The sequence below is a fragment of the Vidua macroura genome, chromosome 3, assembly GCF_024509145.1.
Source record: "Vidua macroura isolate BioBank_ID:100142 chromosome 3, ASM2450914v1, whole genome shotgun sequence".
In the NCBI taxonomy this organism is placed as follows: domain Eukaryota; kingdom Metazoa; phylum Chordata; class Aves; order Passeriformes; family Viduidae; genus Vidua; species Vidua macroura.
In genome coordinates, this window is record NC_071573.1 from 3,833,541 (window position 1) to 3,936,365 (window position 102,825).

The 102,825-nt window shown below is 43.0% G+C and overlaps 3 protein-coding genes across 9 annotated transcripts; 1 reads left to right on the forward strand and 2 right to left on the reverse strand.

Moving 5' to 3' along the window:
• Positions 1-18,269: 18,269 nt before the first annotated feature.
• MRPS5 (mitochondrial ribosomal protein S5) lies at positions 18,270-45,569 on the forward strand. Its single transcript, XM_053974305.1, has 11 exons — positions 18,270-18,353; positions 19,920-20,057; positions 30,210-30,335; positions 30,632-30,865; positions 33,270-33,304; positions 39,929-40,019; positions 40,731-40,777; positions 41,438-41,495; positions 42,301-42,363; positions 43,489-43,625; positions 45,015-45,569. Exons 1-11 carry the CDS (start codon positions 18,287-18,289, stop codon positions 45,237-45,239), a joined length of 1,221 nt encoding a protein of 406 aa, XP_053830280.1. The 5' UTR covers positions 18,270-18,286; the 3' UTR covers positions 45,240-45,569.
• Positions 45,570-48,277: 2,708 nt separating this feature from the next.
• Positions 48,278-54,235, reverse strand: MAL (mal, T cell differentiation protein). The gene is made up of 4 exons (XM_053974641.1): positions 54,033-54,235; positions 50,034-50,204; positions 49,768-49,893; positions 48,278-49,576 (listed from the first exon to the last, which is right to left on the reverse strand). Exons 1-4 carry the CDS (start codon positions 54,117-54,119, stop codon positions 49,502-49,504), a joined length of 459 nt encoding a protein of 152 aa, XP_053830616.1. The 5' UTR covers positions 54,120-54,235; the 3' UTR covers positions 48,278-49,501.
• A 4,385-nt stretch (positions 54,236-58,620) lies between these two features.
• Positions 58,621-101,822, reverse strand: GPCPD1 (glycerophosphocholine phosphodiesterase 1). 7 transcript variants are annotated; one of them, XM_053972436.1, is made up of 22 exons: positions 99,733-99,855; positions 93,332-93,417; positions 89,261-89,345; positions 88,225-88,318; positions 87,562-87,624; positions 81,820-81,895; positions 79,961-80,002; positions 78,606-78,729; positions 75,904-76,147; positions 74,723-74,885; positions 74,499-74,631; positions 74,228-74,282; positions 72,603-72,695; positions 71,467-71,544; positions 70,593-70,632; positions 69,782-69,843; positions 68,835-68,900; positions 67,897-68,033; positions 67,000-67,135; positions 66,518-66,678; positions 63,692-63,793; positions 60,164-60,239 (listed from the first exon to the last, which is right to left on the reverse strand). In XM_053972436.1, exons 1-21 carry the CDS (start codon positions 99,738-99,740, stop codon positions 63,739-63,741), a joined length of 2,001 nt encoding a protein of 666 aa, XP_053828411.1. In that variant the 5' UTR covers positions 99,741-99,855; the 3' UTR covers positions 60,164-60,239; positions 63,692-63,738. The 7 variants fall into 7 exon arrangements, with proteins under 7 accessions (XP_053828407.1, XP_053828408.1, XP_053828406.1 ...); XM_053972432.1 differs by lacking the exons at positions 63,692-63,793; positions 99,733-99,855 and adding an exon at positions 101,745-101,822 and having other exon boundaries at positions 58,621-60,239; XM_053972433.1 differs by lacking the exons at positions 63,692-63,793; positions 99,733-99,855 and adding an exon at positions 101,580-101,705 and having other exon boundaries at positions 58,621-60,239.
• Between the last annotated feature and the right edge of the window lie 1,003 nt (positions 101,823-102,825).

Consider the following 102,825-nt stretch of genomic DNA (forward strand, 5'->3'; position numbering starts at 1 on the left):
ACTGTCACTAGCCAGCTCCTCTCCTTGTCTGTTGCACACCTGGAGGAAAATTTCCATGAGTCATAGGCAGAGCAAAGAAGTTGTTCCTACGTGGAGCTGATGTGCTCTTTGTCACTTCAGGAGTGCCATGGAAATCCAGGCCCTGGGCTTGTACAGGTTGGTGGCTCAGGGGACAATCCAGGCTTCTCTTGGTTTTTCTCTGTTTTGTCACCTACTGCAGGAGAATGCAGAAGATGAAGAACTCCCAGATGAGACACGGAATTCCCAGCATCACTTCCAAGGTGTCTGTTGTGAACTTTGGAGCCTCTGCCTCTCCTTGGCTCTTCTTCTCTCCATAGGACTGATTAGAGACACATTCTCATTCTTAATCTCCTTTCAGGTCACAACATTAGATCTGACTTGACAACGATTTGGCTGGCCTCAGTTTTTTGCTGGTTTGTTTTTTTTTTTCTCCAATCTATCTCTCCTTTTTCAAAAAAAGACAAGCAAAATCAGGTTATTATGAAGGAAAACCATGCCCAGAAGGCAAAATGCTTCAATAAGAGAAAAAAGGGAGAAAAAAAATACTGTTCTCTTTAGCCTGGCAGAAGCCAGGAAGAGCTGCAAGTCTCCTGGGAGGTCTTGTTACTGAAGATCAAAGAGGCTCAGAGAAGAATTGCCTGGTTTGGGAAAAAATCTTCAGAAACCTCTTAGCTCCATCCACAAGCCACTTCCCATCCAGCAACTCAGTCAGTTAAATATCTTGTGAGCCTCCTTCAAAGCAGTGATCTAAACACTGCAGAGTGCAAAGTGGGATTTGATGACCCCATGTATATTCACAAATACATTTATGCCCAGAGTAGGTTGTAATTCCGAGGCAGGGACAGAGGCATCCAGGGAAAAAACAGAGTGGGCTGAGAGCATCCACAGCACTTCCTCACAACCAAAGCAAAAAGTCATCGAGCAGAATGACCCCATAGCAAGAATGTTCATCAAGAGAAGGAGCAAATAGACCTGGCCACTATTGCTGAGCAAGTTAAGGTGAGGTTTCCCCAGCACACAGGTGCTTATTTCTTTTTCAGCATAATTCTGCAATAAAAAGCTCTCTTTCCCCTAGGCATTAGTGGCAGATGACAAGCCATAAGCATAATTGCACAGCTAAGATATTGCTCTTGCTGCAGGTAATGGTTTCTTTCCTCAATAAATGATACAGGCAAGAATGTTTGCACTTGGTCCTTCAAGTACTCTGAGAATCGGAAAAGACTGAAGCGTTTCCTCAGCTCAAAATAGAGTCATGTATTCACAAATTATATTCAGAACATTGGTACTTTATTCTGAATGAGGCAACAAATAGAGGGCAGACCAAGCACCCACCAGCCTGATCAAGTGCTCAGCAGAAAGTGCTTCTGACTGTATTTCTAATGCATGGCAGTCACTGCATCGCCACAGTCAAAATATTTGACTTTGTTTATAGATGTCAGAAACATCGCTGAAATTTATCTTTCCCAAGTGACTGTGCTTCTTCCAAGCAAAGGCAAACAAATTCTTCTCACAGTGTTCTCAGATCTCTAAGTGCTTCAGGTTGTCTCAACTCATCACGATACCCAAAGTCACTTAGAGGCAGGAGAAGAGTCCCACGGCGAGTCCTCGGAAGAAAACTGTCAGCATGCTGCCCTTCCCCAGCTGACAGCCAGAGCCATACACGAGATGCAGCTCCCTGCAGGTTGTACCTGGGGAGGAGCTGCAGCTCTTGGCTTGGACAGCCCTTGAAGTGACCCAGGGCACAGACAGGGGACAGCTGTGCTGTCCCAGGGAAGGCGTGCCACAGGCTGCTGTCTTCCCTTGCACCTGAGTAATCAATCAACTGGCTCTTTGCTAATTGTAGCAGGTCAGCTGTGGGCTGGGGAGCTGTGTCCATTCCTCATGGAGGGGATGTAGGCCTGCTGGAGAGAGTCCCAGGGAAAGCGTGAGGTGGTTCCAGGTCTGAGACCTGGGAAGGGTGAGCTGTGGCAGGAAGTGAAAAGGAGGGGTTTTGGCTCTATTTAACCTGTCCTGGTTTATTTAACCTAACCTTGCCTTCTGTGTCACCAGGGGAGATGGGCTTGCAGCCTGCCCAGGTGGCTGCACACTGGTGATAAGCATAAATATTTAACATTTCACATTAATGAAACAGACTCCCGTGTGCCCTAAAGATAATAGCTGGCGAGCTGTCACTCGGAACATTTGAGGTGCAAACAGCTGCATTTTCCCCTGCAGCAATTTTCCTCAGTGAGAATACTGATATTATTAAAGTTTGCCCAGAAAGCCTTTCAGCAGCTCATTAAACACAGCTGTGTATTCTGTGTAGCATTAAAGCAATTCTCTTAGTAATTAACTAAATGTATGAGAAGACATTTTAACTAATACTGCTTTCCTCGTGAGAGTGGTTTTCATTCATCTCAATCCAGTGCCCTCCCAGCTGATAGCATGGCAGGAGGGGAACGACTTCCAGACAGGATGGGGGCATGCTGCCTGTGAAGCCACTGCATGGCCCTGGCAGATTTTTTCCATCTGAGCATCTCAGGTCTATTGTAAATGAGGTGAACCCAGTGGGAAGAAATGCTGGTGTCTGACTCCTGTTCAGAAGGCTGAATGATTTCTTTATTATAACTATGTTATAATACATTAATATATTATTTAAAGGAGATACTAAAACTACAAACCTACTTTTCAAACTACTATATCTAACCAACTTACAATTTGTGACCCTCTCGCAAGAGTTTAGACACAGGTGGATTGGATTGGCCACAGGCTCAAACAATCCTCACCAGAATCCAACCAAGCAATCACCCCAGGTAAACAATTCTCCAAGCACATTCCACATGAGAAAATCAAGGAGCAGAAACAGAAATTGTTTTCTCTTTCTTCTCTCTGTGCTCCTCTCTGAAAAAATCCTGAGAGAAGAATGTGCCTGCCACACAGGTCCTCCTGCAAATCAAGCATCTGCTCTGGACTTGCCACCCTTCCCTTTCCTGTCTCCACCCTACTCCTCCCAAACAGCAATCTTGGGATTTCTCCACGTTTTGCTCTCCCCTTTTGGACTTCTGTGTTTCTCCTCCTGTGTCCATAGGTACCAAGTAGCTCCTCCCTTTGTGCTGCTGCTGCTTCTTCTCTCTGTCAAGGGCCATGTGCAGCCCTGTGGGTTGATCCTTGTCCCACAGTGGCTCGATCCTTGTCCCACAGTGGCTCTTCCTTATCTGCAAAGCATCAAAGCCATAATTTCACTTCTGTTGCTCATAAATGGTGGTATGATTTTGCTTTTCCTAACAATTAATACAACATATGGCGTCCACTGAAAAAATTAAGTACTTTATTATACCGTAATGTCCAACGTTCCTTAAGATATTTGGGACACTCCCTAGATTTAAAAAGGACACACACCCCAACCTCAAGACAGAACTGAGTATAATAATATGAATATTGTTTTTAGCAGCTTTCCTGTATGTTGCTTGTAACCAAAGAATGGAAGTTAATTGGCATAAATCTTATTTGGAAAGATTTGGCTTTGTCCTAGACTCGTTCAAAAAGTTTTGTTTTGTTCACTTCCACCAGTGCATGATGTTTGTAAGGGAGATGGAAAACTCTTGAATCAATCCACTTTTCCTAACAAACAGTTTGCCATAGACTGGAATCTTTTGCCTTGTTGGTACAATGCAGCCTGCAAAGCTCAGTGTCAGGCAGAAAACAGAGCAGGACGAGAAACTTGCCTCATCCTCTGATCATTTACTGTAAATTTGCTGCCATGCTTCCCTCCCTGGGTTGGGGAACGGTGTTTTGCGTGTTGGTGATGAGCTGTGATGGGATCCCACAAGAGGTCCCCATTGTCACTACTTAAGGTGCTGCTGAGCAGCAATGTGGGAGAACGCTGGCCATTATCTGTTCAGGCACTTGCAGCGCCAGGCTGGCAGAGAAGTACCAGAGACATCACGCTCTGAGTCAAACTCTGACACCCACAAATGAGCGGGGCATTCACAGGATTTTCACCAGCAGCCTTCTTCTGCTACACAGCTAATTTAATTGGGATGTAGTCAACAGGGAGCAGTTAAAGTGGATGGATTAATAAACATATTTTTTCTTTTTCTTGTTCGGTCCCCAAGGTAGTATTTTTCCCTCCTGCTTAGTGGTGCTGTGTAACTATGGAAACCTCCAAACTCTCTTCACTCAAGTTTGCAGGGGGCAGGGGGAAGCAGGGGAAGAGAAAATGGAGATGTTATTTCTTTGGCAGATTTCTTACAGCTCCTATATCCCACAAAAACAAGACACTCATTCTCTTAGGGGAAGGTATTTCTCCTGTTCTGTGAAATCTAATGCTAATTTGAACACAGACAAATTTTCCAGCTTGGTATTTATGTCCTGGATTTTTCCACTCATCTGGCTGAGCTCGGGGCTCAATTGCCTGGATGCTGCCCAACTCATCATCCACGCAGGGAGGAAACAGGGGGAAGAGAATCAGGAAAGCCATGGAGAGTTCTAGAGGCTCCTCCAGCCTTCCTGGTGGACTCAAAGCAGAGAAGCAGGAATCAGTTTTCTGCTCATCCTCTCAGCCAACACATCCCTTTGTGCATTCTCGTTTTCATGGAGCTTTTGGTCTTGCCCTGCCCTGGGAGAGTGGCAGTAGTGGGGACTGTGCAGTCCCTGCCTGCTCCCGGGTCAAAGCGGGTGCTGGGAGAACGTGAGGGCACTGCCAGGATGAGCAGAACTTCTGTCCCATGGCAGGGGGAATCTGCCCCTGGAGGACTCCCCAGCAGTGTGATTTATTAAAGAAATATGGATATTGATCTAGCACCGATATCCAGCTATGCCGGACAAAAACTCTCTAACAGTTTGAAGTTAGAAAGTGTATGTTCATTGCGGCGCCGGGCAGCGTGCGGGATAGCTCCCAAATACACACTGCACCTTTCCAATGATTACAGAGTCCTTTTATCCACACCAGAATTGAAAACCCAAAATACAAATACATATTCATCATTTAGGACATCCCATTCCTCGCTCCGTATGCTAATCATTCCAAAAGCTCTTAAGCATGCGTAGTTTGTTCCTTGAAATGGGTTGGTGGTCCCTTTAATGGGGAGGGGTCTCAAAATGAGGAAGTAAATGAAGTCTTCCTCATTCTGACCTTTCTACCTTTTCAATGCAAATATGACAAATGAACCTTGGTAGAACTCCCATTCCTTGTCTTCAATTGGTTTCAGAACAGAGGAGGCCCACAATTGTCTTATGTTCCTAAAAGCTATTTGTCAGTTTCTGTATTCCTCATTATAAACCCAGCTAACTAAACATTGTGTTGACAAGCAATCAATTATTAGTTAACTACTAACTCTTAACTTCATCAAGGCCTACTTACAGAATCCCTTTATTTTAATTAACTCCAGTAAGGCTTATCTCTAACTAAAATCTTAGCTCCTCTAAAATCTCTAAATCTCTTGAAGTTTATGTTTCAAGTGCATGGAGAAAAGGCTCCCTTGGTTCAGGAGAAAATACTGCAGGTGTTGGCGAGACCAGAAGTAAAACACCCTGAGAGTACCCCAGGGCCCGGGACGTGTCAACACTTTGCACCCTGGTGAGTGCCATCAGATGCAGCAAAACCCACGGGGACACAAAGAGGAGATGGGGGAACAAAGATGAGAGTAATAACTGAGGTTTTCTTTTCCTGAGGGCTGCGAGGTTTGCATGGCAGGTGCCGCTCTCTGGGAGCACAGGGAAGGCCTGTGCAGCTCTTGTGCCAGACGTGAGTCAGCTCGGCTGCACACCCTGAGTGGGCGAAGTGACACCAAAAATCCCCAAGGCAGGCTCAGGGAGGTGTCACTTCCTGCTCACCCTGGAGCATTTACATCACTCAGCAGCTGATCCAAGCCAGTCCCATTTAGCTGCTGAGACATCCACAGCTTAAAAAAAAAAAACCAAAAAAAACCCTGAAGCAAAATGGGGAACCTCTGGGGGCTGGCAGGGATCTTACACTGAGTATTTGCTGGTTTGGGGCAGGAAGCTGTTCCCCTTTGATAAAGGCAGGGATCACTCCAAGAGCTTCCCAAGCTACATGAGGACAGGTCTAGGCAGAGGTATGCCCCATCTCTGCCTTGGAGATCCTCTAGGAAGGAGTGCTCAAACTCAAGCAAATTGATGTTACAATTGAACCTGTTGGTTTCAATACATGATAATGAGATGCAATATCTGAAATCTTCACAAAGCCACAGACATGTCCTTACCTTTTGCTGGCTTTTGGCTGCAGTGGCAATAGTCTCCATTTCTTCCTGTGGCAATAGTTTCATCAGCTAGTTCACAGGATTTTAGGAGTGGAACAGGATGGTCTGTTTTCCTTACAATGCTTGCACTGCCCATCCCTTTCCTCATGTTGTTCTGGGCTTTCATCAGCTTTACAAATGCTCTGCAGTTCTGCAGGACAGCCCTTCAGTTCAGGAGCTTCTTGTGAACCTGCCATGGGTCAACAAGTGCCTTTCTCACCCTGCCTGGAGCAGGTTTTTGCTAGCAGCTTGGATAACTCACTTTTCTACTCCTCATTGTTCTGGCTGGTCTGATGACTAAACCAGTCTTTAAAATGCATTATTTTCAGGATTTAAACACAGCAATGGTTTGCCTTCTCACCACTGTTATTTTTTACATTTTTATTATTATTATTTCACTTTGATGATACAGCAGAAGGTGCACTGGTTTGAAGCCAGCAATAAATGTAAGCAATCTTGGAGTCTTTAAGGTTTTAAGTCTCCAGCATTAACATATTTTTGTGTGTTATTTTCTGTGGGTGGAGCAATGGATGCCTATGACTGCCTCATTCAGAGGAATAAAAAGAAGATTCTTGAAACAATTTTCAAGATACATTTTTTTATTGATGGCCAGTAGGGTTGGGACACTTGGTTCCTTCAAAAACCTTTGAAACCTCCATAATCAATCCTGACCTTCACCTCCTGGTAATATTTGCCAGGGGAAAAAGGCCTAAGGGTTTATCCTCTCCCATCCTGAGAGGGAACAGCTGTTTCTCCATGTGCCTTTCATTTCCATGCTGAAGAGAACATGAAGAAAAGGAGAAAAGAGGAGAAAAGAGGAGGGGAGGGGAGGGGAGAGGAGGAGAGGAGAGGAGAGGAGAGGAGAGGAGAGGAGAGGAGAGGAGAGGAGAGGAGAGGAGAGGAGAGGAGAGGAGAGGAGAGGAGAGGAGAGGAGAGGAGAGGAGAGGAGAGGAGAGGAGAGGAGAGGAGAGGAGAGGAGAGGAGAGGAGAGGAGAGGAGAGGAGAGGAGAGGGCATTGCTCTTAGTTTCCCAAAAGCAAAAGACCCTCAGTTTGTTTGTTTCCCTTGACAGAGAATTTCTATTTTCTGAAGTCAGGTGTTGAGCTTCACACTCTTGCAAGGATATATCTAAAAACAGTATTTTCTCAATGGCCATCCAAAAAGAGAGAATAAAGCTCCCAGTTTGCTTCTGTGGTGTGACCATGCAATGACAAGAGCCTTTTATCCATGGTGGTGGTTTCTTCTGGGGATCTTTAAAGATGGCCTGAAGGTACAGATTTCTCTGCATGGATTTCCTATTGCTTGGAAAAAGGATCTTTGGGGACACAGTGTGCCTCCACCAAGGAAGACCTCTGTTCTTTGCTAAATGACTTTGTCCCACCATGGGTCATCTGGCCTAAAGACCAAATTTTCTTACCAGAGTTCATTCTGCACTTCAGGCCCTGAAGGTCCCAAAAATTTAGCTTCAGTCCATGGTGTTGAACTACTCCATGGCACTTATGGGATTCTTTCCTTGTAAAATGGAGGGGTTTGCACACCCTGAGTGGTTTCAAAGGCCTGCACAGACTGCAGACCATGGGCTGGATATATTGCCCTTGATTCAGTTATTAGTAACTGAGTTCTCCTCTCTGAGGCTGAAGTATCCTTTGTTGGCAAACCAGACAGGTTTTTCCCAAGGCAGGAGGAGGAAGGGGAAGCAGTGAGGTCAGTGTAACCTGTGGAATTAATGGGGAATTAATGCCACTTCCCACCAGTGAAAGCTTTGGCCCACTGTGCTAATAGCATTCCATAGGGTGTGTTCTGGAGCAGAGCACCCCAAACACATGGCTAAAAATAATCAAAAATAATCCCTTTCAGTTGCTTACAAGTGCTCAAGCAACTTTCTATTTTAAAAAATTATTCACTGCACGTAATTTAAATTTCATTGCTTTACTTGGGGGGGCAGGGAGAAGCTACTCTAAGTAGTTATTTAATTTCTGGCTATAAACACTGGCAAAACCCAGTAAGTGAAGTTGGAGCTCCAGTGATATTTCTCAGCATGGAAATTAAACCTCTTTCTTAGGAGACCATTCTTCTTTGAGCTTCCAAACATCCTTGCTTTAATTTTTTCCCCAAAACCCAGCACAAATAAAAGGTTTCTGCCTCGTTCTTTGCCTCTTTTATGGGCAAGAGAACACTGGCCTCAGCAGTGATGTGCTCCTGTGGGCATCCTTCAGGTGTGCCCTTGGGATTTGCTACTGTTGTTTGTGCAGCTGCTTGGACATCATTGTCCACTACAGGGCCAGACATCAGCCTGACCTTTGGGCTCTCACCAGTGGGTTGGACTGTTCACAAGTCAGGATCTGCCACAGGAATGCTGAGGAGCAGGACAGGACTTGACTTCAGGAAAATCTAGTGTCTCACATTGCTTTGGTTTCCTCTCCTTCAGCATGTTATCTCAGGCTTCTGCTGAGATCTTCATTTGTTGATGAAATATTTCAGCAGCTTCTTTAGAAGGATGCCAAGCAAGCAGAAAATCAAAGCATGCATTATGCATGTGAAGATACTAGTTCTCAATTTTTGTACAATTGCTTAGATCAAATCTTGACAGGATGTGGCTGTGAAGTTGTTCCACTGATTTCCAGTCAGTCTGTAATTGCCTGGAGATCTCAGCCTGTGAAAACACATCACAGCATCAGCCAGGGCCCCTCCAGGGGTACCCTCGTGCTGTGGGTAAACCAGTACTGGAGAGGAAAAGTGGGAAACACAGATAAGTAGGGAGCAATAAAAAGAAGGAGGAACATCTCAATTAAATGTGCTAGAAATGATGCAGCTGTCTGTCCCTGCTGTGAATCTTCCCCAGCTTGTTTCAGGTGCCTCATGGAAGCTTGTTCTCACCAGCCTCCCCTCCCAGAGCCACCTGCCAGGCTTTTTGACAGCCCTCATAGAATCACTTGAGTTGATAAGCACTTTAAAGGTCATCTAGTCCAATCCCCCTGCAATTAGCAGGGACATCTTCAACTAGACCAGTTTGCTGAGAGCCCCATCCAACCTGACCTGGAATGTTCCCAGGGATGGGGCACCTCCCTGGGCAACCTGGTCCAGCATTTTATCATTCTCATTATAAAAAACTATATCTTATACCTGGCCTAAACCTACCTTCTTTTTGTTTTAAACCATTATCCCCCATTCTATTGCAATTTTTTTTTTAATTGCTCTACTAAAAAGTTTGCCCCTGTCTTTCTTCTAAGGCTCCTTCAGGTATTGAAAGGCCACTCAAAAAATTCTCCCTGGGGCCCCTTCCCTGCTCCAGGCTGAACAGCCCCAGCTCTCTCAGCCTTTCTTCATGGGCAGAGTAGCTTTTCACATCCTCTTTGGCAGTGTGCTCATGCTTACCTGCCACACCCAGAGAGAAGGGGCTGAGATGCCCCCTCAGTATGCTGGGATGTCTGAGGCAGAGAGTTCAGACCTGTCTGACAGCTATTCTGCCTTTGTTTGCTCTGCATTTCAGACCCTGACACAAACCAGCTCAGCTGCCCTGGCCCAAGTCACCTCCACCAGCTCACAGGATTGGCAGACAGGGAGTTTCTTTTTTTTTTTTTTTTTTTTTTTTTGAGTGTTGCATTAATTTTAAATTTCTTTAATCTCTGACTTGTCAGGGAAGCAAAAAAGAAAATCTCATTATCTCTTTTCTAGAGATGTAGTTTAAAGAGGAGATGACAGTATGCTTTAATTTTTTTAAAGTCCTCTCAAGCAAAATGAACATTCATTTTGTGCCTGAAAGCATCTAATTTCTGAGCCATAACTTCTCATCTCTGTTATTCACAATGTACCCTTTGGCTTCTTGACATTCTCTAGAGATGTCCCAGTCCCTGGCAACATGTCACTCTTATTAGGACTGATTTCTACGGACCTTGAGTGACTTCTGGGAAAACACTGGGTTCCTCCTCAGGAAGACAAGGCAGGCTGGTTCTCATTGTTGCTGGGAGAGAAGGAGTCCCCCAGTACCAACTCTGAGCACTCCAGCCCCTTAATTTTGTGCTACTACTGCAGGCAAGCAGCATGAGATTTGACTTTTTGCTTGGTGCTTCACTTTATTTGCTGTCACATGAATAAGCCTTTGATCCATAAATTGAGCTGGGTGTTGCTCAGACAAGTCATGCAGATGGGAAACAAGTGAATGTGAGGTGTTGGGCTGCCAGGGAGCAGCAGGACAGCCCAGGAGTGCAGTCCAAAAGATGGTGAACTTTGTGGCAGGATCAGCATTGCCACCAGCACAGCAAAGAGGCAAACCCAAGTAAGTGCAGCTATCTTTCAGCTATCTTTTCCTGCCAGCTCTGAGTCACCTGAGTTCCCAGCACTGACTGCTAGAGCTTATTTAACAACCCAAGAATAGGCAAGAGAATGTTGTCCTGAGGGTCCTGTAGTCATTGGAAAAATTGAGATACTGCAGGTCAATAAATTACCTCTTATCCTGGCAGATAGCACACAGGTAAAAGTTCCTCATGGAGTGACTCCATGACAAACACTGCTCTTACTTCTCTCAGTACAACGTTTTTAGAGAAGGAAAACAAAGACCCCACATAGTCAAAGGAGAATTTCCAACCTAGAGGTCTAGAGGTTCCAGCTTAGAGGTTCCAACTCGTAGGTTTAGTGCTGGTAGTGAATGCCTTGGTCCTGTACAGAGTTTCTGCCTTCCTTGGTGGTAACTGGTATCTCTCAGGGTGACCAGTACCAAAGTTTCCTCTTCTGTTTTTTGTTGTCTACACTCATGCTTCAGCCAGAGGCAGGGACCTGAGCCTGCCAGCAACAGCTTGCAGCTGTATTTCCTGCTGCCACGTGACAGTGGCCCTGGCAAGGAGCCTTTGGAAGAGGAGGTTGGCAGACACGAGTGTCCAGCTTAACTGCAGCAGCTGCTCCTGTAGGATTCCTCAGTGCACCCTCTATTTCACACCAGGTCCTGGGGAAGTCAAGGGTAGAACACCTGAAGCCTGGTGTGACAGACCCCCTCTGATTTCCTGTCCTTGGGATCTGCTCGTGCCAGCACAATGGTGACAAGAGGGCTTGTGCTGAGACCCTGGCTTGGTCAGGTGTGCTGTCACTGCCACAGCAAGTGCCTGTGTGTCCCAGCTCTGCTGCCAGTGCAGAGCTCAGACAGAGCATTTGGATGTGCCCACTGTACACCCGTGTGCCAGCAGCTGCTTTTTGGGGGCAGCAGCCTTCTGCTTAGCAAATAATGTGTGTGAGACAGGTGGAGTATGGATTGTTCCTGCCAGCAATGGGATGGAGAACACACAAACGATGTGAAGAGCAGATCAGCTGCTTTTTTTACTACTCCTGTGTGTGTGGCTGCTGCCATGCAGACTCCAACTACGATGCATCCAGGTAACAATCATATTCAGATCTCAGAGGAAATGTGTGGCCAAGCAGGGGCGAGATGAACGTTATCCTGGATGGGAGGTATCTTTGAGCAGCCTCTGGGCCTGCCAGATCCTGCTTTGTTTATTGGTCTGTATAACTGATTGGCTATTTTTCTGACTGCACAGCCTTCCAAACAGGTTAAGTGTTACGAGTGACTGATTTTGCTGTGTGACTCCCAGCACAAGCAGCAGTCGCAGGGCCCAAGCTGACCAGCTGTGCATCAAAAGTGAAGGAGTAGCCAGGCAGAGCAACCAGCAAGTGCTTTAGATATGAATGTTGGTATAGTTTTTGGTATCATTTTTTATTGGGAAGAGGCAGCAAGGGTTTCACCTGATGCCACACAGTGATTTTGGGTGCAGCATTGCTACAGCTGCTGCGACTCTGTCGTGGATATCCCTGATAATGAAAGCACCTGGGATTCACATGTCACCACCACCTCCATAAAACTGATGCTTATGCCCAAATAATAAGAAAAGTCAAGTACCTGGAACTCCTGAAGAAAACAAGTGATCAGACAAATGTGAGACAAATGGACTGAAAAAAGAGAGGGAGAGACAGAGAGGAGGAGAAAGCATAGTGACCAGGGCAGGAATGTTTCTTACCCCAAATCAATGAGCAGGTGTATTATCAAATACCCACTGAAGATTCCAAATTACTGAAAGCTGCCTGCTTTCAGCAGTTGTACAGCACCTCTAGATTAGCAGAGATTTATAGATTTATATTGGCTTTGCCACTCTCCTTGGCATCTGATCTCTGGTCCCAGAGGTACACTCTTGTAGCAACTCTTGCTGGCTGGGGTTAAACCATGGCACAGACAGGCAGGAACTGTAGGGGTAGCATTTGCAAAGGGAATTTTGATTCTGCTGCCACAAAACTAAGGAATGACCACCTACGAGATGGTGTGCCAGTCACTGCTGCCTGGCTGAGGAGAAACAGGTTTTTGGCAAAAACCCTAAAACCACTTTGGTACCAAAGGCATCTGCACTCTGGCAAGGTACACCCTCATGGCCTTATGGATGCTGCTGATGGCCTTGGACTGGCATCTTTCATGACACCTCGTTGAAACAGGATTCAGTCATCAGCCCCCAAGATGTACAAAAAGCAAACTCCAGGTTTCCATGGAGAATCTATTCTGCTTCCTCCCTGCAGATCTGAAGTTCCTACCAAGGAGGAGCCAAAGCAGTGTGATGCATTTGTTTGATATTGCTTTTACAACGGGAAAATGTGCACTGGGGAGTGACTTTGAAGCATTAGAGACTTACAAGCAATGACCCAGGCAAAAAACCCCCAGGGTTTTATGTTATCAGTTGTTTAAAATTATCAGTCTTGCAGATACAAATTAACTAGATTGAGACTTGGCTTTTATTCAGAGACAGGGAAACCCCTAATCAAAATCACATCTCCTCTGGAATTTTTGTCTGCTGGCATTAGAGTGCACAATTCCTCCCTTATTGGAGCAGGAAGCCTGTCCTTCTATGGTTCATTATCAGCCTGCACTGTGCCCCTCCCAGTGGCAGCAGCACTGTTCACAAATCGATGACTAATCCTGATCCAAATCAGTTATCAGATATGATGGAATTGTTCTCTGTGCCCTGAGACAGCAAACAAATAGCTGTTAACATCACTTTGCTGAAAGTATTCCAGGGCAGGACAGACCTGATGTGTGTCTCACAGGAGCACAGTGTGACACTAAACACAGCTTTTGCTCCAAGACAGTTTAGACCCTTTTAGAAATTCTTTCCTTAAAATGTAGCTCCATTTTTTAGAGGGGGTGGGAAGGAAATAAGTGCAGTAACTCTCAAGAAGGAGGAAATTCGTCCTCTTTGAGTTTAATCTTCAAGCTGAACTTCAGGAACTGGCTCTCAGGACTGTATATTATTTTTCTCCATCTTTTTTATTCTGTGCAGCATTCTGAAAGGCTGGTCAGTGCATAAAGCAATTCCCACTGGCACAAGACAAGAAAACCCAGCCCTGCTCACACTGTTGGCACTGAGCAGCTGTCCCAGTGTAACAAGGTACAGTCATTTCACTGCCTGGGTAACAAATTTGTACAAGGCAAATTCCTTCTCTTTGGTAAATGATGTGCAGAAAGTGGCATTTCCATTACATCACCCAGTGCATAAATATAAAAGAGGGTTTAATTCTCTACATGACACAATTACTTCCAAAAGGAAGAACTGGAAAGAAAGACCTCAGTGAACATATCTGCAGGGATTTATGAGGGACTAATTGGTTTTATCCAGGGTGACACTGCAGGGTCACGTCCTGGCACATGTGATATCTTTAACACTGTGAGAATGGGCATATTTAAAGTGCCAGAAGGTGAGATAAAAATCCTGTTTAAAAGATTATGTCTTGCATCAATTTTCTGCCAGCAGCTAATCTGCCAGAGCACTACAGGAAATTCTTCTTTACAGCTTCTGGGTGTATTTTTGTCCCATAAGGTACAAAGCAATCATTGTGTTGCATGTTGAACGTATGACAAATACTGAAGGCACTGTAAGCCGTGTGCTTCTGCTCACTGATGCCAATGAAGCAATTTGTTATTACTGTAGTCTTTAATTCTGAAACCAGTGCATCAGGAAGGAGATTGGTAATGCAGTATACAAACATGTCTGTATTGTAGAAGATGCTGTTTAGACCAACAACTCCACTGCCTTTGCTGTGGAGAAAGGCAGTGAGAAAGCAGAGAAAGACAGAAAGGAGAAAATAAGAAGGAAAAAAAAAAAAAACCTGCTGTGAAGCCTCTCCAGAAAAAAATTCCCTTCAGAAAAATGTTTCTTTTCCCTTCAGAAAAATGTTATGAAAGAGCAAGAAATCATTCTGCCTTCTCATCCTTGGCAGGGCAATGGCCCACAGCCACAGTGGCAGGCACTGTGCAGAGACAGATCCCACCCCAAGGGCACTGCACCCAAGGGGACAAGGTGTGTGCAGCTGAACTGCCAGGCCACCTTCTTACCCTTGCTGTGAGGGACTTTAGGGTCCTGAGCAGCTCCTAAAGCACGTTTTGGACTCTCACAAGTCTATGGGATTTGATGAGATCCATCCCAGGGCAATGAGGGAGCTGCTGGGAGGGCTCCCCAACGCACTGCCCATCATTCACCATCAGCCCTGGCTGACCCAGAGGTCCCAGGGGACTGGACGTTGGTCAGTGTGACACCCACCCACAGGAAGGGTTGGAAGGAGGAGCTGGGGAACTCCAGGCCTGTCAGCCTGACCTCAGTGCCTGGGAAGGTTTTGGAGCAGATCTTGAGTGTGAGCACAGGGCACACACAGGACAGCCAGGAGATCAAGGACAGCCAGGATGGGATTAGGAAAGGCAAGTCCTGCCTGACCAGCCTGATCTCCTTTTATGACCAAACTAGTGGGTAGGGAAAAGGGAAAAGCTGTGGATGTGTCCACCTGGACTTCAGCAAAGCCTTTGACACCATCTCCCAGAGCATTGTCTGGGAAAAGCTGGCAGCCCACAGCTTGGGCAGGGGCTCTCTTTGCTGGGGTAAGGACTGCCTGGATGGCTGGGTGTGGTGGGGAATGGGGAATTCTGCACCCAGAACGTGTCTGGTCACCAGCGGTGTCCCGGGGCTCCGTGCTGAGCCCAGTCCTGTTTAATATCTTTTATCAATGCTATGGATGAGGGGATTGAGAGCAGCCTCAGTACTGTGTGGAGGACACCCACTTTGGTGGCAGTGCTGATTTGCTGCAGGGCAGGAAGGCTCTGCAGAGGGACCTGGGCAGGCTGGATCCATGGGCTGAGGCCAACTGTGTGAGGTTCAACATCATTTTCAATCTCATCTAGAAAATAATACAAATATTATCATTCACACCATTACAATCAAAAACCAAGTATTTCTTAATTACAATACATTATAAACATTCCTTAGCTTATCAACATTTACTGCACTATACTATAAATACTTTATAGCTAATCATCTAAAATTATTCTTCACAAAATTACTCATCTTATTTATAAAACCATGCTTCAAAATTTATTTCTCATTCTAGTTCTCTCTCAACAACATCTATCCTATTCCATAACATTTCCAAATCAGTATTTCTTCTCTCAAGATTTACATAAAACAAATACTACATAAACCTCCTGTCAGACTTTAACAATTCTCTACAAATTCATTTCCCAAATTCATTTCCCAGCAGGAGCAGGGCAGGGATTGTCCCCTGTGCTGGGCACTGCTGGGGGTCACAGCTCGAGTGCTGTGTCCAGTTCTGGGCCCTCAATTCGGGAAGGACATGGAGGGGCTGGAAAGACTCCAGAGAAGGACAATGGAGCTGGGGAAGGGGCTGGAGCACAATTCCTGTGAGGAGCAGCTGAGGGAGCTGGGAGGGTTTAACCTGGAGAAAAGGAGGCTCAGAGGTGACCTCAGCAGTCTTCACAGCTTGTTATAGATATATATATTGCAATATTGGCTTTTTGCAAAAACAAAAGTGGATTTTGTATGTGCGGTGTTGAAGTAACTTTGTTATAAAGGTACAGCTTTTATTTCTGCTGTAAATTGAGCTCAGTGCACTAGCTGGTATCAGTGTGCTCGTGTTAAAATGCCTGCTGGGCTGGGATAACACCCCATGGACACAGGATGAGGACACAGATCTGCCAACCACCTGCACTCACCGTCTGAAGGCAGCGTGGGCCAGGGCCCAAAACTGGAGGTGATGATAAAAAAAGGACTAAAAACCACAGCCAAGAGATCTGCATGCTCTGAAAAGGCAGATGCAAGGAGGAGCCAGGCCAAACAATTCTTAGAACATGCAAACTAGTTTGGGGAAAAGCCTACTGTGCATGAGGGTCTGTGAATATGCAAAGGGCTGATGTAATTAAAAGGTATTTAAGGGGTGTCCCCGAAGGTAACAGGGTGCTCTTGGCTGAGTAACATCTTTTGCTCTCTGCTCCTTGCCTCCTCTTGCCCTTTATTAAACTTTCCACGTTTCCACAGGCGAGTGAAGGTGTTTTTCACACAGCTCCCTGGCAGGAGGGGGAGCCCAGGCGGGGTCGGGCTCCTGAGTTACTAAAATATGAATATCGATCAAATATCAATATCCAGCTGAGACAGACAAAAACTCTCTGACAGGTTAAAGTTAGAAAGTGTCTGTTTATTGCACAATGGCCGGGCAGCACGTGGGATGACTCCCTAACGTGCACTGCAAAGATCCCAGCTCTTACAAAGCCCTTTTATTTACAGAAGTCTTGAACACACAAAAGAGGAATGCATATTCATATCCCCGTCACTTCCTCGGCTCCCTTCGTGTGCTAATTGGCAAGAAGGCTATTGAGCATGTCCCTGAAATGACTCGGGGTCCATTTTGGGGAGGGGTCTCCAAAATGAGGAAGTAAAATAAGTCTTCCTCGTCCTGACCCTTCTGCCTTTGCCGTGCATGCGTGACAAATGAACCCTTGTGGCTTGCCTGTGTTCAGTGGATTCCTCAGGCATGGGAAGTCTGCAGCTGTTCTCGTGTCCCTGAAATCTTGTTTATCACATTCTGTGTCTCATGATAAGCACAGCTACCCAAACATGAATTGGCAAGCAATGAGTTACTAAATCCTGGATCTCTTACCTAAGATCTACTGTTACCTATGAACAAAGCCTCTCTATCTACTTCTGCTAACTCAGCAGCATCTAATTTAAATATCACCTGAACTTTCCTAAAATTCTTAATTGTTCAGAATGAATGTCTGACTCTCACCCAGGGCTGAATTGCCTCGTTCAGGTTTGGGGCTGGACTTGCTTCAGCGATCTCAGACCAGGCTTGGGGAGAAGGATGTACCACTGAGAGTGGACACAAAGAATGCAGAATTTATGGGCCCCAAGGACACTTAGCAGAGCTCCCAAGATAAGGAAGAAACCAATAAAGACAGCTCAGCGACTGTGCTGAATCAGCTGTGCCTGGGTAGGAGGTAATTCCAGCAGGGGCAGATCACAGCCACCAGCTGAGAGCCCACCTCAGAGCAGGAGAAAGCCTGAGCATGCGGACTAGTCAGCATGAGGAGAGAGTCATTACACAGTAGAGTCATTAAACAACAGAGAATACTGATTAACACGGGAACCACGAAACTTGTAGCCAGTGAGCATTCGTTCCTCGGTTTTTGCACTATCATCGAGCACCCAGGTTTGTACAACTCTGAAAGAAGTAATGGATGTCTCTCTCGAGTGGGCTCGCCCAGAGCAAAACCTGAGCACCTCCCTAATGCCACTATTTATTCCAAGCGTCGGGAGATGAAGCACTAACAACTTCAAAGGTGTAGTCCCAACTATGAGGCGCCGGTGGAGCGGGAACAGAAGCACCTGAAAAGAATCTCTTCCAGCAGAGAGACTCCGCAGAACGCGGGCCCGGTGTGGGCGGAGGCCGCGCCATGGCGGGCGCTGGGGACCTGCCAGGGGCCTTCCCTTCGCGGCTGTGCACCGCTTGCCTGCCGGTGGGATTGTTCACGGGGCACGGGGACAGGGTCAGCAGAGGCTTCGCTACCGCGGCAGCAAAGGCTTCAGCCGGGTGGCCGCCGCCGCCCTCCGCCTCTCCGCCGCGGTGTGACCCGAGCCGTTCCCTCGCTCGCTGCGCCTTCTCGTCAGGCAGCGCGCGGGGCACCTCGCTACGGTGGCCGGGACGGGGCGCGGGCCCGTCATGGCGGCGGCGGTGGTGGCGGCCGGGCGGGCCTGTGCCCGCGGCGCGCTCCGAGCGGCCTGGCGAGGTGAAGGGGCAGCGCGGGGAGCCGGGGCAGCCTCCGCGGGGAGGGCAGCGGCCACCGGCCCGGGCAGGCCGCGGGAGGCGGGGGGGTTCCCCGCAGGGCGAGGGGAGCGCGCTCAGGGCGCGCACCCGGACATCCATGGGCACCCCCAGACATCCATGGGCACCCCCAGACATCCATGGGCACATCCATGGGCACCCTCAGACATCCATGGGCACCCCCAGACATCCATGGGCACATCCATGGGCACCCTCAGACATCCATGGGCACCCCCAGACATCCATGGGCACATCTACACATCCATGGGCACATCCACACATCCATGGGCACATCCATGGGCACCCCCAGACATCCATGGGCACATCCACACATCCATGGGCACCCCCAGACATCCATGGGCACATCCAGGAATCCACGGGCACATCCATGGGCACATCCACACATCCATGGGCACCCCCAGACATCCATGGGCACATCCATGGGCACACTCAGACATCCATGGGCACATCCACACATCCATGGGCACATCCATGGGCACACTCAGAAATCCATGGGCACATCCACACATCCATGGGCACATCCATGGGCACACTCAGACATCCATGGGCACATCCAGGAATCCACGGGCACATCCATGGGCACATCCACACATCCATGGGCACCCCCAGACATCCATGGGCACATCCATGGGCACACTCAGACATCCATGGGCATATCCATGGGCACATCCACACATCCATGGGCACATCCACACATCCATGGGCACATCCAGGAATCCATGGGCACATCCATGGGCACCCCCAGACATCCATGGGGACATCCAGACATCCATGGGCACATCCAGGAATCCATGGGCACATCCATGGGCACCCTCAGACATCCATGGGCACATCCAGGAATCCATGGGCACATCCATGGGCACCCTCAGACATCCATGGGCACATCCAGGAATCCATGGGCACCTGGATCCTCTTCTGTCGCTTTTCAAAACTCAAATGTATTTTTTAGAGTATACTTAGGAGGAAGGGAAAACATCTCTGTCTTCTACAGTCCTCTAAAAACCTTCTTGCCTTTCTTTTCTTCAGCAAAAAATCTAAGCAGTTGGTGAATTTCAGGTCTCTTTTCATCCTCAGGGGCAGTCTCTAATGAAGTGGTGCCAAACTGTGGTTAGAGCCTGAACATTAAGCAGGGCTTGAAAACAGGCTGGTGGGTTTTCCTTAGAGGAGGAAAGCATTTCCACAGTCTAGTCTCAAGAATATCCTTAAAAAAACCCAACCATTTCTTGCAGGTAAACCAGGAAAAAAAAAAAAATAAAAGGCTGCAACTGCTTCTTAATAATTCATTAAAATGACTCTATCAGCAAGATGGAGTGCCTTCTTCTCTTTGTGACATTTTCTGTTGCAGTGTTTTCCCTCACACGTTCTGCTTTGCACTTCAAGACAAAAGTTTCAAGTCTGTTTCCCTTTGAAAATCACTGGCTTCTCTCCCCATGCCTGTATTTGCAGAAGATACAGTCTTTAAAGGAAGGAGGTGTGCTGTCTCTAAACACCTGTCTGTCTTTGTTCCCAGGGTTTGCTGCTGTGCCAGTGAAAGGGAGTTGCAGTTCCTACTCCAGCCTGGCATGGGCTTTCCAGACACGGTGCTCCCTCTCTGCCCCCTGGACTGGGACAGTGGAGCAGTGCAGGAAAAGCAGCTTCTTCAATACCTGTAAGTCCTGAGCTGGATAAAAATCATTAACTGTAGCAAACAGGAGAGGGAAAGAAAACACTGCTCTGGAGAGACACAGTCATGAAAATCTGTGTGTACTGACTTTTTTTGTGTCTCCTGACACAGCTGCTGCAGGTGTTGACAGAAGTGCTTGCACAAAACCAATTTATCATCTTTTAACAGCAAACAAGGGTTTGCTTTGTGTCACAGTGAATCCCTCTAATGTATGTCATTGGATGGGAGGAGGAAGCAGCTTCCCCTCTGTTTCCTAGGCCTTTATTGAGAGCATAAATTGTGTGTTTATCTCCTGAATTATTTTTGAGCCACGGGCAGGCTGTGCTGTTCAAGCTGTGCTGCCTCAAAAGTGGAATTGCTGCAATGGTAGAACGAGTGGCACTAAAACTGTTGGTAACCCCCCTGCAGATTGTCTGCTCTGGTGCAGTGTTTTCCTCCAGCCCTGAAAGGAATTTCACCTGTGCTTAGCATAGCAGAGGAATGGTGGCTGTTTAAATTCACACTCAGCACTGTGAACTGAGAGAGCTGGGGGGCTTTTTCACCTGCTTTGTGCTTCCTTATCCTGTCCCAGAGGAGAAGAGAAGAGATGGTAAGGACACAATCTCTGGCAGAGATAACTGCAGCAATTAGAGAGTCAAAATTTGATTGTGTCTAATCCATAGAATTTAAGAGCTCTGCAGAATCAGGCTCTCAGAGCTGGTGGTCTCTTCCTATTCTCAATATCTGAGTGACAAAATACTGCATTTGTTTTCTTTACATCTGCTCAAGAAAAGGGGTTAAACAGTCAGGCTGGGCTTGCTGCTGATTTTATCCAGCAGATTTTGACCATTGACTGATTCCAAGTAATTGAGGGTGGGGAGGTGTCCAAAGGCTTGGGAAGGGCTGCAGTGTGAACTGCAGGCTGTGCATGGAAAAGGCTTTCTAAGGATGCCACCTGCAGGGAGAACTCGTTTAGACAAGCAGCAGCAAGATGAGAATGTTGTTATTTTGTTTATCTTAAATTAAACCACAAGTGATTGCAGTGTGATTAGGATTTGTAGGTTAGATTATTTCCTTAATTAGCCTTGTATTCATACTCACAAGCTCTGGATGAGCTCTGTTTTACCAGCAGCTTTTCCAGATGTCTAGTTAAATGACTGGATTAGAAATATTTGCTAAAACAAAACGTCCATGTTGTTTAGTAAAATTTTATTTATTTAGGCAAACTACCTGAGACTATTGGCTTCTTTAATAAGATGTAACAACCTGGAAAAATGAAAGTGTACCTCCTTTATGTATTAAGCAGAGGCAGTAGCCATGAGATTCAGAAGACTCAGGGTTTTGTATTTCAAAGTACAATTATTCTAAGAACACTTTCTCTTACAGAAGTAAAAAGCAAAACCCTCACAATTCAAATGAAGTGCATACAAACAGTATAAATCACTCCATTCCTTAGCAGTGCAGTTGCTTCAGGAGTGGCAACATTTAAAAAGCAGATATGACCATTTAATGTGAACATTTAAAATGCAGATATGACCATTTTATGTGAAGTAGCTGTCAAGTGAAGTGTCAGCCAAATGACAGAGCTTTGTGCCTGAGAAGGCAGACTGGATTTTTCTCTCTCCTTAGTGAATGCTTAATGATTTTCCATCATTCCTTGGGTAATATTACTGTGCTCTTGTTAGTAGGGTCATCTATACCTTCAACAGAACTATTATTTTTAATAGTTTGGCTGGTTTAAGTAGAAGGAATTCATTTAAAGAGGAAGAATTGCAATTATCCTAGGCATTTGTCTCTGATCCTTACCCAGGTACTTCTTTCCTGCAACTCTGACACAAAAACAGACACAGGGGTTTATTCCTGTCCTGTGACATATTCCAGTGAGTTTTTAGTGAAATTATGTAAAATTCTCTTCTTATTGCAGGCTTATTCTTTGCCCTTTCCACCTTCCTGACCATGGGAAGCAGTTCAGTTTTTATTTACTGCTTTGGCTGTCTCCCAGCCTTAGGAATTATCTTTGACCCCAGGCATCCAAACCAGCATGATTTTCTCATCATCATGTTATGTATCCAAGTGCATGTGAGATATGTTTTATTTGATGCTGGGGCTATATAAAAATTATACTGTCCTGCTCACAGGTAATTCCATTAGCTACCCTTGGGAGCCAGCCATGGGATCATAGAATGGTTTGGGTAGGAAGGACCTTAAAGAGCATCTTGTTCCAAAGCCACTTCTGTGGCTGGGGACACCTTCCACTGCTCCTTGAGGCTGCTCCTTAATTACATTTTGTACCATGTTTCTGTAGTCAAATGTGAGTTTTCTTTGGGCTAAATTGTTCATTTTGATAGCCATGTCTAACTCCATGATCAGAATTTAAAAATGCTTACTTTTTCAATTTACAAAGAATTTTTCTTTAAGTATGAGGATTCCAGATAAATAATTACAGACCTGCTTCTTGTCATTATCAGTGGTACCATAAGAAGAGTTTTGATGTTTCAGCATTAAGGATGTAAAGAGTTACATCTGTACAACTGCTTTTAATTTTTTTTTCCTTTTACAAGAGAGTTGTCTGTATGTTGATAAATAGTTGGTTAATTGCTTTTAATCAAAAGAAAGGGGACTGAATGCCTTATAGTTAATTGTACCTGGAGAGGTATTCTGTTGGATTTTGATTTGATTGGGTTTTTTTACAGTATTTATTTTGATAGTTTTATGATATTACTTTTCAAAGGCATTTAGCCTCTGATTTTCATTTTGTTTTGAGGAACTGAACCAAGCCAAAAGTGTTTAGTTTGCAGAAACCTCACTGAAATTTCTTTTCTCCATATCCATCTGGTGACACTGAGGCATGATAGTTAATAAAAATAAAAAATGAAAGCTTTACTAATCAAAGCAACCTTCAAAATACAGTAGTATTTACAACAACATATACTAGCTACATTTAAGGTTCTTGGTTTTTCATAAAATGTTATAAAGAGAAAAAGTACAATTTCTCAGATGCTGGAAATTGTAGCTGGATTTATTCAGGGTTTGAATTGAGACTGACAATCAACCTGACAATCCCATGTCTACAACTTGTGCTGGCATTGTGACAAATTGCCAGTTTTAGAAAATGTGAAATTCTAATCTGGGTGCACTGTGGAAGGGTGCTCAAGGTTTGCAGTTCAGTGGAGTTATTCCCTGTGTCAGTGTAGCAGTGTGAATGCATCTTTTGGAATATTTTCCAGGTTTTGTTGTACTATCAGGATGCAAGTTTTGTTTCTGGATTTTGAGGAAAATGCCCAAAACTTTCCCATTCTATCTTGGGGGAGAAAATAATTAGACTACAGATGTATTTTTCTGCCAACAAATTTGCAGACCCACCTAAACAAAATTTTTATGCAACCCACATAATTGGAGCTTTTGCATTTCTTAACAATGCTATTAAATTAAATTAATTAAATTAAATCTTGGGTAGCCCCAAGAGCTTCAGACTTGTATTAAAAGAATCAAACAAAGAAAGTTTGGTAGTAGATGAGTTGTTTCACTCTTGTGGAAATCCATCTAGCAGTGGGAAGTAGAACTGAGCTTAAGTTTTCAGTGGAAACATAGCAGGTATGTGCAGTTGTTATTTTTAACTTTTTTTTTTTTCTGTGAACTTTTATCTAAACCCACTTTTCTCTCTGTCCCATGGTGGTGGTCTCTTGCATGGCCTCATGCTGGTTTTTGTGGTGAGACATTTCCAGTGCCCAGATTCTGGCAGTTGTGCAGTTGGATGCCCCCAGAAAATGCTGTGTGCCTCAGTAGTGGCTGTCCAGGCTGAACACTTCACAGTCTTCAGGGCTTCCCAGGTTTGTGCAAAGGCCCCTGGAGGGCTCACAGATAACACCCTCAGAAGATGACATCTGCAGAGGGTGAGGCAGAATTGCAAAGAGGAGCATGTATTTTGCTTAAGCAGCCCTGGTTTTTAATGGCCTCACCTGGGAGAGGGAGATTTTTGTCTTCTCATTACCTTCAGTATCAGATATGCATCATATGCTGCCATTTTTAAAGGCTGAGAGGTCTCTTTTGAAAAAGGGTCTCTTTCTTTGAAGAAAACAATGTTTTGAGTGTTGTGACTTAGTGTACTTGAGAATAATCTGGCACTATATCTCATTTTTTATAGAATTTATAGATCCATGCTTTTCTGCTCATGGGCCAGGGTTAGACAGGAAATCAAGGAACTGATGTCATATGGAGGCAAGACAGTTGGATTTCAGAGGTCAAGTGGCAAGAGCAGTTCTCATTTGGGATGGACACACTGATATTGATGAGTCTGTGTAGAATCTTGCATGTTAAAAGTAATCTCTCTGGTATTAGTATGCCATTGTTCCATTTTTCTCTCATTAATAAATCTCTTTGTATTATCATCTGCAGAATATTCCCTTTTGAATCATGGAGGGGAGGATTCAACCTAGAGGAGTTAAATATTTTCCATAAGTAACTTTACAAAGCCTGAGTAGGTCTTGGAATGAAAGACTTCCACGTTGAAAGCTAAGAGGAAAATACATTAGAAACATAACTTCTCAGGGATCACAGATGGTATGAACTGAGTTGACAGGTTTTGAACAGTGTATGAGTTCAGCTGAAGATGATTAAGGTGTAAGAATCCAAACTCCCATCTTTGTTTTGGATGGCTCACTGCTGTTGTTTTGGAAGTAGCTTTTAATGTTATTGTGAGAATGACTCCAGCCACTCATAAGAATTGAGCTTGACGTTGAACGTTAATACGTGCAATTGGAAATGACATCTGAATTATTTGAGTCATGTTCAGCCACTGCAGTGAGGCAGTAGGTTTTGCTCTTAAGACAGCTGCTCTGGGTATGTTTTTTCCTAGCACCTTTACCCTAAATGCTTTGTAGTTAAGGATTGTGTTGTCAGGCACACTTTGTAAGATGGTGGAGAGAGAATATGACATCATAAGCTTAGATTTTTGGAGCACTCCTTTTTCCTAACCTAAGCTACTTAAATTGCAGTTCTTTGCCAAATCCTGGTTAGAGTGGTTGATGTAGCCAGCCTCTGTCCTAGGAACCTTTGAAGTACACGTGGAAAGGGAGCTGGAAGCAGAAAGTTATTTTTTGGAATGGTGTTTGTGAAACAACAGAGAGATGTATATTCCTGCAGAAAATGGGAGGCCAAGGTTGAAGTCCTTTAGATCAGGAAGAGTGTGGGTCTCCAGGTTCCAGATAAATGTGTTAAACTTCTGGATTAAGTAAAAGGGGTAAGTTAATGAAGTTAAAGGCCTGCTTCCAAGAAGAAATGTCTCACTGTGGTCATTAAGCAGCTGGGTATAGGCTGTAATTTATCATTAAATTTGTAGTAGAATATGTAGCAGCACATTCTGTCCTGGTTCATATTTCATATGCACAAACAGTTTTTTCTAAATCCTGGGGTTTTTTTGGAGATGGTGGCATTGATGTCTGGAGAAGGAAGGGGGTTGAAATATCATACTTTGTAAGATTCCATCTCTTAATAAAAGTGTGTATTCCAGGCTGAGACTTGGAAGAGAATGTAAGTGATTGAAAAGACCTTACTGAGTTCCTTAGGTAATACAGCTGCACAAATGTAATGCTGTTAGTGGACAACAGTGCACTGAGGCACTGTTTATTATAAGTAGAAGTATGATTATTATAACAAGTTCTTTAGTCTTTTTATTATGTCAATATTAATGTCTTTGTATCTCTGCTGCTGTGCTGCCACAGGCTATTTGTCACCAAAATCCTTAGGGAAAAATTACTTGTATTGGAAAGAAGTGAACCTACTTAGCTGTTCTACAAAATTGATTCTTTCTTCTCCTTTTACTCCCTTCAGTTTTCCAGCTTACTGCTCTTTGTCTTTCTTTGTATGCTCAGCAAGCTGTGAACTCATCTTGCAGGAGACAATTCTGATTTTAATCTCAGTTAATGAGTATCTAGGATACTGGTTTCTGGTGGGGCTTACAGCAAGTCTTTTAATGCTTTTGGTTTACTGAGGTGTGGCCAGATATTAATCTGATAATTACCTGTCTCATTCCTGATATTCAGGGATAATATAAAAAGACACAAACCCAAATCCTTTCCAGAATATTACAAATACCTTTTGTGTAGATTAAGCTAAATGGAGTGATGTCACACAGACTTACTCTTGTTAGTGATCAGCTTGCATAAAGCATGCTTTCAGCTCAGTTCAGTAGTGGATCTTTTTCTAGTCTATAAAATCAAATCTTATAGATGACACTTTTTCCCCCCACTCAGTAGCTCTGTGCTTTTGGGTAACTGACTAAAAATGTGTAGTGGCTTTTATGACTGACTCTATTTTAGCTCTTGAGGAATGCATGCAGCGCCCTATTTTACAGAGGCAAAATAAAATAAGCCCATCAATCTCAAAGACACTGCATCTCTGCTGTAGTGTCTTCATTCCTGAACATCTCCACAAGTGTGAAAGCAGTACAGAGAGTCCTTTCTGTCTGGAGTTACTTCCTCCAAATCAAGACATTCCTCCTGCCTCTGTGTGTGCTTGCTAATCACCTTGGTGCTTTGCTGCCAAGTCAGATTGACCTTTCTTACACACAGATTTTTATTTTCTCCAGTGGTGTGTTGGCTGTCTGTCATAAGCAATGTCCCCACCATTGTAATCTTCCTGATGACAGCCTATCCCTTTCACATCCCATTCTTGTCACTTTGTCTTAAAATCAGCGTGATACCTCCATCCTATAAAGAACTCAGCTCTGCAGCCTGCAGGCTTCTGATGTGTTCCATTAAATGCAGCTGCTTTCCAAACACATGATGGTATTATTGCAGACTGATGAGATGAACTGCACTTTGGGACCAAAAGTGATGTTTTCATCTGGTTCTAATTTTGTCAGAATTTGTGCAGTGCTTGAGGCCAAAGCTTGACTTGGCCTGACCTGTTCTTGATGGATATGTTGGCATTGAATGTTCTCCTCTGGTGCAAGACAATGTCCTTACTCTGTGACCTTTGCTACTTTCCTCTATTGGAATTAAAGTGATCTGATTGTATGTATATTTGAAGTGCAGGGGTTTTTTTGGCATTTATTACCAGCTCCAGAGCTGCTCTTTTCTCTTAACTGCTTGTTGCTGCCCCTCTGCAGCTTCCTTTGTAGCTGTTTGACCCTTTGTGGGGTCACCCAAACTGCAGATTGAGGGACTGTTCCAGCTTAAAAATAGCCTTGCAAAGAAAAATATAAGTACCTTTATTGTGATTCCATGTTTCCAGGCTAGCAGGATTATCATTTTTAAAAAAGAATTGCTAGTTACACAGTGTTTTCTGAATCAGCTAAGAAGCTTAACAGGATTGATGACCAGCCTTCCACCTAATGGAACAGCCTCATAGATCACTTAGCATGAATTTACTGAAAAACACATTACCTACTTACTTTGTATTTTTCCCTCCCTAAAAAAATTGCAGCAAGGAGGTAATGCGTTTTTATATAAGTTTTTGTTGGTTTTGGTGGGTTTTTTTGTTGATTTTTTTCCCCCACACTTTTAGGTCAGCTACATGCATTGGTGTGTTGTAATCAGCTGGAAGGTTTTCAGTGGCTGACAGTTCAGACACTGGTTTTAAGGCATTTGATACAGGTGCTGTTTGTGGGATTTTTTTTTTTTTTTAACTTCCAAACCTCTGAACATTGGGGTTCACTTGAATGTCCAGAAAAGAGCATGTAATTTCAGACAAAAACTTCTCTTTTGCAGGGACTAAAGCCTACCCTGGAGCAAATTCAGTTCTTGCCTCAGAGCATGTAAGAAGTGGGATAAACTTTGCTGTTATCCACGGGCATTTGTGCTGGTCTGTAATACACAGATTTCCACTTGTCTGCAGTAGAGCCAAAATCCCTGTTACATGTTTTGCCTTGTTGAGCTGTTCATACACAGTGGTTTTTTGGGTTTGTAGTGACTTTGGAGCCACTCTGCTCTTGGTTGATTTGAGGTAATATTATTTTGTAGCTCCCTGGACTTGCAGAGTTCTGTGTCCTCCCTTGTGTACTTGCTTTCCATTGTACTGAGCTTTGATTGCTGGATTCAGGATTCTCAAAAAGGAATCAGTTATGCTTCCTACTTGGAAAAAGCTATTTGAGTGAATAGGTGTGTGTCAAATTCTTGGAAGAACCACCTTGACACCTTAAACAAACTTAGTACAAAAATAAACCTGGGCACTTAGTGGCACCTCTGGGCATCCTGGATTGTTTCTGTTCCTCACTGTGTTGTCAGCATGGCAGAGCTTGCCCAGCCCCAAAGCATTTTCCAGTCTGTGGGGCAGGATCTCTCAGGCACATTATTCTGAAAAGAATGAATTGCTGGTGGAAAGTGGCAGTGCTTTTGTGGTTATTTTATTTCCCCTGGTTAAAAGTTTTTACTGACTTTTTTTTGTCTACTTTAAATAAACAAAATCAGTTTGTAATCAGAGAAGACAAGATTTACACTGCCATAGTAATGCTGGCCCTGGGTCAAGCACATAATAGCATTGATCTGCAAACAGGACCTTGGTGATGCTTCTGCATTCTGGCTGGAGAGATGGGCAGGGAAGAACCTCTGGAACTCAGCAAGGGCAAGTGCAGGGTCCTGCACGTGGGCAGGAACAGCCCCAGGCAGCAGCACAGGCTGGGGTGACCTGCTGGGCAGCAGCTCTGCACAGAAGGACCTGGGGGTGCTGCTGGACAACGAGCTGTCCATGGGCCAGCCCTGCCCTGGGGACAAGAAGGCCAAGGGCATCCTGGGCTGCCTTAGGAGCTGCACTGCCAGCAGGTCAGGGAGGTGATCCTGCCCCTCTGCTCAGCCCTGCTGAGGCCAGGCTGGAGTGCTGTGTCCAGTGCTGGGAGCCTCAGGACAAGAGAGACCTGGAGCTCCTGGAGAGGGTCCAGCAGAGGGGGACAAAGATGATGAAGGGACTGGAGCACCTCAGTTGTGAGGAGAGGCTGGGGGAGCTGGGCCTGTTCAGCCTGGAGAAGAGACACTGAGAGGAACCTCATCAGTGTCTGTCAGGGTCTGCAGGGAGGGGCCAGAGCATGGCCCAGGCTCTGCTCGGGGCGCCGGGCAATGGGACAAGAGGCAAGGGGCAGGAGCTGAGGCTCAGGAAGCTCCAGCTGGACATGAGGAAGAACTTCCCTGTGCAGGGCCCCAGCACTGGGACAGATTGCCCAGAGAGGCTGTGGAGTCTCCCCTGCTGGGGACAGTCAAGAACCATCTGGACACCATCCTGTGCCATGTGCTCTGGGGTGGCCCTGCTTGAGCAGGGAGGTTGGAGCAGATGACCCACGGTGGTCCCTTCCAGCCTGACCCATTCTCTGTGATTCTGTGAAATATTATCTATGGTATCTTTTCACATAATCACTTTCTATTTGGTATAATTTTTTCTTTTGTTGTGTTTTTTGTGTGCGTGGGTTTTTGGTTTGTTTTTTTTTTTTGTCTAAGCTGCTGTGGTGTCCTGTATTGCCATCAGCTGGATGAGTAGGAGTTTGCAGTTAACTCTTTAATATGATTCCTGAGTCTTGCTCTCCTGTGCTGGGTGAAGCACCAAGGCAGTGCATGGTCCTGGCCACAGCCACTGCCTGAGGAGGGCTGACAGAGCCAGAGCTCTGTGATGATGCTCTTAAAGTGTTTTGCATTCCTTCCTCCTTACATTCCTTTCCACTTATATGGGCAATAAGGAGGACATTGCATTTTCAGAACTTGAGAATGGCAACAGGTTTATGTTTTGCTTAACTTTTTGTGTTTTGTGGCTTTTAAAGCAGGCTAACCCTTGGATATTTTTAGGGGTGATTTGAGTTGACTGTCAGTGATTGATGTCCTAGGATATGTACTGCAAGGTATTGCTGCTCTGACTTACTAATGAATTATTTTCTTCTCATGATCTGGAACCATACTGGTTAGTTGTTAGGAATATTTGTCTTTAAATCAGTTTTGGAAAACCTTGTAGAAAACATGCCCTTGGCTGTTTGCCTCTCTCAGTGCAGTAATCAGGAGTAGAGGCTCATCTTTGTACCAAATACATATGCACAGAGTAGGAAATTACTTTCTTGGCAAGGCAGTAATGCTACAGTTTAAATTCCAGCAAAGCAAAGATCAAGCATATTTCAGCTTCAGTTTCCAGAGTAAGCTGTACTTGAATGTAACTTAAGGAAGTTTTTTTTTTTTTTTATTTCAGTGACAGCTGATCAGCTATGGAAAGGAGCTTTGGCAGAGACTGGCGTGGGAGTAAAGAAAGGAAGAGGAAAGAAAAAGAAGAGGAAGCTAAGGAAGAATCTCAATAGAGGCCAGGAGATTGGTGAAGGTAGATTCACAAATACAAAGCTGAAGACATCTTGATGTTTTTGTGTACAATATTTCTTGATTTCATAAGTGGACAAATTTGTATTCCTTTCTGTGATGCCAGAGCTGCTTTGTCTTTAAACAAAAAAATCTTTATATGATTATTTAATGTTGGTGTTGCTTTTCCAGTTATAAATTCTGCATCATAGAATGCATTTGAAATATGTGAGAATTTTCCATTTCATTGCATTTTTCCTGAGTCCAGAGTTGCAATTCTAATTTGGAGCAAAGGATAATTTTTTCTCTGTTATTTCTAAGGACGTTCTGGTTTCCTCTGGCCTGGTCTTAATGCTCCTGTGTTGCAAACTGGGAAAGTGCAGGAAGTTGCCCAACGAAAAAAAGAAGAGCGAGAGAGAATTCAGTCTGAAATCATTCAGCAGAGAGATACATTTGAGAAGAAAAAGAAAATAAAAATCAAGAGAGAGGGAGGATGGAGTGGGAAGTGTTGGGGAGGTGTCATTCTGGATCCTCCTGACCCTGGTCCTAATGGAGGTAAGAAAACCAATTATCTTCTTCCTTTCTGAGGGGGGACTTGGAGAAAGTGAGATCCAGACTTTTTCTGTGATTGAAAATTGGTTTTGTACTTTGTTCCAGGCCCACACACAAGCAAGCTAAATCAAAGAGCAGGTACTGCTCACACCAGTGAAATCTGTTAAAACACTGCTTTATTTCCTGCAGCTGTTAGACTGTTCTGTCACATTACAGACTGAATGATTTTATGTGGTTTTACAGAGTACTGTGCCATGTCACAGACTGCTACAGGAGTCTTGAAGGATGGAAATGTTCTTCTGTGTCCAGAATCAATTGTCTTGAGTATGAAGTATAGTCATGGTTTTTTTAATAGTTTCTGAAAGGATCCTGTGGGATAAATCAGTCTTTCTGAAATTCCACTTCAAATAATGAAATAGGGTTAAAGATTATGTAGTTTGAATGTAGCTTTTAGAAGAAGCTGCAATAAATAACTATCATAATAACTATAGAAGTTATTTTTTTCATTCCCTAAGCAATTCAATATAGTGAAGCTGGAGCTTTTACTTGTACAGCAGAGAGGTGACTTTTTTACAGTGCTGTTATTCAGACTACTAGCTCTAACATTTAGAAGCCTAATCTTTTTCAACTAATTAAACATGAAAAAATCTTGTCAACTCCTGTTGGGCTGAGTTTTTATTGTGAAACTCTGCTTATTGACATCTTTCTGTACACTTTCATAGTAAGAGGAGCTAAGAAAGACAGGTGGAATTTTCTAGCACTGTTTGCATTTAATTTTGTTACCCTAAGAGCAAATACTCTGTGGAAGGCAGTGATGGGACAATGGACTTGGCCAACTGTCACTGAATCTGTGTAAAAATAGGAGATCTGAGAGATTAATTGCTCCAAATTCCCCATAAGTCAGTGATGGAACATGGAGCAAGTCAAGGAAGTGCCATGGTTCTAGTTCCATACCCTGAACACAAGACTGTGTTGAGTTTATCCCACTAAAAGAAGTGACAGCTGTTGTATACAGTGTTTATGCATTTGTGAACTTTACCTTCTGGTGCTTTCCTTGATTTTGCTTTTGGCTGGTACTGCTGATGTGGATTACTTGCATTAAAGTGTGGAGCCTGTTCTAGTCACATCAAGTTCTGCCAAAAAGAGGAAAGGGCACTGCAATCAAAACAGGAGAATGAAGCTGTCAGCCTGTATTACAAATGTGTTTGAGAAAAAGCAGTTTCTGATCAGCATGCACTGATTTCCTTTTAATCTGCTAAAAATGTCAGGGATCTTCAGGCCCCCACAGTTCTTTCAGTTCCTTTCTTTTTATTCAGAGGATTAATGATCTTTGCAGGGGAATTGAGACATACCCTGTATGCAAAGCAATGTCAAGGTGATGGGAAGAGCAGACCTGAAACTGCCAAACCCAGTGAATCCTTTTGGCCTGAGACTGTGGCATGACAGGATTCCCTGGTGTCACTTACTGTGACTGTTTTAGGAGTAGAGAAAGAACTGTGTTTTCCACTTAGAAATCAAATTGCTTTTCTCCCAAGTTTGCAGTGTTTCTTCAGCAACTGAAGAGCTTCAGAGGGAGCAGAGACTGCCTCTGGGATTCATATCCTTACTGTGAGCCAGAAATCTGCTTTGTGCAGACCGACAGGTCTCTAAACTGTGCCAAGATGATCATGCTTATAAACATCTTGGAGGTTTTGTGTAAATAATAAACCAATGTTTGGTCAAGGGCTGAGGCCCCAGTTCTACACCATTGCAAGCTTCTAAACTTTCCTCCAAAATCTCAGTGTAGCTACACCAAGTAAAGGTTTTCAGTGTTACACTGAAATGCTCTTGTTCATGGAGTAAGTTGGAAAAGCAAGAGGTTGTAAGGACTATGATAATTTGAAGTGGTCATGTATTGTTTTGTTTCATGCTCCCCCTCCCCCTTCTGGAATTTCACAAAAGTGTGAATAAAGAAGTACTTCCATTTCCATAGAATCATGGAATCAAAAAATAGGTTGATTTGGAAGAGACTTTTTACAGGTCATCTAGTCCAAACCCCAAATCTCTTTGAATCCCTGTTAATTGTATGGTAAAAGCTTCAGAATATTCTAAAAATATTGGATAATACTTTAATCATGATGGAAGTGACCCATCTGGTGTTTTTAATGATTTACAGCTTTTGCTCTGTATATATGAAATTTGAGGTTTATTTGCAGTTTTAGAGCAGTATTTAGGGGAGAAGGCAGTTTACATTGCTGGTTCAAATTATTCTTCTCTTACCTTTTCTACTTCTTGCTGAGTCTGCTTTATAAATTACATCTCCATGGAAGTTGTGTCCTTCTTAATTTGTCCCACCTACAGGGGGGTGTGCTGCTAGACAAGTAACACAAGGAAATGTGCTTTTCTCTCCCTGTTTTTCTCCCTACAGAAACCTATGAAGATTTTGAAACAAGAGTCATCGAGGTAAGCATTGCAAATCTTTCCAGGGACTTTGAAGAATTACCACCACTTTATATATTGACCTTGCAATTATTTAACAAGTCTTTGCCAAGTCAGTATTACAGCAGTAGGAATTAGTCTGGTTTTCTGTTTCAGCTGCACAACCTATGAGAAAGTGAGTTGCCTTGTCTCTTCATTTGAGAGGGAAGGGCTAAGAGAAGCATTTTCATAACACAAAAAAATATCACCACAGCTCCTTGTCTGGAAGTTAAAAGAATAATCAGGCAAGTCAGAAGCTGAGCTACCTGACAGGTCTACTCCAGAAAAGTTTCTCTCCTGTCCTGATAAATGTGCAAATGGGTTTCCTTGTCCTTGATTATCTTTCTGCATTTTGCTGAGATGCCCATCAGTTGGAATTCTACCCAGTGGCTTGAGTGTTTTCTAGATAAATCCCAATCTTTGCTCGTGGCAGTGGGTTTTAGTATCTCCTGAGACATGGGAAACAATGATGCTGTGTTGTAATCTCAGGCTGGGTAATTAAAAGTCATGAGTTGGTTTCAGGGGAAAGATGTAAACTGTTTTAGATGTCTGCTGTGAAAAGGATAAAAAGCAATGGATATAAATAAAAAGCAAGGTAAATTTAGACATAAAGAATGACTTGCAAATGGGAATTTGAATACTGGAATGGATTGGGAGTATGTGGAATGTCTGTCATTGGAGCTTTTTAAAAACAAGTTAGGTAACCTGTCAGAAGGGATGGAGGGACAAAATCTGTGACCTGTTAACCCATTTTCATATCTCAGTGGGTTTTTAGAGTGGACTGGGCCACACTATGGACTTTGACTGATACAGCAAAGACCATTTGGAGCACTTGGCCTTTAGCTGAGCCTGTGTTTGAAGGCCACTTGTGAAAACTGCACAGAAACTGTCCCTAAAAGAAGTGATTTTTGTTCCCAAGCCCTGCAGCTGGCAGTGCCTTCTGCTGCCTGAAGGGGCACATTGCAGAGCAGAGAATGTTGGTCTGCTGCTGTGCCATGTCACAGCTGGCTCTCACTTTGGGTGCCAGAGCAGGGGAGTTTGCCCTTCTGTACTGGCAGAATTATTTACAAACAGCAAAGCTGAGTCGCTCTGCAGTGGTTCCATGTGCTGTAGAAATTTGTCTCAATGCTTTATTATATTTGAGTAATAAAAAAGCTTTTAGGAGCAGGCTGGGGCTCTGCTGTTACATGAGGTTGCCACAGATGTGAACTGAGAAAGTGGAATGCTTTTGCAGAAAAATAGCAGCAGCAAAAATTCTCTGTTCAAAAGCAGCAGCGAGCTCAAGATAATCGAGTCTTACAATTTTCTGAGAACAAGTACGAGTTTTGAAATAAATAGATCATTTTAGCATTCCTGGCTTAAATAGGTGAGAGACATGCTGCTATTTCTGGATGTGTTTTCCATTATCTTTGCCTTCACAACAGTACAGGAGATTAAAATAACGTTTGCTGGGAAGTTGTGCTTCACAGCAAGAAACTCAGAGCCAGTTTTAAAGGACTGCCTTATGAACAAAGCTATAATAGGGCCTTTCTGTTGTGATTGTGCTACTGAAAAGGCTGTGCTGTTTTGCTAAACAAAGAGAGAAATTGCTTATTAAAGTGTTTTCTGATAATGCAGAAACATAAAAGCTGTGATTTGACTTCTCCTGGCTGAAAAATAGAGTAGAGACAAGCTCAGATTTTCACATCAGCTAGAAGTTGGGTTAACTGTTTCTTACTTTCCCTGCCAGCCTAAGGCAACATTTCCTGTTCTGTTCGTATTAGAGATAAAAACAATTTCTTTAAATAGAACTGATGGTAATGCTTAACTGGTGTTCTAACATAATATAATCACAGTGGTAATTAAAATCTACAGGTGCAGCTGACATGTGCCATTGTTATTTTCACTGGAAGGCTTCATTTCATGTGTCATCAACCCTCAGATGAATTTTTCTTTTCTTTTTCTCCAAAATGAACATGGTAACATAGCAAAAAAAAAAAAAGTAGCCTACATGACTTCCTGTGCTGTAATAGTAATTGCCTTGTAGTGCAATTAAAATTAGAAAGTGAGACCTTGTGCTCTGTAGGGCCTGAAGGCACAGAGCATGAGGTTGGTGGCCCTTTGAGTCTCTCATTAAGGGGAGCTTTCTAAAGGAGAAGATAAAGTTATAAATAAAGCCCTTTGCAAAAGACAGATCTCAAAGGGATTTTGTCCAACACTGAAAATTGCCTTCTACCAGTTGTGAAAACTGTGCTTGGTGATCACTTGCTGGTTGGTTCATGCTTCTTTGTTTCCATTGCCTGTTTCTGGTGAAGGCAACTTGAAGAATTTTGTGCAAGCACAGCTCCATTTTAGCAGGGTCAGTGCAACCTTTCCAGTGTCACAATAGATCTGGTTTTGAGCCAGATGGTTCAGGTATGGTACTGTCATTTTTAAATAAACCAACAGAAACACTCAGAGATTTGTGTCTGAGTGTTGAACTGCAAAGTAGCATTAGGTGTTCTTGTCTCAGTCCATTTGGCTTCTTCTTGGCCCGAGCTGGTAGACTTGCTACTTGTGACAAAGAGAATATTCTTTAATGCACAGCCCAAACCCCTTTGTTTCTTTTTATAAGCCATTGGGAGTTGTTTTAGCAATGGGTGCAAAAAAAAAAAAAAAAAAAAAAGCCTTGTGAAAAAGAAATGCTGCATGAATTACAGTGTCTGAGATCCATTGTTTGACAGCCTTGACTAAAAAATTATATGGTACAAAGGATACTCTTTGAGTAATAATTTACTTCTAATGAGATGTTGCCTCAGAAGTACTTCAGAGTTATTTGTAGGCTCTAGATTTTGCTTTTAGAGTACAGGGAAGTCTTTTATTCCCTAAATTATACTGATAGTGTCTTTAGACTGGCAATGAATATTTCAGACAGTTTTTAAGATAGCACCTGAAGCCACCTGTCACAGGAAAACATGAGAGGTCACTATTTCTGATACTCTTGGAGCACTCAAAAGATTTTGGCCTGCCCTAAAAGTAGAGATTAGGAATGCTACCCTCAACTGGTTCTATTTAATAAATACGTGATGATTTTTATCTCTTACCTGTCAGGCTGTATGGAAGAAATAACTGACATTTGGAACACCCTGAAGCTTTTAATTGGGCATAATTATGGCTCATCCTTTGAAAAGGAAAGGAAGCCATTGCAGATGCAGAGTGACTTTTGAGGATGCATCGTTGGGGGGTCAATCCAAAGGATCTGTACTCAGCTGGGAGCTGTAGTATGAAGCCACACTGGGAGAGGAGAGAGAGGAACAGGACAAGGTTATGAGTGCTGCTTGTGTTTGTGTCATTTCTGCTTGTGCTGGCTTGCAGAGCTCAGTGGGGGAATTGCACTCCCATCCTTCTGTAAGGGTACTTGGATGGGGAGAGCATCTCCTCCTCTGAGGGTGCAGGGTTAAGGAACCATGGACCATTTCAATGTAAAAATTGCAGCTGGGAGATGTTCTGCCATTGTGTACCCATCTGCTCTACCCTTGGTGCACAGAATGCTGGTGGGGACATGATGTAGCTAACATGGGTTTGGGGTTTGTTAACAAGTTGATTACTCAGTTCTTTTAGGTAATTCCCAAACCTTTTAGCTGTGCCCCTGACCCTGTCTAGGCTCATTGGCATGGAAGTGCATTTCTTTCAGCACTGCACCCTGCTCTCATTTTATCTCATTTTCCCTTTGTACCTTGGAGAAGTGCTGGGACCAGAGGCTCTTAGCCCATGAGGGGATCAGCCTGTGCAGGCATTTCTCTGCATAACAGCAGCAAAACAAAAGAGTGGCAGTGTCAGGAGTGTGGCCTAGAGGTGGCAGGTTCCTAGAAATCATGACTAGAATAGGATTTCTGGAAAGGAGGGATTCCCAAGGGCAATCAAGTTGGCCAGTCATGCATTTGGCTCTTACAGAAACAAAACCTCACAGGAAGTGTTGGATTTTGACCCCTTTTTTTAACCAAGTGCAACTGCTGAAAGCATAATAATGTTTAGCAGCCTGTCTTTGAGTGTAACTTACTTCCACATTGTCGTTTCTCCTCTTAATCAATGTGTGAGGTGGTTCCATTTTGGTTTTGAGGTGCTGCTCTTCCCTCAGTTCTAGAAAGCAAGCTGAGTTTGCAGTATTTCACCACTGGATGGTGGATACAAGGAGACAGTTAATTTGAGGTACACTGTGATTTAGGTTGAGCATGTGCTGCACCTGCTTTCAAAGTTTAAAAATTGGCTTTCAGTCTAACTTGGGTGGCAGTCTGATCATAGGGGTGGTTGTGCCTTGGTTTCAGTCACTTTTCAGAGGCTGTGCAGTTTGAAGAGTGGCACAGAAGCTCTTTGCATGTGTCTTTATTGCCACATTCTGGAAAGGGAGAGGAATAATCCATGAGGAGATTTCTACAAACATCACATCCTTTATTTTTGACATGCTGACTCTATTTTTGTACAGCTACCTGCTGAGATTGGCAGTAGAAGATAAAAGTGTGTGCAAAGCAAAAATAGTATTCTCTTGATGCTCCTGGGGAGATGACTCTGCTTCACTCTCTCTTCTTCCATTATTATTTTGCATTTTCTCTAAATAGCCCATTTACACAGGCACTTTCATCTTATGGGGTGTGGTTTTTTAGCTTGTTCTTGTCAGTAATGAGTTTGAAGAAAGAAAAATAGCTTGGAATAAGCAATTGGCAAGGCTGGTATTTCTTCAAAGTGCTGTCTAGAATGTGTGGGCACCTTGAATTAAGCAGCATCTTTACTTTAATGAAAGCAAGGTGAAATTTTTGAAACCCTAACCATAATCTGTACCTAGTGAAGGCAGTGGAATTTGGGGGGTGTTGTTTGTTTTGGGGGTTTTTGTTTGTTTGGTTTTTTGTTTGTTTGTTTGTTTGGATTTCTTATGGTGAATTTTTAAACCATGACCAAGTATTTTCTAATAATCTACTTTCAGATGCATAACACTACTACCAGAGTAGCTTACTGAAGAATTACATATATGGAAAAGGATTTTTATATCTGCTATGTATTATCTTTTAATACTTTATATGTAAATGATGTATTACATACAGCATATAGACTGCATGTCTGCATTTAAATAAACATTTAATTCAATAGATAAACAAAACCAAGGGAACTAGAACAGATGGACAGAGGATCTCAGACTGTTGTCCCAAAATTGGGTTCTCTCACCCAGTGTGCAAGAAGCCAGTGCACACACAGTGGAGCTATTTGATTTATTTATGGTTCTGCTCCAACAGGGGTGCTGTGGGTAAAGCTAGCACACTGAAAGCCAAAAATGCAAGCATATTTCTACAGTTTGATTATTTACAGTTCTGCATAATGAATCTACATCACTGCTTGCCTAAGCTGCTCCTTGCTTAGCTGCCTCTCACCTGGATTTAAGGGCACAGCACATTCTGAATTCCTGTTTGATGTTAGGGGTCCCCACTCACAGGCAGCTAGCCACAGCTTCAGAGCTGTGGTTTGCACATCAAAAATGAGCCAAGTTCACCAAAGGACAAACTCTGAAGTATTTCTAAACCCCAGCAGACTGCAGCTGGTTTGGGCTGGCATGTAACCAGTCTCTTCCCCTTATCTCACCATTTTAGTGACCTTTTGCCACATTCTGCATTCTCTAGGTCAGGTTGTGCTCCCTTTTCCCAGAACATGCTCTCCCTCCCACCTGTTCATCTGTCTCTTGTCCACTTTGGGCTGTATTAGACCATGTAAGGTGGGGGCTGTAAGGCACTGACTTGCTGATAGAATCATGCAATATTCTGACTTGGAAGGGCCCTTCAGGATCACTGAGTCCAGTTCCTGGCCCTGCACAGCACAGCCCAAGGGTCTCACCAAGTGCCCCAGATCGTTGTCCAAACACTGCTTGAGCTCTGCCAGGCTTGGTGCTGTGACCACTGCCCTGGGGAGCTGTTCCAGTGCCCAGCCACCCTCTGGGTGAAAAACTTCTTCCTGATATCCAACCTAAACTTCCCCTGGCACAGCTTCAGGCTATTTCCTTCTTCTTCCCCTCTCTTAAATGGAATCTCCTTTTCAGCAGCTGCCATCTCTGTAATGAGACTGCCTTCTGCAGCATGCAAGTAGATTTCAATCCTAAATTTTAATCCATGTAAAGCAACAGCAGACCTTGAGCAATTCCTGAGAGTGCTTCTAAAATATGTTAAAATACGAGGGGGGGGCACTTCAATATTGATGTCACTTTCTCAATATTAGTATTACTTCCCTTTTTTTTTTTTTTCATGTTTTTTTCATCATGCTTGAAATCACACATAAAGCTGGCAGCATTAGAGCATTATCTGTTGAGCAGCTGAGCACAACAGAGGGGTTGCTTTCATGAAAGGTAACTTTCACGAGGTAACTTTTTCTCTGAGTGTGGATTTTTAACAACCTTTATGTATTTAATGCCTTGAAGCCAATGTCCAACTGCAGATGCTGCCCATTGACAAAGGCAGTATAGATATTTTAAGTGTATACTACAAACCTCTGATACCTTTTTTTGTAAGCTTGACTCTCTTAAAAAAAAAAGAAAAAAGAAAAACTAACAAAACCCAACCCATTTGGACTATGTGCAATAACAGGAAGCTTTGTGTTGTTTTATTTTTCCTTCAGGTGAGAAATGTGTTTTGTATGAAGGCAAAGGAAGGCAGGAAAAAATCAGTACGTGCCTTAGTGGTTGTTGGGAATGGCAAAGGGGCTGCAGGTATGTACTGAATGCATCATTTATTGCATGTACAAGGTAACATCTGATGATGGCATATTTTGTGGCAGCTTTAGTAAGACAGCTGGATTCATGGTCAGCCAGAGCTTGGCTGAACTTTGCTTATGTGAAAGATTCAAGGCCTCGTGCGTTCCTCCAGCTGAATTTTGCTTGCACTTGGGAGTGGAGGAAAATCTGTAAAGAGAGGAAGGTGTGGTTCGCTTGCAGAAAGATGTGTTACTCTGAAAAAACTCTTCCTGCCTCTTCTTTGGAAAGCTTCTTCATGGAATGTGTTAGCACTGTAATCCAGATGTCATAAATGATGGAACTGAAGTTGTCCCAGGCTTTTTTTTCTTCATTCCCTTCTTTATTTTTAAACAGAGTGGATTATCTCTTTTGTCTGAAGCAGTCACCACTACTCAATTGTTGGAAACAAAGTTTGGTCAAACACACAAAAACAGCTTAAGCCTTTTTTTTTTTTTTTCCCTTTGACAACAAGCAGTTGGCATCCAGATGTTAGGTGTTCATAACTCCTCAACTGTTTGTCTCTGTGATTTTTCTCTGAACCATTTGCTGAGTATGGTCTGTGCAGTGGAATGGAAATTTAAATGCTGAACGTGGCTGTGAAGTTCTTTGGTTTTTTCCACTTTTCTTTCTGAAGATCATCTGCTTCATCTGTTTCTCAGCAATAAAATGCCTCTTTCTGTCTTGCAGGTTTTGCCATAGGGAAGGCAGGTGACAGGACAAATGCTTTAAGGAAAGTATGTTGATTGAATTTTTTTTTACTTGATGATAATTAACAGTAATTCATACCCACACTTATGGGTTTTTTTCCCTAATAATCAGTATAAGTTGTAGTCTTTGCAAAGAAGTAAGTCCATGTGTTTGCTTTGTTTGTCTTGATGCAGATAATCATAGAATGATTTAGGTTAGAAAAAAATGATTTAGGTTAGAAAAGCCCTTTAAGGTCATCCAGTCCAGCTGTTGATCTAACACTGCCAAGTCCAGCAGCAGCCTCAGTGCCCTGTCTGCACATCTCTCAAAATACCTCCAGGGATGGTGACTGAGCCACTTCACTGGCAGCCTGGTCCAGAGCTTGGCAACACTTGCAGGGGAGAAATTTTTCCCATCTAAGCCTCCACTGGTACAGCTTGAGGCAATTTCCTCTCATCCTACCCCTTGCTACTTGGGAAAAGAGACTGACCCCCACCTCACTGTAGGGAGCAGCAAGGTCTCCCCTGAGCCTCCTCTTCTCCAGACTAAACATCTTCATTTCCACAGAGTTTAGACGTGGCAAATTTGTTTTCCTAAGTTGTTTTTCTCTTTCTTTTTTTCCTATCTAATTAACTGAATAATGGTAAATGGCAAACGCTTAGCAGAAGAATTAAAGGAGAAAAATGTTTTCTGCTTTTATTCCCTAGGCAAAGAATAAAGCAATAAGTTGCTTACACTTTATAGAGCTGTATCAGAACCACACAAGTAAGTATTAGTCTTTCAATGTAAGCACTGAATATGCCAGCAAGAACTGGTTGCAACTACTTGCAGAGCATAAAAAAAAAAAGTTAAATCAAGTTTTTCTGATCTGATGCATTGTATTATATAATTCTTGACAACCTGGTCTAGTTGAAGGTTTTCCTGCTCATTGTGGAGTGGTTGGACCAGCTGACCTTTAAAAGGTCCCTTCCAACCCAAACAATTCCATGGATCTGTGCTTAAAATTTGGGTACTTAATGCATAGTATTTCAGGCTCTTAATAGCAAGATTAGATCTTTTCTGGCACAGTTTGACTTAAGGGACTCAGATACTGTCAGGGCATTTTTCTTCACAGTGAACTCCTGTGCTTTTCCCCTTTCTGTGTCAGAGGAGATTCCCTGGGACTCAATCCATGTGTGCTGACCAGGAGAGAGCCTGGGCTGGAGGCTCAGCCTGATGTTTCCTGGTAGTTTTTTGTTAGTACTCTGTATGGAAAATCCAAGAATGCTGATGCCTGTGGGGAAATCTTAGGTTAAAAACTAGATTACTAAAAAAAACTATGAGTCAAATTGTGTCATGTGAGCTCAGTTCAAAACCAAATGAGGCTCACTGGAGGCACACCTACCTATTTTTCAATAGTAACATAGTATTCACAGGTATTTCAGCATTCCTAATCTCTTCCAGAAATTTACCTTTAAAGAAGTCAGGGGAGAGTAAAACCAACTTATAGTTCAGAAAAAGAAAGGCACTAGCTAAAGCTCTTCTAGAAGGAAGAATTTATCTGTAATGCCTTTTTTTTCCCCCTCTCCAGTTTACCATGACATTTCTGTGAAATTTAAAAGGACAAAAATCCGCATGAAGAAACAAAACAAAGGTAATTAAAGAAGTTTACATTTTGAATTTTTCACAATTACTGACTGGTATTTATTTTATAACTTTTATAACTTAAACTTATCTAGTGTCTAGTCTACCATGTTTTCAATGTTGAAAATCATCAGCCATTTTTCTTTAGAAATACCTACTGTTGCTGGCATGGCTTTGCTCTTGCAAATTGGGATTTGTCCCCTTTACACTGGTGGGAGCTCTCTCACTCTTCCTAAGTGTAATTCCTTCAGTTCTGAATTACCTAGGTGTGGACCCTGGTCCTGCTCCAGCCACTGGTGGGTTTGTACAGAGCTGTTAATTCTCACACCCCTCCCACTGCAGGTCTCCCTTTCTTTACAGCCTTGGTGGTTGTGAAGTCAGTTTGATCTTCTGGAAGTGGCATCCTGAGAGCTCATCAGTTAGGGGGGTGGTTTTTTTTTTTCTTGTCTCTTTGGTTTTCTTTCAGATCTGTGTCTCTGTATATTTTGTTTCTGGTTTCCCCTTTCTCCCTCAATTCCCTAATTGATAAGGTCTCCAATTAGATAAACTCACCAGAATAAACATTCTAGCCCTTTTCTGCAGCTTTCCTGCCATTTGGTCCCCAGGATGTATTTCTATTTTGTGTCCTTTACTCAGCAGCAGCAAGGCTGTCCTGTAGTTTTTAAAGATCACTAGAGCTAAGCCATGTGAAACAAACCTCTCTGGAGCAAAAGTAGACTCTTCAAAAAAATCTCTCCTGCATTAAAACCTGGCAAGTGTAAGAAACCATTTGCAGTTAATGCCAATGTAGTACAGTTATGCTTTGGAGCTGATAAAATCTCCATTTCTTTTATGGAGAGGGATGCAGATGACACACAAACCTCTGCTGTGTTTGTGGATTTTGAAATATGTTTGTCTCTCCTTCACTCTGTGCCACTAAAATTGTGACAAAGTGTAACTCATTCCAATTGCTGGGCCAGGAAAAGGGAAGCGGTGCCTCTGCACAGCCCCTGGAGCCATTTGCAACATCTAATGCGTTCTACCATGCTGGGTAACAAAAACAGCAAAGAAGAGATCTCAGTGCTCTCTTCTGAGTCAGTTGTGTGCTTTTGAATAATCACACAATGCTCATTTATGTATTTTTTTTTTTCCCCAGGGTATGGCCTGCACTGCCACCGAGCCATTATCACCATCTGCAGGCTAATTGGCATTAAGGACATGTATGCCAAGGTCACTGGATCCAAAAACTTGATTAACATCACCAGAGCTCTCTTCAGAGGCTTGACCCTCCAGGTGGGTGCACTCCCAATGCCCATTAGGTGTGGGGACAGGAGGGGATGGAACAGTTTGTGGGCAAACAGTTTATATTCCAGGCTTAAAGTGAAGTAATCTTACAAAGGGCAAATAAAATCAGCAAAGGGTTTTTTTTCCATTCCTCAGCAGTTTTATGGAGTTGTCCAGTCAGGAACTCTGTGTAACTCTGTGTGTTCCACAGCCAGGTGTTCTGCAGGGGACATTTGAATTCCTGGGCTTTCATTTGGTGTGGTTTTGGTGACTACTGAGAAATGCTGGGCAGAGGGAATGGTGGGGCAGGTTTGGTGGCTGCTGCTTGTTTGTGCTCTTAAGTTCCCACTGAGCAAGGAGTGAAGCCCCAGCTGCTTCTGTTGCTGCTGTAATTGAGATCTCTGAATTCAGTCAGGGAGGTGGTAGTGTTCCCTCCACCTCTGAGTGCTCACAGTGGAGATGCCTCTGTCTGAGCCAGCTGCCTGGAATTGATGGAAAAGCTCCAGCATGCAGCATTTCATCCTCCTTCCTTTGAACAGCAGCCTCAGGATGAGTCAGCCCTCTGGAAATTCCTGATTATCTCCTTTGTTTGCAGTTTTGGTGGCTGCCAAGGTTTAGCTGCTTCCATTCCCAGCACAGCCCTGCAGAGCTGTAGCTGTCAGGTGTGTCACCCTGCCCTGGCCAGTGTCATCAGGTCAGCCTCAGGAGGTTGAGGGGGTTGTGATCCTCTTTGCCTGATGGGAGTCACAGATCTCCCAGCTTAGCAATACCTCAGGGCAGTCACACCTGGGGAAGTCTGGCATTGTATTTTCAGTCATTGTCTCTGAGAACCTTCCACAGAACAAACAGAAGAAAGGCTTTCTGTATAAATTACTGCTTTTGAAGTTTTCTTCACTGCCCTGAGTAGGAAAATTTTCCTGTTGCCTGTAAACATTTACTCTGTAAAATCTGAGTGTTATCAAAACACCTTGTAGGCAAGGGACAGGTGTCATTGAAAATAATGTTACATTTATATCTTTATGTTAGTTAATGCCACCTGTCTGGGCAGTAACAGGCACTTCTCTGTTATCAAAACAAAAATTATATCCACATAAAGACATAAAAACCTTCCTACCAACAGGAGCACTAACATGGCAACAGGCATGTTTATGACCAGGATATGTCCTTCCAGAAGCAAGTTCCTCTGGGATGACACTGTAGGGCTGATTAGTGTATCTGAGCTCAGGCTATCTCAATTTTTGTCCAGTAAGATAAGCCATTTCATTTTCACAGTGCTTAAACTGTTTATTAGGAAATTACTTCCTGGGGTCTTTTTCCCCTGCGCCACATCCCGTGTAGATTTTGGCCTGCAGTAAAGCCAGCATTGTTTTGGCTGTCCTTTCCCTGTCCTGCTCCCAGGAGACTCACCAGCAGCTGGCAAACCAGAAGAGCCTCTACGTGGTGGAGTTCCGGGAGGAGCAGGGCCCCCTGCCCATCGTGGTGGCCCTGCCCCAGGGGACTGTCCGGGAGGAGCCCGAGCCTGAGGAGGAGGTTCCAGACACAAAGCTGGAGTGGAGGGAGGTGAAGGAAGCGCAGGGAATGCAGAAATCTCCCTGGGCCAGGGTCAGACGGGCGGCGTGCTGAGAATTGGGTCCCTCCGCGTCCCCGGCTCAGTGCAGCTGGGAAAGCCGGGCTCAGGGCAGGGTGTCCGGGCTTCAGTTTCAGGGGAGGGCAGCAGGTGCCATCCATGTCACTGCTGCCATCCAGGAGCACTGTTTGCTTTCCCACAATTCCCCTGAGCCTGCCTGAGTGGGAATGTTCAGATGGAAGCAGCCAGAGAACGAGTCTTCAGCTTCAGGCATGCATTTACTCCATTCCAGAGGATGGTTTGTCCACGTTCCTTTCACAAGCTCTTGGGAAACTGTTGAAAATACAAGATTGTGAAAGCAATAAAGAATCATCAGAGTGGGTTTAGTTTGGGTTTGTTTGGGTCCTCTTTTCTTTTCGTCGTTGTTGCAAAATGCTGGTGTCTGGGAGGTGCTGAAGCAAGCAGCTGTAGTGGGAGCTCACGTGCCCACCCTGTGTCTCGCTGCCGGGGCTCAGGGGTTCAGTTCTGCCTCCCGATCTCTGCGTGCCTGTCGTGGCATTTCCCCAAACGCCAAAAGATGCTCGGGCCACCTCTTTTGGTAGTGTGGGAGAATATACCTTGGAAAGCCTTCAAGACCAGCCTGGGAATTTGCATTTGGAGTTCTGATGTTAAAGACATTTAGGAGCAATGTTTTACACTGATTGCAGTGCAGGTTTCTAAAGACAGCAGTTGTGTACATACAGGCAGGCAGGGTGAATTTAATTGAGTTTTATCTCACTCTTGCAATGAAAATTCTAGTTCCTAGGCCATGCCTGCTGAGCAGTGGGATGAAGATTTTTTCCTGTTTGCCAGCTCAGTCAAAATACACCTTCAATAGGGATTGCCAGGTGTTCAGGTTGCAAAGTTTCTTGTCACCAGCACATCAAGCTGCTGTTGGGGAGTGCGTGCTCATGTTCAGCTGGCATCTCTGCTGTCAGGCTTAGGTCCCTACATAAAATTAATCTTTTGTGGCTTTACTGTTCCCACAGGTTTGTTCATAATAACACAGGGGCTTGTGTAGATGTTCTACCCAGCACACAGATTGCTCATTGCTCACAGACAGAGCTGGCTGCAAAATGAGAAACTCCTGCATTTTCCCTGGTGCTGGCCATAATTTTCTATTAAAAATCAAATTATTCTCCTGCAATTCAGGAGAAGATGGAGGTTCTACTACATTGCTGGAGGCAAGGCATCCAGTATGCAAATATTTGGAGAATAGTTAACGTGGTGGTTAAACCACTTAGTTAAGCAAGAGCAACCAAGATTACAATCTGGGCATAGTTAATGGATATGTCTGCAATCTTGTTTTTAATAGGAACTGAGGCTTTGCCTGCCTTCAGGTGCACAGATTGGTTTAACTAGCATGTAATTGCCTGCTCTCCAGAGCAGATGCCTGCAGACCTCCTCGTCCTGCTGAGGAAGCTGGAGAAGGGCAGGGATGAGGATTCCACTTTCACAACCAGCTGAAACCTGGTGGTGGCTGCAGGGGCACAACAGGCCCAGTGTTTCAACAGTGTGAATGGGACTTGCAAATGCTCTGAAAAAAAAGGCTGAGATGTGGCTTTTTTAAATGGGCTGCTGCATCCAGTTACAGCTGCAAGGGAATGCCAGCGATGAAGGGATACCAGTCTGGGGGCATCTGGGAATTCCTGAGCACAAATGCAGGGTGTGGGATTTTGGGCCAGGCTGGGAGCAGCTCTGCAGGCAGGGACTGCAGTGTCTTGTGTTCAACAAACAGCAGGGCCAGCCTTCCCACATCCTGGGGAGCCCTGCCAGAGTGCCACTGGCCCCATGGAAGTGTCCCCAAGGGAAAAGGCTTGCTAGCCTGCAGTGTCCATCGTGCCCAATGTTTCCAGCAGAGTGACAGCAAATTCTGGAGTCAGGGCTGCCCTCAGGCTCTCTGTGGGGAAGAGCTGTGCAGCACACGTGGTCTGGAGGTCCTGGGAGATTCTCTGAGCTCTGGGCAGCTCTTTCCCTTCAGGAAGTGCTGGGGGCGTGCCATTTTCCAGACAGCTCCCTTGGGCTGCCCAGCTTCCAGGGCATGGCCGGCAGTCTTTGGGGCTGTGTTGAGATGACAGGAAAGCTGGGCACGGTGAACCTCTCTGGTGTCATTTTCTCTTCTTCCCACCGTGCAGGGAAGGTTGCTGCAATTCAGCAGCCACCCCTCCCAGTGTCACTGTCCCCTGCTGGGGCCCTGCAGCCCCGTGCCAAGCAGGGACAGCCCTTCCCCCTGCCCAGCTGCTTGGGGTTCACACCAGGAGAGCATCAAAGTTCCAGCTCCACTTTCTGTGAGTGGTGGGGGTGTCCCTTCCATCTGCCCAGCCCTCCCCCGGCAAAATCTGGGCCCAGGTGACACCAGGGCCACAGGGCCTCCCCCAGTGTCCCTGCAGGGTGGCCCTGAGCCGATGGACACTCCCATGGCAGCAGCACCCGGCTGCTTTTCCCCTGTGCTGGCTTCCAGCAAGGCTGGGCTGATGCTGTGGGGGAGGCACTCAGCAAACAGGGAGGGACAGAAGGACACGAGGTGGGGACTGGTGCAGGCTGGTGTGAACTGGTGTGTGGTGGGCAAGGGGAAAGCAAAGGGCAAAGCAAGGCAGAGGGAAGGAGATTGGGGCCGTGCCAAGCCGTGGGCTGGAAATGGGATGGCCACAAGGCACAGGGACAGGGATGTGAGGGGACAGGCAGCACTGCTGGGTGCAGGGCTGCTGGGCACACCTGGCTGCAGGTGGAACAGAGACAGCTCATCGCAAGGCCCAGGGTAGGGCTGCAGATCCCTGCCTTTGTAAACACATCCAAGCAGAAAGGCATCTTTGTGTTCTCGTGTCACATTCAGGGGTGTTAATAGAACCTGGGCACCAACACCCCCACACACACCCCATGATGATGGGATGAGGAAACCAGTTTCAACAGGTGGATGTTGAACTTCAGAGCTTTGTGCCATTGTCCAAAGTGGCTTTGAGCTCCCTCCCTGCTCTGAAAAGGGATTTCTCTTCCCACCTCTGTTGCAACCAGTTCCCTGTTGTCACAGTAACACAAGCAAAACAAGTCAGGCTGGTTTTCAGTGAGGAAAAAATCTCCACAAATGTTTTCCTTAGTTTGCAATTAAAAAGCTTCAAACCAAACCCATGGTCACAGGTCAAAAGTTTCCCGGGATATGAAGCAACAGAGGAGCCTCCAAGTCAACTTTTATTTCCCTCTTGCCCTCTAGTCCTGGTTGTTCTCCAGGAACTTCAGACTTAAAATGGAAGCATTCTTTGCCCCACGAGCTGGAAGAGGTAATTTGGCACCACTGTTTTTTAGGCACCTCTGACACGTTGAAAACATCCCTTCCTGGGTCTAAACCCCATTTCAGTTCGTTCATTGTCATGGTTTAACCCCAGCTGGCAATTGAGCTCCACACAGCCCCCGTGGTGGCTCTGCCCTGTCAGGGTTGCAGAGCTCCTGGGGCTGTGCCTGGGTGTGGCAAAGGGAAAAAGAGCAGCAAGGACTCCCCCGTCCTCAACATCACAGCAAGCCCATCTTTATTAGTGACACCGTGGCAGTGTGTGAGAGAGTAGCCATTCACCAAATGCAGGAGTTGATTGCCTCTGCTTACTGAGGATTTGTTTCTGATCACCCAGAGAATTCTCCTCCAGCCCACTGAGCCCCTTCCAGGTTGTGCTTTGCAGGGGAATCCAGGGCAGTGGTAATTCCTGGCCTTAACAGTCGTGCCTCAGAATTCAGCAGCACCCCTTCAGGAGCTGCAGTGATCCACATTGCTCCTGAGCAGAGTTAAATATTGTTCCCATTGCTCATTGCAAGTCAGAGAGGGCATTTTCAGAATCTGCATGAAAATATTAATTTGTACAGCGGTTTTGGGGGGGGAAACAGACTTAAATGGGCACACAGTGATTAAAATGACACAGTTTCACATTTGTGCTCCTTGGTGTTTGTTGTTCACTTTTCCCCTGGTACCAGTAACAACCCTGGACACATAAAGGTGCAGTCCAGGGATATTTTAGCCCTTTGAACCCAACTATACTATACTTTTTAAAGCTGGATGGCTTTTTTTTTTTTTTTTTTTTTTTTAATTTTGGCCCCAGCATTAAACTGTACCCAGCCTGTAAGATATTGAAGGGAAACAGATTGTGCCAGGATATTCCTTTCTCTGGCACGCTCCTTGTCCTCATCACCAAGATCCCACATTAGAAGCTGCTTGTTTCTAGGCTATACACTAAAAAAACAAAACCCAAACCCAGCCTGGAGACGGCGGCCGGCGTTCCTGGGGCTCTTCGGGCTCTCAGGACGATTTCCACCGCAGGAGCGAGAACACCTTGTGGATCACGTAAAGCAGGGTGGCCACGAATGCAAACACCTGTGATGGAAAAACACAGCAGCCCATCAGTGCCGCGTGTGGCACGGTGCCACTCCGGCGCCGGAGACGCCGCCACGCGTCCGTGCGTGCCGAGACGGCGACCGGTGTCTCTGCCCCTTCCCAGGACTGCTGGTGCAAATACAGATTTGCACTTGAGGCCACTCCAGGGGCACCTCCTGCCCGGCACTCACCACGGCAGCGATGTTCTCCCTGTACTCCTGTCCCGGGTACAGGAGCCCAAGGAAATAGGTCGTGTAGGCTTCCAGCACCGCGGCGCTGAGGTAGAACAGCGCTGCTGTCTCGTGGCAGATGACGTCCTAAGGAACAAGGACAGCACGGTCACCTCCGAGGGGGACACGCTGCGCCCACACGGCCGTCCCCAGGCTGCAGGCTGGAGTGTGGCAGCAGCACCCCGCTGGTGACAAAGCCAGCCCTGGGCTTTGTCACGGGCACGTACCAAGGTGACCCAGCAGCTGCCGCCGCCACCGTGAGCCCCGCAGATGTAGAGGCACAGGAGGGAGATGGACATGACGAAGCAGAACACGGAGACAAACATCACCCAGCCCTGCAGCATGGGTTCCGGGACCTTCGAGGATGCCACCAGGATCCACACAAGGCCCCCAAAGATCTGCAAGGCAAAGTGGGGGACAGGGTGAGCGTGGGACAAAGTGACTTGTCCAGAGCAGAGCCAAAAGCCACTCACGCCTCTGGCACTGCACATGGCAGCAGCCCACGAGTTCTTCCCAGCCTCCACTTGAAAATGGGCGTTTAGCTGGGAGCATCTGCCACTGATCCTGACCCAAAAATAATTCCTCACTGGTGCCACTGCCACTCACACCCTCCCTACACCAGTGTGCTCAGGAGGCTGTTCAGACCCTTCTGAGGGCTGGCTTTAATGAACAGGGAGGCTGATCTAGGAGAGGTGCGTTTGCTTCACACCCAGCGTGTCAGATCCCTGCCAGGAGCAGTGTCAAACCCAGCTCACCTGCACAGGCAGCACAGGCACCTGCCCTCACAAAGGCCACGTGCAAGTATCACTCTGAAAGGAGAGAACAGGCTGAGGAGAGGTTTGACTCCCTGGGAGGGGGAAATGAGCCTGAGGCTCCCAGCTCCTTCTTGGGAAAGTTTGGGAAGTTTGGAGTTTGCTGCTCCAGCTCTTTGGGTCATCCCTCTTTGGCTACACCACAGCTGTGCCTGGTCCCAGCTGCTGGTGTGGGAGCAGGTGGAACCTTCTCAGCCAGCCTTGGGAGTTTGCCATGGGTTTTCTGGTGGCACAATGGGACAGTTATGTCTAGGCTCCATCCCTTCACCAGCAGACTCCTGCACGAGAGGATGGGGGCATGATGTTCAGTGCTGTGGAATGTCTGGAGTGCAAGTGGTGCCTTTGCACTGAAATGCCCTCAGTAGCTTTTGCTGTGCCACAAATCAGCCCAGTTGTTCCTTGGACCTGTGCAAAGTTCAGTCTGTGCAGCATCCTATGATAAGGAGCTCCACAGCTGAGCCCACGCTGTGTGGAACTGTGCTGTTGTGGGGACCTGTCCCTCACCACCAGCCAGTCTGGGATTCAGGCAGATGTCCAGAGGTAGGAGAGCCTTGCTGACTCTAAGGTCATTCTGGCCAGTGCATCCCAGTCAGCATCTGAGTGCCAGCTCATTCTCATTTCCATTTCCTTGCAGGCATTTTACAAGTGGAAAGGAAGTCTCTGATTTAGGATAACGCAGGAAATGTTACATCATTTGTGTCACCCCACAGTTGTAGGAAAGTCTGTTGGTGCCATTATGCAAATTGACACATTACATCAATTAAGTGGTCAAGATGTGGCAAAGACCTGAGTGAAAATGGGTCTTCCAAAGTGCTGCTGTTCTGGTCCCTCTTGTAACAACTTGAACACTAATCCAGTCCTTTTAATCATTCATGTGCTGGCACAATGAGTGGGTTGCAGCTAAAAATCCTGGGGAAAAGCATAATGGCTGCTCCATTAAAAGCAAGCACAAATTATGGTGAGATATGAAAGAAAAATAGGGAAAGAAGCACCACAGCTCACTTCCTATCACTCACCATCTCTCCTTGCTACTGTGGTTACCCACTCAGGAAAGTCTGTTTGACACGGTTTGATTATTGACTTTGGTTTTATGGTGAAGATTCATAAAAAGGAAGGAAGAATTGAGAGGCTTTCAGTAACTCACAGCAGGATGTGGACAGCAGTCTAAGAAAAAAAATTATCCTTTAAAATTTACAAAGCTTTTACAAAGCAAACATATCTGCTTTCAGCTTGTTTCAGCTTTTCCACATAGGTCTGGGTATCCATATGTGCGGAAAGTTCTTCAAATTAAATAGATATCAATAATTAAACTGAGCCTCACAGATTAAAAATGGTAGCTTTTGATCAGCCCATGCTAATGTGGCAATCATCTGAGCTGCAGGTAGGATCTTCTGAAAATTTCACAACTGTCTTTTGGCATTTTAAATGCCAATTTTGTTCTGTTATGTTACCATCTCAGCCCATGGTAAGCAAACTGAGATCCCACCAAGGAATGAGAAACTCTTTATCCCTCTGATTCAAGGCAGCCACCTCCTTTGTACACAGCAGAGGTCACACAGCAGCACAGCCCAGAAGCTGCCAGGAGATGGAGAAATCCAGTCATGCAGCATTCCTCCTTCCTGGGCCTTCAGGATGCACATTTCCAGATCTTAGCCAAACCAAAGGATGGGGTGCTCATTTCAGCAAGCTGCCCTGCCAAATCCCCCGGAGACAGGGATTACAAACAAACAGTTCAAGGGGAATAAACTCGCTGAGGCCAACAGGACTAGCATAACTCAGTGTGGCAGGGGTGGCTGGCAAGTGTCAGCCCAGCCAAAACCTCCACAGGCACTAAAGATTCTCCTTTCTGTAGCTGCAGGAAACCTGGGCATTGCTCTCGGGCAGAGACCAGGTCTGCAGAGCACGACTGGAGGGCTACATCCTCTTTGCTACACTGTTATCACCAGGAGAATGAAGGAAATGCTGTCAATCCCAGGAGTGTGGAGCAAGCTGGGTGACAGGAAAGGATTTGGCGCCAGATGACAAAACTGAAGTTTTTAGCATGAAATAATCTGAATGCCATCCTACAATGTGGAAACCCAGGGCGAGGGGAATATTTCTCTGTCTGCCCCGAGGGGTTCTGCCTCCCAGGGAAGCACTGACTTTGACCCTCATTCATGGAGAAAGCCTCCAAAGCCTCAAAATAAACTAGAGACCATAAAAGTGTGAAATAGGTTATTGAGAGTAGTGTACTATGTCACATGGGTGAGAAATTTAGGTTTTAGGATTTTTAGTATGTTGTAGATGGGAACAAGATGGAGGGTATAGGGTGTTGTCTCATATTCCTTTTTCTTCATTTTTCTTCTTGTGTTTGGCTGGCATCTTGTAATTGGGTAGAAAAATCCACATTGCAGATCTTTAGGGGTCAGTTATTGGGTTAGAAGGGAACATAATTTAAGTGTCACTTCTTAATTGGGCAACTTAGTTTTTGATTAGGCTTAAAAGGCCTTGTAACAAGAGGTTGTTGGCCATTTTTGTGCTGTTTTTCCTGCACGCAGAGTCTGGTGCAGACAGCGTGCTGAAGTTTTGATAAGATAACAATAAACAGAAGCTGAAGACCGAAAAAGTCCAATGTGTCTCTCATTCCTGACACAGAACTGCTCCAGGAGGGTCTCCCCTGCCAGGGGAGCCCCCAGGGAGTTGCCCAACTTGGGGCCAACAAAGCCATACTACAACACTCAGCCAGAGCTTTCAATGCTGGACCAAAGCTCTCAGAATTTGGGAAAAAGCCTCCAAGCTCTTGTGAGAAGAGCACGTTTCACGAGTGGGGCAGAGGACATGGGGGGAAAAGTTCAAGCTGAGACTTTGTATCTCATAACCTATGCTCAGAGCAAATCCATTAAGATTATGATCTCCTCCCCAATGAAGTTACAGTGTGGAAAGAAGTTACAAGGTGTTTGCTCACCCTTTGCTCACCCACACGCTCCGTGCCTGCGGCTCGGGAATGCCGCGATGGAGCAGCGCAGCCTCGGCTGCTGCAAACAATTCCCTCGGCTCGCCCCAGTCCCTGCTCCAAGCGAGCAGCTCATCCTCTGCCTGGGCTGTCCGCTAAAATCACCCCCGGCTAATTACCGGCTTCATTTGGCAACCTACTTAAACCCACCAGCAACCCCTGCTGGTTTTTCAGGCGGGGAATGACAACGTTTTGCAAAGGCTCCAGAAAAATCCCACTGCAGACTAAAGGAGGGCTTCAGAGCCCGCGGTGTTCTCTGAGGATGAGCTGCCCCCCAGCCCCTTGTGGCTCAGGGACCCGGCGTGGGTCCGGAGGGGGTGTTTGGGGACAAGTGTCACCCCTCGGACACCTGCAGCATAACCTGTGCTCAGCGCCCCCCCCCAGCAGCCACGGCCCTCCCCCCGGGAAAAGGCAGCACTCACGATTTCGGGGATGAAGAGCACATCTGGGAAGGTCGTCAGGACGGCCAGGCCGCTGGGCAGGGTGCTGGTGGAAGTTGAGGAGGACATTGGAAGCCTCTGGCACGGTGCTTATGGGCCCTTCTGCTCCTCGCTGCCGAATGCAGCCTCCTCACCTCTCCCTCCCTCTTTTCTCCCCTTTCCTGCCCTTCCTGCTCTCGTTTCTTCCTCTTTTCTCCCCTTCCTGCCCCGGTTTCTTTCCTCCCTGCTCCCCGCTGACAGGTGAAGACAGCTGTGAGCGGCACAGGTGTGGCCAAACCCTGTGACCTGCAGTCACATGGGAGGGGTTCGGGAGATGCAGGGGCAGCCCCGGGGCGCTGCCAGCAGAGTTCGGCTGTCCCCGCTCGGGCCGAGCGTGCCAGGCAGGTCCCGGTGGCACTGGGGTGACAGCTGAGGGCAGCAGGGGACACCTGTGCCCATCCACCTGCACAGCCTCGCGTCCCCTTTGATTTGCACGGCGAGCCAGCGTGGCCCCCGCGCACCTGAGGGGGAACAGCGGAGGACACGGGGGTGGCTGTGGCCAAGGCAGGCCAGGATGTGACACGGGACAAACAGCGGGGCCTAGAAATGTCCCACAGACATCCAGGCGTGGGGGCAATCAAACTGCAGGGCAAACCACCTCCGTCATCTCTGAAGGAGATTGGAAATGCCAAGGGAACACAAATGACCCAAAATGATGAGACTTCCCAAGCGGTTTCACTTTTTTAATTTTACCTTTTCGTCTGTAGTCCATGGGAGCAAGTCATTTCTCTTCTTGTTCATATGGAATATTTACTCCTTTTTAACACGTTTGGGCACACAGCAAAAACCACAGAACTCCAGAAGCTGAGGCCAAAAAGTGCAAAGAAAGGACTTTCTTTGAGAAAGGAAGACAGAGTAAAAGCCTTGGAGAAAAGCAAGAGTGGAGGAGGCTGCAACGTCAGAAAAATTGGGGAAATGCTTTTAATAAGCAGATTAAGTGAGGGCAGGGTTACATGGCAGAGGAAGCACAGAACCACAGAGCTGGTGGGGCAGTGAAGGCATGGGATGGATGCCTCTTACCCAGGCCTTGAGCTCTGTTATTTCCAGTCCATTGAAGCAAAAACATCCAAGTAGATAATGCCAACTTTTTCTTCTGGAGGCCTTTTCTCACTTAAACACAGAGTCCGTGCTGACCTTCATGACTTCTTCAAAGGTGGGAGAGTTTTTGTTGCATCCACCTGATTTCCCACTTTTCCAGTGAGATTCCATTTGCCCTGAGGTGACACAGCTACACTTAATGGATGAAAACTTGGATATGAGGCAGACCTAGAAACCAGTCAGCAAAGAGGGAGAGCTGGAGACACAGACACAGCTCGAGAGGGGTCTCACTGTCTCTGTAAGGGATGGACACGAAGCTCTCCTGTTCCTGGGACCATGGGACTGGTGTGAGGAACAAGCAGCTGCATTGTGAGGGGCAGGGGCACTGGTGCTGTTCCATTTGGAAGGGCTGGGACAGCTTTAAAGAGCCCTTTCTTTGTCTTATTTACAAAATTTTGGCAATGGATGAAAAGCCAGGGGGTTTAGTGGAACGCTGGGTTGAGTGGTGAAGAATGCTGAGACCAGCTTGACCAAACTCTCCTAAATTAGGCCCCTCCTGAGGGTGGACTGAGGTGGGCATCAACAGGGATGTGGAAGAGCCTGGTAAAGGGAAGTGAGAGATGGAAGTTTGGAGCAGAAACCAAAGAGCTGGTAACATCTGACTCAAACACGTTCTGCTGAGAACAACACAGAATCTAAAAGCTGCAGGACAATCAACCTCTTCATACTACAAAAAGTCAGGCCCAGTTTTCCCAGCATATCTGCTTTAGATGCACGAAGATCCTTGGGTGGGAACACTCCTCAGGGACAGCTCTGGAGGCTGAGGGAGAGACTTGCCCATGGTCAGTGACATGGGTGGGTAACATCAACCTCTATTTGATAGTTATTAAGCTGGCTGTGTTATTGGTGCAATAAACAGAGCAGCATGAGCAGCTTTACTGTGTAGTAAATGACTTTGATCAGCTTGTTGGTTTGCCATTTTGCATTTTTATCTTTTTACATTTTCATCTAATCATTATCAATTTAAAAAATATAAAATAAAATTTTATAAAATTCCTATATTAAAATATATTAAATATATTAATAGAATTTAATAAATAAGTCATTTATTCATCCTTGTCCTTGTCAGGTGCTGGCCACCTGAAAGAAAATGATGATATTACAGGGTTCCCTAGGGAGGTATAAACCACTAAGAAGAGTTTTCTGCTCTGGAAAGGTTTCTCTGAAAGAGATCCCTGGACACACAAAGTTTTGGAGCTGGTATCCAAATACTGGAGGTGAGCTCCAGGAAGAGGATGAGGATGCCTCTATTTGCTAAGGAAAGCACCTCACCCATCGTTGGTGGTGCAGGAGATGCTGCCCCAGGGAGGTACAAACCAGCAACAGCTCTTTGGAGAGAACTCCTGTGTTACAGCAGTCCCTGGTGGATGTACTCAACACTGGAGGCAGCATCCAAATTTTGGTGCAGGGCTCCTGGGAGTGGATTGCTCCCACTCAGGCAGTGCCATGAAAGAAAGCACCAGGAACACTGGGAAGAGCTGCTTGTCTCCCAGAATAAATGTATTTCTTTTTGTCCTGGCACATTTTGCCAGTAGGGTCTAGACACTTTCGGCTTCAGATCTGCCCTTTGGGTTTCTGAGGCAGCATCACAGGACATTTAAATGTCTAGGGAGTACACAGGGACACAGGGTGGAGTTCTGAATGGTGACACTGGGAAGGTAAAAGCCAACATCTTTTTTGTCCTGGCACCTTTAGTGGGAGCAAGTAGGGGAGGGCTTCAGGTTTGGATCCTGAAGAAGGGAAAGTGAATCACCTCAGTGCAGTTTATAGGTTACAAAAGAAAGGTACAGTCCAGCACTGGCTCTTTCTTCCAGGACCTTCTCTGTGGGAGCAGCTGCTGGAGTTTTATAAATTTTGGACATAGATTCTGTGAGAGAATCTGAGGGCACACACAGAGAAAAAGAGCAAAGACGTGCATGTGGTGCAGTTTACAGTCTGCAAGAGGAAGGGGAAGGCCAGGGCTGGCTTTTTTTTTTCCAAGAACTGTATGGAAGCAGTTGCTGGCTGTTTAAAGCTTCAAAGCTGGGCTCTGGGAGATTGATATGATGGATGCAGCTGAGAAGGAAAGTGCAAAACTCCAGGATGTGCGGTGTAATTCCAGAGGCGTGAGACAAATGTGGAGTCAGCAAGTGTTTCCTCAGCTGGCAGCTGTTGTGACCAAGACTTTTGCTGCATGTTTACAGTTAAGGTACAAGATCCATGTGACTGAAAACACACAAAGGCCCAGTTATTTGGAGAAATTTTGGAGGTAGCATCCAAACTTCCTAGGTGGAAACTGCCACTGTGTATCATAACACATCAGCTCTGTCATGCCCAGCTACATACATAAAAATATATATATATATATATATATATATAAAATTATATATCCACACACACAGGTACAGGCATCATGTGGGAGTGTCATCCAGCAACCAATACTACAGATGTAGAGCCCGGTCTCTGGGTGGTCCAGAAGGAAATGTTCCAAAATCAAGACAGAAATTCTGTCTCCCCTACTACAGCTCACACATCTCTGGATTAAAATTCTGTAGCAGTCCCTCGGCTGGAGCAAAGCCATCTCTGCCCTGGACCACGCTGGTTTCCAACAAGCACTCCAGAGCAGGAGGTGGCAGCTTCCCCTGCCAGATCCCAAATTCCTGCTCTTTGGTTCCTTCTATCCCCTCTGCAATGCCAGTTGCTCAGCGTGCCCAAGCTGTGAGCTCAGCTCCAAGAAGTGGCACAGCAGGAGAGCTGCTGAAGCTCCTCAGGTTTGGAGGAAGTTGCTGGCACAACTTACTCAGAAAAAAGGGAGTCAGCAAGAAAACACTGACACTGCTCAAAACTGTCCTGTAAAATCATCACAGTGGGTGGATTTATTTCCACCCCCACTCCCCTCAAACAGAACTGGCAAGTGCTATTCCCTGAGCCCTGAAGGCTGGGAGAGAAGATTTTAAGGGTGCCTAAACCCTCCTGAGCATCTCACTGGGATTAGTCTGAGAGGGTGCTTCACACAGCAGAGCTTTTAAACCCCCTCTGCACAGAACAGGTGTCTCAGCATCTCTGGGGATGTGCTGCTCAGCTTCCACAGGCAGTGACACAAACTCTGCTAGGAGCTGAGTATCAGTTGGCAAAGCCCTCAAGACTTGTCAAGAGGATCCCACAGGGTACACAGAGGAGGAAAAAAAGAAATTTAAGAATTAATCACATAATGAGGAATGTATCATGTAACAACCACAGGTTCCTGATGCCAAGATTCTGGTTCACTGCTCCCTCCCCTTCTCAAAAACACAGCTCACACACTTCCAGTTTTGGTTTAGGGTTGTTTTGCATTTTTGTTTTTTTTTGGTTTTTTTTTTTAAATAAAAGAAGGCTTCCAGATACCTAATACTATTGTGCTGTTTGTGCAGGACAAACAAACTTTAAATACTAAAATGCACAAATCAAAACAAGCTGTTTCAAACTGCTCAGCAGTGCAGGCTCAAGCACTTATTTGCAATGGCTTTACTCTTTGTACAATCAGTTCTATATGTAGCAATGACTGTATATAAAGAATATAGTACATACTATTGTTTTCATTGTCAATTTACAACAGAAAAAAAAAAATAAATATCTTCCATTCTTATTATACATTAACATTTCAGTAGAAAGTTACAGCTGTCGTGTTGGCATGACCTGCAACGTCAGGAGGAGAAGGGACATGCAGACTTATCTATTAAGAACTCTAAACTATGACTTTGTAATAAATTACAGAGGATAGATACCAGCCAACAGAATACTGATTATCTGAATCCAGTACATTTGTGATGGTAAAAGCCAAAGATCTTGCAAAATACAAAAGCTAGTAGCTTGCATTATGTAAATAAGACAAACCACGTATGGAATAGCCTCTTCTCCAAATGTTTGTGAGTAACAGGCTTGTGGCTTCTCAGGCAAAGGAGATTTAAGTTGTTGAGTGGGTCCTTGCACCCTTCACACATAACTAGCACCATAAAGATGCAAGGACCTCAGCAAACACCTAAAATTCATGCTTAATAGATAAAGCATGCATTTTGTAGAGTTTGTGCAGGGTACATAGTCTGTTCATTAAGGTTACTGTGCAAAAAAGATTCTCAACCACTGAAGATGTTTCTGTAATTCTGTTAAGATTATTAGCAACATTTTTTAAAGTTTAGCAGGCCTGTGTGTGATGAATGAAAAACCTGTACTCATGGTTGTTCCCCCCTGATTGCTGTACCACTGAACTGGGGCTGAGGAAACAAAGGCAGCAGCCTCAATGTCCAGTGAAGTGGGGGGAAATGAGCTGCAGTTTGCTAAAAAAAATTTTAAAAAAATTTTTTAATGGCACAAAGCTTTGTATGGGTGGATCTACCAGTGCAAATACATACACATGAGGTGCCAATTTGTTCAGATCTTTTTATAGGCCAGATCTATTTATATGTATCTTAAAATCACTCAATTTCTTGCTGCCAGATAAATGCTACAGCTTGTCAGCCTGTAAGTAAAATCAAAATCAAAACAAATTTTCAATATATTCAATATCAGATTATTGTAATTTCTCTACAATAATAGTTTCTGAGCTTTCACTACTGAGACTGCTTAATTAATTTTTGGGGTTTTTTAAAAGCAAAATAATATAATAATAATTTTCTTTTTCAAGATTTGATATGATGGGAAGAAAAAGTTAAAACTGTATATGTAAATGGGAACAATAACTGGCTGAATATTTTAACATTATTTGAAATTTAACTAAGTACTGTTAGGAAGGAGGAACACAGTTATTGCTATTTGAAGACTAAAAATTAAACCAAACCAACCTGAAAGCATAGACAGAACTATTCCAATGGTGAAAATGTAATAGATACAAAACAGCATTCTGCCTAAAATTAGTCCTTTTGCATCTGAACACTTTTCAAATTATCTACAGCTTCCTCTTCCAGGTAGCTATGATGGCATTTGAAGTGGTTAATTGAGGGACACACACAGCTTTTCAACTCTGGCAGCTCTTTCTTGAGACGTTCCAGCTGCTCCACCTGGAATATATTTGGTTGTTCAGGATTTGAGTCGTATATCCTGAATAAATGAGAAAAGAAAAAACACTCATCAGTATAAACTATAAACTAGCAGTCCACAGAAACGTACACCAGATGAAGCACCTGGGTTTTTTTTTTTTTCCCCCTTAACAGAGCAAAATTAGGTCCCAAAGTCAGTTTGTTTGGGGTTAGTACCCTAAGTTTTGCTGCTCATCTCACCATATAAAATGGTATTCCTGTTACACAGACTGCTTAGTGTTTAATTGGATATACTAAAGACCTACTGGCATATACTCACTCAATCTCCTGACAAATGTGATTTTACAGGTGGCACAAAGCAGTGAAACAAGAGCAGTGTTCCAGGCTCTGAAGAAGAAATTTCAGAGCCCTGAGATTATTTGAACAGACTGTGATATACTGCTTGCACATAGCACTGCATGGAGTGCACACTTACTGGTTCAAGAAGTATTTCACATCCCCCCAAGTTCAGAATTTTTTTCTTTTTTAAATTACCATCATTACCACCATATTAAGTGAAGAGCAAAAAAAAAAAAATTAGAAAATCTGGCCTCTCTCCACACCTAATGCAAATTAACCATCCACAGCACTTTAAACAGTCTATCCTCTTTTCACACACATAATCAAAGCTGCAAATTTGAAATGTCAGCATCATACCAGACTGTCTAAATCCAAACCATGTTTTGAGTGACAGTGTAAGCACTGAGCACAACTCAAACACTATTCTGGTGTAATTCATCACAAAGAAAAAGCATTGGTGCTTCTGTAACCCAACACTGGTACAACACCTATTGTAACAAGGATATACCTTGATTTCCCAACAGCCATTTCTAATATCAGCATGTTTACATCCAAAATTTCAATCCTGGCACCCAGCTGCTCTCACTTTTAGTTGTTGCACATACACAGCTCCAGGTATTCAAGGTCTCCAGGTTTATCTCCTTCAAATGAAAACTTCTACAAGAAAATTACCATGGCTGCTGCCTTAGCCTTCAAGAATGTTCAGACTTCACTTACGATTCTTTCAAGAAAGTAGTTTGTTTTTATTTCATCATCCTTTGTCTCTCACACATTTTTAAGTTATGCCCAAAAGGAACCAATGCCACTAACAAAACAATGCAGTGCTAAAGTGAGAGAGCACAAGGTGCCCTTTTACCCTGACAAGACAACTTTTGAACTGCTGGCAACTCTGAGACACCAAAAACAACAAAGATGGGTACAACAATGGGATTCAAGTGAGGAAACACTTCCACAGGAAACATGGATATGGATCACAGTAAGGTCAAGGACAATTTCTGTGAAGAAACTCCTAGGAGTGAGGACAGATGCTGTCCAGTTTGATGAAATTCAAACAGAAGGCTCAGCATTTCAATTACTTGCACACCACTTGCAATCCAATGCAGGCCTAAGATATGAAATTTGCCCAATGGAAGCTTTAGCTCTTCCTTCCTTCCTGTGCTTTCTTCAGCTGAGTCAGCTGACACCTTATGGATTTCCCTGCAAATTCCAGACAGAACACTGAAACTTGAGGATAGTATTCTATATAAAACACATGTTAGGAACTAAGAATCTGAAGTCTTTCCCATCAGTTAGACACCAGAACAGCAAAAGAATGGTTCTTCTAAGCCCTTGTTCCTAGAACATGGCTGAGCATGTTTCTAAGCAGCTTCTGGCAAGTATTTTATTACTAGCTCTTTACTAAAAGTATAAACTCTTTAATTCCTGCTCCATTCTAAATTCTTTTCAATTGAGATTCTGGATGAATTCAACCCTCCAAGCTTCCTTTCAAGCTCTCCCTAGAGCCAGTCACTCCAATGTGGGTATTTGGTTTCTTTTAAACAAAAGGCAGAGAAGACAACTCAAAGCAAAACTTCAGAATTTCTTGACCCTACTTTTTGTTTGGGTCCATGAAACTACACCACCAGTTTGCAGCAAAAGGGCTCCAGTACTTCTCCCATTATTTCCAACAACACTGTAAAGATAAGGAATAAACTCTCACCTCCCTAGCCTCCATTCTTGAACAGGACAATTATTTGTAAGCAATTATGCACCAAAGTTTCTCCATCTGACCTCCTATTAATAAGAAAGCCCTGCAGAAGACTGACAAGTCCTTTAAACATTATTTTTTTAAGTAAGCACCTTCTACAAAAGACTTGCAGGACGTTGCAGGGCTCTGCAGGGGGTGTAAAACTGATGTGTTTGGCTCCTGAAAGGTGTTTTACAACCTCTGAAAACACATACAACACAAGAATCAGCAGCACTGAAATACTGTTTTCATGCTCAGAAGATTTTCTGAAGCTTTTGAGTAAAGCTTTTCACTTTTCTTTAGATCTCGAGGAAAACTTTGAGTTTACTCTGCAATTCACAAAGTAGGGAAGACTTAAACTGTCATTGCATAACATCTTAATTCAGTCACTGAGTAGATTATAAATCAACTCACACTACCCTTCCTCCGCATATCCATGCTGTTATTTAAGTAACATGCAGTTTCAGGCAAACAGGGCAGCCCAGATTTCACCAGCCTTCTGCTTTTGAGAAGTGTTTAGAATGCTTTTGATTTGATTGCCAGCTAAATTTGTGTAAATGTTGGGAAGTTACTAATACCAGTCAAGCACAGCTTTTGCCTGCAAATGCAGCATGCAGCCTAAGGAACTGTAGTGTTTGGACAAAGCTCTCATGGAAAAGCTCTCAGCATCCATGTTTGGGAAACAGTGATTCAGGATTTTTATGCAGCTCTGTGTATTATTCAACAAATAAAATTCAGATCATGTAAAGTGAATGAGAAAAGATGATGCAAGTGTAAGCCAGCACCCACCCCCTCTCCACATTGGTATTTAATACACAGCCAGCAGGTATAAAAACACAAGGCTGCACTGTTCTTACTGAGTTAAATATCTTCAAATACAGAAATATTTTCTGGACTGTTTACAATGCCTATCCAAGAGAAAACACCAGATCAATCACCTCAGAAATACTGCTTTAAAAATCAGCATTTTAACCAATCCAGAGAATTTCACAACAGGTTGAAATTTCTTCTCTAATTAAAATTGAAACATCAGACTAACAAAGCATTTTAAGGATGTGATTTCTGTGCAGACAGAAGATACCCAGTCATGCACACAAAGCAGTTTCCTGTGTAAGAGCCCAGATAAAAGCCTGAAGGCAGGCATGGCACCTTTCTGTAGAGGCTGCTCTTTCAATTCAAATAATTTGGTTAGACACTGAGATGAATGGCAGTTGAACATAGGAAAATAGGAGAATACCACCCCAGAACATCTGTTTGGATTCATGACTTTGGCTGGATGTAATAATCTGCTGCCCAAGTGGAGAAAGGCCTGGATGGGGGGAGTGAGTGCATTTGTGTTCTTTCCTCTGCCCCAGTGAGATCAGCCTGTTAATACTTTTGGCATTTGTAAGCTTCCCAGATTTAGTCTTGCAGTTTTTCTCCATGCAAAGCAAAGCCAGACCCCCTACCTGCATTTTTTTTTTGCCCAGTGCTTGGTATCACCAACTTTGGGTATTCAGGACACAGTTTTTCTGCCATCTTCACAACTGGCTACAGTGTTTTGGTCAATTCTACATGGATGATTAAAGTTTGGAAAAAAATATCTTACAGAAATAATCTCTATGCACACAGTTCATAAGCTCAGAAATAACTACTGCACACAGTAACTCAGGGTCACACACAAGCAACCTAAAATTAACTAAAATTCCTCTATTCACTTCCTAGATTATTCAGATAATTAGCATGTAACATGGTGTAAGTAAAGGTCTAGGAAACAGCAACACAAAATACCATATTTGATAGATATCTGGACTTGGCCATAAATCCAGAGAACAAAAATGCAGAAACCATGGAAGAAGCACCATCTTAATTCAGCACTGGAAATATTGTGGAATTTGAAGACACAACAATAGCATGAACTGGTTTTACACTAAAACAGATTACTGCAGTCCCTACTTATTACTTAGACCTTGGAACAGTCATGCACATCTCTCTCTCTCGAGTTCTGCTTTTTAAATTCAGATTTAAATTTATTTATTTCTAAACTCCAAGCAGCACAGAATATGGATGCTGACACCATACCTATTTAAACTCTAAATATCAGCTCCAAGTCTCAAATGATCTGAAAGACTGGTTCTTTACCCAGCAGCTCCAGCTGTGAGTGGAAATGTTTGCTGCCAGGTTTTACATCCCTACATTCCAGGACTTGCAGGTACCACCTGCATTTCAAAGTGTCCACCTTGAGACATCTGATGCAACTTTCAGGAAGTGTCATATCCCTAACCTGTATTAAGACTGAATTTAATTTTACTCACACAATTAGTAAAACTTGAAAAGTAATTAAGAATTGCAAAGGGACATACCATTGTTTGTTTTGGCCTACAGAAAAAAAAAAGGGAAATTACATTTAGAAAGAACAAGCCTGCAATAACAGCTTTGGAGTTAATACTAATTTTGGGTTCCTCTCCAAAAAATGGGAATATGTTGAAGTGGAAGTGATAGAGGAGGCAGGCAGCGAGAGGAGAGATGAACACTATTAAGAATCCAGATGATCTAAACAGTGAAGGAAGGTTAAGAAATTTTCGTTCAGTTAAATCCACAAGGGAATTCAGCCTTCCAAAGAATTGGCTGCTTATCAAAAAGTGAGATAAAGGGTGTTCTACTGTCCTATTACAACTTAAAACACACCAAACAGTACAATAGGACACGTAAGGTGACAAGTAGGTGACTTGCAGCCTCGACATAAATGCCACAACGTTTAATTAGTTTGGAGCATCTAAAGCAGTAAAAGCAACATGAAGTCAGAAATTAGGCTGTCCCCTGCTTCACTGTTTTACCACAGTAGTGAAGATCTGCTGCACAAGGAGTAATTAACAACTCTGGAGGACTGGATCAGTAGACATGAGATGAAGAGACATTTCACAAAGACTTTAGGCAGTGGTGTTTGATTAAAACACCCCACCAGTAATGTATCACTTCAACTAATGCACACCACAGAATAAAATTTCACTACCCTATGACTGCACACTGTGTAGTTAGAGGATTGTTTCACCTGCATTCTAGCCCAGAGGTATTTTTCACTGACTAAAGGGGGCCCCAATCCAGAGCTGTAGCAGAGGTGCAACACACAGCACTGCTTTAGCAGGACAGAGGACTTATGTGTCCATGTCTTCAGTCTGAAGCTGATCCTCAGTGCAAAAACCTGGTTATTCCTTTTTTTACTGCCAATGAATAGGAGACATTCTGTACAGCACAAGAAGTGGCACCTCTGGCAAACCTGAGAAGCAATGCACCCACCTCCTCCTTGAAAGGACTCTCAGCAGTCAGCAACAGACTGAAAAGAGTTAACTATTTTTTTTTTTACACTGAGAGCTAGAACTCTAGGAGCAAACATATTTGATTTCTTGCCCCTAGATATTATTAAATTGACTCTCAGCTTTCACTTCATAAAACAGAGCCTTTGACAATTATTGAACCCCCTTCTTTTTATTTTAGGTAAAACAATATACAAAGCAATACTGTTGCTAAAGCTGAAGGTTTGAAAGCCTTCTGTAATTTGAAACTTCAGTTACACTTAATGCTTTCCTAATTACTTTCTTATCTATAGGAAATTCTAGTTTAATACAGCTTTTCAAATTAAACTTCATCTCATAATGATGAATTTCTCATCTTCAAAGACTAAAGACCTAAAACTTTGGTTTGTTGTAAGTCACCAAATAACACAACAACACTTTTGTTCAAATATTTAACACAGTATTCTGATGTCTCTACGTGAACTTTGGGATGTAACAGCTACTTTCTGAAATTACTAATCTGGCAGTTTGCCCTGGAGTCACTCCAAGCTAATTTCAACAGGAAAAATGTGAGTTCACAGCTTTGAAACACAACAGAATGCTGTGTTAACTATTTCCACAGCTCAGTGTAGAATGCTGAAACTTCCAAACAATTAAATAACATTTTCCTCGCTGTATCACATACATAACTTTAAAATTACTGTCATGAATATTAGTAACACCTTAAACATGTATGCCATGCACTTGTTCTTTAAAGGATCAAATTACATTTATGTTGATCTCAGGAAAAACAAAAAGTTATTTTGCTTCATAGATACAGCTGAAAGAGGGGGAACTGGTGTTAGATTTGCTCTTGATCCAGATTTATTGGGTCCTTGTACTTTCTGTACCCAGTCAACCAAGAAGCAACATGAAATTTCACCAGAATCAATTTACAACAGTTTCTAAGTTTGGTGATGGTGGTGATTATGATTATTCTTTTAAAAAGCCACAATTAAGTACCTGTCATATATTAACCCATGAACACCATATTCTCTCAGCTTCTTCCTGTTATCTGGGTCGTTTGCATCATCACCCCATGAAAAAATAACCAGGCCTTTGGATATGGCTCGGGTAATAAATGCTGGGTTCCTCAGCAGGTCTTCAGAATGCACATTAATTCCCTGAAATACAAAAGACTTCAATTAAAATCCATGTTTCTGAAACACTTACATCAGCTTTTTTAATCTTTTGACACTGGTAGATCCTTACTGTTTCGTCCATAATAATAAAAATTATTTAATACAATTAGAGAGTTTATTTATAGTGCTATTTTAAAACACTCTATTAAAAAACACCTCAAACAATGGCCATTTTTTTGGCAGTTACCCAATATTATTGTATTTCTTTTGTGAGGTTAGTCATAATTTAAAGCATTAGTGTCAAAAGTGACAGATTTAAAACAAGCAGTAATAATTTCGTTTGATTTTAACTTGTCAGCTTACCAGCAAGTTTTCAAACTGTGCAAAGTTAATGGCAATTGGAGTTGTGCGAGATCTGAGATCCATCAGCTCTGGATAGAGTTTTGATTCCCCTTGGGTGAGAAATAACACAGGGTACTTGTTTTGCTTATGCCGGATCCTGTCAGGAAAAAAAGTCCACAAGTAGCAAATGAAAAAAAAAAAAAGTGAAAAAACAAAGATTTGATCTCACTGTTTCGAGGGGAATTCCTCTCTTTCCTGCAGGTTCTTTTAGTTCCTAGCTGGTGCAAGGAGATGGTCCCACAGTTTAGCATCAAACTGTGCTGACAAACTGCTCAAATGAGTCCTTTTGCCACTACTGGAGATTAACACACAGCTTAAGGGAAGCTAGACTTGATGTTGAACTCAGCCTTACATCCTCAATATGTTTATATTCTGTCATTTTCTCCTTAAATGCACAGATTCATGATGATCATGAAGATCCACAACAAGGGCTTTCTAAGCATGGTTAACACACAGCCCCTAACCTTACTAAAGCATTTTTCAAGCTGAATACTGTAACAAGACAGTTTGCTCCTAAGTTAGGCTTGCACACCCCTCAAGTATGACTGAAAAAAACTCTGGGATACCAGAAGAAACCTTGACCTTTTTTGTTGTGCTAAGAAAGAGTGAAGCATCCAGAAAGACACTTGACAAAAACATCCACTATGACTTTGTTCACCTATTTTTATTTTTCAGGCTCATTCCAGATGGCAAAGAGGTCTCATTTCAGTTCCCAACTATTTTGGCACCCAAATTTTATATCTAAGGAAAACACCTGTTATTTATTTCCTGGTGTGTATTTTTAAATACAAAGTAAATTTTACCAAATAAAAATAAATTTCAAAAACAAAGGACATTATTTCTCTCTTCTTAACTTACATTGTACAAATATCTGCATGAAAAGAAGAAAACACAATTCTTCTTTCTCCAGCATTCATCAAAACAGTTTTCAGAATAATATCTAGAAAAAGGTTCATATCGAAGTAAGTTGACAAGTTGCCATCCCACTGTCCATCCTGGAAAAAGAAAGCACAAGTTTGAGTCACTTAAATTAATGCTTACTGAAATTATTTTATCCAGCAATGGTCTCTCAGTCAACCTGAGCAAAATCTGAATGCAGAATCAATCCTTCAGTCTGCTCAGTGCTGGTTACAGCTCTCCAAGACTGACAGCCTGAGAGGTGCAGCTGAATTCTCCCAGCAATAAAAGTCACTGAAAAATTCCCTGTCTCCCCATCCAAGGAATGCATTCCTAGGAAGCCTATTACAGCTACAAAAACACAAAGGAATTCCCTGAAGACCAGTAATTACAGCAGCTACTCTCTGTTGTTATTTCTAGCATACTGACTTCCACCTACCACTCTCCTTAGCTTCCTTCCCCCACTCCAGCCTTCCAATCCCAGCCTTTACAACCATTTCCCTCTGGACTGAGTGCTGCACAATCCAGCTGAGTCTGCAACCCTGCTGATGAGAAGGAAGCAGCTGCTTGCACTACTGCACCCTGTTGTAGCTGCTCCTGCACTGGGCCAGGAGAGGTTGAGTTTCTTGGCACTTTCCTGCCTGCCCTGTTGTGATCTGTTGATTTTAACAAGAGTCTCCTACCAAAAGCAGTCTGAACTCAATCCTATGAATAGTTTTTATCATTTTAAGAATAAATCTGTTCATTTGTTGGAGTGGTGCTACTGTACCCCCAGTTTAAAAATAATGCATTATTTTTAAAAAAGGGCACAAAACCCCACAAAAATTATGCCTTTGCAGCTCACAAATTGTCACATCAAATTACAAGCTTACAAGTAAATGACATGTATGTTTACTTACCCTTTGTTGGGAGATCCATTTTATTTCTATGTTGAACCCAACATCTTTAGAAACAGACTCCAGGACCTGAAAAAAATTTTACTATGAAGAGATCCCACAGCAAAGGAGGACAACAGAACACTGTGAGGGTAATTGTTGGGAGAATACACTGGAGTTTAATGCTAATGGTGTCTAACAGTAGAATTAAAAATCCTAGGTTTTTAACATTTTATACAACACACATATCCACCCTTTTGTACTCCAGTTTAAATGTAATGAATACATAGAAGTGGATAAAATAAAATCTTAAAGACAAGATTTTGACAAGGTACAAATGTGAGTCAATTCACCTTAACACCTGTAAGAAATGCCCCATTTGTACTCCTAAAGAAAAAAAAAAATTCTTTCTCCAGAAAGTTCTTTTGAATGCAAAATGCATCTTAAGTATGAAATCCAGGAGCTTGCCATTACCATGATAACAAAAGTTCTTTCATGTGAAATTCCTGTAAAGAATTATTTGCAAGGTGCTTTCAAAAGGTGGAGCAAACCAGTCCTAAATGGAAGCACACTGGAAATTCACTCAACATTTCTCAGTGTCTGGTTCTGAGAGATGGCCAAGACACTGTGAGGAACTGCCAAAGGCCAGGTGTGGTTTCTTTCAAAATTAGAAACAGCTGTCAATGCATTAACAGGCAATGCCCACATGTTAACCAGCTGTAAAACTGAGTGCACCCTGAGCTACACAGCTTGGGCTCGTGACTTCAGAAGCTTGAAACACACACAGACTGTTACCTGTAAGCACTGAAAACCCTCCAGTGCCCAGCAATAAACCCCTGTTCTCAGTTCCAGCATTGATGCCAGAGGCCTAAACCCAAAAATCAATATCCCCCTTGCCACATGTGCAAAGCTGGAAGTAAAACACAGGTTTTCATGTTCTCCAATCACTTTGCTCCATATTCACTACTCACTCTTTGCAGAGAAGGAAATGGCTGCATCTCAAAAGCAGAGTTCTCTTCCTCTTGAAAAGATGCTGCAAAGAAATATAAAATAATGAATTAAAACAAACAGAAGCATAATCCCAGTAATGCCAGCAAGGAAAGACTGGCTCAAAATGGTAAGGCCTTTAGGAGTGAACAATGAAATCAGGTCTCCCTTTTGATTACCTACAGCTTTTCCTCTAACACTGACATACTCCCATGATGGGGTTGGCAATTCCTGGTTTGGAATTTAAAACCTTGCCACAATATATATCAGAATGGCTTCTCTCATCCTTCACCACTTCACTCAGTGAATTATATCCACAATAAGCCTTGGCTATCAAGGCTTATTTGTTTAATTTTTTTAAAAATCTTTTCTTATACAGGTAGGATTTGTGAGATAATTTTCTGTCCCTACAAAGGGGATAATTAAGGCCAAAATTAACAGCTAAGACATCCTACAGCAGTTACCAAAGTTCTTGTCAGAAATTCTTGAGAGCTGAAGGTACAGTTGGAGAAGCATAAAATGGAATCATCAGTGGCAATTTTGTTATGATTATTCAGAAATATATATATCTATATATTTGCCTTCTATCTTTCTGTCCCTGCTTCCCAAGGGAGTAACTTCTGTTCAGATTATTTCCTTTCCAGTAAAGAACTCTACAGCATGCACAAAATTAACTACAAAAGCATTTAGAAATGTTCAGGACAAATGTGATTACAACAAGCATCTGCAACCACAGAATTTTTATAATTACATGGTAATAAATCAATCCCAGCACTCTTCCAGACTAGTACATACCATTGTGATCTTTTACTTTCAGGGCCGTCACGTGAGCCAGCTGAAGAGCATAAGAGCAACATTAACACTCTACCCACATCTTCCTGCATGTAAAACGTAACTAATTTTGCTTGTAAATAATTTTACAGTTTAAAAGTCTATTATAGACATAGTTACAGTCATTTGTAGAAGAAAAAAAGACATACTGTACACATCACAATTTTCTTTCAAACTTTGTTTTAACGATTTCAAGAAAAGCTCAAAACCAAACTGAAAACATGCTCACTGAAAATTCAGGAATTGTGTTAAGGTTAAACCCATACAAACTATAATTAAACATCAAGATGTGAAGAAGTCTGAACATTAATCCCTCCTCTGTGCTTCAATCCAGTGAAGAGGGCTGACCTGTTTTGTATTACAGTCACATGTACTGAGCTAGAATCAGGCCAGACACAGCCAACTCCCTCGCTCCATTCAAACTCTCTCTTCACAAAAGGGAGCAGACCAAGTAATTTTAAGTAAAAAGAATCATATGGTTCTTGGACCAGCTAGATGGTGTCCTTGACTGAGGGCAGGTATCTCAGCAGAGTCTTCAATAGCCCACTCATCCTCTTTTTTTATCTAGACAGGGCACTTCTGTTTGGAAGGTAGAACAGTTCCAACACAGTCCCTTTATTATTTCAAAATTAGACACCGCATTTCTAGAGGATAAAAGTACTGACATTTATCCAAGTTGTAAAAACGGTGCAAAAGTATTTTTCTTGGAATTACCCAATTGTTCTGTGCGTAGCATTTTTAAAACTGCACTGTCCTGAACTATCTGTAGCTGCTCCCAAAACCTCAAGCTTCATAAAATTCTACACACAACATATTGTACTAGCCAAGGAAACAATACCTTTAATAACTGCAGCTGATCAAATGTGAGTTCTTTGACTGCAATCTCAAACAGTTCCAAAGGCTCTGTATCCAGTTTCTTTGAAGAGAACCAACACATAATTAAGCATCACTGAAAACAACAAAAAAGCCTACATACCTTTCATATAGTAGCCATAAAGGCAATTAATGTTTCCTATTTTATTGATAAAGACACAAGTGATATCTTATGAATAAGATGATCAGTTTTCACAAGACAACACAGGCACTTAAAAGCATAAAACAATTTGAAAGAAACCCAGTGTTTCATCTTTCATGCAAGTCAGAGGCTTCAAAGTTCTTTCCTCCCAAAATGTTAGCATAATTATTCTGTAAAAACTTGATTGGTTTATGTATTCAGGTAAGATGTTTACAAGTAAAGAAATGCAGTAAAAATATTTTAAGGCAGTTCACTTTACAGCTGTTTATCCAATGTCTCAGATAGGAATAAAACAAGATAAATGTGCTGGGGTAAAATTCACCAAGACCACTCCCAAAATAAAGATCTGGTGTCAAAAACATTCTGTCCATTTCTCACTTCCCCTCTTCACTAAGAAATTTTTACTAAGCAAGACAATACTGAGTGAAGATACACTGATTATTCATTCCCCTCAGTCAAAGTTCCATTTCCACAGTTGTTCAAAACCAAGCTTCTCATAAAGTGCAATACTGCAATGGTTGTGGGAGTTTGAAGAAACAAGACCCAGTGCCAAAAAGACAGAGCAGTGTGCTCTGCAATCTCTCTCTGCATTCACTGCCAGAACAAGGAGGGAAAATAAGCAGAACAGGACAGAATGCAAACATTCAGGCCTCAGTATAAGAGAGCCCCATAAGCACCACTGAATATAGCAGCTGTCTGCTTTTTTTTCTTCCAAATCTTAAGTCAGAAAGAAGCTAAGTAGTAACTACAATGTGAGCTTGAAGAGTGCCAAACCATGCATCTGAAATGCTGTTGCTACAGCATCAAAAGGAAAAAATTCAACTTCCCTGCTCTGTGCACTAAGTAATGCTGCATATTTACTGCCATTCCATCCCTTGAGTCCCCAGAATTATTCTTGACAATTTACATTTCTAGAATGAGCATATCTATACATAAAATACAGCTATTATCTTCTTTACCTTTTTCATGGCCATGCAACACGTGAGATCGTGGTATACTATAGGCACATGATCTTTAGAAAGATGCACATCAAATTCCACATATGCTGCTCCCTACAGAAAATTGAAAACCACACAGAACAGAACAAAAGCCCGTTAACTACTTATGCACAAGGACTACAGAACTGCATGCAAGTATTGTCAAGTATTCACAGGTCCTGGACATCAAGCAGAAGTTGAATACACCTGGCTGTTACCAGGTAAATCATGCTCAGCAATGGATTATTAAAGATGAAAAAATTATATGGCAAATTATCTTAATTGCCATCATACAGACATATATACATCTACCTTGCTTAATCTTGTAAAACCCTCTAATAAGGTTCAAGTCTTGTGAACCTGATTACAGAGAAAGACTAGGACAGTATTTTTATACACAAATGTTTTAAACACAGATAACTTTGAGGCATCTTCCTCCCTCCTCCTCACCACCACACCAAGAGACAAGTGATGGCTCCATATTGCCAAGGCTTTAGGGAGATATTCCATATAGGAACAAACTTCTGGAGTCACTAGTGAGTAACACAGGAGCAGCGTGTTACAACCTCTGCAAGAGCAGAAATAGCTGCATCCAGCACTCTCCTGCCCTTTTCAGCTCTAAATTATTTTCTGTTAGGCTTTAAAAAAGGAAGAAAGATCCAAAAGCTCTAAGTACAGTCTTCTGGAAAAGAGGGAGGGCCACAGGATTGGGGTTTTTTACTTATATTGGCTGTCTGCAAGTCATTCCTTTGAAGGCCTCCAAGAATACCATTCCTCAAATTATCACCCTGACACACACTTTCTCCATCAGCACAGAGAGAAAAGAGGACATGGGTTTTTTTCAGCCCTTTTCTCAGCAGAAATATTTTCCAAGTGTTGGCTTTCAGCCTTTTCAATCTGCAAATAGATGAAAGCACTTCTCCGGTGATGCTGCTGATGACTTCACAGCAAATTTCTGCCTCAATGCTTATTTCTTGTGAGCATTTTAAAAGCCTGTCTATAAACCTGTAGAGTCCACTTGGGGATTAAGAACTACTCTTCAAAACAGTAATTAAGTAACTATGTTTTTGTCCAGTGATCAAGATTATTGGAAGGAATAAAAGTGACCACCTCCATCACAGAATTTGGGCACATGGAGCTATTATCTCCCCAACTGGAAGTTCTATCTTAGGATTTTCAAGCACCAAAACAAGGATTGGTTTCTTCTACAGCTCAGCTCCCAAGTCACATTTTCAGACAGCGAGTTTCAGTACACAGCAGCCCCTGAGCAAAACCTTTGCCACCTGAGAGGATGCTGAGAGACTCAAGCAGTACCAAAATTTTATTATTTTGTTCAAATTGTCTGTATAGGGTTGAGATTAAATTTTTCCCTGTATTAGAATACCAGCAGAATATACTAAATGCAAGTTTAGATTTTTTAAGGGACTTGAGAATGAGAGTCTCACCCACTATTAACTTCCCATAACTCAGGCAATTTCCACAGTGATTTTATGTAATTTACATCAGTTCAATTACCATTCACTGTATTGAATCATGCAAATTAAGCATACAAGCCAACCTAGTTTGCACTAGACAGGTGCTGTGTGTATGAAAATGTGTGTACATACATGACTAGCAGCACTCCTCAGGGATGCAATGGTGTTCTCTTGAACTTTAGCAAGCCTGAAACAACAGCCAGGAAAAAGGGTTTGTTAGATGCAGTATAGCACAGAATTGAAACAACAGAAACACAAATCAGAAGTTTTTGTTCTAGGTAATACCCACAACTTGATACTGAAGTAAATGACTATGGGTTGCAGCTTTGTAAACTGTCCACTTCCTCGACTGATGTCAATGACACAAAGCAATCTCCCCAGTTTAAAATGCAAACAGACTTACTTAGCTGTTGTTGTAGAATTCCCTGCTCCCCTGTGTCCAACATCCAGAGTTGTTCTTGGTTTCCAGTACTTTGCATATGAAGCCTGCATATCACAACTGTATCCCTGGATGGGTTTGATAATTATGTAGTCCACTGCAAGAAAAACAGCAATGCTTCACGTGTCAGTGAACAGCAGATGGCTTTGAGGAAAATTATCTGCATCTGTTGCTGGCATCAACTGTACCTCTAACTTTTCCAATTGTCTTCCTTGGATTTCTGCTCATAATAGCAAGTGTCAGAACTCCAGCACTCTTTCCAAGTTCTGCAATTGTGGATGACAGGAGGCAGGCAGAGCCTACGTGACCTGGGAGCACATCACCTTGTACTACCTTCTCACCTAAATCTTCCTGAAAACAAAACAAACAAAAAACCCAAAACCCCTACTGTTAGATGGGAGTGAGAATTCTAAACAAACTCTTCTGGCTTACTCCTCAGGACACAACTTTCTTGTGTGTTACACAAAACACTAGTTTCAGCTAAAGTTGTTTAATATAACAGTGAGTTATGAATTACTATCAGGAAAATGAAAATTTTAACAGAAATCTACAAAACTCACATTTTTCTCTGACACCCCTTACATCTGGTAAACTCTTCACATCAAAATAGCATGCATGGAATAGTCTGTCTTCTAAAATGCCCAAGTCCCATTTAGAACAAAAATTAACTGGAATAATATTTATGCTTAAAATACTAAAAAACTTGGTATGCATTTGCAGGGAAGAACTAATATACAGAATGTGCACTTGACCATAGTCAAGTTCTGGAACTATGTAGACACTTTGCAATTATGACTGTAAGTGATCTTGAAGGCATTTTCAGACCAAAAAGAGAATGCTTAAAAAACATCATTCTGTGTAAGTTGCTTTCTTTTAAAAAGAACTTCAAATTAGGACCTTTCAGGGGGAAAAACAGTGCAAAATAATAGACACAGTAGTGAGAATCCAGTTTTAATCTGCAAAAGTTAGTTCAGAGAATTGTCTTTTGCTTATAATATAAAAATTTAGACTCAATAGCTGTGATATAACCAGTTCATATATGCATTGTACAGGCTGAAGCGGGAGAAGCAGAACTTCTGGATTAATATCAAGCCAACCTAACAGCAGGCAATACTGCACACACACAGATTCAAGTCTAATTTGTACTGACTTCTAAATAAGCAGTGCTAAAAAACTTCCTGTGCCACATCAACAACGCTCACAAAAGCCTTTCTACAGTGGGCTGGGAGTCAGTAGCCTCACATTTGTGTAAATAAATCCAAAAGATGAAGAACATCAGGCAGTAGCTCTGTTTCAACAGTGAAATCTTCACAACAATTGAGCTCCAAAAGGCAGACCGAAGTTGCTTCTTAGGGGTAAAGAGACATACCTCAAAAAAATCAAATATTAATTCCAAGTTATCAGGCTCCATGGTTTGTATTGTGTATTCTATCCATCGGTCTGGCTGCAAAGCATAGCCACAGTCTGGCTGAGAGTGCCGACACTTGTAGTCGTTGTCACTGATCAAGGAGAACTCCACCGTATTTGCCATCTTCTGAGGGACAGGAGGGGATGTCTTCTCTTGGCCCTCTTCATCATAGTCCTTCTCTAGGCCTTCTAGGGTCAATTTTACTCTACTCAACCAGAAACATGAAACAAATGGTTAAGTCGCTGCAGTGCCTTTGCAAAGATTTCGGACGAAGCTTGAGCAGAAGCTCATACAACACAAGAATCCTTCTCAACTCCACCACTCACAGAACAGCACTGTATACAGTGGCTCCTCACATGAGCAAGAGTTTGCAGCCATTGTCTACATCTTATTTTAGACAGATTTCAGTGCTCAAGTCACTGCTGAAAGTTGAACCTGGGTAAATGTGAAAACTCTCCCAGTGGTCTGAGAAGCAGCACTCCACCAGGCTATTTGGGCTGCCAAATAGACAGCCTTCCTGTACACACTGCCACCCATAATGCCAACAGGCTAATGAAAAGCCCTGAAAACAGCAGCCATCATCAAGATCAAGACTTGAACATTGGTGGCTGCTATGTCTCTCTGATAAGGCAGATAAGTGTACTCTAATAGAGTAATATAGGCTGATGCAGTTAAGTCTCTTGAAAAATCCTAAATGAGCATTTAAACTGAATGGATTTCTGAAAAATCTTGGACTGAGAAGCACAAGCTTCTCTGTAAGACTCAGAGTCCTTTACCATACAGAGCAAACCTTCCAGACAAAATTAGTTATGTCAGTGATGTAAGTATACATGAGTAAACCAAATCCCTTCCTGCATCACAGACACAGCAGATGAGATACAGGATTATCATTTATAGATGCCAAGTCATCAGTAAAACTGAAGTCATATCTCAAAGAAATAATTACAATCATGCAAATCTATGACACCAAGTCCACAATGAAATATATCCTCATAAAAAAAAAGAAGTTACAACACAGGCACTCCAGAAATTTGAAAAATGACACTTCCATAGTGAGCCACAGTCACAGAAACTACTGGAGAGATCCAACATTTTAGGACAAAGTATTTAGTGAATGCATCTACTTTATCAAGTTTTATTTCAACCATTTAACTTAGACAAGAAGCTGGCTTCAGAAATTACTCTCTACCTGCAATAACATGTAAGGAAAAAAGGCAAAGCTGTGGAGAACACAATGTAAGTACTAAATCTCACTGAAGAGCATCACATTAAATAAATCTTCCCCTCATCAGCAAGGTCTGGAATTGGTGGGAGGGGGAATCAAATAAAACTGGAATAAAAAGAAGAAATAAACCAAGTATAACAAATCCATGGAATGGTTTGGTTTGGAAGGGATCTTAAAGATCATTTAGTTCTAACCCCCCTACCACATGTAGGGACACCCACTCTACCAGATTCCTCCAAGCCCCATTCAACTTTGCCTTGAACACTTCTTGGGTTTCAGCATCTACAACTCTGGACAACTTGTGCCAGTGCCTCACCACCCACACACAAAGAATGTCTTCCTCATACCCCATCTAACACTGTCCTCTTCCAGTTTAAAGCAGTTCTCCCTCGTCCTGTCACTCCAGGCCTTTGTCCAAAGTGCCTCTTCAGCTCTCTTTGGGGACTGCTACAAAGGTCTCCCCAGAGTCCTCTCTTCTCTAGGCTGAAGAACACAGAATTTCTCATCCTGTGTCCACAGCAGGAGTGTTCCTTCATGGTCTCCTCTGGGCTCACTCTAACAGCTCCATGTACTTCTTATCCTGGGGGTCCCAGAGGTGGATGCAGCTCTCCAGGGAGGGTCTCACCAGTGCAGAGCAGGGGGGCAGAATCCCCTCCCTCGTCCTGCTGGCCACACTGCTGCTGCTGCAGCTCAGATGCACGTGGCCTTCGGGGCTGCAAGTGTGCAGTGCTGGGTCACATCGAGCTTCTCATCACCAACACTCCCAAGTCCTTCTTCCTCAGGGTGCTCTCAATCCATTCTCCACCCAGCCTGCACTTGGGATTGCTCCAGCTCAAGTGGAGGAGCTTGCACTTGGCCTTGGTGAGAGCTGAACTCCTAAGCCTGTGAAGCTCCCCTGGATGGCATCCCTTCCCTCCAGTGTGACTGCACCCCTCAGGCTGGTGTCATCAGCAACCTACTGAAGGGACACTCAACCCTATTTTCCATGTCACCAACAGCACCAACCCCTGAGGGACATCCCTCATCCCTGGTTTTCACTTGGGACATCACACAGCTGACCACAACACCCAGGGGCAACCACCAGCCAAATCCTTATCCACTGTGTGCAACAGTGCAGTCCTCTAAACACCAGGGCTAAGATACCCATTTCTGACAATTAACTGTGGAGTTATAAAAATGCCTGCTTTTTGAGGCACCTCTGCAGAGAAAAGCACCAAACTGATTCAAGTAAGAACCTAAGAACACTACAGTTCCAGCCAAAAAGCAAGAAACACCAAGACAAGTATGGAGGAAGTATTTGTGCTTTAACACTTGGAAATTGGGCTATTAGTAACCCAAAAATTAATTTAAAGGCTACATTAATTAAATAAAAAAAGTTATCACTGGTATTGACAATTAACATGAGGTAAATAGGATAGTGAGATGAGCAGGCTCTTACCTGAACCTTGATGTTTTAAATTTCTTCTTGGATATCAGTACAGGGGGTTTCTCAGAATAATGCAGACGTAGCCTTATTTCTGTCTGACATGTCAGCCACCCGGCATCCACAGTTTTAATACCATCTACCAAAAGCCACACAGAAAGGAGAAAACATTTTAGTAACTTATTTTAGGGATGTCTAGGCAGTTCCTCTTGCCATCACCTTCCACATAATCCTCCTTATCACCAGCCTAGGTGTACAGTAATGCAAGAAGCTGGGTGCAGCCTTTCCCCAGAGCAGCCAACAGGAACTGCAGCTGTCTGCTGGATTTTAATGGGGTTAAACAGGAACACTGATCATGTGTAAACTACCTGCAGGACAGCACTGAGCAACATTCCCTTGTCCTGGGATCTCTCCATGCATGGAATAACACTGACAGGAGCTCTGGAGGCTCATAAGCAATCAGAGGCTCCCTGTTTCTGATGAGATACAGGTGTGCCCTTAGCTCATCATAATCAGTGCCAGTAAAGCAGTGCAAGTCTGCAGGACAGGGTACAGCAACAGTTTTGATGAAAAGTGGGGAGAATCCTCACCCTGAACATCAAAACAAAGGGAAGTCTGCAAGCAGGAGGACCAGAAGCTGCAAACCAGGTGCTGGAGCAAACCCCAGAATTTTGAAGAGTTCCTGAAGAGCCAAACATTTGATGAGGATATGAGGGGGAAATGGAAAAGCTTGAAGACAAGATTTATGAGGTATGATAAGGAGTTACTTTCAGTGTCAGAGGACTGAACATTAAGTGAGAGGTGGGTCAGAACTGTCCAGAAGTGAGACATTTGTGCACACACAAGAACACGAGGTGTGGGCTTACAAGAACCTTTTGGCAGCTGCATCTCTGACTGAAGAGGCAGAGTGGGTACATTCAGTGTGATTATGTTTTTCCAAGCATGAAGAGTTATAATATATATTATATATAGTATATCATTATATAATATATATATTATATAACATATATATGTTTTTCCTAGCATGAGGCTAGGTACTAGGAGAAAGCTAAGCCTATTCTGTATTTTCAAAAAATGCATGCTCATCATTTAAAGTTCCCAAGTTTCAACCTTTAACACCATCAGAGTGAAAAAACTTCAACTCATCCTAACACTCTTTTATTAACATTAGAGGGGATAAGAGCCTGAGTGTGAACTCACAAATGCTGGATACAAAAATAACTGTAAAAGCAAATTATTATTATATATATTATAGGCAATTTTCTCAAAATCTACAATCTCAAATATTTTTCAATTACAAGACTTATCCTTATTTAAATTAAATTCATGGTAAAGAACAGAATATATCTAAGTTAATATATCTCACTTACTACAGATTCCAAAGTGTCCATCATCGACAGTAATTTCATTTTCTAGAATTAAAAGGAACGGAAAAGAATGGGAAAAAGTTAATTAGTATTCACATTTAGAAACCATTGCCAAGTTAAATTAATTCTACTTCTCCACTTCACTTCTAAAAAGTGCATCTAAAAAAAGGCAGGAAAACTGAAATGGACAAAGCAGCATGTTTTTTGCAACCTTCTATAAAGATTTACCTCAATTTCTGTTTTTTCTCAGTTTCTGCACAAAAAAAAAAAAAAACAACCAACACACAAAATACCACATTTCACTTCAAGTAATCTGAACTGAGAGTAAAAAGGTTGCACTATTTTCTGGCTTGCTGCAGTATTTTGCTGATAACTACATCCCACTAGTATCTAAGAGGCTTTACTTATAAGACATTAAATTTTCCTGCAAACATACAAGAAAGTTGTTCTGCTGCACATTTAAAGCTTTTAAATCGGGTCAGTCACAATTAAAATGCTTATTCTGCCCACATGACAGAAACCAACCTAGCATCAAATACTGAAAAAGCTCACTTCACACTTATTTTTGTCCTTACTCTTTCCAAACCTTGAAGAACTGAAATCTTAAGGCACTAAGTAAATTCACCAGCATTAACAGAACTGTGAAAGTCTAAACAAACCATGCATTTCTCAAAACATAAAACTTCACATAATCTTGCCTCTACAGTGGTTAATCCCTTTTTTTTTCTCCCTAAGAAGCATTTGGCTCCTAACCTTATTTCTTAATAAGCACAGGCAACAATTTAGGATCAAAATGACCCAGTGCTAACATACTGTGCACTGCTGCATTTTCTTAAAAACTGCTTGTGAAGAATTGAGTATTACTTGGGGTAAAAAAAAAAAAAATCTCAACTTGGAATGAGGTAATCTAAATTTAGAGATAAAGTCTAGGCTCTAGCAGAGGATAGGCTGCTTCTCTTATCAGTTACTGACAAATACAGAAATAACCTTCTTACAGGAATAGAAACACTACTAATTCAAGTGAAATTAAAAAAAAAAAGGCAAAGGGAGAACATGGGGAACGTGGTCATGGTACTATTAATGACTAACAAACAGATTCTTTGATACCACCTTCTTTCTAAAAGACATTTTTTCAAATAATTAGGAAGTTTCTTAACAAATGTGAACTTCTAAGTGTGGAGAAAATAGTATTTTTTATGTGCTAGAAAAGACAGCGCATAAAACATGCCATAGCAGCATAAGAGATCTAAACTACAAGCTACATTCAAAGGTTATTTCAGTCACTCTTAAACCCCAAACTTTTTCCCTGTTCAGAAAAGCATTAGTAACTCATATGCAAGTCTGCATGCCACCTTTTCTTTCAGCAAAATACATTTGTGCTAAATTGCCGGGTAAATAAGTGCATTCATGTTGCTATTTTCATTAATCCATTTACTTATAGAAGCCTAATTAAACATTTTTTTGTTTAAAATTTTACTAATTAAATAGTACTTAAAAAAAAAAAACAGCAGTGACTTCACACCCTCCCCCCCATTTTCTTTAAAAAAGATCATATGGATCCTTAGTCTCAAAGAATTAAGCTTACAGAAAATTATTAAATTTTCAAATGAATAAAAAAACCAACCCACATAATCTTAAGGATGACAGCAAAGAATTCCACATCCACTTCCATTTTGAAGCCACTTATGTATATATACATATATATTTTGAGAGTAAGGCCCATGTTGTGCAAAGAAAAAGTCGATACCTCCCACACATTAATAAATTTAAGTACTTTATAGCTATCAATCCCTCTAAACCAGTGTGCAGCATATCAGCAATCTTATGCATATGCCTCAAACAGATGCAGTTGATGCCCATACCTAAAGGGGTAATTGATCGTGGTTGTAGATGAGTCTCCCACGTGTGAACTATGACTTCGCAGGGACCATCGATAGTCTGTAATTTAAAAGTTAAATGTCTGCAATAATTTCTTTTGTTAGATCTGACTTTGTACCCATGAAGCTGTTTGGGATGGTTGTGAACTAAACTTAAGAGATTTAAGAAAGCAAAAGAAGGAGGAGAAGAAGAAAGGGAGAGGAACAGAGAGAGAAAAAGACTGAAGAAGAAAGAAAGAAAACAGATGAGGCTTCTTACCCCTGCAACTGCGGATGACTCTGTTTAATGTGTTGTGAATACATATGACAAAACTTGTGACAGTCTGACATGGCAGAGAAGTTACATGGAATCATTAAACTTTTACTGCTAACAGATGCTCTGCTGGACTACCTTAGTTTCCTTCTGATACAAAAAAAAAAAAAAAAAAAAAAAAAAAAAAAAAATCTGAATTCATTAAGAGTGCTCACTTTGTTCTCAAGCTACAGCAACAGTTTATGAAAAACATACCCCACATATCTAATTCCAAACAGCACTCAGCACCTACTCATGCACATAGCAGTTGCAGGGGTGAGCTCTTCTTCAAAATTTGCCTTACAAAATTCAAAGGCTATATAAAACACAGTTATTTTAGTTGTGGCACTGGAAAGCAAGTCATTTATCATCTAATTAAAACATAAATAATTGACCCAATCAGCCAGCAATGAAGACCCTGCAGACTATTCCAGCTAGAGCAGGATAAATTAGATACTTTCATTAAAAAGAAATATTGTCCACCAAAAGAACACATTTGTTGACAAACATAGCCAAGACTCAGATAACCAGAGCAGTAACACAAACTCTTCTTTCAGAACAACTTAACTTTGAAATAGCTTTCTAGGTAAAAGCTTTTAGGTAACCACAACTTAACAACAGAGAGAACATGTCTGATTCCCAGTTCAGTCACCCTGAGAAGTTTCCCCTAGCATGGCACAAGTTGTTACTATTAGATGTAAAAACCACTGCCAAATAGCTGCAATTTGTCATTTTGATGTTTTGGAGCCTAAGTAACTCTTATTTCCAAAAAAAATTTGCTACTATTGCCAAAGACATGGAAACTTCAACACCAGCTAGTCCCAGCAGCTCAGGTTCTTGTTTGATTTCAGACCCACAGGGACATCCAGCCAAGCTTCAAACTCAGCAGTACAATTACACAGGACCACAATGCTTTGTTCCATTACAGCTCACCCTGTAAATTCTTTACAAGCAGGTGGGATTTCTTGACATACACTGAGCACATTTCATCTCCCAAGCCTTTGGGTGAGTTAACAGCAAGCAAACACCAAACATTTAACAAGAGCTCAGTAGGATGGCTTTGCTCTGTGAGTCTCAGCTAAAGCAACGCTCCTAACAAGTGCAGAGGCATCCACACTTAAAGGTCATGTCAGAATAAAATACATATGCTTAGTTATGTTTTAAAGACTGCATGTAAAATAGAAATCAAATTGTATTACTGCTTCCAGTTTATTCCTGTTATGGAGCAGTTTTAATTCCCAACTTCTCACTGCTGCCACAATGACCACACTTAGGATTTCTAGAGAAGTAAATAATGAGAAGTTTCTTTCCCCTTCTTTCACAGCACAGTGACATTTGCCTGTCACAATGACAGTTTCTAAAGCTGCAAACCATGTTTGTCAGCAGGAAGGCTGTCATTTACTCCCACCATGCAGGCATGCAAAATCTCCAACAGCAGCTCCCACAATCATGTGCACAAGTTTAGTTTGTGAACCTGGGCAATGCAAATCTTCCTAACATGGACTGATCTGTCTCCTTTAAAATTAAGCAAAGGTTTTTCCTTGTAAAACCCCCAATGTATAAAATGTATGAAAATACCAATTTATTTCTTACATTTCTGTAACTGTCCATTCTAAAGTTAGGTTCTAAAATGCTGAATGAATTTGAATAACATATGCCAGATACATTCAGCACAATTTCCTCTCCTGAAAGGAATACAATGCACTGACTGTGCATTTATTCCCAGGAACCCTCAACACTTTCCATACTAAGAAGAGCCAAGCAAAGCTACTTGAAAAAAAAGGGCAATTGATTAGGGAACAGGCACAGACACCACTAAGAACCCTCTCAATCCCTGCTCAGACAATCTCTAAGTTTACAGGCATTTAAAAAAAGTTTTAATTACATGTAACAGAAGCCATTGTTACAATGAGGTCGAAACAGCAATGTCATTTCCGTGGCATATACTGACCACATCTGAAAAGCAGCCCAGCTGAGCAGCAGAACTAAATTATGTGCCATCAATATTAACAGTATGGTAATATTGCCTAAAAGGAGAGTTTCTAAAGGACAGTCTTAAAAAGGGCATCCATTGAAATGTCACATCAAGCATCTCACAGGCAGTACACTGAGTGGCACTGTGGATCCTTTGCTACTAATACAGACACTTTCATTTTTTTTAAAAGCCAACACAAACATTATGTTGCTTGATCTCAATTAGCTGAACATCTGATTCAATTTTAAAGGACATCTTAAAGGATTTTTAAAGGAACTTCCTTTAAAAATCAAGTCTTCTTCCATTATAAGAAGCTGGGGCCTCCCTCCCCAGCAGTCATTAGACACTTTGGAAGGGAAAAATGCCTATCTAGCATAATGATTGTGAGGTTCAAAGCAGATGCACCATCTGCATGAAGTGCCTGGGTACTCAGTACAATTAAATAATGAAAACACTTCTGAGGATGTTTAAATGGTAATTTAGGAGATCAGTTTCAAGGTTCCTGCTTTAAGGCAGCACAATAGAGTAGGCATTAGGGGATGGGGGGAAAACCCAAACCAAACCTTAAAAATGCCACACAAACACATTTATCCAAGTGCACTTCACTAATTAAAACTATGTTTCAAGAATAATAATCTACTTCAATAATATGAAACAGCTAAATTAGACTTAATTGCTAAAGCTGCATTTCTGACCAAAATCTCTCTGGATTTCTGTGCCAAGTAGAAGACAATAATTAAGCACTAAACTGAATGATTAAAGCCATTTAGCCATTGCTTGCAAGGCAGCAGCACAAAAAAGTCACCTGGCAAGAAATGCTGAGCTCAGTACTTCCAATAACAGTTTCACACACTATCTGCTATCTCAGCAAATAATAATGCCTTTGTTACTATCATGACAACCACGGGTTCTTAATCTACAAAAAGCTTTTCTAAAGCATTAATTACTGAGTCTAGGTCTAAGTTTCACTTTTATTACTACAGTCCAGACACTAAATGGATTTATTTAATTGCACTTTAAAAAAGTAGATCTAACTCTCATTTGAAACCTCTGTAATTAAAGAGAAAGTGTGAAAAATGTCCTCCAATCCAGTTTTTAAAGTCCTGCTACATGCACAGACAGCTTAGTTATTTCACACTTGCCTTGAAAGAAGTAGCCCTGAACTTGGCATGTTTATTTATAGTTGTAAAAGCAAATGCAGAACACAGCTGAACAGATTAAGGTGTGTTCCTTACTCAGGTTTTCGAATATGCATCATGCGAACAATGCATGGAAAATTATTCTTCTAAAACCTAAGGTACACAGAAGGCAAATTCCAGCCAAGGGAGTTTTGGTGTGCATCACACAAACCCCTCACAACCCACTGCCACAAACAGAGAGTGAGTGTAGAATAAAACCCAGGAAGATCCTCACAGGGAGCTCACTGGTCCCAGACTATGTTCAATGCAAGAACAACCTCGACCAAAATACTTGAAGTTACTGGCTCATTTCATCCAAGTGTGTGTATTTGTTTTTCTTTTTAAATGCTTAAGATGAAAATGTTTGCAACACAGTTGCATATCTCTTGATATGCAGTAGCCAAGACCTGACACCAATTTGATAGGAACATGTTCTTTGGTTATATATTTGTATTAATGCAAAAAATTCTACGAATCTCAATATATTGAGTGTTTTAAAAAAACCCTGCTCCATTTACATAACCACAATTATGTTAACACCAATATACTTCACTACAAACAAGATTTTTCATTACATCATACTTTCGTTCAAGTAAAAAAAAATTAAGATCAAATTATGACCTTCTTAAAGGGATGTGAGAAAAAGACATCACTTTTTTTTTTTTTTTTAATAAAATGTCAATTATTCTATCTATTTTCACATCTAGCCTGTAGCACTACTATGGGTAATCCAGGAACTACCATTTCTCTGTGTCAACATGTATCACCCCCATTTTTGCCACCGTGTCCAACTCAAGCATCTTCACAGATGCAATTGCTGTAGAAGTTGCTAACTTCAGGTGGATCTGTCATCAGCATGATTTACTAATTATGTCATGTCAAATTCATGTACTCAGACTTGAACATATGCTTAAGATTATTACACTGTTCTAGTACAGATAAAATTGATGTAAAAAATTAAGTGTCAGAGATCATATATTGCCAGCTTGTCAAATTTAGGAGATCAATCACATGCAATGCTTAATGAAAAAAAATCTGAAATAAAAATATGCAGAATAATTTAACTTAGAAGTATCTTTTCCTTATCAGCATTTCTTTATTGCTAAAGTTCTCCATGTAGTGTCTCACTTACACTATACTGTACATGAAATTCCTGTTACTTTTTCATTGTTCTGCAAGAGGTTTACAAAAAGAGGAAGAAACCAACATTGTACCTGGATTTCTTTCCTTCAAAAGACTTTATTTTATGAGAAAAATTTTATTTTATGAGAAATAAAGTCCTGTGCATTTAACAGGTACAAGTCAGACAGCACTAAGCTGGCAACCCTGCACCCCAGGAATTCACATATACTTTGTTTTGTAGGGTGGTTTCCATTTTTCCTGCCCTTTACCCTGATATTGCATAAAATTCATACTTACCTTGGCAGACCCTGCATCACACGGTGCACGATACAGAGCACCTACTCAAAGAAACACACTCACCAATACACAGGGTAAGCTTTTGCAAATGGTAAAACAGAAATTGTATTGTCTATCAACTAGGGCTCAGCTTCTGCTCACTAACTCTGCTTTCTGAGTGTGCTATTGCTTACATTTAAACTTCTGGGCATTTGCAAAAATAAATATAAGAGTCCCATTAGAGCTGCTGAGCTGTAAGAATTAATCTACTTTTGGCCTCAGTTTGACCTCAACAAAAGAAATCTATTACTGACCTTCCCTTCTTTTGCCTCAAAGTATCAATTTGAATACCAGTTTCTGGTATTTAAACTAGATTATATCACATGCTGTAATGAAAAAAACAGAATTGTGTTTCATTTGAAATTAGTATCCTTCACTGAAATTACACCTCTGTCAAATGCGGGTTTTTTAGTTAAAAAAAGGCTGGCAGAAACTTACATGCTCTTGACAGTAATTTGAAATTTTTAAAAGATATTGATGAGCTGGTTCTGTAACTCCTTTGCACATTTACCTACAGCCTTCATAATCCCAGTTTCAATGAGGAACTAAAGCCCAGGGTGAATAGCTAAAGGATATTAACAGAATAAGAAAGACAGCAAAGGCAGCATTACATTTCTTAAGGTTATTACTTGTTATTATGAAAAACAGTTCAAGGGTAGCTGCTTATTTTCCCAACTTAGCTTAGCTTTTTCCTGGATGCAGCCTATTCCCATCTGAAGAACTTCCCCCTGCCCTAGTGCAATGTTTACAAAGCAGTACACTGCCACATACATTAAACTCTAATTTATGTAACTTTAAGTCTTATGCTATGCAACTTTCAATACCTGTAAAAACACAGCTGTCTCTGTCTCTTGGCTCTTTTTTTTCCCTCCAAGTTGTGCAAATACCTATATACAAACATACAGAAAACAATGGGATGCCTCATCCCTTGTTTCATCTTTTCACTTCAAGAGATTAACTTATGCTAATTATGCAGCACAAAATCTGGTTAATACTTCTCATACTTCACAAAAACAAATCTGCAGTGATTTCAAAAACTTTCAGAATTTTAATGCACCTCCTACACTAACCATTTTTCTCCTACTATCACTTGCTTCCATCCTATCATATAGGATAGATATCACATACTATCACATTCCTTCCATGGATCACTTGAGATCCATATGCAACCATATTCTAACTATGAGAACTTCATCATATTATTTAAGCTTTATAATAATGTCAGGGTTTTTTTAACCACTGAAATTTTTATAACACTAACACTGGTAAAAAAAAAGAAGAGAATATAATTAAAGGTAACAGCATATGGTCCTGTACTTCCAGAAGTGAACTGTATTTCCACAGATGTTTTAGTGTTTCACATGTAGCAATTCAAGACTTATCTCTAAAAAAAACTCATGTTTAACTCAGGAAATCCTTTTTTTATTTCAACTATGGGAATTTTTACTAGGGATGAGCCAACTTAAAGTAGACAAGGTTGTACATACCTTAGGTTCTAGAAAGTATCCTTTAAAATACCGATACTGAACAGGAACTCCTCTAGGAAGCTCTACAGTAGTTTTCCATCTTTTCTCAAACAGACTGTGGAGAGAAAAAAAGGAAACAACCAACCAAAAAAAAAAGTCTCAAAATACAGCCTAACAGCCACCTCAGGCACATGTCTAAGTAATATTCTAAAATAAAGTCTAGTGAATTGTTGCAAGGAAAGTTCTTACGAAGTACCTTAGCCAAACATGTACAGAACACGAGAGGTACTTAGAATTGAAACTGAACTTTTTGATCGGCAGATCTGAAGTGCTCTAAGAGAGCAAGAATTCTCACCCCCGTTGAACAGATGGGGAAAACATGGTGAAGTGACTCAGAGACTCAGCCAGGATCACGCAGCCAGTCACTGACAGAATTACAGACACAGCCTGCAAGCCTTATTTTCCTTCACCACAGAGCTGCCATAAGCTGGCACCATTTTAAGAAAATACTGAATTCTTCCACTGCATTTAAGCTTTCTTTATGTACACTCATGCTTATACAGACATCCCATTCCCCTTAAGAATTTTAATGCAACTCTCAGCTTAAATAATCTCCTCCCTATCATTTTCTAGCACAATAATAACTTGTTTATAGTCTTTACTTTCTTTTATTCTATACATCTCCTGTAACTTGCTGCATAGCCATGGGACTGAGAATTGCCCCAGAACAGCTTCTTAATCCAAGTATCTAAAGCTAAACTACTGAAATGCCAGCCACAACAGCAGAAGCATCATCTGTAACTAGAAAAGCACACCCAAGTTTCCTATTTTCTTAAACATATTCCTAAGCATTCAATGAGCTCAAGGGCAACACAAGAAATTCTGGAGTTCTACTAACAGTACATGCAGCTCAAGAATTTACAAACTCAAAGACAGAATAAATTTGTTGCTCCAGGACTCCAGCTACTTCAAATGGAACAAGTAAAAATATTTCAAAACAGAAGAAAAAAATCCCACCCTCCCAAAAAAAAAAAACCAAAAATCAAAACCAGCTTACTCATCCACAGTCTGGAGGACCACCGCAAGTTGGGGATTCCAATTTCCCAAAGCACTGCAGCTTCCACATATTGCAAAAACCTCTCCTAAAAAATCCAGACAGAAAAAAACCCACATTCATCATTACTTCAGGCTAGATGGCATTAAAAAGTGCCATCAGCTACAGTCAAACTTTCAAGTACTTTAAATATATACACCAGCATCACTCATCTAAAATCCCTCCTGTCCAGAAAGGAATCTTACCCCACCCAAAACTACAACAACATTTTCTTCACCATCCCAAGGACCTGAGAGAGGGACTAATGACAATCCCAGCCCTTACAAGGGTTGGCTTCCAAACCATTCTTAAGCAATAGTGTTCAAAACATCTCTGGGAATGTAGGAGACAAACTTTCACAGTAAAATGTTTTATCTCAAGATAACATGGTTATTTCCCTAGATACTCTGCATTTTTTAATGTATGTCCATATTCCCTCAAATTCATACCAACAATTTAGAAAGCACAGACAAACAGGAAGTTGCTGGCATTATTCCCAAGGCAACATACCCAATGAATTTGATTCCCAAGAGAAATAAAGTTAATTTTGCTGCTATGCTTTCAGTTTTTACTGGGTATCAAAACACAACATTGTTACACAAAAAACCCACATGAAATTGTCACACTTCTCTTAATGCATACATACACATAGAACCCAAAAGGTCACAACAGTATATTTAATTTTGGGATACCCCAAAGTGACCATTGCAACTTACCCTTGTTTTTAATATAAAACCTATAAGTATCTTATATAGTAAGAACAACAATGATAAATACATGAAATTGTCACACTTCTCTTAATGCATACATACACACAGAACCCAAAAGGTCACAACAGTATATTTAATTTTGGGATATCCCAAAGTGACCATTGCAACTTACCCTTGTTTTTAATATAAAACCTATATGTATCTGACTGTAAGAACAACAATGATAAATACTAATGGAAAGAACAAGTTACTATTTTGCTCTTACAGGTTTTCAACAAGATTTTTAGACATAATAAAAAGCTGTTGCAGAATGAGCAAATATGGAGTTTTAAAGTACAGTTAGGCACCACAAAAGAATGGTACAAGCCTCTCTGACTTATTTCCTGTTCTCAAAGTGAGTACTGTGGGGAACAAAAAATCCCAAGACACAAGGTAGACAAGCTGTATGCAGGAAGTGTACACTACCTTTTCCTAAGCCACAAATCACAGCTGACACTTCAAAGTACACAGTTACAATTTTGAGGATGCCCTTTTGTCTCTAAAATTGTGTCCCTTTTCTCCAGTTAAATTAATAAGGGATACCACAAACCTGCTTATGAAAGAAACCTCTGCAGACCCATGGGTTGGAAAAAAAATCTACAGAAGACAAAAGTAAGAAAACTTTTGTCTGAAAGCAGCTTATTGAAGTAATTTTACATAACACCTTGAACTTCAGCAGTTTGTTTTTTTTTTTTTAATCTTTTGCTGCAATTTATTAGAAGAAGAAGCCTGAGCTTTCTGGATGCTCACTGCAAGCATACAGATACAGATAAAAATCTACATTATGAGTATATTTAGTATGCAATTGCCTATGTTAGCTTTCCCTTTTCCACCCTATCCTGAGGCACGTGATGATTTGGTTTTGCAGGGAGGAGATAAAGTGGGGAGGGAAGACCACCTGAACACCACACAGGTACAATTTCTGAGTAGAGATAGCAAAAAGAAGCTAAAATTCTTTTAATATCCCTTTAAAAGAGCAGCACTTAATAGATCTTAGTGTACACACAGCCAACCTTTGAAGTGCCATCTAATTATATTCCTCTTAATAGGTGCCAGCTGGAATAGTTCTCTGGGCTCCTATTTTAACCAAACCTGTGAATATCCAGTGACCACCTCTCACTCAGTAAGGCACCACTTGAATAGGATGTGCAGCCACCCTAAACTCCCTTCAACAGCTGTACTGAGGCTGAATTAGGATTTGTAAAACACTGCCTTAATTATCTTAATTCTGCAGCCCTTACAGTCAACTTAGAGTTGATAAAATCAGCTTTTCATTCAGGTCTATCAAGGTAGCTACTTGAAGTGTTCCCTGCCTAATTCTGAAAGCCCTCTGTCCATGCAACAAAGTTCAAAGCCTTCAGGCTTGTAAGTCTCCAGTTAAAAAAAAATTAAAAAAAAACCCCATTGTACTTCAAGCCTGCCCTTGGACCACTAGAATCAAAGCTTCAAAACCTGTTCAAGCTGCTATTAAAAATATTGGTTGTAATGAGTAGAGAGCAGGTAACCTGGCTGCGTGGCTGCTGTGAATTTTTATGACTCTGGAATTTGTTAGTGTTTGTCAGATTAGGCTCTGTGAAATGCATGGCAAACTGCCTCCCCACAGGCAATTCTGAACACTGGGGTTTGGGTTGGGTTTGCATTTCAAGCTCTGTGGTGCTCAGCTTCTCCCCTCTCCTTGCCATGGAATTCAAGGCTGCTCCTGGCAGAGCTCCTTCAGCTACTGCAAAGAAGGTTAATCTAAACCTTCTGCCCCAACTCAAAGCTTGCAACAGCCTCACTGACCCAACAAAAATAACTAAAACCCCAACAATATCCATGTTGTCATAAGTAGAAGCATCCCTTTGTACCATCTCTTAATGCTGCATTTCCAGATAATTCTTTGTGAATAGCCACTGAGGCAGGATCTAGTTCTCACTAATCCCACTTTTCATTGCAGATATTATTGGCACAGGAAGAAGTTACACATCCAAAGTCAGCTTTGCTAGTGACAGTGCCACCACAGCTGTGGAAGCAACAGTGTAAGCAGGACAAAGAGAGAACAGCTTGCAATACTCCATGGTACAGCTACACAAGTCTTGAGCTAAGGTCAATTTACTCTAAAGTTTTAACATTTTCTCCAGAATGCTATAAAAAACTCTACTCCTTACTAACGTTGACACTGAGTACCAGTTTTCAGTTCCCAAATGCCAAATCCCGAGGGAGAAACACAGGAGAGGTCTAACACAGGGCAGATGTCAAAACCTGTACAATGCTTTTATCATTTTCTTCCCTGCCAACTACAGGAGCCACTTCTGCCATCTGGCATTTGCCTGGCACAGGAATTTTGCCAATCTGCTCCTCCCACATTCATCTGCTTCTGTTAGGCAACAATCAATTACTTTTTTGGTGTAACTTCTGTGCTGGCTGTTGGCTGGGGTAGAGTTAATTTTCTTTACAACAGCTAGCAGGGGCTGTGTTTTGAATTTGTCCTGGAAGCAGTGCTGATAACAGAGGGATATTTCAGTTACTTCTGGGCACTGCTCACAGCATCAAGGCCTTTTCTGTTCTTTCCCCACCAGAGAGGGGGCTGGGAAGGAAGAAGCTGGGAAGGAACATGGCTGGGAGCAGTTTTGTGGACCTCAGTTACCAGCTGTGGTTAAACACAACTCCTTCCTTCCAAGTTCCTGAAGATGAATGTCAACATGATATGCACAATTTATCAATACCAGATTTTCATGTTCTACCTGATGTGATAATGTGATACCTTGTGTTCCTCATTTGGATAACAGAAGTTATTTTACACTTTTTTTTTTTTTTTTTTTTTTTTTTTTGCATAGACAGAATACTGAATTAAGTTGCATATTCTTTCTGTCTGTAACTTCTGATAGAGGTCACATCTTGTGAGAACTTTCAACAGGGATGCAAAGAGCATAAAAAACAGAACAAACACATCAATGCATACCTAAATATCATGGGTTAGACTACAAATGCCTGTTTCCATGGAATAAAAAGGTACTGAAGAGAGAAGATTTTAAACCAATCATAACCATTTCAGTTAGCATCAAAATCCCTAGCACATTATGAAATTTTTGTTTGGAGAACGAGGTAAAATTTATTTCCCAATTCTCATTTTCAAATTCATAGGTGAAATGTCTTAATATATTTTACAGTGATTTATCATTTTGATATTTGATCTAATATGTTCTTTTATCTCTGAGGAAAACAGACAAGACAGCCTTTGAATACTCCTCTATTAGGTTTTCTCCTACACCAACCATACAAAAAAGAGAAAGCATGATTTGAGTACCTGGTGCTGATGATCCTGTTACTTCAAAAGTAACTTGACAAGAGGTCATTTCTGCAGAACTTTTGTCTTGGGATCGTTGAAATCTCCTGTAGTGGGAAGAAAGAGAACTAATTTGAAGAACAATCACTACATTTATTGCTGCTCTAAGTAAGAGGAAACAGAAATCCCACCACTCACAGGGAAGCAAGCCACTTCTGATACTACTGTTTGAGTGAGCAGTGGAAGTAGAAAGCTCTTTAAAAGCAGCTGCAGACCCAGGAAACAGCATCCAGTTGCAACACTGGCATAAGAAAAAGACTACTAAATCAAATACCATATGCAAGTATCAGGGTCCTGCACCATTTATCAGTGAGATTTTTCAAAACTCTTTCTGACTAATTTTGCTTCCAAGGAGGCCATTGGAAGGTTTTTGAGAGATTTAAGAGTAGGACCATTGGCAAACAGTAACTTCTGTCTCATCAGTGCTATTCTTCAGCATCCTCTACAAAGCACAAGAAAGTTTCCACAGAGAAGCACAACCACCTTGAAGGAAAAGGGGAACAACCCATAAGAGATGACAGCTCTCTGCTGTCACTTGTCCATCCCTACTCCCTGCTCCCCTACTTCCAGACTTTCACAGGAAGCACCAGGAACAACTGGAAGCACCAAGCAGACTTCAAAGCAGCACAGCAGGAAGGGCCTGCCTTTAGCCAGGACAGCTGGAAGACTGACTCTGCCTCAGTTTTCTCCTCCAATGCACAACACCTCAACTGAAAAAAAACTGGCAGAACCCCATTTTCACCATTACACCAGAAACACAATTGATATATCACACCCTTTTATATTATTTACAAAAGCAGCAGTCACAGTAAAGTCTACATATGGATGTTGCTAGACTATCACCACCCAAGTGTATCCATCTGGACAGGGCTACAAAATAATTATATTAATTATGTGCACAATACATTTTGCAATGGTTTCAATTAATCCAGTTCTTTACATCGCTGTGGGGGGCTTTTTGTTCTGTGTTTTGTTTGGGTTTGTTTTTTTTTTAACCAAAGAAGTAGAATATTGCTATTTTTGAACAGGACAAATAGCACTTTATTTCAGTACAATCTTGGTCAGCAATCTTTTAATAACAACATCAGAAAGAACTAACAACACTTAAGAAAAAATTGCCTTTCATTAGCTCTACTACTACAAGGGGAAGCTCTTGCCTTCAAAGGGTAACAGGACAGTTAAATATGCTGAAAGCAAAAGATAGTCAGACACCAAATAGGAAGGGAAAAAGCAGCTCATCATCAAACCTCATCCTTTGTGGGCATTTAGAATGCTATTGCAGGTATTGAACCTTCAGAACTATTTCTTCTGGATCTTCTACTCCTCCTCCTCTCAATTCTAACTCTCCTTCCTATTACAGCTGCCTTTACTTTCCATTCTTTTTTCTCCTCCTTTATTTTCCCTCTCCATGTCAAGAAGATGACTTTTCAGTAGTAAAATGAGAGAAAAAAAAAAAAAAAAAAACAAACCAGTAGACATATAAAGGTTTCTGGTCACATATTCCAATTCTGTATTTGTCATTCACAAATTTTATCATTCTGCAAATGATAAAATCCCAGACTACTGAAGGTAGAAGTAAGCACAGCTGATAAACAGGAATTCCACGAAGGGCATGCCCTTTAGGAACTTTCCCACCTGTGTGTCATTAGTCTCTGTGTATGTTAAGTGACACATTCTAGCACTTTTTTTTTTAGCAGTTATTTATAGATAGAGAAGCACAGAATGTTTCAGCGCTGAAACTAAGACTGGGCTCAGGAAACTGGTGACAAAAAAATCTCAGTGTAATGCAGAGAATATGAATTAGTAGTGTGCATTTATGATGACACCAAGTAGTCAGGGGCTTGGCTGTGCTCACCAAATGCCTGTTTGGACAGCCTTTAACTGAAAGGGCAGAGGAGCCAAAGGGGAAATGAAGTTGGCAAAAATGCCTTGCAAAAGTCAAGCAGGAAAGTCAAGCAGGAAAGCTGATGTGTGCAGCTAGCTCCCCCAAGCAAGAAAAGAAAAGAAAACAAACAAGCAAACAAACAACCAAAAAAAACAAACAAAACAAAACAAAAAAAACCAAACAAACAAAAAAAACCCCACCTGTTTCCAGAGCCAATGTAACTATTCTAAATTTAAACTTCACAAAAACCAGCGTGTGTCCTACTGCAAATTAACTAACTACCCAACTGTTCTTAGAGAATCATCCAAAACCCTCCTAATCTATAAAGCTTTTAGCCAATCTTGTAAAAATTCTATGGACCTACTTGCAAGACAGGGGTGGGCATTTCTAAACTGCCTTGTAAAATAGGAGTAGCCAGCGGTAAGGAGGTTTTGATAAACTGACTTTGTAAAATTGCCAAAATTCTACCCAAAATGCATTTTATCTCAAAAAACCTACTCAGCCTACCCAAGGGATGGATATGAAGAAAAGAAAAATTCCACTTCACCAAGCAAGAGCAAGTTTTTTTCTAGCAGAACTGCAGGTACAGGTATTGCTCTTATATTTAGGGTCAAAGTATCACCCCTCATTCTGAAAAAAACATCTTTTCTAGCAGAACACTGAATGCAAACACACAGCAAGGAAAAACCAGATCTGCTTTTTGTTAAGGAATCAAGCCTGTGTAGTATATTATAATGCACTTATAAAAGTAGTCTGTGCTTCCAAGACATGATACAAAAACATTTTACTGCAGGGGGAGGGGAAAAAAAACCCAAACAACCTAAGTTTAGCTGTCTAGTTACTGATGGTTCCTGAAAAGAGATGATGATTTAATTCCCAAAGGGGAAGGGCAAGCTTTAACAATCAAATCCTCTGACCTCTAAGTGTCAGGCATCTTTGAAACAGGATGTTCCTTCCTTCAGATTTACAGCACTGCTTAATCAAAGAAGCTGGCAAAGAATTAACAAAATCCTCCCCACTCCTGTAATGATGGACTTTTGGGTGAAGGCAGAGAATCCTCAGCTCAGAGGGGTCATGTCATAACTGCTTAGGGGAACTGAAGCAAATTAGAACAGCTACATTAGAAATGAGAAATGTTTCCTAATCAGCAAATATTAATAACATCGACTGAGCTGATTTACAAGCTAGAAATCCTTGTGCAACAACCCTTTTTAAACAATTTCTGAGTCCAAAAGTAATAAAGCTAAATTCACATCTGCTGCATCAACAGGCATTCAGATGTTAACCCGGGTGCAAATAATTGCTCCTCTTCCTTTGGTCAGCTTTTATAGACTACAAGCACATGCAAGAAAGCAGTGAACACTTGAATCTCAGTCTTCCTCATGGGAAAGACATATCACACAGGTAGACACTTATCAGCACTTCACTAAAAATAAACCAACAAACAAACAAAAAAAAAAAACCAATACAAAACATTAATAGGAAGAAAAGAATAGGAAATCCAAACTCTCCCCTCCCTGATTCTAAAAGAGAATTTCTAGAAAATGCAGGTAAGAAAGAAAAGATGACATAACACAATCAACTATTAAAGTATCACAAAGTATCATAGATTTCCTCTAAAATGAGGTAATAAATGTCATCGTGGATGGGGAAGACCAAAATATTTTTTGGTTGTAGTTAGAAATATACCAGGACAGGGACATCATTTATTAATTCAAATCTTGAAGTTCATTTGAACCTTCTGGTTTACGGCTCTGGCCTTCAGCTTTAGTGGATTATTCTGCCCCACCCTTAACTTCCCTAACCTTTCCAATATGATTTAAGAGGTGCTGACTGCTTGCTGTACCATATCTTACATGTTTTTTCAGGATTAGCTAAATACACACCAGGTAATCTGAGGCACTCAGAGCCTAATCTGACAAACACTGAACAAATTCCAGAGTCATAAAAATTCACAGCAGCCACACAGCCAGGTTACCTGCTCTCTACTCATTACAACCAATATTTTTAATAGCAACTTGAACAGGTTTTGAAGCTTTGATTCTAGTGGTCCAAGGGCAGGCTTGAAGTACAATAGGTATTTTTTTTTTAATTTTTTTAACTGGAGACTTACAAGCCTGAAGGCCTTGAACTTTGTTGCATGGACAGAGGGCTTTCAAAATTAGGCAGGGAACACTTCAAGTAGCTACCTTGACAGACCCGAATGAAAAGCTGATTTTATCAACTCTAAGCTGACTGTAAGGGCTGCAGAATGGCTGGTCACACTTAGCATGCCCATTAAAGATAATCAGAATTTGGCAACATGCTGGTAAGAAAGCCAAAAAGCATCAGACTCACACCAAAGTGTCACATTTCTCCCCTTCTCTCCCACAAAAAGCCACCAATCTCTATCTAATAAACTAATAGTAAAAATTTCTGATGGAAAGCTATCAACTCCAAACTCTCTTGGGTGACATTACATTTAGAAATAACAGGATAATATGCAGCACAGATTTTTCCAATGAGATGAAAAAATACAGCTGACAAAGTATCTTTTTAAGGGGTGGATTTTTTTTTTTTTAATAACAAATTTTATAGGTACTTAATGGGATTTTTCTAAGGTAATTAAACAACTAAAATGAGACAACTAAGTACAAAGGTGTCACAAAACTCCTGGAGTGCATTTTAGTACTTTCAAACATATTTAGTGTAAGATTACTTCTGCCTGCTCTATTACTGAATTTGCTTAGTCAGGTGCAGAAAAATGAAGCCCGTTGTACTGGGTCTGGCTGAGATGGAGTTAATTTTCCCTCCCAGAGCTGTGCTTTGTACTGGCAGCTAGAAAGGTGTGGATAACACCCAGAGTTTCAGCTGTGCTCACACAGCACCAGCGCTGTCTCTCCAACATTCCTCACTATCACCAGGAGGCTGCGGGTGGGCAACAGAGGAGACACAGCCAGCACAGGTGACCCAAGCTGACCAAAGGGACATTCCTACATTCCTTATCCCGTGACATCTGCTCAGAGATTGGCAGATTTAAAATAAAGGGAAAAAAAAAACCTACAAGAAAGGAGGGCATTTGTTATTTAAGGCATTTGTCTTCCAGAGTATCTCCTACCCATACTGAAGCCTGGCTTCCCTAATGGGGAAGCAGAGAATAAAATCTTCTGTTTCCCTTTGCTTCTGCATAAATTATTTTTTCCTGTATTAACTGCCTCTACCTTGATCCCTGAGGGTTCTTCCACCTTTCTCCCCCTGAGGAGAGGGGTGACAGAGCTGCTCAGGTCAACCCACCAGCACCTGGGTGGTGGGCTGGGTGCACAAACAGGCTCTTTCATAATGCTAGCACATATTTCATCACAGATCGTGGTGCACAGTCCTGGAAGTGCACAATCCTAAAAGTAAACATACTTAATTATTTCAAAATATCTCTCCGTGTGTTGTATATAAAGATAAAATCAGCAAGGACTAGAAGGCCGGAGTATTTTTTTTTTTCTAATTTTTGTCATTTTGGGTTGACACTTTCCACCTTAAGAGAAGAGACTCATGATATAACAACACCCAGGAGAGTCCAACTCCAGGCTGAAGCACGGGAAAGGTGCCACAGTCCCAGCCAAGTCATTTGACAGCTGGGAGGACACACTGGCAGCACTGGGGGTGACACAGAGCACTCCTTGCAGCCTCCCCCATGAATCTGAACACAGCCCAGCACTGCTGGAGAAGGTACTGTGCTCAGATTTTACCTTCTTAAAAGATGTGCTACACGCAGCAATAGAAAATCCACCATGCATCAGGTCTGCTGCTGTGCTGAACAGGAGCTTGAGACACACACTGTGATATTCCAAAGATACCAAGTGGTATCTGGTTAATCTTGTAGTAAGATGAACAGATTTCGTTGCTTGTGGTTGGTCCTAATGAGGTATCAGATATTAGAGAATACATCTAAAGCAACAAATTAGACATGCAAGAAAATTACGTAACACTAGCTGACGACACCTGGGTTTTAGAACAGCGTCAGAGGATGTATTTGTCAGGGCATTCCCTCTAACAACTGGGAGAGAATTTTTAGAAACAGCATTACAGCATCAACTCCTTCATGTTCAACCAAACAACAAGAGGGTTCTTCCTGCCCCCTCCTTTCCTCCCCCTGCACCTTGACTGCAGGAGCAAGGACGAAGTCAGCAGGTCTCTCCTCCTGCATTGCAGTGCTGAACATTGGACAGCAAACAAACTTGCAAAGATCTGGTCATGCTGCTCTGATTCAAAAGCTGAAATTTTACCAGCAGGCTTATGCTGACATTTAGAAAGCAGCAAACCTCAAGTGATACCTCTGCAATTACATCACACTAATACACAGCAAGTGAGAAAAATATCTTGAGGATTGTATTTTCAGTATCAATTTAGCTCCCCGTCAGCCCTGGTTCTCTCTGTTCACCCACAACGTATCTGCTTTGTTTTAAGTAACAATAAGTTAATTGTTTCAGCATTTGGCATTTACCTGTCCATGTGACAGACTCTTCTGCCTCAGCTATGCCACAGCACTTTTGAGAAGTTCTTGAAACAGACAGGAAACAGCTGGGGCACGTTTGTAAGGGAGACAGAGCAGCATCAGTCTGATTCCTCTTTTCTGAAGGGCTTATTATTAACATGAGGCTGACAAGATCTTAGGCAGGCAGTAATTTAGCTCTCTGTGATCACGCTAACATTCCTCACTTAGGAATGACTTGGACAAATAACATGTATAATGCTCCCCACAGCTCTCAACAAACCACTTTTTTAACAGGTTTCCAAAGCCTGGATCCATTCTGTTGAGGGGCTACGTGCTTTACTGTAAGACTAATCACATGGCAGCTTGGGCTACCAGTGTCTATTCAAGACCAACGGCAATCTCCTATTTTTTTAACATCTTATATAGTTATTTTTCAGGAAGCAGTGCTAGAATGGAAATATATGTGATGAAAATAATTTTACTTATCAACTATTTCACCCAACCATTAACATTTTAAATACGTTGAAGGTTAACATCCATCTAACACCGCGTGCTCTGATAAATTAAAACACTGACACTAACAAGACAGGCTAGTAACTTAAAAGGAAAAAGAGAAAAATGGAATCTGTGCCTGGTTAGGGCGCAGGTAAGAGATTAACTTGTAAAGTTCCGCTTAATCTAGAGCTGCCTCACTAGCTCCTATGCGATCAGTTACATCCAACCAGGAGCCGGCAGCATCATCGCTGTGTGCTCCTTTAGTGCGGAGCCGAGACAAAGAACAGCGCAGCGCACAGCCCCACGCCCGCCGGACACGGACCGAGGGCTCCCCGCCGGACACGGAGCGAGGGCTCCCCGCCGGACACGGAGCGAGGGCTCCCCGCCGCCCCGCACCGCACGGCCCGCAGCGGGAGCCGGCGCGCCACGTCCCCGGGCCCGCCCCGGCGCGGCCGCTTGCATAATGCGGCAGCCGCGGGACCGCCCCGGGCCAGGGCTTCAGGCGGCGACGTAAACAAACAGAGCCCTAGGCCCCGCGTTCCCCGGCCCGCCGCCCGCCCGGTGACAGCCGGGGCCCGGCCGGACGGCGCGATGCGCCCGCAGCCCTCCCGGCACGGCACCCCCGCCCCGGGCCCGGCAGCACCGCGGCCGCCCCCGGGCGCACGGAGCCGCGCTCTCCCCGCCTCTCAGGAAACCTGCGGTGACGCCCCGGTGCCCGGACGACGCGCTCCTTCTCCGCGTCCCCTCAGATAACGCACGGGCCCCGCGGTGCTGCGGGGAGCGCCGCACCGCTCCCTAATGCCCTCTCCGCACAGGGCTCGAACAGAGCCGCCTCCGCCGCACCAATCGCCCCCGCCGCGACACGCGGCCGGCAGCGCCGACTGACCTGGCGGAGCGCAGCGGCGCTCCGGGCCCCCGCTCGCTCGCTCGCTCGCTCGCTTTGTGCGGGGCGGCGGACAGCGCAGCCCGGGCTCCCCGCCCTCCTGCCGGGGCCGCCGCCCGGGGCCGCCTGCCGGGGGTGGGGAGGGGGCGGCGCGGCCCCAACCGGTTCCAGCTGCCCCCCGCCAGCCACGTGACCGCGCCCGCGGCCCCGCCGCGCCCAATGGGAGCGCGGGAAGGGCCGGGGGGCGGGGCCCGTTCCTCGACAGTGGAGGAGACGGAGGGCGGGCCCGGGGCGGGGCTGGGGGAGGCGTGGGGAGCGCGGGGAGCGGGGGCGGGCGCGGCGGGGCTCGGAGGGGCACGGGGGGTTCGGGGGCGGCTCGTGGCCGCCTGCGCACGGCGGGGGAGCTCTGCCCTCCCCACCTCTCCCGAGGGCCAAACGCCAGCGCTTCCCCGCGCCATCCCCCCCCCCCCCCCGGTACCTTCCTCAGAGAGCGCGGCGCCGCTCCCCCAGCGCTCTCCCGACGCCGCAGCGCGACCCGACCTCCTCCAGCCTCCAAGGCGTCCTCACCAAGCGCCCCTTGCCGCCGCCACCACACACCCCCACAGCACTCCCGCTGGCCCCGCGGCCGGCGGCGTGCACTGACCTGGCCGAGCGCTGCAGCCGGCTGCCCACGCGTCGGTGCGGGGCTGCGAGCGGCGCTGCCCGGGGCCGCTGACAGCGGCGGGGCCGGCAGCCGGATCCAGCGGCCCCCGAGCGCACCGGGGAGGGCGCGGCCACGTGACCCGCCCGCCTGACGCGTCACCCTGCGGCCCGGCCCCGCCCCTCCCTTCCCGCCGCAGCCAATCAGGGCCGGGCGGGCGGGCGGGGCGGGAGCGGCGCGCGCCGTTCCCTTGAAAGCCCCGGCGCTGAGGGAGCGCTGAGGGCGGCGGGGCGGCTCCGCTGCCGTCCGCGGTCAGTCCGAGCCCTCCGTACCCGGCCTGGGAGCATAAGAGCTACCCTAAGGGTAGGCAGTTCTGCCTTCTAAAGGTTTACCGTGGTTCGAGCTGGCTGTAAGCCTGCGGCGCCAATGACACGTTGCGTTTTTTGTTTTTGTGGTGGTATAAAGGGGCCGGCGCTTTGCCTTTCCTCAAGGGCTTTGATTTCGCTTGTTTTGATGGTGGCCGCCTGTCCCTGTGAGCTTTTGTGTGCAGAGAAACCATTTTATCCTGTGTTGGGAGTTAGTGCTGCTACAGGAATTCTACTCTATGTTGTCCTTCAATCTGCCATTTAAATAGAGGGCTATTTTCCATTTATTCCTGCCCTGCAGATCTAAGTTTATAAGGAATTTGTGACGTTTGGGTGTTGTTGGAAAAGCTAATGTTGCTATCAGATGCTGTGAATCAGAAAAGTGTGTAATGCATCTAAACTGCCGAGGTCTCTATGTTAGTGTTTCAAGCTTCAAGGAAAGAAAGGTAGGGGGAAGTATGTAATAAAAGGAAATTATAGCTGAAAGCAGCTCCTTTTTTTAGTGAAAAAGGTAAGAGGAATTCCTCTGGGTGAGGAGGGAGGGTTGGTGGAAAGTGATTCCCTTGTTAAACACAGATGTGAAATACTCTAATTACAAACCCTTGGTATTTAGGAAAACATTAGGAGCATCACTTCTCCAGCTGTATTCACTACTGAGGGAAGAAAGGATAAAAAAACTTCAGTGAAAACAGTATTTAGAAAAGCAACTGTCTACTTTT

Excerpts from the sequence above, each read along its gene's own strand:
- GPCPD1 (XM_053972430.1), bottom strand. Across the intron at positions 81,896-87,561 it reads AGACAGCTGTGTTTTTACAG|ACTATCGATGGTCCCTGCGA; the intron begins GTATTGAAAGTT and ends TTTAAATTACAG. Across the intron at positions 78,730-79,960 it reads TGGACACTTTGGAATCTGTA|ATGGTATTAAAACTGTGGAT; the intron begins GTAAGTGAGATA and ends GGCTTTTGGTAG.
- MAL (XM_053974641.1), bottom strand. The coding sequence starts at position 54,119 with ATGTCCTCCTCAACTTCCACCAGCACCCTGCCCAGCGGCCTGGCCGTC. Across the intron at positions 50,205-54,032 it reads TGCTCTTCATCCCCGAAATC|ATCTTTGGGGGCCTTGTGTG; the intron begins GTGAGTGCTGCC and ends TTTGCCTTGCAG. Across the intron at positions 49,894-50,033 it reads GCAGCTGCTGGGTCACCTTG|GACGTCATCTGCCACGAGAC; the intron begins GTACGTGCCCGT and ends CTTGTTCCTTAG.
- MRPS5 (XM_053974305.1), top strand. The coding sequence starts at position 18,287 with ATGGCGGCGGCGGTGGTGGCGGCCGGGCGGGCCTGTGCCCGCGGCGCG. Across the intron at positions 20,058-30,209 it reads AAGCAGCTTCTTCAATACCT|TGACAGCTGATCAGCTATGG; the intron begins GTAAGTCCTGAG and ends TTTTTATTTCAG. Across the intron at positions 30,336-30,631 it reads AGGCCAGGAGATTGGTGAAG|GACGTTCTGGTTTCCTCTGG; the intron begins GTAGATTCACAA and ends GTTATTTCTAAG.